Genomic DNA, 116,307 nt, shown 5'->3' with positions numbered 1-116,307 from the left:
TCAACTTAAAAATTATTTATTTATGTGAAAGGCAGAGTGACAGAGAGATGGGGATAGACAGGTATCTTGTGCCAACGACCACAAGGGCTAGAACTGTGCCAGGGGCGCGGAACTCCGCCCACGTGGGGCGGGGCCCAAGCACCTGGACCGTCTCTGGAGCACTGGCAGGGCGCTGGACCACAAGTGGGGCAGCCAGAACATGAATACACGGGATGCTAGCTACCTCTTCTTTCACGGATGGCATGCATCTTGTTGGTTTTAACCCCTTCCTTGAAGCTATTTAGACAGGGATGAAGGATACCCCTGCCATGTTACAGCCAGAGAACAATTTCATTCTCTTTGGCAGACAGTTGCCTACTTCAGTGCAAGCACAGGCTGTGGAGCAACACCTTGCTTAAGCACAAACCTTCTCTCACTTTCCCAACAGAAATAGACCTGGGGGTTGGTTCGGGTCCCGGCTGCTCCGCTTTTGATCCAGTTCCTTGGATCCAGGGTCTGGGAAAGCAGTGGAGGATGGCCTCTGTACCCACATGGGAGACCTAGAAGAAGTTCCTGGCTTTGGACAGGCCCAGCTCCAGCTGTTACAGCCATTTGGTGAGTGACCCAGAGGATGAAAATTCTCCCCCTGTAACTTTGCCTTTCCAATAAAAATAAATACATCTTGATACACACATACACCAGCCCTCAAGGCTGCAAGGCTGGGTCTTTTTCTGGATGAGCAGCGAGTTTCAGCTCCAGCCCCACGGAACCAACCAGACACTTGGCCTCCTTTTACCTCTTGCCCCTGGAGAGGTGGCACGGCTGTGGAGATTTCCCACGTGTACAGACTGTGCAGGTGGCCCAGAGGGGACCCAGCCAGGCTGCTCAGCAAGCTGCTGGTTTGGGCAGACATCTCACCTGGCTGTTGTATGTGAAGCAAGATGGCTCTTAGGCGAGGGCACTGGGAGACACGGGGTGGAAGCCACAAGATGTGGGTTTGGATCCCAGCTCTTCTGCCTATTGAGCAAATAGTGAACATCAGAGTGTGACTTCCCTTGTGTATTTTTTTTAAGATTTATTTGTGTATTTGAACAGCAGAATAAGAGGGAGACTTCTTCTGCCTGCTGGGTTACTCCCCAAATGTCTGCAGCTGCTGGGGGGGCCCAGAGCTGCTTCTGGGTCCCAGGACTTGGGGCTAGCTCCCGCTGCTTTCCCAGATGTGTCAGTGAGGAGCTAACTCCAGAAAGTGGAGCAGTCAAGACCTGAACTGGCGCTCTGAAAGGAGATGCTGGCATTGTATGCAGCAACTTGGCTCACTGTGCCCCAACACCGGCTCCAGAGCTTGGGTGCCTTCATATTTATGAGACAATAATTTGGACATAACACATGCGAATCTGCTGAGCAAAGTTTCTCACCTACTTAAATCAAGGAAGTCGATACAATGACTAAGATCATTCCCCAACCCCAGGGGTCAGAGTTTCCTGTCCAGTTGTTCTGTTACACCCTTTGCTTCTTAGTGAGGCCTGGGGAGCTTATGCTTTCAAAAGTTACACCAGCTTGGAAAGTTCTCCCCTACTGCACTAGTTGTCACCGACTGCACTGGCTGTCAGCCACCTGGCGAGTTCGGCAGCCTTGAAGCCTCAGTGGCCCAGTACTCTGGTGCTTCCCACCCTTGTGTCTGAGACCCCCCTTTCTGCTTGCCCCAGGAAATAACAAGACAGCCACCCTGAAAGGGTCCTCCTTCCTCGCGCCATGGGCCTCACGGCCCTCTGGTTCATCCCCATTTGCTACTCTGTGCAGTGGGTTAAGTGCCCTGGACATATTAAATACCTGCTCTGAAGTTCTGGCCCCCTGCCTTCCCTTCTTGTCATGTGTTGGTCCTGGACAAACTTACCCAGGTATACTGACAGTTAAAGAGAGGAAAGACTGGATAGAGAGGATGGAAACAGTCAAATGCATCAACTAATCCCAAGGTGCTCAGACTTAACTGCTCTTAGAGGGTTTTTCTTTTCCTTTACAGACTAATTTATTCGAAAGGCAGAGTGGTAGAGAGAGAGGAACAGACAGGGAAGAAATCAGTCCCCTGGTTCACTTTTCAAATGGCCAAAGCAGCCAGGTCTGGGCAAGGCAGCAACCAGAATTCATGAATTCCATTTGGGCCTCTGACAGGGGTAGCAGGGGCCTGAGAACTTGGGCCACTCTCCACTGGCCTCCCAGGCTCATTAGCAGGGAGCCGAAATGGAAGCAGAGCAGCTAGGATGTGAACTGGCATACTGATATGGAATGACGGAATTATAAGTGCTGGCTTGCCTTGCTAGGCCACAGCACTGGTCTCTCCTGTGAGGTTCCTAAGATTCCTGGTGCCCAAGCCACAACCCAGACCAATTAGAATTTTTGGGTGTGGGAACCAGACACAGCTGGTCTGAGCCAAGTTTGAGAATCACCGAATTCATTAATTCATTACTGATGTGTATGAACCAATGTGGTCTACCAGAGATTAGGTCCCACATGCATTTGGTTTTTTTTTTTTTTTTTTAAAGATTTTATTATTATTGGAAAGCCGGATATACAGAGAGGAGGATCTTCCATCTGATGTTTCACTCCCCAAGTGAGCTGCAACGGGCCGGTACACACCAATCCGATGCCGGGACCAGGAACCTCTTCCGGGTCTCCCACGCGGGTGCAGGGTCCCAAAGCTTTGGGCCGTGCTCGACTGCTTTCCCAGGCCACAAGCAGGGAGCTGGATGGGAAGTGGAGCTGCCGGGATAAGAACCTGTGCCCATATGGGATCCCGGGGCTTTCAAGGCAAGGACTTTAGCCGCTAGGCCACGCCGCCGGGCCCCCCACATGCATTTGTAATGTTCCATGCAGAGCCCAGCCCACAGCCAGGGCCTTGCTGCTCCTGATTAACCCCTAGAATTGGAATATGGTACTTAACCAAGATCAAACATGGGTCCCGAAATAACACATGAGGAGCATCTGACTGCTCTGAAAGTCATCTGTTAACCACTGAGCCACAGCAGGGACCACCTATCAGGCTGCTTCAAAAAACACTGACGCTCAGCATGGCAGAATGGCTGGCTTCCCGATGTGGGTCCACTCCTGGCCACTTCCCCACAGGAGGCAGTGCCTGGGTGGCATTAGTCCTACCGACTGAGGAGTCACTGCCATCAGTGGCCCACATGGGCCACCTGGGAGTCTGCACCCCTGCCGGGCTGGGTCGGGCTCTGGGAGGAACCCGAGGCTGAGTTTCACTTCACTGCAGCAAATGTCACATCCCAGGGGTGGGGGTTGTGACGCTGCTGTTCCTTACCATCTGGAAGCGGAATGGGTCAATCCTGGCAGGACATGCCACAGGCCAGGGGAGGAAGAGGCCTGGCCAGTAGGAGGGGAGTAGCTCCTCCCCGCCCTGCATTTGGGTTCTGATCCCAGCACTTAGCTCCACATATGGGTACTTGAACATGAGCCCAGAGGCTTCCTCATGTGGCCTGAAGGCAAGGAGACCACCCAGCGCTACAGGGAGGCATGGCTCCCAGCGTGGTGACTGGCACACTGCGCCCAAACCTGCATGCTTCCTTGGGTCAGCCTTGCATCCCAGGCAGAGCCAAGCTAGAGCCTCCTGGGTAGCCAGAGTGTCACTGTACTTCCCATTTGCTTCTCTTTTCTTCCTGTCCCTGTCCCTGCCAGGTGTCTTGTGGCTTCTTGTGGGGTCAGGTGCCATCCACCACCTTTCAGTGACCCCCAGGGCTCAGATTTCTCCTCAGCCCCAGCCCAGGGGTACCCTGTTGACTTCAGTTAAACACAAAGGCATGTTCAAGATGCTGTGATCTTCTCCCTCCCCGGGGCCAGCAGACTCTGTCCCCTCGTCGCAGGCTTGGAAGGAGGTTCCTTGGTGGCCCCTGTGGGAGCTGTAGCCCCTGCTTGTGTCATTCTTGTACCAGGAAGTTGATGAGAGCCGTTCTAGGGGACAGGAAGGCCTTCTTGATGCTTCGCCCTTGCAGGAGCCTGACACCCAGCTCACTCTGGAGGACAAGTTGGTGGACTTTGTCCAGGTCCCGGGCTACTTGCTGGGGCACAGGAACTTTGCCGCAGGCTTTATTGTTAATCTGAGGAGGAAGAGAAGGCAAGGCAGTGAGAAATTCTTAAAGATTTATTTATTTTGATTGGAAAGGCAGATCACATTTACTGAGGAGAGACAGAAAGATCTTCCATCTGCTGGTTCACTCCCCAAATGGCTGCGATGGCTGGAGCTGAGCTGATTTGAAGCCAGGAGCTTCTTATGGGTCTTCATATGGGTGCAGGGGCCCAAGGACTTGAGCCATCCTCACTGCCTTCTCCGGCCATAAATGGGAAGCTTGAACAGAATTGGAGCAGCCAGGACATGAACTGGCACCCAAACTCACTGCTGCCAAGGGGAGGTGGCAGAGGAGAGGCAGGGGGCAGTGGACACCTTACTTCCCTAGAGGATGCAGTGCAGCGACATGGATGGGATAAGGGCCAGAAAGCTGCACAGCCAGCTAGTCCTAGCACTGCAACCATTTGGGGAGCAGACCAGGGGATAAATTTCACTCATTCTCTACCTTTCAAGTAAGTAAATAAAACAAATGAATAAATAAATATTTTTTTTTAAAAAAAGCTTTCAATATCGTGTGCTTGATCTGGCTGAGTTTTCGAAGGAGACCTCATACCCCCAGGAATACTGGCAGTGAGTCGCCGGCCAGTCCGCATGCCTATGCTCCCTTGTGTCCAGGGGAAGGCCTCCTCTGGGTTTCACCCAGGCTGGGACACACCTGCTCTGATGGGGGCAGACTCAGAAAATCTGGGTTGCCGAGCTTGGTTTTCTCTACTGTAACCTAAAACCCAGAGTGTAGGAGGTGAAGTCAACTGGGTGAAGTGACTGGCCTCCTCGGCCTTACTCTGGAGCCTGCTGCGGGGTACCCCACACCGCAGGGCGTAGGCACTGCAGTGATCCTTGTCCTCCCAGAGAGCTCCCGGGCTTCCCTTGAGCCTGGCTGGCTGATCCCAATCCTTCTTGACCACAGCTGGGACTCTGGGAGCAGGCATGTGACCTCTGGCTATGGCTCTCCCCCACTTGCCCTAGGACACTTTCATCCATGTCCCCCTCTCCCTGGTGGGAAGTGCCAGTTAAGTGGGCAGAGAAATCCAGCTGGAACCCAATAATGGGCACGACCCTCAAGGGCCCAGAGGGGAACAGGCACTTGTGGTCGCTTGAGAGGCTGTGAACTGCCTGGAGTCCTATTGTCTTTGGAGGAGGCCTGAATGTTCCTTCCTTGGATGTTTCCAACTGGTGCCTGACAGGTGCCCCAGCCACGTGGGCTTCTCCTTCCCCGTCTGCCACCCTGACCCAACATGAGGCTGGCCTTGTGGTGGCAAATAATGCTGAAGGCTCCTGCTGGCTGGGCCCCGTGCTGTGCAGTTTGCAGGCATGAACCAATCCCACCCATTTTACAGATGGGAGAGCTTTAGACACCCGAGGTGAAGTCACTTGTCCAAGGCACCAGTAAGTGGTGGCGACGAGATAGCCAGATATATTTTTCTCTCTCCTGCGCCACCCCAGCTGGGACTCATGGCTCCTTCCTGCTGCCGCCCCTCACTCTGTTTCCATGGGGGTAATGCTACTGCTCTTCGGCAGCCAAAGCCCCACCCCTCCTCTTCCTCATGATGCGGTTCCCCATCCCCACAGTGGCTGAAAGCGGCAAGGCCCCACCCGTGCCACAGAAATAAGGATGGGGCGGCTGTGCAGAGGCGAAGCTCATCTTTGACTGGCCCTTGATCCCTGGCACCAGCCCCTCCCCTCCTATCCCATTCTCTCAACACATGGACAAGGCAGGCATTCTGTTGGCCTCCAGCTTGCAACTGGGGAAAGCTGAGGCTTCAAGGAGTGCTCTGTGAAAGTGAGACTCAGCAGCAGGAGGTCACAGAACCAAGCTCTGGCACCTCAAACCCAAGGCTATAGAGTCTCCAGTGTGTCTGACAACTCAAGTGCTTCCCACACCTTCACCCCGGGCACTCAGCTCCCAAAAGCTGAGGACTTGCCCTTGTGTCCCTGGATTGGGCAAAGCTCAGGAAGTCATGGGCACAGAGAACAGAGGACATGGACTACACTGAGCTGCATCTGCAGCTATGATTTCTGCACCACAGGTGGGACCCAGGAACAGAGGCCTGACCGTCACGTGGATCCAGCCTCCAGCGTGGTGCCCTGAGCTGGAGCTCTGCAGCACGTGCACCTGCATGGAGCCCTCTTTTTAATTTTGAGGGTTTGTAGCTCAAACATTATCTACAACGATTGTGCCTATGATCTGAACTCGATCTTGGTATATATTCAACAGAAATTATAAACATTTTCACAGACTGAAATATCTTTCTCTGGTTGTGAAATGCAGAGTGACATATTCCTTTATTGTCAACCACACACTGTCATCCCTGGACCCTAAACCAACCAACCCCAGGAGTGGCCGAGTGAAGAGTGCAGTCCTGAGATCCGGCAGGATGGCCTGGCCTACCCCATGCGGCCCCTAGGGGTTCACGATCATGCGCTGTGGGGGTGCGGTGACACGCAGAGTTGACGGTACTGCCTCCCTCTGTGCTGGGTGTGTGGGCCACAGGCAGGACAGGCACTGGCCATCCAGCTCTGGGGCTGAGAGTAGATACTCACCAGAACCACCATCTCGACGACATCGGGCTGCTGGAGGAACTGTGGGTCGACGGCTGGCCATGCCTGAAGCAGCACACCCTTGTCCCAGGCGTAGTGGGCACAGAGCTTTGTCGGCACCAGTGCCAGGCCTGCAACAGCAAAGGCACACGAGAGTCAGGTCACTGAGCGCAGAAGAGTCAGGGTGGGGGCGGATCATGAGAGCAGGACCGACAGCTCCCACCCCAACACAGCCTGACTTGGAGCTGTCTGCCAAGGCCACGGGAGGTCAGGCCATGGCTCTGCAATCTGGGCAGGTGCTCGCCTGCTAGGCACATACTCCCCAGTGGCTCAGAACTCCCTCTGCCCCTTTTCTGTGCCAGTGGAATCCAGAATCATGAGGCCGGCCGGGCATGCTGCCCTGAGGGATATGCCTGGACAACAGCTGCTGCCTTGTGGGTCATCCCTGCACGGCTGCTGATGGATGCTGCTGGGCCTCCCTGAAAACTGGCTGCGTTCGGCAGCTTCCTTGCCTGTGGACACCTGGGGTCTGCTGGGTACTCCCACCCCGTCCTCTTCTTCATCATTATGGTAGCTGAGCCATAGTCCCAGCAGGACTGCCCTCAGCGCAGGGGTTTCCTGGCAGAGAAGGATTTAATTTAAAGGGTTTTATTTAAAAGCCTGTGTCGACCTCATGGATACAACAGATGACTTCCACTGTTCCCTCACCCCCGCCAGTATGCAGGTGGCTCCTGGCTCTGGCTTGGTCTAGCACTGGCCAAGTGTCTGCGTGCTGCGAGGCCAAGGGCTTGGGCCAGGATTAAATCCATATGCTCCTTCTTTCCTTCCTTCTGACAGAAAGTCCAAAAGCGAAGACGAAAGGTAAACCTACAGCTGCCTGCCTAGGGATACAGCTGCTATCTGGCCGTGGATTGGGACCTAGACTGGCCCATCCTGGTGCTCTGCCGGAATTCTTGGCCCACTATCACAATTCAACTGCTGTAGCTGTCAAGTTGTGCATCTGACACTTGTATGACATTCCTGGGCTGCCAGTCCATGTGAGGAAGAAGAAACGGCTGCTTTGGACGGCCTGAGGATTAAGGGCACCAAAGTTCGTGGTGTCCAGCAGCTCCTGGGGGTGGGGGAAGCCATATTCGCTAGTTCCACGCCTAGCAGCTGTGCCTGTTGGCAGCAACAGAAAGATTCCTGCTCGCTCCTCAGAAGGGATCCTATTAAAACTTCCATGTAAAGTGGAAATGGAGGATAGGGAAGGGGAGATGATCCTTTCCTTAGAGCTGGGCCCAGCATGGCTCGTCCCGTGTGCCTACTGCAATGGGGAAGGTTTTCCTTCCCCGTGGCATGTGTTCCAGACTTCTGAGAGAGGAGGGGCCCCTGGACACCGATGCCCCAAGCAGAGGCTGTCACAGATTTCACAGTGAGAAAATGAGGAAGCCCAGGCTTGCTGGTGCAATTGGGGTGTGTATTTATAGTGGCTGGGTCCCACCAGGGTTTCCATCCAGGCAGGAGTGGGGCTGGTCCGCGCCACACAGAGGAACAGAAACTTGGGCTCCTGGCTGCTGTGCAGTGTTTCTGCCTCCATGTTCACCCTAGGGAAGTGAAAATGCCTCATCCCTGTGTGGCAAATGTAATCGTTTGGGAAGTTCATGGACAAAGTCTGAATGCGGGCTGGGAAGCAGTAAGGCCCCCGTGCAGGGCTGGCTGCAGCTCACGGCCCTCTGCTGGGGCAGTGACTGTCGCCTGAGGAATTGCCAGCCAGGCTTGTCCCTCCCGTAGCATCCCTCAGCCTCCAGAATGAGTGCTGGGTTCTGGGCATGGCAGTCCTCTCGTGGGCCTGCTTTGGGTCTGCCTTCATCTCCACCTCATCCATGCCACAAGGAGGAGTGGGGAACATGGGGTAGTGAGACCCGATGCCCACCAGGCCTCTTCCTTCTGGTCTTATCAAACCCACGGAAGTGAGGTCACTGCACCTGGACAGCGACCACCCATACCTGTGAATGCACACCCACCATCACACATATGCACTCTTCCACAGAATCAGTGTGTTTACAATCCTGTTGCCATCAATGAATACAGCACATGCATGCAGCAAAACACAGCAGCTGCGTGGCGTTGTAGCTGTTTTCTCTAATAATGTTATAGAGAAAGGAATCTGGAATTGTTGATGAAGAAAAAATAGATGTGTGCAGGCAGATGGAATCCTCTAGATGCAGTTACTTCCGGATGCTCAGTGCTGGCTGAGCTGTGGCTCGCCAAAGGAAAGGACGGATGGGAAAGATGGAGAGCAAACGCACTGGACACTGGAGGCAAATACCAAGAACGCAAAGACGCCGCACAACTCCGAGCCTGGGGTTTGGTGCTGTGGCCCAGTACGTTAAACCTCCCCCAGAGCACTGGTTCAAGTCCCAGCTGCTCCAGTTCCAATCTAGCTCCCTGTTAGTGTGCCCGGGAAAGTACTGGAAGATGGCCCAAGTGCTTGGACCCCTGCACCCGCAGGGGAGGACTGGATGGAGTACCTGGCTCCATCTTGGCTGCTGCCGTCCTCTGGGGATGAACCAGTGGACAGAAGATCTCGTTTCTCTGCCTTTCCTTGTCTATGCTCTGCTGTTCTAAATACATCAATCTTTAAAAACCAAATACTCACCTCCCCCAAACAGAACTCTTAAGAATGGCCAGAGAAACAAAAATGTTTCCTGAAAAGGGATTTAAAATGCCTCAAATACTGGTGGGACGATAAATCACTGCTTCTGGTCAGTTGTGTGTGTGTGTTACCTGTATTTATTAAAACCTTTCTTCAGGGGCTGGCACAGTGGCATAGTAGGCTAAGCCTCCAACTGCAGAGCCTGCATCCCATTTTGGTGACGGTTCATGTCCTGGCTGTTCCACTTCCCAATTTAGCTCTCTGCTTATGGCCTGGGAAAGTAGTGGAGCATAGCTCAAGTCCTTGGGATCCTACATCCATGTGAGAGACCTAAAAGAAGCTCTTGGCTCCTGGCTTTGGATTGGCTCAGCTCTGGCCTTTGAGGCCATGTGGGGATCGAACTGGTGGATGGAAGATCCCTCTCTCAAACACCTTTCTTCAGGTAGATATAAATTGACAGGCCAGGCATTTGGTGTAGCCGTCCAGACACCATTTGCGACACATGGGAGAGACAGATTGAGTTCCTGGCTTCTGGCCCAGGCCTGGCTGTTGCAGGCATCTGGGAGTGAAGAGCAGAGGAGACATCTCTGTCTGTCTCTTTGCCTTTCAAATACATAGCAGACAGATTCGTAATAAATTCCATCCTCTCTCATAGTCTGTTTCTGAACCAGAATGTCAGCACTCAGGACTTGTGGGTTTAGAAAGGCAATTAGACAAACTTTATCGTGAAATAATCGTAGCATCCTGGGAAGTTGTGAACAGAGTGTCGAAAGGTTCCACGTACCTCTCGCCCAGCCTCCCCGGATGGGAATATCTGGTGTGATTACAGCACAATCTCAAAACCAGGAAACCTACTGGCACAATGTACAGAGCTTATCTAGACTTTCTCCGCTTGCTAAGCACTCACTTGTTTGTGTGTGTGTGTGTGTGTGTGTGTGAAGCTGTGTACAGCCGCCGTAGTCAAGATGCAGCACTGGCCTCCATGGCCGTGCCCCCTTCCCAGTCCCTAAACCCTGCCGGCTGCGAACATGCTTCCCAGCTTCTGGTATTTTTATGTTTTTCTTTCAAGAATGGGGTATAAATGGAGTCTCAGAGTGGGGAGCCTTTTCCAATGAGCTTTGCCACTCAGTGTGCGGCATTCCCTGAGTTGCCCACTTCCCTCTGGTGCTGGCTGCTTTTCAGCAGGAGTGTCCTGCATGGTGACCGTCCACAAAGGACACCTCAAGCCTTCTACTGAAACCAGTGCCAGTGACAGCAACTCCTCCACAGACTCCTAAGCAAGCAGCTGGCACTTCTGCTGAGACACTGGAGAAAGCATGGAGCTCTTAGCAGAAGAGAACTTCAGAATGTTTGTGGCTGAATGGAATTAAAGAGATAAGCTCATTTTGGTGCCAGAAAAAAAAAAAGTTAAAATCCATTAACCACTAAAGTGTACACTTGCACTGTAAGACTGCCAGGCAGGGCCCTGGGCAGAGTGGACCCTCTGCTCTCCACATTCTAGAAGCAAAGACTGGGGACATGCAGGAGGGAGTTTCTGAAAACCCAACTCTGCTGGTCCTTCCTGGGAGAAGTGGAGATGCTGACACAGGACTGAGAAGGAGGAAGACCAACGGGGAGACCAGAGAGTTGAAATCGGATTTGAGTGTTTTATAGCAAAGGAAGATGAGCAGAGAACTAATGGTGCCAATTAAAACTTAATGTGATCCCCAGCACTAAATGAAAGAGCCAGGCTGTCTAATGAGATCATAAGAGGCTGTCAAACGGAATGTCACCTGGCCGCAGACTGGCAGGGCCCAACAGCACCGGCTCCCTTACAGGGAGCTCTGTCCGTGTAACCATGGGTTTGTTTCCAAGCACAGTGAGAGGGAACTAGTGCATAGCGTGAGGTCAGCAAGTTCCTCCTTCCCCGCCGACAGGGCACGCTGAGAGAAGGGCTGGTCTCAGACACAGCTGCAAAATACTCTATGCAACGCCAGCAGCCGTGATGTCCCGACCATAACTGAACAGCGTATCCGAAGGCTACCATGCCATGGCTACTATGAACTGAACACAGGAGACCCTGATGGTAGGAAATCAAGTGTGGGGCACAAATCATACTAAAAGGGCAGAGGAGAAAATGAAGAGCCACCAAGTGAAGCAGGGGCATTTGTGGACAACTCCACCCCTGCTCCAGGTACTGGCAGGGAAGGAGAGAGGCTGCTTCCCTAACATGCTGAGGGCTGCCATCCTAACCCAACAGCCAATGTCCAACCTAACCCGGCAACGAGGTATGCTGGCCTGTGGCCAGCATTCGGGAAACAATGAGTCCATGGGAAACTTGGGAGCCATGCCTGGCCGTGTGTTCACGTGGGAAACTCTGGGGCCACGCCTGGTCGTGTGTTCACATGGGAAGTTCTGCGGCCACACCCAAACATGTGTTCATGTGTGGGCAATTTCAATGCCTTTTCTGGTGGTTGAAGTTTAAAGCTGGACATCGTTGTACGGTACATAAACTGGCTGTCAAAGCATTCCACAGCATGAACTTCAGCATTTGGTTGAAGACTTTGAAGTGGGAGCTTCAGATCCCACATAGGGGAAAACCCAAGCAGAACTCACAGGCTGTCATGGGTCCAGCTAGTCAGGATTGTAGCCATCTTGGACATATATTCTTTGCCTCGCCCCCCAGTGGCACTGGAAGTCATCCTAAACTTTATGAAGTTACCTCTTGCCTGACACCTGGAAGGTTAATATTTCTTGAGAAAGTCTGAATACATTTCAGTTAAATGTGGCCTTTTCCCTGTAGCTTTTTTTTCCCTCCTGGCTTGTGGCATGTGCACTCATTGTCTTATTGCTACCCAGGATCATGCTCTGTCCATACTAAGTCACATCCAGTAGGGATGCTGGGCTTGCCAAAATCTGCGCTTTCTTTGTGGCCAGTTTATCGGTTTACACTGGAAGCAAGTCAACAGGCCCTTTCCTTCCTCAAGAATGAGAAGCACTTCCCTTTGGACAAGGACAACCCGCTGATGGGATACCGGAAGATGAACTAGCTTGTCTTTGCTCAAAACAGAAAGGAAAGAACGCTTCCTCCTCCTCCCCCTGAGGGTTCACAAGGCAACTCTGAGTTCCGATTTCCGACCACCCCTGCAATCAACAAGCCAGTACGTCTTTCCAGTGAGAAAGAAACAAACATAGCTTGGTGGTGGGAGCATGCTGCCAACTCCAAGCTCTACCACAGCTGCGGCCTGTCTGCTGCAGCCTGACGACCACTGGCATGGCAGGGATGTCAAACAAGGCCCACGGATTCTTCTCGCTCCCCAACCATGCCTCCCATGGGTCAGCACACGCTTCCTCTCCGAGACAGCACACATTGGGACACTCTAGTAGGAGAGACAAGGCGTGTAAATGCATCTGCTGAGTCAAAGGCACTTCTGAAGGACTATTTCTAGAAATATCGGAGAGTCTCCTCCCATGTGCCATCCTGTAAAAGCTTAATTATTTGAAACTCTGCTTCCTCCCAGGAGGCTGAACCAATCCCGGTGTGAGGACTGAGGTGAGGGCCTCAGTCTCATGGTCAGCCACTCTGCAGGTGGGCGGGCAGGCCTGCTTTCGGGCAGAGCCCAGTAATAAAACATTGTCCAAAAGAGGTAATTTCAGACGAGATCGGGCACGTTCAGGGTGGTATGGCCGTAGACAGGAGGGAATTTCAGATCTGCAATTAAATTCCCAGTGTCTTGGCTCTACTTACCAAGCGGGACTGAACAAGAGTTTGCATTTGAAAAAATCATATAGGGTCAGGCCCTGCCTGGCTGGTCATGAGAAGGTACTGTGGTGCCCTGAGGGGTCACATTAGTCTGGGTGTGTGATGTCCCTCCCGCAGGGGTGACTACAAGACAGCCAGGTGCCAGAGTCCACAGTTCAGGACAGCAGAGACCGCAGGAATATTCACCAAGGGGCTAGGAACCTCCTGGTTAGCAGGGAGCTGTCACAGTAGACCCCGCCACGTACCTGCCCAGAGCTCCGAGGTGATGTGTGGGGCCATGGGTGCAGCCATTACCATCAGGGCACACAGGGCGTCCTCAAACTCAGGGCTGTGCAGGACTACATTCTCTGAGGCTTGCTGGGAAAGGGAAAAGAACAATGTAAGAAGGTTGAGGGTTACAGCTGAAGCATACGTGAGAAAGGCCGCACTGACTCAGGGACCCAAGCGGGTAGGAAGCACCCTCCCAACCTCCCACGCTTTCCAGGGCCCAAGGGCTTACCCAGTGGGTCACAGCAGGAACAAGAGGCACCATTACAGCCCTGGGTCACCAACTGCTATCCTGAGTGACTGCCACACCTCTGGCCTTTAGTCCCCAGAGGGAGGCCTGGGAGCCAATGGAACTCTGAACCCCTCTGCTAGCTTTCTGTGGATCCAGTAACAAACACGCCAAGTCCTGCTCAAAGCCGCCATCTTATTCCTCCTTCCCATGCACCCTGCCCAGGGATCACTGGGACCCCAAACCTTGAAAAGGTTTACTAGTTATAGTATGCATTCACTTTTCTCCAGAGGTATTGTTGTGGCACATCACTCAACTTGGCCATACAGAGTGCCCACCACTGGCTAGTTTTTAAGAAAGAAAAGATGGGAAGGACATTGTCTCTGTCCCCAGGGAGCTTACAGCTCAGGAGGGAGGAAACCCACAACCCACACATGGATCATGGCCATCCCAGGCTTCCACAGGCTACTGCTGGGAGAGGGCGGTCCCACGGGCAGGTGTACCCAGAGGCAGGTGGGCCATCAGCAGTGACAGCTGAAAGAAGAATGGAGGCTACAAAGATTTTGGGGGAAGATATTAACTTTCAATCTGCCGTACCAGGGGGACTCCAAAAAGTTCACAGAAAATGCATCAAATAGGGTTTAATTAAAACATTTTTTTTCTTTTTCTGCTTCAAAATAAGCATTTCGATTTTATTTTTCGTTGAGTTTTTAAATTTGTTACAAATGTTCCCCCTAGTTTTTCATCTACCTGCTTTAATGTACTGAAGATGTCAAGTGTCATGGAGTAAAAAATCTATAAACATCTTCCACTGAAAAATATGGAGAGGCCCTCATTTCGCAAACTGGCTATCTGTCTGAATGCTGTCCAACAGCCAACCACTTGGCCAAGCAGGCTGGGCAGAATATCAGCGGTCATGCACAATGAGGAGCTAGGCCTGCACCACACATGCTGAGTTTGATTTCAGTGACAGCAATTCTGACCTAGCTGAGTGAGATGAACTTCACCCAGTAATGCCAAGGAAGCATCCAGTTCACCAGGGACTCACACACTGAGGGCACAGGGGCCAGCCAAGAACGAGGCTTGGGTCTGGTGCCGGGTTTGTCATAGGTCAGCCACCTCGTTGGGCCCCTGGAAGAAGGGAGTTTGGACTGGACAGCCTTTGACAATCTCCCCGTAGTGGGAGCAGGCTGTAGCTACGGAGAAAGTGCTTCTTGAAGCCAACGGGGTCACACTAAGTGGGAGATCTTGTGGGGTCGCTCTCTTTCGCCAGGCTGGGATCCTGCTGGCCACCGCACCACGGCCTACCCTGCCTCGTTGCTAAGGACCCAGGTCACTCACCGTGAGGGCACTGCTAAGGCCCATTAGCTGGGAAAGTACAGAATTGAGCGAGAAGTCCTCTGTGAAGTGGGAAGTCACCTGTTGGTAAAAGCTGAGTCACTCTCTTTCACACTTCATCAAGCTCCTGCCCTCCCCTGCCCCCAACACCTGAATTATCAAAAAGAAAAACATCATGACATGGATGCAGTGAGAGCTATTTATACAAGTATTCACCATCTTGAATCATCACTGTTTCCTTATCAGAGAGACCTTAACTCACAGCCAACGCCGTGGCAGGCATCTGAAACAGTGGTTAAGATGTTGCTTGGGGCGAGGACATGCATCCAGGCTTGCATCCCTGCTCCGCTCTGAACTCCAGCTTCCTGTTGATGCACACGCTGGGAGGTAGCAGGGATGCCTGAAGGACCTGTGACCATGCCGCCCACCTGGGAGACTGGATTGGGTTGCGAGCTCCAGGCTTGGGTCTGCACGCTCCCCACCCCAACTCCCCAGCTGCTGCTAGCATGTGAGGAGTGAACTAGCGGATGGAAGGTCTGTGCCTCTTGTGTTTAAGAACACAACACTAGTACCTGGCATGAAGGCAAGACCCTGACCCCCTCTCAGTAAGCAGCCACCAAGACAGTGGCAGATGGGAGGTGGGGTGCAGGGGCTCACTTCTCCTTCACAATGGCAGTGACTTGGACTGAAGGTTAGTTTTACATTTTTGAAATGTTGACAGCAAGAACACCATCTGCCAGCTCTTCCTGTTGGTGCTTCTCAATCTTGGTTATGGGCAAGGATTCAGCAAAACAACACATCGTTAACATGTCACGGGTTTCCAACTTGTTGCAATAACCTAATTCTATTAGCTGACAGAAGAGAAGGCTCTGTCAGATGCACACAGACACAACAGGCAGTACTCAGGCCTGGCCCCGGCCACGGCACGCAGCCCAGTGAACTCTGCCCCTCTACGCCAGGAGGGTGAAGGGGACCGGAATGGGACCATGCTGGCTCCAGGGCTGCCTCAGGTTACACAGCCAGCGAGAAACCAGTCGGCCACGCCACCATGTGCATGGAGTCAGCTGTCAGGCCATTGGAATCAGCACCCCAAAGAAAAACAGCAGCCCAGAATTTGAGGCACCCGAGACTCATTAGAAAATGACTTTGGAGGGCTCGGCGGTGTGGCCTAGTGGCTAAGGTCCTCGCCTTGATCCCATATGGCTGCTGGTTCTAATCCTGGCAGCTCCACTTCCTCTCTATCTCTCCTCCTCTCAGCATATCTGACTTTGTAATAAAAATAAAATAAATCTTTAAAAAAGAAAAAAAAAAAGAAAATGACTTTGGAAATGGATTTTTGGCCTAGCATTTAAGATGCCCCAAGTCCCAAGTCAGAGGGTGTGCATTTGATTTCCAAGTCCAGTTTCTGTCACCAGCCTTCTGCTCCTGCAGACCCTGGGGGGCAGCCGTGATGGCTCGATCCCTGCCCACCATGAAGGAGACGGGGACTGAGTGCCCAGACCCTGGCTGCTATGGGTGTCTGGGGGATGAACCAGCAGACAGAAAGCTGGAAAGCACACACTCTGATAAATAAGAAACACAAATGACTTTAAAGTTTTGCTAATTCACCCAGATGCCACCAAAAAAAAAAAAAAAAAAAAAAAGCCACTGAGAAGGTACGCCTGCCCTGCACTGAGCGTCAGGGATCGTGGGTCACAATCCACCCAGCTCTGGGGGGTCGTCTGACTTTCAGAAAATCAGCTCAAGAAGATAGTTTCTCATCTCCCCTCTACACTTACTTCCTGCTCCGTTAAGGTAACACGTGACGGGTGCGTGGCCAGATCCGTGCTAAGCATGGACGCACGGGACACGGGCAGCATCCTGAGGTTGGGAAGACTCCCGACGGCCGCTGAGGGGAAGTGGGCCTGGTGGACCACAGGGCGGAGTCAGCCAGCGTCCACTGCGCAGGCTCTCACCTGAGAGATGACCGTGTTCTTGTACTCCCAGAGCTTCCGGGCCTCGGCTTTCTCCTCCTTCCTCAGCACGGCAGGCTGTGGCGCCTTTCCTGACGTCCTGGTCTCTATGAAGCGGGTGACCAGGGCCCACAAGCGGTGCTGCCATCTCAGCACCCCGGGAAGGGCATCGGCTGAGCAGTGTCAGACAATGAGGGAGAGAGAGCAAGGTGCAGGTGAGAACCAGGGCTTCAGCTGCACCTGAGACAAGGGCCACACTGTCTGACCCAGGGCGTGATGAAGAGCCGGCCCCGGCTTCCAGGGTCTGGAGAGCTGGACCACAGCTGATTCACAGCTTCACGACACTGACAGTCCTGGATGGCAGGAAGACTCAAATGCTGCCCATGTGGCTGGCACTGTGGTGTAGTGGGTTAAGTCGCTGTTTGGGATGTCCACATCCCTCATGGAAGTGCATGGAATTGAGTCCCAACTCTGTTTCCAATCCAGTCCCCTGCTAAAGCTCCTGGGAGGCACCAGACGATGGCCTAAGTGCTTGGGTCCCTACCACCATGGGGGACCTGGCTGCAGGCCCTAGCTCCTGACTTCGGCCTTGCCCAGTCTCAGCCGTTGTCATTTGGGGAACGAACCAGTGGATGGAAGATCTCCATCTTTCGTACTTTCTCTGTGTCACTCTGCTTTTCAAATAAATACATTAAAAATAAATAACAACTAATGAGCACCCCACACTGACTGCCTGGGGCCCACCGTGAGACTGGCAGCTGGGCACGGACTGTGTCAAAGCACCACAGCCCTGATGGGGCCAGCTGGCCCCTGACCACATGTGGACAGGGGTTGTGTGTGCCGCCACACCGCTCTGCAGCACTCGATACAGTCCCTGTCCCCACCAGGTATGTGTGCGTGCTGTGTTTTAAACACGTCCGGCAAATCTGGCTGGGACCCTGAGCTTGTACTCAGTGGTCACTGGGGTGGGCCTTCCTAAGCCTGGATGCACAGTGCAGCCTTTGGGAAGTTTGTTAGAAGCAGATTCTGGGTGTCTGCCCCTTGGGGTAGGGGCGGGAGCCAGGCCTGCTTGTGCATGTGCCACTGGTGGGGGGGCCTGCGTGCAGCTGGTGGGTCTTGGCATCAGTTGGTATCTGTGAATGGGGCCGCAGACTGCTTCTCGCTAGCACGGAGGGTCGGAGTAAATGGGAACTCCTCCTGCAGCAGCAGGCATGCTTGCTGTAAACCCCGGGAAAGCAGGCGCCAGGTTCTTCCCACAGCAGCACTCAGGGCAGCTCCCATGCGGGGGAGGGAGGCATCTCTGGACAGTTTACTCCAGCATGACCAGCTTGCCCAGTTTACCTTATTTCTGTCATTTGAGATTTAAACAGCCCGGGTGTGGGAGAGGGCGGGGCTCAGAGAGCAGTGACCGGGAGACCAAGTCCAAACCCACCTAGAGTCCCCCAGTTTGGTGGGAGGAGAACCTTCAGAGCGGATGGGCGGAGGGAGTGGAGTGGTCCCTGGGGACCCCAGCAGACCCAGGCAGGGGGAGGGTAGTGGGTAGCATGGGAGCCAGTCGGTCTCTCCCAGGAGTAATCGCATACCACAATCCTCAGGGGACCCATACTCCAGTCAGCACAGAGCTCCGTGCAGAGGCAGCTCCCCTAGGCCCTGCCCCAGCCAGCCCAGAGGCCGTGTCGGCAGCTCCGTGTAGAGCACTAGGAATCTGTACTGGCCGCAAGCTAGCTCCCCAAATGACCCGAAACCTGTGCCCATCGGTAGGGCACACGAGGATGGACACTCGGCCAGGATTGCCCAAGGTCCAGCCACACCTTGCCTTCCTCAAACTCCCTCGGGCTCCAGGGCACATCCCAAGGGAGCCGGGCCAGGAAGGGGGCGGCCACTTACTCTGCATGTCCCATAGGATGTCCTTCTCAGGAGGGGCGGCAAAGAGGATGTAGAGGCGAATCGTGTCGATGCCGTACTGCTGCACCACCTCCTCGGGGTCCACGCCATTGTGTTTAGATTTGCTCATCTTCTCCCACGTCACCTCCAGCTGCTCCTGGGTTTTCACATGGAGAGGAATAGAACCTGGACAGCAGACATGTGTGACTCCGAGCTACTTCTGACACACGGTGCAGAGGCCCAGGCTGGGTGGGCACAGCACAGGGGCCTCTCTGAGGGCACTCCTGTGCCACTTTCCCACCCTCTGTGCTGTACAAACTTTTCATTTGCAAATCAACGGCCACCTGCTTCTCTCTGTGAATACTCGACACACTTATACTGGCCCATGTCGCCACTTCCTGCAAATCATAGTCACTTCCCCCTTTGTAAGTAAATTATTCAGATTCGAAAGAGGACAGTGATAAAGGACAAGAACAACCTGTGTGTGTCACTGTTTTCTTCATGACTCTGGGGTCCCCTGTGGCAGGGGTGGTGGACAGGTCAGGGTCTCAGAGCAGGAGAGTGTCCTAAGGGGTCGCACTCCCATCCCAGGCCTCACTGTTAGCACCCACAGGGCTCTCACTGGGCTCATTCTACAAGAGGCGTGGCATCTCAGGGGTGCCAGCCGGCCACACCCCCCACACCCTGCCATTCTTGCAGGAGTTGATGTCTGGGTAGAGAGAGCTTGCTGCAAGCCCCAGGGGATGGAAGCAGTGGCGACACCTGCTGGTCAGACTAAGCCTCCTTCTCGGGCATCGCCATGGGGAGAAAGTGCTGGGCATGGGATGAGGTGGGACCTGGCGCCGTGGTCCTCTGGCTCACTCTGTAAACTGAAACTGGGTGTGCAGAAGAGGAAGCGGGGGAAGAGCAAGCGGGGAGAGAGAGATACAGAAAGGTGTGGCTGGAGGACTGCACATGTGTCTCGGGCCTGGCTGTATTTCGCAGGACTGGGTTGGTGCAAAGCCAACTGCCTGGCACCCTTCAGTAGATGCAAACTTGCCCTTGTGATCTGGGGTACCAGCACCCGATGGCAAGTCTGTGTGAGAAGGGTGAAGATGTTCACACTGCGGCTGGCCTGTGGCATCAGAGCAGGACCCCATGGGATCTAGCCTGCTGGGTGGGGAGGCTCTGGTGCCCCTGCTGTCCTCCCACGCTCTCTCTGCTCCCCATCAGCACAGTCTAGCCCCTTTCTGCACTGTTGTGAGAATTGGGGAGCAGAAAAAGTACTTTTCTGAACAGAACAGTTGAACCATTAAACAAATGTGCGCTTCCGTGCAGACGTGGCCCTAGAGACGTAGGATGTGATGAACAGCTGGATTGCAGGCCTGCCTCTCTTGCCTACATGCCTTTGAGCAGAGCACAGCTGTCCGTGGGCAGCACATCAGTGGTCACCGACAGCTGAAACGCAAGTGCCCCTGCGCTGAGCCGCGGTCCTCCCTGGGCTGAGTTATGGAAGCACTGCCAATGTTTGCTTCGCGCGCGGAGACCATCCTCACCCCGGATGTGTGAATGCTCACTAGGCAACTCAGTGCATGGCTTCCACCAAACCAGTTCTCTTGCATTTGGCTTGGGAGGCGCCTGCCATGGGAGGGGCTGCTGGGTGCATTGTTTGCCCCTGGGCAGAATGGCCAGGGCTCCAGGGGAGTTTGTACCACTGCCCTCAGGCTGGCATCTCCCCATTTTTCATGGGTCTGCTATTTCACCTGTGCCCCTCCTCTCTGTAACTCTGCCTTTCAAATAAATAACTTCTTTTCTCTGTTCTTTCGTCTTGGAACAGGCTGTGACATGCAGGCTGGGCAAGCATGCGTGCATGTGTGTGTGTCTGGAGGAGGGGAGCAGCAGGCGGTCCTAGGAGCAGCCTGCAGAGGACCCAGGCCCAGAACATGCTGAGGCCCAGCCCTTTCCCGGTGCCGGGTGAGGACAGGGGTAGGACCGGAGGGGCTGAGCTTACCCGTGAGATCAACCTCCTCCTTCCGCAGGTACTGCCCGGACGGCAGGCGGTACGTCCGGCCCTTGATGAGGCCCTGGGCCAGCAGCTTATGAAAGGGCTCTCTAGGGAGAGAGACAAGAACAGCAAGCTGAGGGGGGGCACGCAGAACAGGTGCTGCCTGAGCAAACACTCCTTAGAGACCAACCACCAGAAACTTAAGTCAGACCAGCAGCTGGGAGCCACAGGGCTCCTTCACAGTGCGCCCTAGTGAGCATGAGCTCCCCTTGCAATGGGAATCCTCCGCACACAGCTTCACCTGCAGCTGCTGCCCAAACTGCTGACCAACGTGCCTGCAGCCACCTGGGTGTGCCTGCCCCAGAGCCCCGGGCACAGGTGTTCCCCTGTACCAGGCACTGTGTTTCTTTGTCCTCTGTAGTAAGCACTTCAACACTTTTTTATTTAGTTTATTGATCTGACAGGTAGAGGAGGAGGGGGAGGAGAGAGGAAGGAACGTGTCTCCCTCAAATGTTGGCCTGAGCTGTGGCTGGGAGCTAGGAACTCTATCTGGGTCTCCCACACGGGCACCACGGGCACCAGAGACCCAAGCACTTGAGCTGGCACCTGCTGCATCCCATGATGTACACGGGCAGGAAGCTGGCGTCCGCAGCAGAGCTGGAACTCAAAACCCATGCACGCTTGATGTGGAGTGCCTGTCCCTGGTCAGGCTGGACAGAAATGCTTGAGAGAGTGAGACAGAAGGAGGGAGGGAGTCATCGGGATGAACTGGATGGTGCAGACCGGCAGCCTTTACACGCACACATTTTACCCAGTGGCACGACAGCACCACCTCCTGGGAACAGACAGGATTGCATCCTGCTGCAGGATCGAATGGAGTCCAGCTGTTGAGCCCAAAGTTGCATTGCTGTGGCTTCCCATCTTAAAAGGCAACTGGTGCATGAAGAGTTACACAACCCTGAGGAGAGGACGAGCCCTAGGGATATACTCTGTAGATCAGAACAGCAAGGACACTTGCCTGTGTGGGTCATCAGATAGGTAGAAACATAGGAAAAGCTTTCCCCCAAGAAAATGTGTAAATACGAGCTGACCCCCCTGTGGGTTTGAGCCATGCTACCTACAGGAGAGCAAACATTGCAAGCTGAGAATCTAACATAAATAGTGTTGGGTTAGCAGCATCTGCAAGCAACAGGGAGAAGCGCCCACAAATCATCTCCAACAGGATGGCTCCAAAGGGTCCTTAAAATAAAGGGTCGAGGAATAGAAGGTCCTAGTTAAAGATACCACACACACAGGCACAAAAAGACACACACACAAACATACAGACATACCCAGCCTCATACATATATACAGACATACACAAACTCACACAGACTCACACAATAGACAAACACAATCGCATACTAAATCACACACAAACACACAGACTTATACACAGACTCACACACACCACACAGATAGACTCACATACACACACAGACTCACAGACAGAGAGACAAACACACACAGAGACTCACACACCTACCTACACACGGACTCACACATACAACAGAGACAGACACAGGCAGACTTACAGACTCAGAGCGGCAAGAAGCCACAGATACAGAAGCGTGGAAGAGGGTCTCGGGTCTTAAGCACAGAGGTGCAAGAAGGAAGAATAAGGACAAAGACACTGATCATTTCAATGAGAGTCCCAATAGGTGCTTTGGTGGATGTGACAGGCCCAATCTAAAATGCATGCCGAAGAACAAAGGTTCGGCCCCAGCCACGATCCTCCTGAAGAGAAGCAAAGGAACTGAGTGGGAGGACTTCTCTTACTGGACAGCAGCATTTGTAACGCTGAGATAACAAAGCTGTCAGCAACCAGGGCAAGAAGCAAGCAGGCTGAGGGACACAAGCCCAGCAACAGCCTGCGGCATGCAGGACACCTTGATGGATCATGCACGGGTCCCCACAGACAGTGGGGAAGGCATGGATGGCCCATCAGTGACACGGAGACCCTAAAAGCAACAGATCCAATGTTACTGCATCTATTGCATCTATTGAAAATTTCTGGTGGTGCTGACACTTAGCCAAGCCTCCACCTGTAGCATTAGCATCCCACATAGGCACCAGTTGAGTCCCTGTGGCTCCCCTTCTGATCCAGCTCCCTCCTAATGGTCTGGAAAGGCAGCAGAGACCAGGAAGAAGATCCTGGCTCCTGACGGGTCCAGCTCCAGCTATTGTGGTCACTGGGGAGTGAACCAGAGGATGTCTCTCTTTCCCTCTAATTCTGTCTTTTAAATATACATATTTTTAAAATCATTAAATATTTTCTGTTCACTGGAACACAACAGAAAAGTAAGCCAAAACTTAGGGAAAAGCACTTGAATAATTCCAGGGAGAGCTCGACATCTCTAGGTTGTGGTTCTCATTGTTGACGTTCTGCAAACCACTGTGACACATTCGGAGCACTGTGTTTTAGAACCTACCTGGCTTTCCCTCTTGTTTTGTTTTGTTTTGCATCCGAACAATAATTCAGGCTCCTTTGCCTGCCACCTGACTGGGAAGAGGCATGGTTCCTGGGACTTTCATTTTTTATTTGTTCAATTAATGCAACATCCTTTGAAATACTGTAACTAATTAACTTATCTTCATCTTATCTAAAAAAAAAGATATGGAGAGAGAAAGAGAGATGGCAAAAGATCTTGCATCCGGTGGCTTATTCCCCAAATGCCTGCGACAGCCATCCTGCGCCGAGTCAAAGCCAGGAGCCTAGAACTGCGCTGAAGCCTCCCATGTAGGCGGCAGGGACCAAGTGCTGGAGCCCTTTCCTGCAGCCTCCCAGGGCGCTCATCGGCAGGAGGCTGGACTGAAAACAGAGCAGCTGCGACTCAGACCAGGTACTTCAGAACGGGATGCTAGTGTGTCAAGTGCCTTCTCGGCTGCTGTATCAATTTCTTCAATTACAGAGAAGGTTGGAGATGGAGAAGATACGTGAAAATCTCCCTAACCTAACAAAGGATTAGTAGCTAGAATATTTATAAACTTCCAGAAGTCAGTAAGAAACAAACAACCTGGAAGAAACAAAGGGCCAAGGACACAGAGATTTCATCTAAGACACACACAGGCCAATCAGTGTCTCTGAATTCAAATCTAGCAGGCAAGGTGAGGCACGGTGTGCTGAGTCTGCAAGCTGGACGAGGCCACATGTTACTGACGGCTGACCGGTGGGGCAGGGTTGAGGTGCACGCTTGCCCTGCGAGCAGGTCTACTCTCAGGCACACACCCAAAGGAAATGCTGACACGGGTGGGTCAGGAACCACGGGAGAGAATGTTCCGGGCAGTTTTGTCTCTAACTGCATGAAGTAGCCCACAAACAGGAGCTCCCTGGGTTTTCCAGGGCACCTGCCGTGTTCTAGCTCCTAACCTGTGGCATGGGGCACGCATGTTCATTTTACTCTTCAATTGGTACAGCATGTTAGTTGCATCATCTACACATGATGAGCATACATGGACACATGCAGGAGAATGATGCATTGCCTGGGAAGAAATCGCACACACGCGGATTCCGTGAGCACTTTAACAACCAGATCACAGGCCGACGATCTATCAGTGGATTCTCAGACAGAGTCTTGTCTTCGAATCCACCGCATCCACTGACGGAAGGCCTCACCCGCCGAGGTGGGACCCGGCCACATCCAGCGACAGACAGAGCTTACACTCAGGGACTGGAGGATACGGGTGACAGGAGCAGCTCAGGAGAAGCTCCCAAACAGCAGGTAACCTCACGGTCTGTGCCCTTTTGTCTCACAAGCAGAAAACTGCAAGTTACTGAGCTAAGTCACCCCAACACCGAAGCACAGAGGGCTAGATCCCATGCCAGCATACAACAGCACAGCCCAGAGCTGGCTATGCGATATGTGTAAAGCTCAAACACTTGGGGGAAAACAAAGTCACTGCCCACAAAACTGACTTGATTATGCAAAGAACTCAAACTGCTCACCTGTGTTTGACCATTTTCTGATCGTGGCAAAAATGACTCAGGAACCTTGCATAGAATAAGTGCATGACAGCATGCTCTTTGCCTCCGATGTACAAATCCACAGGCATCCAGTAATCCGCCAATGCTGCGCTGAAAGGGCTGGAAGAACGAAAACTGGGCGTTTAAAAAACTTTGCTCTGGAACCCGTGCATAAATCAGATGACCGCACTGTAACCTGCACATGCCTTGGAATAAATTCTGTCAGGGATAATAAGAGGAAAAGCTTATATAATAAAGGAGGGGAAAAAATGAGGCTAATTTCTAGGAGCCCTTGCTGAAGACATGACCAGTGTGCTGTGAACAAATGCAATTTCTCTGTGAAAAAGGAAAACACCACCAGCGACACACGGTTCTGGGTACGGTGCGTAGTGGAACATTTAGATTTATGTTCATGTTTTACCACAATTAAACAGTTGAGTTTTCAGTTCCGACCAGCAGAGGGCAATGTGGCCCTTTATGATAAAGATGGACACGCAGCTACTAAGCATTTTAAAAACAGAAGCTCAACTTAAATTTTTACAAGTAACCTTACAAACACACTCAACCAACAAGAGTCTGTGTGAGACATGCTGGACGCCAGAAGCATAATTAAGGTCGACTGTAACACATCCTTTTGTGGCCGACAGATGCTAACAGAGAGCCTTCCTCACACTCTCCAGTCCTAAGTGGAGAAGGGAGGAAACTCCAGTTCCCTCTGTCGGCTGGCTGGGAGTTTTGCTGGGCTGGGGACCAGCACTGGCGGAGACAGACCAGTCCGTACCCGAGCAAACAGCCTTCTGAGCCCTCCATCCAACAAGAACTGCTCTGCCTTGTTGGGGAGGCAGGTCTGAACTCCACAGCTTCAGGCACTTGGGAGGGACTTTGCTGACTGCAGTTTTTAGGCTGGAAGCAGCAGCCTGCCCTTTGACCAGGCAGTAGGCTCGCCATCACCACCACAATGACACAATTTTGGTACAATTAAAAAACGAGAAAGATGACTTTTCTTTGTACCAAATTAAAGCATGAAGAAATAACAATGGTTAATCCAGGCAATATAAAGAAAGGGAAGTGAGGGGTCACGTGTTGCCTGAAGCCAAGGTTGGGATGAATTCCGGGAGGCAAGGCTGATGGACAGTAGCCCTGGCCCGAGCTGATGGGGCCCATCAGGGCAAGCAGGGAGAGCCCAGGTGCCCACTCATGCCATGCCAAGTCCACAGGAAAAGAAGGGCAGAGGTCTGGGGTGTGTCTGGCACCAGCTAGCTGGATGTCGTGTCATCACACACACACACCCTCCACCAACTGCGGGTTATTCCTCCCCGTCTGAATGAAGGTTTTTCCTTGGGGCTGCTGCCAGGTAGACAGCACTGGTGGGCCGTTCTTGACTCCACAACAACAAAACCCACACAGAAACACACATGTAACTGAAAAACCAAGGGGCACTGAAAGCAGTGGCCTCGGGCTCCAGTCTTCCCGCCCGCCTCAGGCCAGTCTCCTGACCACTTCGAGCTGTTTTAGGAATGCCTTTTGGCAGCTGCTAAGCAATATGTCTAACTCTCTACCGATCTAACACTTTGGGAAGTTACCTATTATGTATGTGAAATGAGACAGTGCTACTTATTTGCCCTTCACTCCCTGCCTCCCACCATCACTGTTTATAGCTGAAGAAATGTTATCTTTTTTTAAAGTTTATTTTAAAAAGCAGAGGTAGAGAGGGGAGGAGGTAAATGTGGAGGGAGAGAAACTGATTTTTTATATCTGCTGGTTTATTCCCCAAATGCCTGCAACAACCAAGGCTGAGCTAGGCTGAAGCCAGCAGCTGCGTCTCCTCCATGGGTGGTGGGGTCTCCTGCTGCCTCCTGGGGTACACATAAGCAGGAAGCTGGGTTGGAAGCAGAGCTGGGACTCTGCCCCAGGCTTTCTGATGGCGGACGTGAGTGCTGGAGTGGTAGCTTCACCACGGTGTCCGCCCCCACATCTTTGCCTCATCCATGCAATGCATGGTGAGGAGGGAGTCACAGTAGCATTTCCTTCCTTTGCTGCTTTTAAATGTTTCTTGTGCATGGGAATCACTTGACTGTGAATAATCTAACTTAATAATTTAACACCCGTCTCCCCACCTGACGTGGGCCTTGCCTTGAAGGGCACAGCAGACAAACACTTTCTGGTCATCATCCTTGGACTCCCCCTGTACCCTGCCCACCTGGTATTCACACCAGCCTGCATTCTCCCAGGAGACAAGTGCAGGGGTCAGTGCGGAGCCACCTGCCACCCTGGCTGGGGTGTACCCAGAGCTGTACTGTGGTCTGAGGGCCTCCCTGCCTCCCTTCACCTGGCACAGGCATCCCTCCGCAGGTCTGTTGTGTCAGATTCACCGTACTGCTTGTTCTTGCAGGAGCCCAGGTGCACACGCTCCAGGCCGGTGCAGGGGGATTTACCTGTGTGCATTCTGAGGGTCTGTGTATCGGAAGTAGTACCACGCGGAATCCACAAAGGTGTCCATCGTGTCTGTCTCTCTCCTCGCTGCTCCCTTGCACCTGGGAAGTAAATGAAGCTCATCAACTGGCTTCTCTTTAAATGTGAGTGCAGTTTTCCACCAGCTTTGGAGAAAAGCTAACGACAAGTAGCAGGAATTTAAAGTGTCTTAAGAACAATGCTGTGTCATGAGAAAACAATTCAAAACTCTCCTTTTAGGTTCTCCATAATGCCTTAAAGAAATTTACACAATACAAATCACAGTTTTCAACAATGAAAGGCATCATATTGTCCGAACTGAGCATGGTGGAAAACTAACCACCCACAAGGACAAGACAGGAATCATCGTCTCTTTTATGCCCTGACTTCTATTTCAGGCACATCAAGACTGCCTTCAGCCAGTGCCTACCGCATGACGCTTAGCAAGACAATCAGTGCAGAAGAGAAAAACAGAGTACAGCGAGATGGGACACAAAGTGAACTTGGCTTTTCTCTACTTGTGCTCCAGGACAGTGGGTACAGGCACCCACCGGGGCTGTCTAAGGACAATCAATCACTTGAAGGCACGTTGGTAGGTGTCGGCACTTACACCAGCTTGCCAGGGTCAACTCCCAACTCCCTGACAAGTGATGTCAAACCAGTGGCTGGAAATTAGCCCTGCTGGGAGTATGTGCCCATATGAAATGGGCAAACACTATGAAATTCACCCTCTACCCCTCAGCCTAAAGGCAGGTTCCCTACTGAAGCATCATGTGTGAGAGCTAAAAGGAGCAAGCCCTCCCTGCAGCAGGGCCGGACATGCCCAGGGTGGACCAACGCCCATGAGGGCACCACTGCTGCACTGTTAAGAATGCCCTTTGAGGGCCTGGCGCTGTGGCCGAGCGGCTAGGGTCCTCACCTTGAATGCGCTGGGATCCCATATGGGCGCCGGTTCTAGTCCCAGCAGCTCCACTTCCCATCCAGGTCCCTGCTTGTGGCCTGGGAGGGTAGTTGAGGATGGCCCAAAGCTTTGGGACCCTGCACCCACATGGGAGACCTGGAAGAGGTTCCTGGTTCCCGGCTTCGGATTGGTGCAGCACTGGCTGTTGTGGTCACTTGGGGAGTGAATCATCGGATGGAAGATCTTCTCCTCTGTCTCTCCTCCTCTCTGTATATCTGACTTTGTAATAAAAAATAATAAATAAATCTCTTTTTAAAAAAAAAAAAAGAATGCCCTTTGAGGAGTGGGCAGGTGGGACTCCAAGAACCAGGTATCAAAGGTCTAGGAACATGAGAGTGGCCTTGGCCAAGGTGGGTACAAGGGAGAGCCAAGCTTCTGCTGAAGATGTGCCCAGGCCTGTGTTAGCAATGGGCCAATGCTTTCTAGTCCAGGAGGAAACCAGCTGTCCTTGGGGGTACAGCGTGCTCTCCTTCCTGAGCCATGGACATGGGGCTGACTGCTCCAGTGAGTGTCCTGGGGTCCTTGGAAGATTCTGGGGGAGCGATGAGGAGTCCTGAGAGCAACTGAGGAATCTTTCACTGATTCAGCCTGCAAGGGGCCCAAGTCTGCTTTAGGATGCATTAGTAGAAACAGAGTAGCCGGGACTTGAACCAGTGAGTGCTTAAAGGATGCAAGTATCTAGTGGCAGCTTAACCTGTTGTGCCAGAATGTCAGCTCTATCTCCTTTTAATTCCATTCTTCATGAGGTTTTTGATGTTTCCTTCCAATCACCCCTTCTGCAGTCCTCAACTCCCTGGCCTCCTCAAGGCATCTGATTAAGTGGCAGCAGTTGAGCAGAGTACGGAAGCCCCAGATCCGGCACAAGGAGTTGGGACTCAGGGGGCCCCCTGCTCTGGGAACACTGGTGGGCCCCATGGGTAGGAGCTTGTCAAAGAGAGCCCTCAGGGAATCCTGCTTCCTGCCACCCGGGGCTGCTGGTCTCCAGAGCATCGCTGAACAAAAGCCAGGTCTTTTTATTCAGTGAGCTACCAAGCAGAACACAGATGCTATTTTAAGAAAGAATTAGAAGATCAAGGTGACGCTTCTCTCCCCCCAAACATGTGCACTGGTGCCAGCGAGCGAGCAGGCACGGGCTGTGTTTCATAAAAGCCATCACCGCTGGCTCGCCCTGGCCATTCTGACTCCCTCTGGAACTGTCTGGTGATGCTACGAACAACGTGTGTGCTGCTCACATGGGGAGCCAGGTGAGTGCGAAGAGAGAGGCAACTCGGCGAGTGGTGCCAGGGTCAGCTCCGTCTCCTGTTCCCAATACTAGCGAACACGCGTGGAAGCATTCAGGGCACAGGTGACAGCTCACGGCCTCCCCAGGAAGTTCTACTCCTTTCCCCCTACTTCTCACTTCACAGAGCAGTAACCAGGCTTCAGAGAGGGTCAGACACCTGTTCCAAGTCACAGAGCTCACAAGGAGGGAGCCAGCAGCCTACACTGCCCTGCCATCCCACACTGGCTCAGCAGCTCTTGACCCTGGGTACTCACTCACTGGAATCTTACAGGGAACTCTCACCAACACCCACGCCTGCATTCTGCCTTCCCGGAACTGTGACATCAGGGGAGCTAACTGTATCCCCACTGAGCCCACAAATCTCTCTCTCTTTTTTTTTTAAAGATTTATTCATTTTTATTGGAAAGGCGGATATACAGACAGGAGGAGAGACAGAGAGGAACATCTTCCATCCGATGATTCACTCCCCAAGTGAGCCGCAACGGGCCGGTGCGCGCCGATCCGATGCCGGGAACCCGAAACCTCCTCTGGGTCTCCCACGCAGGTGCAGGGTCCCAAAGCCTTGGGCCGCCCTCAACTGCTTTCCCAGGCCACAAGCAGGGAGCTGGATGGGAAGTGGAGCTGCTGGGACTAGAACCGGTGCCCATATGGGATCCCGGCACGTTCAAGGCGAGGACTTTAGCCGCTAGGCCACACCGCCGAGCCCACACAAATGTCTCTTGTCACTGCTTCTCCACACAGGTGGTCTGCTGTTTCCCCAACCCGGGAGCCGCCCAGGTGAAGTCCACACTTTACCCTAGAGTAGCTTGGGGCTTCCTAATTTCCTACCTATAAGCTCCATGTCTGGATTTCTCAGCCCCTGGGGGGAGATCCGGTCAGCTTCCTGGGCGGGTGGCACTGTGCAGGATAAGTGTGCTTTGTGGCATCCCAACAGTCCTTCTCAGGGGTCATTCACCGCCTGATGAAGGAACTGAAGCTCAGAGAAGCCAGATGACCCTCCCTGTACCAGACGGCTGATGAAGAGGTAGGGCTGGGACTTGAACCCCGCCACCCACGCACTCCGCAGTCCCGTGCACTCAGCCGCACTCAGCAGCTACGGTCACCCAGTGGGGAAATGCAGCTTGGTGCAGACCGAGGACAGTCATTGCAAACATCCTCATAGCTGTCCGCGAGGCAGCAGGAAATGGCAGCAGGGGGACGCTCGGGCTTGATGGCTGTTGTTTATTTGTTTAATCAACTGATCTGGCACCAGAAGACTCATGCCTGAGAGGCGCCAGTGAACTGATAGAAAAAACATAACGGCCCTTTGGAAGGAAGCAGAGAGGAACCCTGGCGGAACCTGGGTTTATTAAGGAGCAAGTCCCTGAGCACAGTTCCCTTCCTTGCGCCTGCTGCGCTAGCTGGGGTACCATCGCCACTGTCACCACGGTCCCCAGTGTTGGAGAGCCATAAGGTGGAGAGGAGTGGACATTCTGTCACCTCCAAGGAGCTCCTTGGAATATAAAACGGAAAGAGTGTGATCTCTTACAAAGCTACAGTGGAAGCGTGTGGCTTTCCATTCACAACCGTGTGACTCTTTGCAGCCTGATGCACTTCCCAGGAAAATGGAGCTGCAGTAGCAGCAGGAGGCAGCAGGAAGGAGCCTGGAGCCTCGGGCACAGACACTGCTGTGGGGAAGGACACTCCTTACCTGGGGCAGGAGCAGTTCACCCACTCGGAAGCTGTGGCCAGCGGCGAGCCTCCGCGGCCAGTGAAGGATGTGATGTTGGGCAAGGTCACGGGCAGGTCGTCCGGAGGCACGGGCACGGGGCCGCAGGCCGGGCAGTGGATGATGGGGATCGGCGTGCCCCAGTACCGCTGCCTGGAGATCAGCCAGTCTTTGAGTTTGTCACTTGTCACGTCTCCACCCACTCTCTTCTCTCGGGCTTTCTGAGTCAGGGCAAGAAAAGCATCCTGCCGGGTCATACCTGTGTACTGCGAGGGAGGGAAGCAAGTGCTGTTTGTTCCTCCTGGCACGACACAAGTCACCGCCCCAGCACACAGCACCACCACCTGCACTGCCACGTTTCCCACACGGTTCTCCTCAGGGACCGGGCCTGCACAGGGCCGTCTGAGGGCTGGCACCAGTCCTGGGTACTTTGCCTTTGGGGTCCCTTTCTCCTTAAGATAAATTTAAAAATTACATTTTGCTACTGTTGCTAGAAAGATGAATATGGTTTCTGACCCTGAAAATTTATTGGCTGTCACTCCTGAGTTTCACGGAAGGAGGCAGCCCTGGGCCCTCCTTCACTCTACGCAGAATTCCTCTATCCTTCACCACCAGACTATGTGAGACAACTTGCAAGCAGCCAGTGAGTGTAGAGTCCTTCATGGAGGCCTGGGTGTTTTCTCTGCGCACTCCAGATACCATTTTGGTCACAGTGTCCTCTCTCCACTTTACCAAGGACAAAACGAGGCGCTGCTCCGTTTCCAGAATCTCCTCCAACACATTTTAAGAAGAGGCTACGGGTTCAATACCCTGCGTTCCCCAAGATCTTGAGGGATATGACATAAAAAGTGAAGGTACAGGGCGCCTAGAGGCTAGTCCTCGCCTTGCACATCTAGGATCCCACATGGTCACTGGTTCTAATCCCGGAGGCCCTGCTTCCCAACCAGCTCCCTGCTTGTGGCGTGGGAAAGCAGTCGAGGACGGCCCAAAGCCTTGGGACCCTGCACCTGCGTAGGATACCCGGAAGAAGTTCCTGGCTCCTGACTTTGAATCGGCTCTGCTCTGGCCATTGAGATCACTTGGGAAGTGAATCATTAGACAGAAGAGCTCTGTCTCTCCTCCTCTCTATATATCTGACTTTCAAATAAACAAACAAACAAAAATCTTAAAAAAAAAAAGCGAAGGCACAGACATGAGGTCAGAAACTGTTATTATTCCTTAAGAAGGGAAGAAGCCCCTAATCTGCCAGCTAAATCAAAAGCCTGTATGTTTGACTGAATCAGGATCACTCAGGGTGGGGTCTCCTGGGAAGTCAAGTCAGAGATAAGGTCAAGTATGGCACTGCCATGCTAAGCTGGTGGTTCCCAGATTCTGCAGCCTAGCAGAACTGCCTGGAAACCTCTGACCACTCTGGATGTCTGATCCAGGTCCGCATTGTCAACCACCATTAACCACAAACTCCTCGGGTGGGTCCGAGGCGTCAGTGTGTTAACACTCTGGAGGTTTCTAGAGTATAGCCACGTTTAAGAACCAGCGCTGCTGTGGGGCCTGGCGTGGTAGCTGAGTGACTAACGTCCTTGCCTTGTATGCGCTGAGGTCCCATATGGGCTCTGGTTCGTGCCCCAGCTGCTCCACTTCCCATCCAGCTCCCTGCTTGCGGCCTGGGAAAGCAGTGGAGGACGACCCAAAGCCTGAACCCACGTGGGAGCTCCTGACTTCATATCAGCCTCAGCTCCACTCTTTGCAGCCACTTGGGGAGTGAACCAGCAGGTGGAAGATCTTTCTCTCTGTCTCTCCTTTTCTCTGTAAGATCTGACTTTCCAATAAAAAAAAAAAATAAATAAAAGAAAAAAAGAACCAATGCTCTGGTATGCTTAAACTTCAATATGCATACACATCACCCAAAGGTCTGAGACTAGAGTGGGACCTGAGAGTCCACACTTCTGACAGGTGATGCCAATCTTACCAGTCCAGGGACTAGACTGTCGGCAGCACTGTTCTAACAAGGGTGGTGCCTAGAGCAGCAGCAGCAAGCAATAATACCAGGAGACTTCTAGCAAAGAGATGATGGAATCACCATCTCTGGGGCTGAGGCCAGGTCGCGGGTGTTTACACAAGACCACCAGATGATCTGCAGGAGCTCCAGCCTGAGGCTCGTCTGCACTTGGCCATTCCCCTCCGAGCCCTCCCTCTTCCTCTTCCATCATATGATGCTGGGTGCCAATCCTGCCACACGCTCCAGCTTCGAATGCTGCTGTCTCAGGCTAGCCAGAGATATCCCTGACCAAGTGGACTTGACTCAGAATTTGCTCATTTCTCTGAGTTTACCTTCAGATGGAAATGAAGGCAGTGATCTGGAGCCAACAGACAGCTCTGCTGGCAGGAAGAGCCGATTTCAGTTGCCTCTGTCGAGATTTCTTGTACAAGATAATTTGTCTCCAGCAGAGGGTTCCCAAAACTAAGTGTAGCTACTTTGATACCACACTATTCTGGGGTTGAATGAGACACAGAGTTGGTAAACTCCCAGATCCTGAAGAACATTCTTTCGTTTTTCACATATGAAGCCTTGAAGTTCCTGAGCTTAAGGGATGTGGATGAGTGAGGGGGCAGGAAGGCTGTCACTTGGCACTGAGGGAAGATAGCTCATCAAACTCCTACTAAGGTCACGGCTCTGGGAGGATGTGCTTAGGTCCTGCCCACAGGGATACCCACCTCAGCAGAGTTGCGCAGTCTCTCTGTGCCATCTGGCCAAGTTTCAATGACGTCAGAGTAGGACAGGCCTAAGGTGCGGGCTAGGACGGCATCCTTGGAGCTGGTGCTCGGGATTCCTGTTCAAAGTAGAATAAAGCACAAGGCACCTTTTTAAGTATCGAGATCACAAACTAGCTGACAGTACTGAAGAAGCTGCGAAACCACATCATAGCCATTGGGAAAATGATGCGTGGGCCCCAAGAAAATCCATTGCCCCACACAGCCAGATGACCACACTGGTGTCATCTTTTTCCTTGGTTTCATTTTTGGGGGGGGGTGTAAATGACTGTAATCCAACAAGACACCAGCATTTCTTGTCACCCAATCAACACATGACAAGCAGTAACAGGACAGTGGCTGCCTCCTGGGAGCCAGGGCTGTCTCTCCCAGCATTTCCTAGCATCTCAGCAAGATCCACTCAGCCAGGAAATTGAAAGCTGGTGTCTGCGCTTTGTTCCTGAAGGCACCGGTAGGCTGTGTATCGGCATTAATCCTGCAGCCCACGCAGGCCCTTGAGGAGATGAGGCTGGTCCAGGTGAGGTCAAGCTGTTGTGGCTTTAGCGAGGCACGCAGCCATGCACTTCCTGTTGGTTCTGAAAGAACCTTGGGCTGAGGGCTGTGAGGCACATCAATAGGATGCTGCGCGGCCCCTGGGCACCTCCTCAACTCCCACAGCCCAAGCTGAGACTAACAAGAAGGCCCCCCTAAACTGCCACATGTGCCCTGGTGGCAGAATGGCTCCTGTTTGAGAACTGCTGGACAGGGTCTCGAAGGATGGGGACACAAGGCAGGTAATAATACCAGAGGGCATTCCTGTTCAGGAGGCAAACAGTCACCTGCTAAGTTGCCAAAGCCCATGGTTTGGCATAACAAGGAACAATGACTGGAAGAGGACATAGTGGGCACCACATGGACTTGGCCACAGAAAGAATGTTCTGGGTCATGGCATTCTTGTGTGAGGCTTGGGGGAGTAGGAACTATTGGTGACACCACAGGTGGCATGGTAAAAATACGACCTTATCTCTCTCTATTTCCACTTTTGTTTCCTTGGGGGAGTAAAAAAACAATAATTTAGAAAATGTTAATTATGTAACTGGGAAATCAAGGCAACAAAGGAAAATAATTTTCTTTGCCTACCTAAAAAAAAAAAACAAAACCAAGGGTTTTTTTCCTTCATAATTCTCAATATTGAATCAAGGATCTGACTCAAAATATGAAATATATAAATGAATCCCTGTCCCAAATCTACATCAACCAAAGCTTCTTTTATGGTTTATCTCACCTGGCTGTAGTAGTAAATTTTACTAATTATCAAATGTATAATTGGAACAGCTCACTGTCTATGCTTCAATGTTCACAGCAAGATGATTTAAATGGTTTAGTGTGGGTTTTCTGCTTTCATGCCTCTTCAAATCATCTATTCAAAAGCCAATCTGAGCATGAGGAGGGGGAAATGTGATTTTAACAAGTGTGACTTCTCCAGTGTGCTCAGAAGCCGTGAGCATGCAGTCCGTTTGTGGGTGAGGCTGTGGCTGGAACCCGCAGCACAGATGTGGGTCCTGTGAGACGCACAGCTCTACCCAAAGGACCAGCAGTTTAGACCCAGTTGCTTCTAGATCCCTGTCCCTGTATTCTTCCGCGGACTTCCTGCTATGTGGCAAAGTCTTTGAACACTCACAAATGAGCTGGATGCCAAGGACATCCAATTAACAGATATAAATATGTCATTAGTTTTTACCACCATGTCATAATTTTTTTCTTTTTAAGATTTATTTGAGGGGCCCGGTGTGATAGTGTAGTAGTTAAGGTCCTCGCCTTGAACGCGCTGGGATCCCATATGGGCACCGGTTCTAATCCTGATGGCCCTGCTTCCCATCCAGCTCCCTGCCTGTGGCCTGGGAAAGCAGTCCAGGACGGCCCAAGACATTGGGCCCCTGTACCCACGTGGGAGACCCGGAGGAGTCCCCTGGCTTCAGATTGGCTCAGCTCCAGCCGTTGTGCTCACTTGGGGAGTGAACCATCGGACGGATCTTCCTCTCTGTCTCTCCTCTCTCTATATCTGCCTTTCCAATAAAAAAAAAAAATAAACCTTCAAAAAAAAGAGAGATGTATTTGAAAGGTAAGGTTATATAGATAGGAGGGTCAGAGAGAGGAGAGAGGCGGGGGGGGGGTGGTGAGAGAAAGAGAGAGAGAGAGAGAGAGAGAGAGAGAGAAAGAAATATCTTTCAACTGCTATTTTACTCTCTGAATGGTCACGATGGTTGGGGCTGGGCCAGGAACCTCTTCCAGTCTTCCAATGTGATACAAAAGACACAGGCACTTGGGACAGCCTCTGCTGCTTTTTCAGGCACCTTAGCAGGGAGCTGGATTGGAACTCAACCTGCTATGCCATGGGGCCGGCCCTGCTATCCTTGCCTTGAGTAGTTCAGGCTCACCCCTTTCACAAAAGCCTTCACCAAAACCCAGTCCACATGGGTCATGTGTGTACTGAGCCCCAGGTCAGCCGCTGTTCGGGCTGGATGCATGTGGACGTTGGGTTTTCCTTTGCCTTGTGCCATTGCCTGCGACGTATGAACAGGTGTCATCAACTGACTCTGCTACCAAGAACCATGAACCAGACTTTCTTAAAAAAATACACTCTCAATAGCATATAGCAACGTGTGATAAACAAGACAGCTTCAAAAATTCACAGAAATGGGTACCATGAAACAAAAATAAACTTATCTTTGGAAAAAAATTCTATTTTCCATGAACTTTTTTGAAGAATCCAGGTACCTAGTATGGTCTCAAAGGGTTGATGTAAAAAGGTGGGCATTTTCACACAGAAGCAAAGCAGGACATGGAATGCATTGTGAGCTTCTCCAGCGGATGGCAGCAACCATGTATTCTGATCTTAATCCCTTGAGGTATATTATCATGATTCCACGTCATTAGCTACTCACCTATTTTCGAATCCAGAGAGCCTTCAAACTCAGCGCTGGCCGTGACAACGACAGGGACCTCCTGCTGGGTGAGCATGTTCACGGCCATCACCGGCGTGAGGCAATCTGAAAATGAGAACCAAATAACTGGATGCGGTCAGCTGGGGCCCTGATGCCACCCGAACCTCCGAAGAGATAAGTGAGAAAAATATGAACCAGAACATCTGTGTTTTGTGCTAATTTGTGAAAGAACGTGTCCCTTTGAAGGGTATTAATAGACAATTCACGCCCATGAAAAAAAAAAATCAAACAATGAAGCAAGCACGTGAGAAAAATGTTCATCTAGGCTCTTGCAAAGAAACAAAAACAGCATTTTGCTATCCAGATGGTAAAGACAGTCCCATGACTGCCTTCTCGTCTTGGAAAATAACTTGGGTATAACCAACCTGGGGACCTCAAAACAAACTAGAATTTAAAGGTAAGTTTATTTTTTGGTGAAATAACTGGAATATAAGCATAATTTTTTTCCCTCCATGATAGGCATTTTCAGAGCTTTTTGAAGATCCCTTGCCCAGAAGAATAAGAAGCATGGAGTTCATCTACAGTGACAGTAGGAGACATCTAGAATCCCAAACCGTAACACGTGAAGATGGAGTTGGGTAGGGAGTAGGATCTAAGATATTCTAAGACAAACAGTTCCTTCCCAGGCACATTTTCTTAGGAGATATCACAAGATGTATCCCAAGAAAACAAGGGGGTGGGTCAGGAGAGAGGCAGGCATGGGATCCAGGAAACAGGGTGCAACACAGAAGAAAGAGGTACAGACATTCACAGAACAAAGACACAGGGGAAGTGGACAGACGTGCGCCAGTGGCCTAGAGAATGAGCAGGTCAGCTCCAAGCAGGACAAGGGCCTGGAGAACATCTTCAGGAAAATGAGGGAACTCACAGTTTATCTGGTAAGTGGGAATATACAGAAACCTAAATGGAGAGGAGTTTCAAAGAGCTACTGAGATACTGCCAGACTTAGAAACAAAAAATACAAAACAGATGAAATATAATTGCATTACAGATTTTATAAAAAATCAAAAAAGTTAAACAAAAATGAAATTGTAGGGGCCAGTACATTGTGGTATAGATGCTTATGTGATGCCAGCATCCCATACAGATGCAGGTTCAAGTCCTGGCTACTCCATTTCCAATTCAGCCTCCTGCTAATGAGCCTAGAAAAGCAGTGAAAGATGGCCCAAGTGCTTGGGCCCCTGCACCCACGTGGGAGACCTAGAAGAAGCTCCTGGCTCCTGGTTTTGATCTGGTCCAGCCCAGGCCCTTGTCGCCATTTGGGGAGTGAACTTTAGTGGAGCGAAGATCTGTTTCTTTCCCACTCTGTAACACTACCTTTAAAATAAACACAAAAACCTTAAAATGTAATCATGGTGATCAGGGCTCATTTGGGACCACTGTGATCATAATAAAGCCACTTGGATTTATCCAAATATTGAAATTTAACTCCATTGCATCAGGTAGACAAACGCTGGTTGCTCCACTTCTGATCCAACTCCTCGCTAATAGCCTGGAAAGACCAAGTGCTTGGCCCTTGCCAGGCATGTGGGAACCCCAGATGAAGTTCCCAGTCCTGCCTTAGGCCTTCTCGTTCAGCAATGGCCATTGTAACCATATGAGGAATGAACCAGCAGAAGGAAGAGCTCTCTCTCTCTACCTTTTTCTCTTAACTCTGACTTTCAAATAAATCTTTTTTTAAAGAGAAAGATGACAAAGAAATCTTGCTAAACTAAAACTATCATCATTCATGCCTGAGAAATTAGCAAAAACTGTTAGTAGGGTAACAACTATACTTATTGATGCTGCAATAAAATCCATGTATTATTGAGTATGTCTTTTCAGAAACCAATAGAAGCAACATGGAACAAGAAACATAGCACAGAAAAATGTTCATAAACCCTGATCCTCCCCACGAAAAAAATCCCATGCTTGGGAATTCCTCCGAAGGAAAACTCTACAGAAGCCAAGAACTGTGTGAACATACATGCTCATAGCAGCTCTCTCTGTAACAGGCCAAAACATGAGACGAGCAGAGAATCCAACATGCTAGGGAAGACTTCAGATATTATGGTGTCCTAAGCTGACTGAACACTATACACGAATGAAAAAGGAATTGTAAGCTCACATAAGAACAAATATTTTCTAATAGTATATTAAGTCAAGAAAACGGGGGAGGGGGGACAGGCAGGGACATCTACTTTTTACGATATTTGTGTGGGAATATGAACTGTGTATTACAAAGTAGTATCATCATAGGTAAAAGAATGAAGCTGGATCCCTGCCTCATGCGCCAAGTAAAAAAACTTACTCAAAATGGATGGAAGATCTAAATGTAAGGCCCAAGATGATAAAATTTTCATGAGAATGCATAGGTCTTTTAAAAAATTTACTTATTTTCATTTGAAGGGCAGATTTAAAAAACAACAGGAAGAGAGAGAGACACTTCTACCCACGGATTCACTATCCAAATGGCCACAATGGCTGGAGCTGCCCTAGTCTGAAGCTAGGAACCTAAAGTTTCTTCCTGGCTTTCCACATGGGTAAAGGGGCCCAAAGACTTGGGCCACCTCTTGTTGTTTCCCCAGGTCATAAACAGGGAGCTGGATCAGAAGTGGAGCTGCCAGGACAGCAACCAGTGGCCGTATGGGATGCGGCACCATATGGTACAGTGCATTAAGCCACCATTTATAATGCCAGCATCCCATATTAGAACACTGGTTGGCTTCCCAGATATTCCACTTCCCATCCAGCAACCTGTTAATGTGTGTGGGAAAGCAGCAGAAGATGGTCCAAGAACTTGGGCCCCTGCACTCTTGTGGGAGACCTGGATAGGATTGGGAGCTCCTGGCCTTGGCTGGGCCCAGACCTGGCTGTTACACCCATTTGGGAAGCAAATCAGCAGATGCAAGATCTCTCTGCCTTTCAAGCCAATAAATCTTTAAAAATTAAAGAAAATTAAGGCAATAAAACCCAAGATATACAAATTGGGCTCCGTGAGAACAAAAACCTTTTATGCTTCAAAGGGCACCATCAAGAAAATGAAAGGATAAACTCCAGAACAGGAGAGTGGCTTTGTTCACTGTACACCTGACAAGGGACGGGTATCCAGACTCTACAAGGTGCTACAAGAATAAAATAATGCAAAGGCAGATAACTCAATTTAAAAAATGGGCCAAGGATATAAACAGACATGGCTTCAAAGAAGAGAGTTAAATGGCTGAAAGCACATGCAAAGATGCCTGACAACAGTGGACTGAGAATCCGTCTACAAGGTACCTGCTCCTCCCTCCCCTACCCGCACCCCACAGGATGACTCCCACTCCAAAAAGGTAGTACAAGAGTGTTGGCAAGGATGTAGGGAAATCAAAGCTTTCCACTCCGCTCCTCAGAATGTGTGAGTGAAGCCGCTTTGGAAGGCAGTCTGGCGTGCTGTGCCTGGCCCACATCTATTAGGAAGAACAAAAAATCCGAAGTTCCTGATCAGGTCTGGCATAAACACAGCGGCTACAGGGCCCAGCTCCTTCTCTCCGAGGTGTGTACCCGGGGAAATAAAACTACACATCCACACAAATGATGCGCATTCTGGATGAATGTCTGTAGCAGCAGTTGTAACAGCTGAAGTTGAAATGGACTTAATGACCATCACCTGACAAGTAGCACAAATTGAATGTGGCATGTATGTGAGTGAAGTGGTGCTGGGCAACAGAAAGGGAGGAAGTACTGAAACATGCTACATTCTGCAGGAACTTAGAAAGCACACAAAATGAACAGCAGCCAGACACGTAAGGACAACTAGTGCTTGATTCCATTTGTGTGAAATGTTCAGAACAGGCCAATCGGAGGTGACAGAAAGCAGATGACCGCTTGCCCAGGGCTAGGAACTAGACAGCTGTGTGTGTCATGGTGACTGCTAAAGGGTATGGGATTTCTTTTTGGAGTTACAAGAATTTTCTACAATTGACTGTGAAGATGCCTGCACACCTGTGAGTGTACTAAACCCCACTGAATTACACAACTTAAAAGAGGCATGTGAATTACATCTCTTCAAAGTGGCTATGAGAAAAGTGAGATAAACCACGTACAGCACTATGTTAGAAGCTTCGGTTTTCCTCAGTCTTTATGAAAGTTCAAGTTTTCCAGTTTGAAAAGAAAAAGTCGTCCTTAACTGATACTATTTCTAAATCTACTAATATGTAGATATAAAATTAATAGTTATCAACTTGCATACTGTACATAAAAATCTGTTTCTTGGAATAAAACTAAACACTGAAGTTGCTGGTGTTCTCTTTCTTGGGACTCCTGGGCTGGTGAAGTGACACAGGGACCCATGTGGAAAGCTGGAGTCGTGGCAGTGTGTTGCCCAGCAGGACCCGAGTTATCAGCAACGTCAGAGAAACAAAAGGCATCGCCTGCTCACAGGGCGCCCACAGGCCAGCAGGCAGGTGCCTCCGGCAAAAGGATGCTCACCTTGTGCTGCTGCTTGGCTTAGCCAGCTCCCAGGGATGCTGCAGGTAATCAGGTGCTGACGTTATGTGCGTATGTGCCGAGTGTTACCTAGGACCACCTCTCTTGGACAGTCGCAGTACACATGGGCTGACTGAAGGCTGTGAGAGGTTCCAGGCACAGACAACTGTTAATTTGCACTGATTATAGACAACCTGAGTGCAGAAGCCTGCTCCTGCACATAGTGCCCATCAGTGTGTGTGGATAGAATGGACCGGCATCTAGGATTTCAGGTGCACTCCCTACTCTGGGTTACCAGCCTCAGGCCAATTCTAGGGAGACAGGCACAAAGCATGAGTGAGCGGTCCATGGTTAACGCAGAGCAGAGTTCTAAGCCACCCTTCAGATGGGCCTCACTTAACCTTCTAGCAAAACATGCACTGTGTGGACAACTGGTGACTTAGCTAAAGTGTGGGGCTGCAAAGCCCTTACGGTTTGGACAATTTTATATTAGGAATGTAGGGGAAGATTCCAACGAGAGATAAGAACAGCTCCTAGAACTCGGCTGTTTGTTTTTTTATTCATTTGAGTTTCTATTAAGCCGGAGATTACATAACAAGACCTAAGTCAGAGCTGGCTGGCAAAGGCGGTGTCAACGAACACAGAAATAAATGAAATGTCAAGAATTGTAGGGAAGCACCTTGCACTGATTCCTCTCTTAAAGGGCTCTGTGCCAAATTACAGAAAGCTAAGCCAAAAGCACTTACATGCAGTCAACGGGCTGCCCAGTCCACCCGTGTCCTCTGCCACTCACACGCTACCCTGTCCACATGACTCTCTCTGGCTCCTACTGTGCCCACGAGGTCCTCCGGGACCTGCCTGCACAGCCCTGCCCTTGCTTGGTGGAGAAAGCTAACTTCACAAAGCTTACACGGCCTTGTGTCAGTCACACCGGTGGATCTGGAACCTGGCTTTATGTGACTACAAGGTCGAGGGTCAAGATCCAGGGAGTTGTACAAACTCACCTAGAGACTGAATAAACGGACATCTGCAAAAAAAGAAAAAAAAGAAAACTTTCACTTTGAAATTTAGAAATGGAGAAAATTAGTGCCAGTGTGTAATGGCTCATTTGTAATTGCTACAGATTTATAAAGAGCAAGAGAAAGTCACTAAGTGAGAGTTTCCAAATGGAATGTTGCATGGGGAACTCAATCACTAACATTTGCCAAAATGACAGGACCAGGCTGGGTCATGTGTGCTGAGGTCCAAATGACCAGGAAAACACTGCTGTGTGCATAGATTCAGTAATTTCTCAGTTTTCACATAGAAATGATTGAATTTATGCAGTATCTTTCCTCTCAGGAACTCCATCTCTTATCATTGATTAGCTCATTAATTCCCTTAATATTACCTCATTTTAATTTGTATCTCCAAATTAACTGTAAGAAAAAATAATTAAGGGCCAGGCATTTAAATTTTTTGGTTTTTCAGTTTTAGACAATTTTCAACTACCACTGCCCTCAAGGAATCTCAAACTGCTTGCTGGGAGTAGAAACCACAAGTTTTCCCTTGAAACTAAATTGGAAAGAATCCAATTTTTCTTTTGAGTAGAAAAAATACACCTGAGAGAGAGCTATACTGGGCTTTTACACACATACAATCATTTCAAGCCAAGATTTTCTTCTGTATTTCAATCTGTAACAAAGAGACAGGGCTGTGCCTTGGGCTGTGCCTTGTGCTGTGCGAGTGGGCGATGCATGCTCCGGCTGTGCTGGGTCCAGAGCCGTGCCCGTGCCAGGCTCCTGGGAGGTGCCCACTGGTTCGAAGGCTGGCTTGAATGCTCCCGGGAAGCAACCTTGGCCGAAGCACAGCTGGACTGCGGTGACAAATGATGTCATCTCACTCCCTAACCAGATCCTGGGCAATGCTTCCATTTCGTTTTTCTCTAAAACGGCAACTTCAGACCACCACCCCAACAGGAACACCTGTTAATCAGGACCCTGGAGGATTCCGATTCTGTACATTTGGGCTGCCATGTAATGTCCGTGAAACGGAAAAAGGATGAGACAGTTGGTAGAAGTCAGTCATTCCAGAGAACTCTTCCCTTCCTGACAGGAGCTCCCTTTTCCGTCTCAGTGATGCTCTTGATGCTCCATCATGGGAAGAGCCTGACCCCTCTTTGGCTGAGCAAAAGGCCATAGGTCCCACTTACAGCGAGGGCCCTGTGACAGGCATCCCCAAGCAGGTGCGCCATGCACTGAGAGCATGCTGAGAGCACACTCACCCTGCTGTGGTACTCCAGGGACAGTTTGTTGGTTAGCGCTGGCAAACCACCCCTCTACCCGCTCAGTCCTCTGCCAGCTGCTCCCGGGGCCTGTGAGCTCCCCCACACTTTCCAGAATGTTCCCCTTTCCTCCAGGGCAGCTGCAGGCAGATTCTCTTGCCAGCAAACACAGGGTCTTGACTAATGTATAAGTACTTTCCCGGATCTACACTGACTGTCAGTGGTCCCGTGTCAGCGGGGAGCAATTCACAAACCATTAAAGGCCTACACGGAGCAGATGACCGGAAGAATTCTTTACAGCAATAAATTAAGTTGCAGGCAAAGCTTCCTCTCGTTTGTCTTGGCTTCCCCCCCACCCCCGTCCCTATCAGCCCAGTGTTCTTTGGATGATGGGATTGTAAATCAAGAGAAGATTCTATTGCTTTCAGAAAAGTGCCTCAACTGAAAGAAAAAGACCAGAGCTTTCAGTTGCCAGAGGTAGACAACCTCATAACAAAGACAGAGGCTAGGGATTTAATGTTTCCACATATCTCACTCTCTTTTAATGTTTATTCATTTTCATCTACTTGAAAGTCAGAAAAATTTCCATTCGCTAATTCACTCCTCAAATGTACATAACAGCCAGGACTGGGCCAGGCCACTGCCAGGAAAACGGAAGTCCAACCAGGTCTCCCATGAGGCTGGCGGGGACCTAACCACATGGTTCATCACTGGTTGCTAACCCAGGACGTATCAACAGGGAGCTGGATTGGAAGGAGGCAGGACCCACACCTGGCCCTCCCGCAGCACAGCAGGTTGCCCCTCAAATAGTTGTCATGTTTTAGAATAAAGTCAGAGCAGATCACAAGAGACAACAGCTGAGTGTGTGACAGGAGCATCAGCTCCAGGAAAGACTGTCCGAAGGCAAGGCGGTCACCACACCACCTCAGCCTTGACTCATCCACTCACCTTCACCAGAGACAAGTGCCTGCTGCAAGGTTTCCCGCAGGCTGCTGTGCCCGTGTAAGAGCCTATGGCTGGGGCAGATGGCCACATGGGAAGCGCCATAAATGGCCTCGGGGGAGGTCGTGTAGGCAGTCAGCTTCTCTCCTGTGGCTTGTCCGTCAACCTGGCAGGAGGGAAAGGACAGCCATTTGGTTTCTCAGTCCTCCTTCTGGGCTGGGCAGCAACCCAACCACAACCCCACTCTCTCCCAAACAGCAGCTGACTACATCAGCAGGGTGTGTGTTTGCACTCAGCAGTGAGAGGTGCAGGGACTCCCTAGCACTTCCCCTGAGAAGCTAAGGCCCTAGAAATGGGGACCAGACCCAGGATAATGCCCAGGATCCTCGCTAAACACAGCTGGCCTTGCAAGGCTAAAGGAAAGTCATGCTGGACTCCACTCCTGAGCCCCTGCCACCTGCTCAGGAGAGCAGTGGATAGAATGTTCAACTGAGATCTAACGTCCTGTACATTCTGAAGTGCACTCTCCAGGGAGGAGGCTGCACCTGCTCTTGGCTGGGTGAGCAGGACCTCTCTTGTGAAGGTCTGTCCACTGCCCAGGGGCTAAGTAGATCTACCAGTCCTGGCAGTCGGAGGGAAGGGCTAGAGAGGCAGGTTGACTTGATCTCTTGGCTGCTGCTTCTTTGTCTTAAAGGTTTTGACAGGGACTAAGGGGAAGGCAGGGTTTGAAGCTGAGTGACTAGAGTGCAGAAGTACTGATCAGAGAAGGGGATGAGAAGGATGAAAACACCCAGTGACAACAAGCAGCAGAAGAGTTCGCGTGTTCAAGAGCTCTGAGAGAAAAGCTCCAGGGGCACCTCCCTCCTGCAGGGGGAGAACTTAAGTTGCACCTGTCAGCAGTGTTGGTCCAGTAGATTGTTTTGTGTCGCACCCTACACGGTGGGTCTGTCTACCTCTGAACTGGTTAGTCTTTATTCTCTTGGTTTTTAATGGCCTTGTGACAAAATTCCTCCCACTCCACCAACTGCCAGAATGCAGTGAGAGCGATGGTCCTACTGTGTAGGAATAGATCCTTGCGAACCTCATGCACAGAATGTCAAAGAGGGCCCGCCAGGAGATGTTCTGTATCTGTGCTGTCCAGGATAGTAGCCTGCAGCACTATGTGCCTGGGAGCCCTTGAAAGATGGCTAGTTTGTGCTGTGGGTATAAAATAGAATGGATCTCATGGGGCTGGTGTTGTAGCATAGTGGATTAAGACACCGACTGTGATGCCAGCATTCCATATGAACCAGTGGCTACACTTCCAAAACAGCTCCTTGCTATTCACTTGGGAGAGTAGTGGAAAGTGGCCTGAGTGCTTGGGCCCCTGAAACCAGGTGGAAGACCCAGAGGAAGCTCTCGTCTCCTGGCTTCAGCGTGGCTTGGCCCTGGCTGTTATGGCTGTCTGGGGAGTAAACCATTATATACAAGTTCTCTTTCTCTGTTTGCCTCTCTTTCTATAACTGATTTTCAAATAAATCTTCATATATATAAGATTTCAAGGCCTGTACTAAAACAAAGTATCAACTTGTCTTTACCAAATTCGTTTTACAACTGATTCCATCTTGAAACAATATTTTGGATCTAATGGGTTAAGTAAAATGTAATCCAAATTAATTTCCCATCTTTTCTCACACAGAGTTGCAAACCCTGCGTGCGGCTTGCGCTCTCTCTCTACCAGCAGTGCAGCAGCAGGGGGGTTCAAGGTGCTGAGTGAGCTATTCTGAGAGTTCCAAAATGCAGAGGAATATGTCGAGCGTGGCCTGCTGGGTACGCTACTGCATCATCACCTTCAGTGCGAAGTCCAGGTGGCAGCCCACACAGTCCCCGATCCAGTGGGCTTGCATGCCTTTTATCCCATACCACTCGGGCAGGTCTGCCAGCGCATCCTTCATGGCCTGTGGAAATGACAGAAGGACGGGAGAGAACAAAGCTTACGTGAGAGAAAGCCAGGGATGTGGGGACACTAAAGGAGGTGGAAGGCCCAGCAACCTGCCACTTCACTGGCCAAGTCAGAGGAGACCAGCAGAGGCGGTGCAGTGCGGCTCCACCATGCAGTCCACTGGGGCTGAGCAGTCTCTATCCTAAGCGAGTCCAGGCTTCACAGGAGGAGGACAATGAACAATGCAAGACTGTCTTTCTGGTAACCGTGCCTGGTGCCTTCTTTCCCACGGACTGAAAACTAAAGAAAAACACTCCAAGCTTATGAACTTGGAAACTCTATGGTAAGATATTCTTGGGTGCTCCGTAGTTCAGCTATATCAAAAAGACAACATTACAAATAACACCCCTGCATTTCAAACAAACATGTAAATAAAATCAAAATTAGCAACAGGCATTCAGTCTAGGGTCTAGGCTCCAACCTCAGGGTGTGCGTTTGACCGCTGGCTCTCGGTTCCTCCCTGTGGCTTCCCGCTGAAGCAGATCCCATGGGGGAGTCAGAGAGGCAGCAGTGACAGCTCAGCCAGCTGGGTTCCTGTCACCCCACAGGAGACGTGGATTGTGCCCCCAGTTCCTGGTTCTGCTCTGCACTGGCCCTGGTTATGTGGGCATTTGAACAGTGAACCACTGGATGGGAGTTTTATCTCAAATAAATAAAAATAGAGTAAAAAAATATTAAAAACTAGCATAACAGAAGCATAACATTAATTTGTGTAAACATTGCTATTAAAAATAGATACTTAGGTGGTGTTATGACTTAGTAGGCTAATCTGCCCCATGGTGGTGACATTCCATACGGGTGCTGGTTCGTCTCCCAGCTGCTCCACTTCCCATCCAGCTTCCTGCTTGTGGCCTGGGAAAGCAGCAGAGGATGGCCCAAAGCCGTGGGAGACTCTTAAGAAGCTCCTGACTCCTGGCTTCAGTTTGGCTCAGCTCTGGTCACTGTGGCCATTTGGGGAGTGAACCAGTAGATCTTTTTGTCTCTCCTCTCTGTAACCCTACCTTTTAACTACACACAAATCAATCTTAAAAAAATGTATGCATAGACACTGAGTTTCATCTTCAGTTTCCAAATTCCTACACAAAGGTGGTTTTTCTATAAATTATTTGGTGTGTCCTCAAATGCATGCCAGCCTTTGCTTGATGACAAACATGACACCTTCCATTAGCTGGATTTACAAAATGCATACATCTGTAGTATGAAGATTCTATCTCGGAATTCTTAATGGTAATATAGTTAACGTAGGCAATACAATGATGCATTATTTTGTAATTTGTCAAGTAATTTTCTGTGCATTTGTTTTCACAGGCTCCAGGAAGGCAGTTCATTTGCATATGAGTAAAGTCACCTCAGAGGTGTGAAGGAGGTTAAGAGTTAGGAGCAAGGACTAAAACTCACTGAAAGCATTTACTATATAGCACCACTCTCGCCCTACTGTGTGATTACAGACAAAAGGCACCTGCTTTGTAATAAACATTCAATAAAGCACGTATTTATATGATTGTCTGCATTTTGTTTTAAGATAAAAATACAAAAGCCAAAATCAACCCAATGCTAAGTTTGACACCGGGCAGGTCCCAACCCCTAACCCCACAGTGCTCCTGGTGGAACTAAGAGAACTCAGCATGGGGAAACAGCAACCTGGGATCACTATGACAACTGTTAATTCTATGATTTTTCCTACATCCCATGTGGGACCTGGCCCGCAGCCTGCACCTGTGCCTTGTCCTGGCTGAACACTCATTAAATCCCCATTTACTTCTCTCTGCTCGAGGGACAGAACAGAGAGCAGCACTACAGAACCAGATCCCGGGCACCTTGCAAGGAAGCAATACCTTCTGCAGCACATCATCTAAGCAGCAGGCCCCTCTGCACACACTGCCTCAGGAGTCCTCACAACAGCAGTGTCTCTACCTCCCAGAATCTCAAAAACGTTCCCCAAAGTCACCCCCAGGTGTGGAACAGAACTGAAGAGACACTACAAGTAACGTGGTGTTGGTGCCTAAGAATGTACACAATCCTATTCTCCACCTGCAACTGCTACTATTCTATTCTATTCTATTCTATTCTATTCTATTCTATTCTATTCTATTCTATTCTATTCTATTCTATTCTATTCTATTCTATTTTATTTTATTTTATTTTATACTTATTAGAAAGGCAGATATACAGAGAGAAGGAGAGACAGAAAGATCTTCTGCTCACTGGCTCACTCCCCAAGTGGCTGCAACTGCCAGAGCTTAGCTGAGCTGAACCAAAGCCAGGAGCCTCTTTTGGGTTTCCCACGTGGGTGCAGGGTCCCAAGGCTTTGGGCCGTCCTCTCTACTGCTTTCTCAGGCTACAAGCAGGGAGCTGGATGGGAAGTGGGGCCACCGGGACATGAAGCAGCGTCCATGTGGGATCTTGGCACATGCAAGGCGAGAACTTTAACCACTGGGCTCCAATTGCTGTTTTCTAACAGCAGTTAGATTCAGCTTTCTGATTCTCCTACTTCAGATGGGTAGCAGTTAGAGGTACTTATTGGAGATCAGCCAGTTTCCAGCAACTGACTTTTATTCTCATTTTATTCCTGGAAGACAGGCTCTGGGAGCCATAAGGCTGAGGTTGTCATCAAAACCCTGTCTTTATACACGAAGACACACAGGCCCCAGGGATGTTTAGCAATCTGTCCAATGCTTGGCTAACTGCAGCCAGACTAAAAAGACATGGCTCTCAGCTACTACTTAAATCTCCTTCACCTACAATGACTTTTTACCCAATATCTTTTCCCCTCAATGACACTGTAAACTTTCTTATTTTGGCTTCCCTTCACCCAGAGGACCTTCTTTCTCAGAGAACTGCAAGATGGCTAAGTGGTGTGGCTCCACTGCCAACTACAGGAGCTTGAAATGGGACAGATGTGCTACCTACCATGCCCTGCGCCTTCCCTAAGAAAGCTAAAGAGAGTGGGACCATCACAGACTCAGTACCATGCTTGGATACTGCGCGGGACACACAGGCCCGGTGGGCAACTCTGGACATGCCACGGGCAGCAGTGACATCACCAGAGCATTTCTGCGGAGACGTGTTGGCTGTGCCCAGCTCCTCCCCAGACTCCTGCCTCTGCATGGGTCCTCCGCCTTCCCACAGAGCTGTGAGAAACTTGATTTGCTGATCAGTTCCTTGGCTTAAGTCAACCAGCCTAACGTTACGTTGTTCGTAACCACATTGCCTAACACCAGTGATTTATTCAAGTTTCAATCTTCTGTTAACTATCTAGGTACTGTCTGCAGCAAAGGCATAAAAACAAACCAACAAAAAACACCCCTGGTTTGAGTCCTGGCTGCTTCCCTGCAGATCCAGCTCCCCTGCCATCCACATGGGAGAACCGGACCAAGCTCCTGCTTCTGGCTTCAGCCCAGCCCAGCCCAGCCCCCTCCAGGGAGCGAACCAGGGATGGACGATCTGTCTCCCCTTCTCTCTGTTAATGCTGCACTTTCAAATACATAAATAAATCTAAAAAAGAGTCTAAAAACTAAATGTCAATATGCATAGAACTCGTGCTTAATAAGCTCTGTAAACAATCCGAGCCTCTTCCTCTTCGGTAACCAAGGAGATCCCATTTAGCTTCTAAGCAAACTTGTGTGTGGTCTGAAAGAAATCCATCCTCCATGGTTTGTTGAATAGCCTCATCTCTCACTGCATCCTTTCCTGCCATGGGAGCTTTGAGCTAGCTGGTCCGGACTAATGGCCTTTTTCATACTGGCCAACCCACGCATTACCGAGCCACTCTCAATCTAAGCCCTCATGTTTTCTTTTTTTTTTTTTTTTTGTCTCCTCCTGGATTGAATTGTCAAGGCAGGAAAAATGCTGATTGGAGGTACTCTGTTTAAAATATTCAGATCTCAACTAGGACAAAAAAAAAAAAAACAGGATGTGAAATGTGAAAGTTTTCATATGCTAATTCTGAAAGATGCCTGCTTAAAACCTAATCATATCTATGAACAGGGTTAAAAACCCAAATAAATTTTAAAAATTAGCCAAAGAAAATCAACCATCTTGAACACCCCAGTGAGACACATTACAGACGAGGCTGTAAGACACACAGGGTACTTGCCACAGTTTTGGGGGAGCAGGACTTTGGGGAGCATCTTGCCCAAAGGCAACCGACAAGACCAAGGTTCTATCACAGAAGTGACCCAGCTACAGGCGTTCACTCGGGAGAGCTCTTTCTAGAGGCTGGTGCGGTGGTATAGCACGTAAAGCTGCTGCCTGCAGTGCTAGCACTCCATAAGGTGCAGATTCGAGTCTCAGATGCCCCGCTTCAGATCCAGCTCCCTGCTGATGTGCCTGGGAAAGCAGTGGATAGTGGCCCACGTGTGTGAGCCCTGGCAATCACGTGGGAGATCTAGAAGAAGCTTCGGCTCCTGGCTCTGGACCAGTCCAGTTTTGGCTGTTGCAGCCATTGGAAAGAGAAATAGTGGACAGACCTCATTCTCTCTCATCTCCCTCCCTCTGTCTCGGCCACCTGTAACGCTGCCTTTTTTTTTTTTTTTTTTTTTTGAGTAAATAACCACCCTGCCCCTTAAAAAAAAAAGTCCTTTCTGGTGGGCTTGTTTTTGCTGAGACTATGGCTCTCCCGCTCCTTTTTTTTTTTTTTAATTTAAAGATTTGTTTTATTTTTATTGGAAAGGCAGAGTTACAAAAAGAGAAGGAGAGGAGAGAGATCGTCCCTCTACTGGCTTTTTCCCCAAATGGCCACAGAAGTTGTAGCTGGGCCAGGCTGAGACCAGGAGACAAGAACTTCTTCCAGGTTTCTCACAAGGATACAGAAGCCCAACAACTTGGGGCCATCCTCCTCTGCTTTCTCAGGCCATTAGCAGGGAGCTCATTGGAAGTGGAGCAGATGGGACTGAAACTGGCACCTACCTGGGATGTCAGCACTGCAGGCAGAAGCTTAGACTGCTGCCATGGCGCTGGCCTTCCACCCTCTCCCCCTTTTTAAAAAAAGATTTTATGTATTTGGCTTAAAAGGCAGAGTTATGGAGTGTGAGTGGGAGGGGGAGACAGAAAGCTCTTCCACCCACTGGTTCACTCCCCACAGTCCTAACAGTCAGAGTTGGGATGGTTTGGAGCCAGCAGCTTCTTCCAGGTGTCCCACATGGACGCAGGAGTGCCAGGACGTCCTAATTTAGGCTATCTCCTACTGCCTTCCCAGGCACATGAATGGGGAACTGGATCAGAAGTAGAGAAGCCAGGACTGAAACCAGTGCCTGTATGGGATGCCTGCACCACAGGCGGCACACACCACAGCACTACCCCAGATTTCCCCTTCATTTTTGTGTTGTGACAGCACTGCCTTCGTTTTGCTTCTTTCATTTGGCAAACAGAGTTGGCAGTGTCCATCTTCCCCACCCTGATCAGTCTTGATGTACAGAAATCCTACTGGCTCGTGGACTCCAAAATGGGAGAAAGTGCAGGATTTTTAAAAAGATTCATTTATTTTTATTGGAAAATCAGATATACAGAGAGACGGAAAAGATAAAGATCTTCCATGTGCTGATTAACTCCCAAAGGGGCCACATCAGCTGGAACTGAGCTGGTCTGAAACCAGGACCCAGGAGCTTCCTCCAGATCTCCCACGCTGGTGCAGCTTCTCAGGAGAGAGCTGCATAGAGCAGATGACTTCCTCAACTGCTTTCCCAGGTCACAAACAGGGAGCTGAATGGGAAAGCGAGACTGCTGTGTTTAGAACCAGCACCCATAGGCGAGGACTTAAACCACTAGGGCCACCACGCGAAGCCCACAAAGTGCAGGATTTTTATGCTACAATAGGTGGGTATTTGGTGTAGCAGCTAAAATGCTATGGGGGCTGTCTGCATCTCATCTCGGGGTTCCCGGCTTCAGTTCCTGTCTCTGCTTCCAACTCCTGGCTCCTGCTAGTGTGCACCTGGGGAGGCGCCAGGTGCTGGTGTGGACGTGTGGATCCCAGCCCCCCACTCAGGAGACCTAGACTGAGATATGGGCTTCTGCTTTAGACCTAGTCCAGTCTTGGCTGTCTTGGGCATTTGGGAAGTGAAACAGCAAGATGAAAGGTATCTCTCTTTTCTCTCTCCGTCTTTCAATAACATGAAATAAATTAGAAACTTACCAGTGTCATTGTTAGGTAGGAAGATAGAAATTAGTCTACATATGCAAGAGGGGTCTACGAAGAGCACAACATCAGCAGAAGCTCAGAAGCACCCAGGATTTTACACTACCACGTCCTTCCAGACCCCCAGAGCCTTACAGGGAGTCCATTCCTCCCTGCTACCCAAGAAGACTCCCCAGGAGACTCCTCCCTACTCAGCAACAAGCTGGTTACCCAGCCTGGTAACATCGGGCAGTAAAACCTTCACAGCCTTCCCTCAAGGAAGGCACCCAAAGGGAAGCGCCTCTGTCCACAGCCAGATGGATTCCCAGTCAGAAAGCACCGAGTCCTAAAGCCTTGGGAGACGTTTGATCTGATTTCTATGCAGCAAACCCTTGGTCCTGGAGAAGAAGGAGGATGAAGGGGGAAATGGCAGGAAGAACTGGACCGGTTCCATGGTAAGGCCCAGTCTCACACACTGCAGCTCAGCCTCAGCTCTCTCCTGAGAAGCTAGGCCAGCCTGCCAGCTGTGTTCTTTCCAGTAAACCATGTCACCTGGCTGTGCCCAGCTGGAATGGGCACTCTTGGATTCGGTCTGGAGAAATGCCCAACCATTCTGACAGCCCATTAAATTGTGCTGCCTTGCTGGTCACTGGTCTCATGTCTGAATTCTTTTCCTGTGTGAAGACAAGAAGCTTATTGCACCCATCTCTTTACTAACACCACGCCATTCCTTTACAAACTAAACAGAGGAATCCAGTACATAAAGGTTGAAAGATGTCCTTCTCTCCGTTTCAGCCTCTCCCCTATCAATGCCCAAGGCTTGGGCACGATTTAAAAAATATTCATTTATTTAGCTTTCCTCACTTAGCAGCTGAAACAAGAAAAATGGAAACCTGAGGTTCCATCACGGAGTACTGGACTCTGCAATTTCCCTACACTCACTCAACCAGAGCCAGGACAGCCTTCTGGACTATCTGACCGTCATTAACCCATCCTGTTCAGACACCTTTTGGAACATCAGACAAAGAACAACCCCTTCCAGATGCAAAACCTTGAAACCAGAAAGACAGTTTTTACATTCTGCTTTTCCAAAGTATTAAATACTCATCAGAAATAAAATGATTCGGTTTTCCCCAAATCATCATTTGACATATGTCTAATTACTGTGGCCTCAAAAGGGACCTTGGAATCACTTTCACCAGAGTAGGTCTGCAAAGGCAGCTGCTGTTGCTCCCCAGGGACTTTATTCCAGTGACAAAGTGGTGACACAGAACTGTCCACTAATGTGTGTGGATACGAGCCAGGAAGTTTCAGAACACGAACCAGTGAGAGATGGGCGGAGGTACCACCCAAGCAAAAAAGGCTTCAGTCACCTAAGACATAATCGGAAACAACTAAAAGGCTGGGGACAAAAGAAGGATCAAACCCAACCCGGCTAATCTGACTCCCTTCAATGAAGGAGAAATAATGCGAGGAATAAATCTATTCTTCCAAAAAGAGGAAATGTGTGAGCTAAAGCATTAAGAAAAGGGACGGCATGACTAAGTAAGAAATCCAGAAATGGTTCTAAAAATTTAGGTAAAAAGTGTTTAGGCAAATGGGAAAGCATCCATCTTCAAAAATAAATGGATTTATTAGCTACTAAGGGGATTGGTGAGAAAAAAAAAAAACAACCTGGGAAGGAGCTGGACACAGACCTGAGATAGAATGATAACCAACAGCTAATTAACACCAACAGCTAATTAAAACAGATACTTTGAAAAAGCACTTAGCATACTTCTGAATCACTGTGATTTGATCAGCAATGATTTTTAAATTATAACTTCTAGTTTCCACTCTCTCCTGAGCTGCTTCTTGTGTCTACTAATGATGGCTACCCTATCCTTTAAGATTTATTTGTTTTTATCTGAGAGGTAGATTTACAAAAAGAGAAGCAGAGACAGAGAGATCTTCCATTCATTAGTCCACTCCCTAAATGGCTAAAATGGCCAGAGCCAGGTCGATCCAAAGCCAGAAGATGGAAGCCTCCTCTGGATCTCCCACATGGGTGCAGAGGCTTCAAAACTTTCTCAGGCCATGAGCAAGGAAGAGGATTGAAAGTGGAGCAGCCAGAACTTAAACTGATGCCCCCATGGGATCCTGGTGCTGCAGGCAGGGGCTTAGCTTGCTACACCGCAGCATCGGCCCCAGGTCTAGTAATTTTTTATTACATGTTTGACATTGCAGATGAAATCTGGTAAGGAGTCTGGATTATGTTGTCTCACTAAAGATTTGAGTTTTGTTCTGGTAGCTTCTGTTTAATTTCTTGGGCTTGCTTTTATTCTTTGTGAAGATGAGTGTATTTTGATTTTGATCTCTGTCCTAGGGTGACACCGTTACCTCTAATGCATGGTCTTTCTGGGCTCTCCATGGCGTATTCTTGGCTGAATCATACCTCAAGGATCTCCCAGTACCAGCCAGCCCCCTGTGTCTCTGCTCTTGTCTCAGCCCTGTAGCAATCGCTCTCTGTTAGGCGGCATGGACTCTCATGCTCCCTCCTCTTCTGATTGTCACGGCAACCCAACTGGGGACTTTCCGAAAGATGGTTTTTTCAATAATTCTGCTCAGGGAGTTCAGCAAGAACCAGGAGGATCACCATGGTAACTAACCATTTCTGCTGAACAGATGAAAATTCACAGCTGACAATTTAAAAGAATAATGCCCCTCAGTTAGGTCATTACATTTTCAACTAGAAGCAGAGGTCAAAACAAAAAAAGCTAATTAGATGGCATTTCCAACAACGCCCATTTCAGAATCATCTGACGGGTCCAGAAGGTGACCTGGCATTCCTCCCAGGAATGCAGTGGACCCCACTGTCAGCACTCAGTGGCCCCCTAGGCTGGGAAAGGTACAGAAAGCAACATCCTCATTTGGTCTCTAGCGCTGCCATGCTTAAAAGGAGCAAGGCACTGTGTTAACAAATTCTAACGAGCACTTTTCCAAATCCATATGCTAGTCTTGGCTGCATTCTGAATAAACTAGAGTGGGAAAACAGCCTCATTTAAGACATGTCTTTTGAGTGAGAAAAACGGAGGTCACTTTCCCGTATGGCACTGGTATTGTGAGTTGGTCAGCAAAGAGCTAGTGATTATGGGTTGTTTAGAATTGTTTTCTTGGCACATAAAGAACTAGAGCGGATGGGAGATCTCTGTGTCTCTCTTCTCTGTCTACAATACTGCCTTTCAAATAAATAAAATGAATCTTACAAAAAAAAAAAAAAGCCTCACCCAGAATTAGCACACCCTTGTTTTCAAGTTTGCTTTGCCTTAAATTCGTGGACAAGGAAGGCACCAGAAGGCACCTTGAAGACTGCCTGGTTCAACTCCCTCATCTCACTGATCACCACACGAAGGCCAGGTCAATGTCCAGTGTTAGTTAGCGGCCAAAGGAGACTTGGAACCTCAAGCTTCGGCTCCTGGCTCAGGTCACTGTCAGTTCTGGCTTTCCCTCCCGGGGACTGGCAAGCCTTCTGCGCATCTCTGGACCCTTTGAAATTTCAGTCTACCTTTCTGGAGGTTTTATCAGGACTATACAGCTAAAGATAGCAAGATATTCTTCCTTTTCCTAGATATACACTTGCTGATATAACAGTTAGTATTATTTTAAATCTTCTGTGACATAGAGTTGGGTGGTGAGCAAACTGTGGGCTAGATTCACCTGCAGGTGCCATTTCTGACTTGCAATGGAAATTCCTCATCTTCTCAGTGAAGCAATGCTGAGGTTCGTCTGCTTCTGGTTTGCATCTCCACGGCTCTGCAAGCCCTTCTCAGAGCTTTCCCACAACCCTCTCCTGCAGGGAGGCTCTCCCATATCCAACAGACCCTGGCATTGTCTGCTAACAGGGAAGGCTTCCTTGGCAAGCCTCCAGGCCGGCACTCACCTTTGCATAAGCTGTTGTTTTAATGAACCACTGTCGGAGGTACTTCTGCTCCACTTTTGCTCCGGAACGCCATGAGCAGCCATGTTCGTCCACCTGCTCGTTGGCAAGCACTGTTTGGTCCACTGGGTCCCAGTTCACCAAGGCCTGTGGTGATTCATGACAGAACAAAATGATGCAATCTGGTGAGTCCCTTCATAGGATTGTTCTGAGGCCCCTCATGGTGGCCGGCCCTGCAGTTGCACTATTAGCTCTGTTCTTAGACTTGTGGGCAGCTCTTGGGATCCAGCTTGGTCAAGAATGCATGAACGGTTTGTATTTTCACCTGTACTTTCATCTTTGGAAGGATGCCTCCCAGCACGTGTCTAATAAGTTTGGAAGCATCTTGCACAAAAGGATGAACCTGCAGCACTGGAGATGTCACTAAGCAGAGGAGAAGGGGAGAAAATGGTGCCTGCCTCAAACTGAGGAGAACAGCGCTAACTTTGGGAAATGTATTTATTTTAATCAAACTGCCGTTCAGTTTTTGAGCGACTGCCATTTACTACTTGCTGTGCTAACTGGAGAACTAACATGGGCTCATTTTTTCCTTACCCCAACCTTTGAGTAAGCATATTAATCATCTCCGTACTGCAAATATGGAATTTGAAAAACAGAGAAATCAGACAACTTTCCTGAGCTGACATAGTCAGTGAGTGGCAGAGACAGGGAAGGGACTCAGGTCTCCAGAAGCTCATGTTCTTTTGTATTCTGGAAATCAAACACAAGTCAGGACTGCGCTCACTGTAACCCCGGCAAGCACACCGAGCGCTGAGTAGGCTTGCTGCCCTCACAAGAGTGACGTGGCAGCAACACGGGAGGAGCTGTTCTCTGCACTTGCCCAAGATTCCTGAGCGATTTGTGGGAAACTTCCAGGAAGCATTTTAGAAGTTCACACTATAGCACAGCTACAGATAGGAAGGCCCCACGATGCCCGCGGAAGGCCAGATTGCATGGTGATTGGGGATCTCCCATGGTTTCTACCTTTCCTTTCTTTGCTGTCAGGCTCTTGGAAGTGCTGCAGGCTCACCTGGGGATGCTGCCGACCCATCCAGACCTCTCGTTGTCCACCCTTACCTCATCTTAGGACTTGCCTGTGTCCTGCCCCCGGCCCTTCCTTGCCCGGCTGCTCACCGTTCACACAGAGTGACAGACCCCTCTAACTCACACCCAGTCTCAGCAGCCTTTGGCTCTCTGGCCATTGCACCACCCTCAGGAACCTGGCTGTTCCGCAGTATTTTCCTCACTGCTTCTTCCTCAAGCTCGTCTGTGTGCACTTACACATGTGTGACTGTGGGTATGACTACCGAAAGTCTTTTTTGTCAGGTAGCTTTAGGTTCCAGAAGGCTGGCTAGCATAAAGAGTTTTGATTTTCTCAAGGTCTTAGTTTCTTTCTCAATAAAAGCACATTTACCTAAGGAACATATTTCTTAGTAAAGGATCTAGCTCTCTAAACTGTGCCCCATTCTACCCTGGATTTCACTGAGTTAGGGTACGAGTGGTGTCCCCAAGCCTACCGTTAACTTCACTGCCATCACAGCCCCAAAGTCGCATGGTGGCAGAGTGGAGGAGACCCCTCTGTCAGTGGACGGAGATTCTGAGACTCTTCTTCCTGCAGCTGAGGCCACTAACCCTGAGCCTACAACCACCATCCACCTTGAGAAAGGGAACCTCCTCTAGGAAAGGACCTGCGAGCTGGTGGACTGGTGCTGTTGATAGGCTTGGGGAAGCCTATCTCTTCCTAGCTTTTTGCTTTCAAATGCTAAAAATGGTAATTAAAATATCTATATCTATAATATTCACTGCCTTATGGGACATTAAGCAGCTCTGAATCTTGTCCTCCCTCCTTCCCTCTGTCTCCTTCTCTCTTTTTCAAAAGCAGTTACAGAAAGAGAGGGAGAGACCTAGAGAGGCTGCAATGGCCAGGTCGAAGCCAGGAGTTTCTGGTCTCCCACATGAATACAGAGGGCCAAGCACTGGGGCCATCCTCCACTGCTTTGCCACACACATTAGTAGGGAGCTGGAGCAGAAGTAGAGCAGCCAGGTACTTGAACCAGCATCCACATGGGAAGCTAGCGCGGCAGGTGGTGGCTTTACATACTACGTCATGGTACCAGCCCCTCCTACTTGTTATTTCTGAACCTTCTAGATCAGTGCTGCCTGCTGGCATGGTCAGATACAATAGAAATATGCTACATTTGTGATGTCTGACACTAGCTACTAGCACATAAACCTTGTGTGGCTAAGGACCTGGGTTTTTAATACTACTTTTTATTATACTTTAAATGATATACCAATTTATTATACTTTCTTTTTTTTTCTTTTTAAGATTGACTTATTTTTATTGGAAAGGCAGATATACAGAAAGAAGGAGACACAGATCTTCCATCTGCTGGTTCACTCCCCAAGTGACCGCAACAGTAAGAGTTGAGCTGATCTGAAGCCAGGAACCAGGAGTGTCTTCCAGGTCTCCCACATGGGTGCAGGGTTTCAAGGCTTTGGGCTGTCCTTGACTGCTTTCCCAGACCACAAACAGGGAGCTGGATGGGAAGTGAAGCAGCTGGGATACGAACTGGTACCCATACAGGATACCAGTGCATGCAAAGTGAGTATTTGACCAATGAGCCATCGTTCTGCTCTCTTAAACCTAATTTTAAACAACTCCATGTGGCTGGTGGCTATTAGCCTGGGCACTGCAGCTCTGGACACATTACATCCCTCTTGCCTCATCTCACCATTGCGAGCCCAACTTACTTTTATTAACCTCTTATTCTGACAATCACCTCCATCTCTTGGGAGATTACTGTGGGCACACACTGGGCTTTAGTTGCCACCTGCTTTTAATCCTCCCCAGAACTCTACGAGACATCATCACCACCTCCATTTAGCAGAGCAGGGACCACACTCCCTGGAGGTTAAGTTATCTAGCTGGGCACACGGCTGGGAGAGATGGTAGAGCCAGAATTTGAGAAGCCCATGCTCCTCCAACACTCCCTCCTTATACTCACAGAAACCAAGCTACGGACTGGGAATCCAAGGTTGGAAGCAAACCAGTTGCCGTCATTAGAAGGCACTAAAACTGAGCCAGCAGCTACTTTCTAGGTTTCCGCTGCTACTGGGGAGACAAGGTTTGATTGCTTCTTCTTTAAGAACAATGAATTTGTAAAGTGCAGCTAACTTGAACTCACCTCTTTCTGATAGGCCAATCCAGCTTCATACAGTTTAATAAACAGATACTGAGTCCATCTGTAGTAGTCTGGCAGACATGTCGTTATTTCCTGCCAAAAAGGAGGGGGCATTGTGAATGGGCTGCTGTAAACACTTTCCCCGCAACGGATGCATCAAGTCTTGTGATTCAATCTTGAAAGGCACTCAAATCGCAAAAATATTTACCAGCCAATAATATGTTTGCCAATTCATAGAGTGAGGTAAGCGGCAGTTTATTCTGGAGAGAGGTTATTGAAATATCACAACCACCTTCCCTGGGGCATGTTTAGTGATGACAAACTCCAAGTCTTTTGCATACTCTCCACCCACCCACCCATGCAACTAACAGGTGAATTACACAGTGGAAATTTAAGTCTTAACATATGAAGGGGCTTCGAAAGAATCATGGAACAGGCTGGTCCCATACGAGCACCAATATAAGAACTGACTATTCCACTTCTGATCCAGTTCTCTGCTGACAGGCCTGGGACAGCAGGTGGAAATGGCCCCAGGACTTGGGTCTCTGCCACTGTGTGGAAGAACCAGTGGGATTCCAGGCTCTGACCCCAGCCACTGTGGCCATTTGGGAATGAAGTTGCACATCTCTCTCCTTCTCTCTTTTCCTTCCTTCCTTTTCAAGATTCCTTATGTAGTTTAGCGGCAACACACAAGGAGAGAGTGAGAAAGTCAGAGACAGAGAGGGGGAAAGGCAGGGAGAGCGAGATCTTCCCTCTACTGGTTCATTCCCCAAATGATAATAAACAGCCAGGCCTGGGTCAAGCTGAAGCAAGGAGCCGGGAACTGCATCTGGCCCTCCACACAGGTGTAGGTGTTCAAGCACTTGGGCGAGCTTCTGCTGTTCGCCCACGTGCATGAATAAGTAGTTGGACTGGAAGTGGACCAGTTGGTACTTGAACTGTAGTTCATATGGGATGCTCAGGTGTCATAGGCAGCGACTTATCCTAGTGTACCACAAAACCATCCCAAATAAAGCTTTTCTTTTCTTTTTTTTTAAAAAAAAAGATTTATTCATTTTTATTACAAAGTCAGATATACACAGAGGAGGAGAGACAGAGAGGAAGATCTTCCGTCCGATGATTCACTCCCCAAGTGAGCCGCAACGGGCCGATGCGCGCCGATCCAAAGCCAGGAACCCGGAACCTCCTCCGGGTCTCCCACACGGGTGCAGTGTCCCAAAGCATTGGGCCGTCCTCAACTGCTTTCCCAGGCTACAAGCAGGGAGCTGGATGGGAAGTGGAGCTGCCGGGATTAGAACCAGCGCCCATATGGGATCCCGGGGCTTTCAAGGCAAGGACTTTAGCCGCTAGGCCATGCCGCTGGGTCCCCAAGTAAAGCTTTTCAAAAAAGGATTATGGGAAACTGAATTTTAAAATAGGCTTATTTTGGTACAAAATATTTTTTAATTCCGTGCGGTTTTTTTTCATAATATACATTCCCATGAGCTTCTGAAGATCCCTTGTTACGTTGGGGTTATGAATTAATTCATGAATGTTTGTTTTGAAAACTACCACAAAATTTAAGAAGAGCATCTGTCAGCTTTGCCATGAACCTTATTGGAACAGAAACCTTAAGTTTCTACATATAGCGGGTGCGTGGTGGCTGCTTTGATGCACTGTGATCCTTTACGTGAATCAGGCCATTGTCTACCAAAAAAGACCAGGTAAACGCCACATCAAATAGCAAACCTGGTGAGAAATCAAGTGGTTAATACTTGCAAGCTACATCAAACACTCCCAAAATGTGCTTTCTGTCCTAAAAACACATTTGCTACAAACTTTTTTAAAATCAAATTACAAGGTTTGCTGTTGATAAAAACCAAGTAAACATGATGAACCTCTGTATTGTCAAAGTTTCTTTCTTAGCAATCTTTAACTTCCTTTATAGCTCACACAGAAACACATGAATGGAGAGGATGTTTCACATGGCTCCACTGTAAAGGGGTGTACTTTCATCAAAAGCACAAAATGACATACTTTTCCTCAGGATCACTGATAAGAAATTGTGGTACATGGACACTGTGGGATACTGCTCATCCATGAAAAAGAATGAAATCCTGTCTTTTGTAACTAAATGGATGCAATTGGAAACCATTATGTTTAGTGAAATAAACCAGTCCCACAGAGAAATGTCAAGTTTTCTCTGATTTGTAGCTGCTAACACAACATACATAATGTATAAATCTAATACATATCAGATTATCATATTAAATATGTTTCTAAATTATAATTATATATTTCTAATTATATATTTCAGGTTGCATTTCTGCGTGCAGCGTTTGAAGAACAATAACCTCGGCCTCTATGCGAATGCAGTGCCAAAGCCATCTTTGGGGATGCTCCCTTGTACCTGCTCAGAGGTGGCTGATGGTGCCACTGCACTCTTGTCCATTTCTTCCCAGCTGCCCACAGGCCCAGCTTCCCTGGACCCTGCTTTTCAAACAAACCAATGCCCATGCTGATGTACCACCACTGCAAATGGGAAGTCCTGTAATTCCAAGTGGTAACTCTGAAAGTGTCTGCTGTTTGGCCACACTCAATGGTGTTAACATTTACATCCTCCTGAGCCCCAGAAAGCACAATGCAGCTGCCAGGAGATCAAATTTATTCATCTGGGACCTCAGCATCATTCCTCCATACTGTGATTTTATATTCTATGGTGTCTGGCTTTAAGCACAGGAAATGTTTTGTGCAATCACAAATACAGAAGGTAATCAGGCTCAGAATACAGGTGAGGGGCCAAACCTTGGCCCGGAAGACCGATGACTGCACAATGAACAAAGCTGGTCTGGCCTATGGTTGGGCAGCGGCAAAGTCCAAGAAGCCTGAGCCACAAGGGTCTCCTACCTGTCGCTGATGGCCCTGTTCACCTGCATATCACTCAGTCTGTGCAGCGAGAATCCTAGCAGTCAGTCGCCTTGTGCGTGCCCCTGAGGTCCCCTAAGGTGGACACTCCTTGCCCCAGGCAGAGTCTGGGAGATTTCAGGGAAGGACAGTTCACTCTGGAGCAGTGTGACCTGTGTTTGAGTCTTCACAGCATCACTAGCTTTGTAGCCACACCTTATTTCCCCAGCTAGGATTCAGGGCAATAAAGCTCGTCTTAGAGGGCTGCTGGGAGGATTAAGAGGCACTGAAGTGGGCAGAGCACAAGGCTGGGCACGAGGGAGGGAGCCACAGGTGCTTCCTCCATTGGCTTTACTCAGGGTGAGCTGTGGAAAGGAACAGGCTGGTCTCATAACCTCACCACCCAAGCAGCAGGCTGATGCACCTGCTAGGCTACTGCATCAAGGAGAGGTAAGGGTTGGAGTAAGTACAGCTCACTGAGTCTTACAAATGATTGGTTCCAAACTCAAAAGAGAAGGTGTATATGATAGAAAGACAAAAATACATGACCAGATGGGGAAAGCCATCCAAGGTTGCTTGCTGTCAGCCCTGGTGACAGCTCACACCCCAGGGAGGGCTGCTGGGTCCTCTCTGCCCACCTCCCTCCCACTGTGGCAGGATGTGGCTGGGTGGCTGTTAGTCCGGTCACAGCTCTGACAGCTCTGACAAAGCAGCTGACATCACTCAAAACCATCATGCATTTCACTGGCATCACATCCCCACAATATTTAGGTTAGGCTAGCCATCAAGAATTGAACGAAGCACAAGGAACATGTTTGTCAAGTCAGTCATGTGGCAGCCTTGAGAAACGTAGCTATGTGATCAGTGTGGAGACAGAGAGGTCCTCTGTGTAAAGCTGCCTCCCACCCTAAGCCCTGCACCCCTCCATCAAAGCAATAATACATCAAATGCAGGTAATCAAGTATCACCATAGTTAAAAAGCAATAAAAGCCTTGTGACAGATGCCTGGAATCTTTTTGTAAATGTAACTGGCTTTTTAATCCAGTGTCATTGTTCTTAGAACCACAGTCTGACTTGCCTACACACACACACACACACAAAAGGCTGTCAAACACGAGTTACCAATCCTTGCTGCACAGCACTTCTGGAGACCTGAGTGCCAAACTCCAGACCTCCAAAGGCAGGTGAAGAAGACTCAGGCATGTCTGCATCTGCAGTGTCCCACACTGCTGGCAGGTGAGGGGCAGCAGCTTTCAGGGCCTGGTGGCCCGCTGCCACAGTGTCCTACATCTGCTCCCCTGGAACCCATCAATGAGAACAGTGACCACGGGTCTGATACTCAGACCTTATCCCAACAGACTTGCCAGGGGACCACAGCGGCAAAGAGAAGGTGGTGAAGCAGAGAACAGAAAGACGAGACAGACTCCTCTGCCTCCCACTCCCACCCCGTCACCACAGCCCATCCGGGTTTTGTGAGTCCCTTTACTCACTCACTCACTGAGCCACTGCATGGGCACCACCTGCACAGCAGCGTGGAAGCAGGTGTGTGGAGAAGGTGAGGGCCACCATCTACCACTGCCTTAGCACTTACAGGCAGCTTCTCAGCATCTCCATCCGTATCTCTGTCTCAGTGCTGCCCCATCAGTTTTTGCTGTTGTTGGCTTGTTTTTATTTTAAGACTCACTTGTTTTTATTGGAAAGACAGGATTACAGAGAGAAAGACAGGTCTTCCACCTGCTGGTGCACTTTCCCAGATGGCCACCTTGGCTGGAGACGGGCTGATCCGAAACCAGGAATCAGGGGCTTCTTCCAGGTCTCCTACACGGGTACAGGGTCCCAAGACTTCGGGTCATCCTCCACTACTTTCCCAGGCCACAAGCAGGGAGTTGGATAGGAAGCAGAGCAGCCAGGACTCGAACCAGTACACATATGGGATGCCAGTGCTTGAAGGTAGAGGATTAGCCACTTGAGCCAGGGTGCTGGCATCTGTCCATCAGTTTTGACTGGAAAAGGCAAGAAGTCTATCAATCACCTTGACCATATTGACATTCCGTCCCTGGACCCATTTCTCAAACCTCTCCAACTTCTGCCTGATTCCATCCGACTGGCACCTTTCTCAACGACTCCTTGCCACTCACAGGCCCAGCCGAGGGTCCCCACCCCAGGCCACAGAGCCATCTATTCCCCCATCCTCCAACCGTCTGCCCGGCTGCATCTCTACCAAAGGCCTGCCTCCGACCTCCTTTACCTTGTCTGCTTTCCTTTGTGCAGAATGGAGGGGACGGGCGTTAACAGCAGGGTAAGTAATTAGACTTGAGCCTAACATTTATCTCAGAAATTACTTTCACTCAATTAAGTTCCTTGACTGAGTATTTAGATTGAGAATGAGCATCGAATGAAAACTGAACATGAGAAATGCTAACCACGGTGCTTTTACAGAGCACGCATTTTATTCTGAAAAATTTGTTGTGGGGTCTGGCACTGTAGTGGGGTGCCTAAACCCACCACCTGCAACACTAGCATCCTATATGATGTCAACTTGTGTCCTAACTGCCCCACTTCCAAACCAGCTCCCTGATAGTGGCCTAGGAAAGCAGCAGAAGATGGCAGATAAAACTCTGGCCTGGTCCAAGACTGGCTGTTGTGGTCATCTGGGGAATGAACTAGTGGATGGACGATCTCTCTCTCTGTGTCTTTCCCTCTTTTGCAAATACGATTTTTAAAATAAATAAATATTTTATTTTTAAAGTTTGCTTTGGGCCCGGTGCAGTAGCCTAGCGGCTAAAGTCCTCGCCTTAAATGCACCAGGATCCCATATGGGCTCCAGTTCTAATCTCGGTGGCCCTGCTTCCCATCCAGCTCCCTGCTTGTGGCCTGGGAAAGCAGTCAAAGACGGCCCAAAGCCTTGGGACCTTGCACCCAGGCATGGAAGACCTGGAGGAGCTCCTGGCTCCTGGCTTCGGATCAGTGCAGCTCCGGCCATTGCAGTCACCTGGGGAGTGAATCAACGATGGAAGATCTTTCTCTCTGTCTCTCCTCCTCTCTGTATATTTGACTTTCCAATAAAAATAAATGAATGTTTTAAAAAAAGTTTGCTTTGGGCCCGGTGGCGTGGCCTAGCGGCTAAAGTCCTCGCCTTGAACGCCCCAGGATCCCATATGGGCGCTGGTTCTAATCCCGGCAGCTCCACTTCCCATCCAGCTCCCTGCTTGTGGCCTGGGAAAGCAGTTGAGGACGGCCCAATGCTTTGGGATCCTGCACCCGCGTGGGAGACACGGAAGAGGTTCCTGGTTCCTGGCATCGGATCAGCGCGCATCGGCCCGTTGCGGCTCACTTGGGGAGTGAATCATCGGACGGAAGATCTTCCTCTCTGTCTCTCCTCCTCTCTCTGTATATCTGACTTTGTAATAAAAAAAATAAATCTTTAAAAAAAAAAGTTTGCTTTGCAAACCTAGGGCTACATGATAAATTCTTAGTAACTGAAAAGGTTCCATGTGCTTTGGAATTCCATGTGGAGAAGGAGTACTAATAGCAGGAAAATCAGGATCTTCGGATTTTCAAAGACAACTTATGCTGTATGGCTTAACTGAAAGTGGCCTGTTCATGAAGTTCTTTCTTCCGCAGTCTTCTTGACCGATATTGTTTAGATGTCGTCATCTTTACCGGGACCTGAAAGCTGTTGTTAAACAAAGGAAACCAGGTTCCATGAAGTACCCATAATCCAACAAGAAGCAACAATTGGCCAAGTTTCTTGGTAACTGCTCACTGCCAAATGACAGGAATTCCATCAAGGCAGTCCAATAATACACAGAGCTTCCCTAACTAGACAGCTGGGAACAGAAAAGCCTCCATTAAACTACAGATGAGATTAATTGGTTTGAGTCACAATTTGTTATCATCCAGTTGGACAGATGCCAGCATTTCAGGTGCGAGCCAAACAGGCTCTCTACTTCATTCCGCTTTTCTGGAAGGATAAAGCATCAATTTGATCTGCAACATCCTTGCAAATTTCAGGACCAACAGGACAGAATCATCCAAAACAAACAAACAAACAAACAGCATGTTTTCATGACATCAGTTGTTCAGGCTTCGGGAGTGGAATGAGGGCTACTTGTTACACAAGGGCATGGATCCAGAGAGAAAGGAGGTATCCTATGAGTGCACACACCAACAGCAGTGCCCAAAATGAGCCGTTTGGCTCATGCAAGCTCCATGCACAATGGAGTCACAGAAGCCTACCATGGCTAGCAAGACCCTACATCTGACCAGAACAAGAAAAAGAATCATAAATACAGTCAGGGAATGGAGAAGCACTTTGTTAGCCCAGCAAAGCTTAAGGAGAAGATCGGGGTGGAAAAGCGCGTATTACAATCTCATTGGAAGTAGGTGGTACTTTGTAAAACTTTTTTTTAAAAGATTTGTTTTATTGATTTGAAAGGCAGAGTTCAGAGAAAGAGAGGGAGAGACACAGAGTAGCCATCTGCTGTGTTCACTCCCCAAATGACCTCACTGAAGCCAGGAGCCAGAAGCTTCTTTCATGTCTACCATGTTGGTGCAGAGGCCCAAGCACTGTGGCTCTTCTCCCCTGCTTTCCCGACATACCAGCAGGTTGCTGGGTAAGGAGTGGGACAGTTGTGACTCAAACTGGCATCCATATGGAATGCTGCCTCACAGGCAGAGGTTTAAACCACTATGCCGTAATGCCAGACCCTAAACTATCCTTAACATCTTTAAAACATCTCCTGCTTCTGGGAAGGAAAGGTAGATACACTTTTTCTTATTCTTTCTTACTAAGTATTTTTTTTAAGAGAAATCACATTTTTTTAAAAGATTTTTATTGCAAAGTCAGATATACAGAGAGGAGGAGAGACAGAGAGGAAGATCTTCCGTCCGATGATTCACTCCCCAAGCGGCCACAATGGCTGGAGCTGCGCCAATCCAAAGCCAGAAGCCAGGAGCCTCCACCAGGTTTTCCACATGAGTGCAGGATCTTAAGATTTTGGGCCTTCCTCGACTGCTTTCCCAGGCCACAAGCAGGGAGCTGGATGAGAAGAGGGGCCACCAGGATCAGAATCGGCCACCATACGGAATCCTGGCATGCTCAAAGAGAGGACTTTAGCCACTAGGCCAATGTGCCGGGCCCCTTTCTACTAAGTATAACTAAAAACTATGGGTACCCATATTTAGCTAGCCTTAATGTATATGTATTCGACAGCAGAACTGAAAAATATGTTAATCAAGAACTGATAAAACTGAAAGGAAAAAAACGTACAAATCCACAATTACGGTTGAAGACAGTAAAACTCACTCAACAATCAACAGGCCAGATCCCAGCACATTGGCTCAGCTGGCTAATCTTCCACCTCCAAGTGCCAGCATCCCACGTGGGCATCAGTTTGTGTCCTGTCTGCTCCACTTCTGATCCAGCTCCCTGCTGATGCAACTGAGAAAGCCGAGAGGGATACTCTAAGACCCTGGGTCCCTGAGCCCACGTGGGAGACCCAAACGAAGCTCCTGATTTTGGTCTGACCAGTCCTGGCTGATACTGCCCTCTGGGGAGAGAACCAGTAAATTGACGGAAGAATTCTTTTTCTTCCTTTTTCTTCTTTCTCTTTCTTCAAACAAATCAAACCTTAGAATTCAAAGGGGAAAAAAAAAGTCTCATAGCTCTGATGATCTCCCTAGAAGTCTATCAAATGCTTAAGAAATTAGCACTGGACCCGGTACGGTAGCCTAGTGGCTAAAGCTCTTCCCTTGCACATGCCAGGATCCCATATGGGTGCTGGTCTGCATCCCAGCTGCCCCGCTTCTACCCAGCTCCCTGCTTGTGGCCTGGGAAAGCAGTCCAGGACAGCCCAAAGCCTTGGGACCCTGCACCCATGTGGGAGACCTGGAAGGAATTCCTGGTTCCTGGCTTTGGATCAGTTCAGCTCTGGCTGTTGCAGCCACTTGGAGAGTGAACCAGTGCATGGAAGGTCTTCCTCTCTGTCTTCTTCTCTCATGAAGTCATTTGGACTGGCCCTGGCAAGGTACCATCAGGTGAGACTCAATATTCAGCAAGTTCGTAGCATGCTGATTTTGAAATTGAGAATTCTGAACGGCCTGTGAATAATGTTATAAGCAGCTGCATGGCCCTGGGCAGAAAGAGGTTTGGAGATGAAAGTATAAAAGTCGAAGCAGGTCTAAGGGACGGAGCAGCATGGTTAGCACACAAGGACAGAGAAAGGGGCGTGGCCAGCGCATCACAAGCCAATCTGTCCAGTCAGTTGGTTGTTGCTGTGCTTGGAATCTCATCATGACGTTCACCATTTTTTAAAATTCTTTTCTGCACTGAGAAATTTTCCACCTTTGATTTTTCATACTCTGAAGCTTTCTATTCCCGTTTCTTTTAATGTGGTAAAATACTTACAGATTTTGCCGACTTAACCATTTTTAAGGATACAGTTCAGTAGTATTGAGTACATTCAAACTGCAACGATAGCATAATCACCATTTATTCCAAGAGCTCTCTGCATCTTGCAAAACTGAAACTCTACCTATTGAATAATAAATTTCTCATTTTCTCCTTTTTCTATCCCCTAGCAACCACTAGCAACCAACATTCTGGTTGGGGTTTTTTGTGTGTTTTTTTGCCTTTTTTTTTTTCATCTGTATGATTTACACTTATCTAGGTACCTCACATGAGTCAATTCAGACAGCATTCATTTCTTGTGATTGGTTTATTTTACTTAGCAAATTTTCTTTAAAATTAGTTCAGGTTGGGCACCGCATCCTGGTAATGGCAGGTTAAGCCACTGCCTGCGATGCCAATATCTCATGTGAGTGCCACTTTGCGTCCTGGCTGCCCCACTTCCCCTCTAGCTCCCTGCTCATGTCCCTGAGAGAGCAGCAGAAACTGGCCACAGTTCTTGGGCCCCGGTACCCACTAGAGAGACCTAGCTGAAGCTCCAGAGTTCCCGGACTCCTGGCAGAGACCTGGTCAATGTAGCCACTTGTGGGGTGAACCAGTGGGTAGAAAACCTCCCTTCCTCTAACACCGACTTTTAAATAAATAAGTAAATATATAAATACTTGAAAATACATATATATATGAAAAATATGATAGCTCTAAAGAAGGTTAAGAAATCAGAAAATATGGGCCTGGTACAGTAGCCTAGTGGCTAAAATCCTCACCTTGCATGTGCTGAGGCCCCATGTGGGCACCAGTTCGTGTCCCAGCTGCTCCATTTCCCATCCAGCTCCCTGCTTGTGGCCTGGGAAAGCAGTCAAGGACGACCCAAAGCCTTGGGACCCTGCGCGCACGTGGAAGACCCAGAAAAGGCTCTGGGCTCCTGGCTTCAGATCAGCTCAGCTCTGGCTGTTGCAGCCACTTGGGGAGTGAATCAACAGACAGAAGATCTTCCTCTTTGTCTCTCCTTCTTTCTATATATCTGACTTTCTAATAGAAATAAACAAATCTTTTTAAAACTTCAGGAAATATGTATCCACCAACTCTTCTTTTTCAAGCTTGTTTGGTTATTTGAGATCCCTTAGGATTCCATAAGAGACTTAGAATACTCTTGGGGTTTTGATGGGGAATGCATGGAATTTGTGGATCCCCCTGAACCACTGGACTCCAGCCATATGGAAGATTGCAGGTTCTGTGGTCTGACGTTGCATGCATGTGTCAGAAATGGGCCTCCCCATTGGCTTAGACAGAACAGTGGATGGGACACCCAGATGTACATGCAGGATTTGGCAGGCCACTGGAGTCTGCAGAGGACATCTGGTACCACAGAAAAGGATGGAGGGCAGAACAAATTGGTCAACTACCGCAGCCAAGCGTTGACAGCAAATATCTGGGCAAATGGAGACTATGTCAGTCAATGGATCTTGGAAATATTTCCTCATTCTTGGAGTGGTGAGATCAACAGTTTTTCAGAACTATTGAAACCACTTGAGCAGAACCCTTGGTGCATGCTCCACATTGGGAACCCTGGACTGACACTGGATAACATCCCCAGGTATTGAGGCGGTTGAGAGGCTGGGTATGGTTTCTTCCCTTATCTCTCCCTTTCCCCCTAACACAGGAAGAAGAAAAAGAAAATTTGGAGACGAAGGTTTCACCCACTTCCCCTAACTCTCGACCCTTCCTAGCCTAATCAACTACGTAAACATCATCAAAAATAATTCTTTTTAAGGTGGTAAAGGTTATGCTATTTGCATGTGACCACAAATAAAAACATCACCTAGGGGAAAAAAAAACCCTCTCACAAAAGTAAAACTGTATTGGCAACAAGGGAGCTGGGGCCTTAGTTTAATGGTTAAACATGAGTTTGTACCTGGGTCCCATTCCTGGGTCCAGCCTCCTGCTAATGCAGATCTAGGAGGTAGTGGCAAAGTCTCAGGTAGTTGGGCTCCTTTCTCACACATGGGAGACCTACAGGGAGCTGCCAGCTCCCAGCTTCAGCCTGGCCTTACTCAGGCACTACGGTATTTAGGGAGTAACCCAGCAGACAAAAGCTCTTCAACTCTCTCTCTCTCTCTCAAATAAAAACTACAAAGAAGGAAAATAAGACAGCAATGATCATAAACATGTAAATATTGGGTACATGTAATGAGAATTGGGGTTCTAACAGAAAGAGATGGCCCAGCATTGTGACACCATGGGCTAGGAGGCTGCCTACAACACTGGAACCCCATATCAGAGCTTAGGTTTGAGTCCTGGCTGCTCCACTTCTGATCCAGCTCCCACTAACATGCCTGGGAAGGCAGGGGAAGACTGCCCAAGTAGTTGGGCTTCTGCCACCCATGTGGGAGAGCTGCATAGAATTCTTAGCTTCTGCCTATGGCAGCCCAAGCCTGAATCTGCAAGAGTACCGTCTGCTTTCACAAATGTCATTTGCATTATTCATTAAACATTAGTTCATATTGGGGAGGACTGTGGATGGGTCTGTACTTTATTACGCAAAAATACTTGGGAGCAAGATTGTTCCTAAGATATCCTTTTTCTGAAAAGAGAAACAATAGAACAGACGTAACTGAATTAAAAACTGAGAATTGAGGGTACTGGGGCCCAGAAATCCATGTTTCACCAAGCTCTCTTGAATTCTGATGCTTGCCAAAAGTTGAGAACCATTGGGATAAGCAATCAGCCTTACTCCATAGGGTAACAATCTTTGAGACCACAGAGGTGCTGCTTCCCGACATACTTAGAGCTCACATAGCCATGCATCCCTAGTTTGCAGTTCTATCAAAGGCTACAAATGGCCGATGTACAAGGTGTTCTTGTTTTCTAAGAACTTTGAGGAATGGGAGCATTGTTCCCCATCACAGAAAGCATTGCCTTGGAAGCTCAGAGGGGCGCCATGGGTTAATTAACGCCAAGCCTCATTATCACCAAGAACCAGGCTTCCCACGTGGACCAAGACCCAGTCTGTTGCAAGCATTTAGCAAGCATCCAGTCAAGCAATTCTATGCCATGAGGCCGAGGGGCACTCCTGGATAGGGTCACCCCACAAGTGTTTACAACTCCTGCCTGGGACTTGGGAGGAAAGAAATGACTCCCGTGAACAGTAACATCACCGGGGAGCCCCAGGACACTTCCTTTGGATGTCCCAGAAGGTATCCCTGGCTGAGGCCTCACCTGGGAGGCAGGGAGCAGGCTTGGGTCTACATGAGGCCCACAGCACTCCTGCACTGACCCTTTATCCTGGGTGGCAACCTTCCCAAGAAGGTCAGCTGCCAAGTCAGTGTGGCTCAAACAAAGGTACAGCCTGGTGTCCCTCCCAGCTGCCAGGCCCAACTACAGGACCATGTGTGGAGTGAAAGGTTAATTCCCTGATTCAGAGAGAAGCGGGAACCTGGAGCCCAAAATATGCCAGACAGACGGCTTCACCTCTGCCGGGACTGCAGAAAGGCTTTGGAGAGTCAAGCACTCCAAGGCTTGTTATACGTTGTCACGGCAACCTTCGCTCCCAGCTCTCATCACGGCAATCTTCTGGACCCTGTTTTGATTTACAGGCACTCGTTTGCCTCCTGAGTTCTTTTTTGTTTCAGGCTGTTTTTCAAATTCTTTGAAAATTAAAAAAACAAACAACAATAACAACACACCTAAACATTCAAAAAGATAGCCTTCATTATTCTGAAGGTTCCACTGTTTTTCCTCCATTGCTCCTCTGCCTGGAGTGCCAATGCAGCCAGGGCCTTGAAGCAACGATCACTGTCACTCTGTCTTTCAAAATACAGTCCAGCAGGAAGGAAGGACACTGTGTGTGTGTGTGTGTGTGTGTGTGTGTGTTTCTTTCTCTCTCTCTTTTTTTTTTTTTTTTTTTTTTGATGGAAAGAATGTTTTGTGCTCAAACCGTGGGAACAAACCCGAGGGTGGGAAAGAAAAGGCTTTAAAAAAAAATGGCAGCAGGAAGTAGAGGCAAGCACGCTCCTGGTCTCCAAAGGTACTTCTAATATGAGCAGGAAGAGGTGCAAAGGAGCACAGCATGAAGTTAGCACTGTCCTCACTATGAGCTGTGTTTGATGTGATAGTGGAACTGAGAGACAGACAGACAACATCCTTCATATCTGAGTGACAGATGCCCGATCGGGGAGAAACAGCAGCTAGATCTGTCCTGGGGGTTGGATCGCCAGGAACCCTTCAGCAGCCATCCCGTTTTTCACAGGCTGTAAGACACGGATGGACAAAACTTGGAAGAATTCAAAGTTACCAAAAGCTCTGTCCAGGTAACGACTCTGGTACAGCTCAGCTCTACTGCACTGCCAACCACGTCAGTTCACCCAGCACCCCCTCTACCACTCCACTGTCAGCACACACAGCTGGCAAGCAAGAGCTGGAAGCTGCATTTTGAGTTTGCTTGGTGGACAAATGCCTCAGGGGGCAGTAATTCCTGTATGTCACTGGCCCTGATATGGGCAAACCAGTCACTCATGTTACTGGAAATCAACATGTCCAGAAGATTGGATGTAGACAATAAAGAAGAAATCCCATTCAGGGATTTAAAACTCGGTGAAAAATGAGTACAAATTAAGATGTAAGATCTTCAGGAGCCAATATGATGGCTCAATTGGCTAATCCTCCATTTGCAAATGCTGACATCCCATATGGGCACTGGTTCGTGTCCTGGCTGCTTTACTTCTCATTCAGCTTGCTGCTTGTGACCTGGGACAGCAGTAGAGGACAGTCCAAAGCCCTGGGGCCCTGTACCCATGTGGGAGAAGCTCCTGGTTTTGGATTGGCTCAGCTCTGGCCATTGAGGCCATCTGGGGTGTGAACTAGCAGATAGAAAATCTTTGTCTCTCCTCTCTATGAATCTGCCTTTCCAATAAAAATAAATAAATCTTAAAGAAAAATTTTTGTAGCGCTGTGGCCCAGTGGGTTGAGCCAACACTAGCAACTCCAGCATTCTGTATCAAATGCTGATTTGAGTCTTAGATCCTCCATGCCTGATCTGGATTCCTGTCGATGCACCTGAGAATCAGTGGATGATGGCTCAAGGACTGGAGTCCCTGTGTCCCACATGGGAGATCCCCACAAAGCTCCTGGCTTCAGCCTGACCCAAACCCCTGGCTGATGCAGTCACCCAGAGAATGAGTCAGCGGATGCAAGATGGATCTCTCTCTCTACCACACACACACACACATGCACACACTTTGCCTTTCAATTAAATAAATATATGAATCTTAAAAAGAAAGCTCATCAAAATAGGGATCCAGAAAACAGCCAACTCCTCATTACATCACCAAGGGAAATAAAGGCAGTGGAATTAATCCAAACATCACGGTTGTATGGGTTTGGGGATTTCTCAACAGCACTATGAGCAAACAATAAAGCCTTCCTCTGGCACAGCCTGCAGGGTCTGCTTTGAATCCTACCTGGTTCAGACATTTTACTACTCCTTCTACTTGTCCAAATTTGAGGGGGAACTTCTAGGGACTACCTGAAGTAATGATGCAAGAATTCCTGACAAAAACCAGGCCCCAGAATTGATTTCAATTCAAATTCCTTGCCAAGTCCTGGCCCTGAAGCAGCAGAGGTCCAGAGTGCCAATGAGTAGGTAGGAAGCCAAGCTGGAGCCGTACCTCTCTCATCCGGCCCCAGCACACAATGCAGAAGCTGTCATTTCCCACGAGGCACTCATAGGGCCGTGGCTCGGGGCAGGGTCACACTCGTCACAGCCACCTGCCGACCCAGGAGAGGAGACTGTGGACCTCACCCTCTCATCGGAAAGAAGCTGCCAACTGTGCCGTCAAAAAGGTGCTCCCCAAAACAGCCATACCTCCTCCTCTCTTTGTACAGGCTGCAATTTCATTCCCTTTGGGCTTGTCCCTCAGTAGGCGTTCAGTTGCTTAAATTTCTTACTTTCCTTCCCCCCCCTGAAGATGACAGTGTTGGGAAACAACACTTGAAAAACTGAAATGCAGCACTGTGTTAGAAGATGTTACGTGATGACTTTCGATCCACAGAAATGCACCAAGTCTGGAAGGGCATGTGTATACACACACACACACACATACTCTCTCTCTAATCCAGAAATCAAGCCTTTCATATAAAAAGATGAGAATGTAGCTTAAGAGCTGAAAAGTTCATACACAGCTTCCCAAGAGGCAGGGGGACTGACGCCAGGGCTCAAGTTGTAAAAGTTGTTTTCTCTGAGCCGCTTTTTTTTTATGCTGTACTGCTCACTACCAGCCTACCAACCCGGCGTCTTCAAGGAACCTGGGAAGCTGTCCGCAAAGGAGCTCCATCTGCTGCAACAATAAACGGTTCCTCTATCTCTCATTTGTTCTTCCTCGCCTGCAATGAATAGAGTGTAAAGAGGTAAGCAGAAAATGGCATTTTTGGACAAGAGGGGGTCTAAAATTGCTTCATTTACTCATTAAAGTGACCAACAGAATATAAAGATGGCAGCCAGGGGGGCTTTAGAGGGCTGTGCCAATAATGGAAACAACAGAAGGTGTCGTCAACATGCCAGAAACACCAAGGAACTTCAGCAGATGGGCCTAGGGTGAAGCAAAGTCCCATAAGCCAAATAGCACCTTCCCCTGCTAAGAACTGGCGGGGCATCCTGAGAAGCAGGGCTCTGGCACTTCCACGCCAAAGGGTGGGGCCTGGAGGGGATGGTGGGTTGGGCTGATGCAAAGCCCACATGTTGCACACACGAAGCACCTGAAGCCATCCATCACAGTCGGTCACAGCTGGGGCACCAGATTGAAGAGAAAGATACAGCAGCCTAGCAGATTTCTAGATTCAGATGGAAGTCAATGTCCCAGAATCACAAGTTTCACCTCCCCTCCCCTTGGCCAGCGGGGTCTCTGGGCTGATTGTCTCACTCAGGAAATGCAACACACACACACACACACACACACACACACACACACACACACACGTCCACAGGGCATGCACAAATAAGAACAGAGTACTCCAAACTCTTGGGAGAGGTTTACGCTCGGGAAGCTAAGAAACATGCTGAAGAGCACCTCCGGACTTGTGTTCAAGAAAATTGCTGGTCATGAACCCAGCACAACAGCCTGGCTGCTAAAGTCCTCACCTTGAATGTGCCGGGATCCCATATGGGCACCGGTTCTAATCTCAGAAGCCCCACTTTCCATCCAGCTCCCTGCTTGTGGCCTGGGAAAGCAGTCGAGGACGGCCCAAAGCCTTGGAACCCTGCACTCACATGGGAGCCCTGGGAAGCTCCTGGCTCCTGGCTTCGGAACGGCTCAGCTCCAGCTGTTGTGGCTGCTTGGGGCTTGGGGAGTGAATCAACGAACAAAAGATCTTCCTCTCTGTCTCTCCTCTTCTCTGATTTTCCAATAAAAAATAAATAAATCTTAAAAAAAAAAAAAAAAAACCAGGTACAAATACCTTCACTTTCCCTAGTTCCCTAAATTTAGAGGAATGACTCCAAATAAGTTAAAATAATGTTTCTCCCCTTTCATGCCCATCTCTTTAATTTGATCATTAACCGTATCAATGACGGACTAAAAGAAGCAAACAAGTAAAGGTTGAAAAGTTTTCTTAAATGGATGAAAAACAAGGAAATAGACAAGACACTGGGGAGCTGTCACCATTAATATCAGGCAGTGGGAGGAGACTTCCATTCCTGGGTATTTAAAGTAATTACAAAGCAGATACCACTAAAAATAGATCAGTGATGACACTAGAATAATGCTGCATTATTATAACAGAAACAGGACGTTGTGTGTTAGAACATAAAAAGCACTTGGTTGTCACAAGCCCTCTAAACCACTGAGGAAAGAATTGTTTAAACAATACGAAAACAGAAGTAATTCATGATTTGGTCAAGGTAGAAATTTCTAGGCTTCATACAAGTATGCTAAAATAATTGTAGCTAAGTAAAAAAGTAAACCACAAAAGATCAAGATGGAAATACAAAAGACAGTCTTTCCAAATATTTAGTTGCTGATAATGCCTCACTAAAAACAAAACGCAAGGCAAATGACAGATTGAGAACAAATATTTATAACAAGATAAAACTTACTAAGAGGAGGTAATCCTACCTATGTGGGCAAAAGATATGATTAGATCACTTTCACAAACATCCTTAATTCACTCATTAGACACATAAAACAACTACCATGAACAGTAAGAATATAGGGGCTGGCACTGTGGTGTAGCTAGCTAAGCTGCAGCTTGCAATGTCAGCATCCCACATGGGCACTGGTTCAAGTCCTCACTGCTCCAATTCTGACCCAGCTTCCTGTGCTAATGTGCTAAGCAGCAGAAGATAGCCCAGGTGTTAGGATCCCTACACCCACACTGGAGACTGACATGTATGTCCTGGCTCCTGGCTCAGCCCCAGTCTGGTGGCCATTTACAAAGTGAACCAGCAGATGGAATATTGGTTTCTCCTTCTCTCAGTCCCTCTGTATCTTCCTTTTTTTTCTCCATAGCTCTATCTTTCAAATAAACAAATAAAATCTTAAAAAAAAAAGGGGGGGGGAACATTTGCTGGGGGAGGAGGAGGTTTATTCCAATGCTTTACATAAATGGTCCATGAGCTTATGAGCCAATCATCGAAAGGCAAAACTGACACATAGTCACTCCTATCAAAAAACCCAACAGTCCTCAAAGATTATTAACGAGAGCAAGAGAAGGCCTTGTACAAAGCTTCGGCCACACCTAAATCATAGGCAACCATGAAGTTAAGAAGTGAACTCTTAGAACTTCACCCCACAGAAAACTTTGCTTACAGGTGAATTATCCACTCAGGGTGTTTATTTGTGGAGTGCGGATCCTGCTCTCCTCCTTCCTCCCTCCCTCCCTCCCATCCCATCCCCTGCCATCCCCTGACCTTTCTGAAGACAATGACCTTGCAGGGAGAAGGGCTGACTTACCCTGTCCCAGCTGAACCAGAGGCCCAGTTCATCAAGCTGCTTCCTCATGTGCTTAATGTTACTGCGAAACAAAGGGAACAAAGTTTGGTCTTCAGGGAGGGTTAAAGCCATAAACAAATGACACTCTGTGTAGTCTGTGAAAAGAAACCGGAGAAGTGTAGATGACAAAATACAATCTGTAAGAATCCATGGATATAGGTCAGGCTACAATAAAGCTGGCAAGAGAAAACTAGAGAAACTTAACAACCTTCTCTCTCTTTGACACTCTAATGCAAATATTCCAAGGAAGAATAACTTAGTCAATGACAAAACATCAAAATAAGCATCAAAAACCTTCTTTGATATTTCTTTGACAAGAATACAGTATGGAGCCTGGCATGACAGTCTAGTGGCTAAATTCTTGCCTTGTACCCCCAGGGATCCCAAATGGGCACCAATTCATATTCTGACTGTTCCACTTCCCATCCAACTCCCTGCTTGTGGCTGGGAAAGCAGTCGAGGATGGCTCAAAGCCTTGGGACCCTGCACCCGCGGGGGAGATCTGGAAGAAGCTTCTGGCTCCAGGCTTTGAGCTGGCTCAGCTCCTGCCACTGCGGCCACTTGGGGGGGTGAACCAATGGACAGATCTCTGCCTCTCTTTCTCTCTGTAAATCTGCCTTCTCTTTCTCTCTGTAAATCTGCCTTTCCAGTAAATAAAGAAAGAAAGAAATCTTAAAAACAAACAAACACACAAAAAATAATACAGTATGTTAGGGCAGGCATGAGGGCTCAGCAAGCTAATCCTCAGCCTGCAAATCCTGGGATTGCATAAGGGTACCAATTTATGTCCCGGCTGCTCCACTTCCCATCCAGATCCCTGCTTATGGAATGGGAAAGTAGTGGAGGATGGCCCAAAGCCTTGGGACCCTGCACACACATGGGAAATACAGAAGAAACTCCTGGCTCTCGATCAGCCCAGCTCCAGCCATCACAGCCACTTGGGGAGTGAATCAGCCTCAGGTGAAGATTTTTCTGTCTTTCCTTCTCTCTGTAACTCTACTTTTCCAATAATAATAAACAAAGAATACAGTATGTCAAGTGGCATATTAAGCATGGTGGCATAACATGCTAATCCTCTGTCTATGGTACCAGCACCTCATATGAGTGTTGGTCTGAGTCCTAGCTGTTCTACTTCTGATCCAGTTTCCTGCTGCTAGCCTAGAAAAACAGAAGAGAATGGCTCAAAATCCTTAGGACCCTGCATTCAAGTGGGAGACCCAGAGGAAGTTCTTGACTCCTACTTTTGGATCAGCCTGGCTCTGACCATTCTAACCATTTGGGGAGTGATCAGTGGATGGGAGATCTATCTATGACTCTCCAACTCTGTGTAACTTTTCAAGTAAAAATTATGTGTATATGTGTACATGTGTGTGTGTGTGTGTAAAAGAAAAACACAATATACAAGTATTTTAAAAAATTAATAGAATAAGGAATGAATGCCTTAATTTTCTTTAATATATATTTCCAGGTGTATATTTTGTTCTGCTTTCTATTTCTCATATACAAGTTTTTTTTGTGTTTTTTGTTTTGTTTTGTTTTGTTTTTTGCTTTTTGTCCTGGTTTTTGCATTCAAGTAGTTGAATCTGTGTGCAAATGTGTACCTCTGCGTCCAGCTTCCTGGATGTAGATTTCTCTCGATCGCGGCATTCTCGGCTGGCAACCCGAATGCATCCCAGCCCATGGGATTGATGACCTGGGTGGAAAGAGAAGTGTTAGCCATGGCGAAGCCCTGAAGCCCATACCATATTCCCTCTTGGGCCCCAAAGGGTATTCTCTCATCGTCTTCCTTTTGGATAATTTCAAACTACACATTCAAGAGTCAGCCAAGATGTAAGCAGGGTCCTGAGGGGCTTCCAAAATGTCCACTTGGTGTCAGAAGTCCCCAGTGAAGGAGCTGCTTGCTAAGGCCTCCCAAGGAAGCCCCTAGATCTGCATGGTGATATCCAGCTAAACTTAACCAACATTCACCGTCCCATTCAGTTCATCAGCCTCGAGCACCACCTTTCAAAAGTGCTGATGTCTGTGTGTGTGTCTTTGGTGGGAGGGCTACGTGCATGGATTCTCAGCACTACACAAAGTCCTACAGCACAGCGCTGCCCTAGACATGCATGGGTGACTCTTCACAGTCCCAGCTCTCTCTCTGGGTCGGCTCTCTGCCTCATGACCTGAATGTCTGAGTCCAGCGTTACTCAGCATCCTACATGAGCTTGTCCCAAACTTCAAAGTTCTCCTCTTCTTCTCCCTCTCTATTCCCTCAACAAAAGCAATGCACCTTGAAAGCTTTCTCTCTACTCCTCCCAGAAAGTCCCCTTCCCTCTGCTATAAGGAGCAGGACACCAAGACAGGGAGAAACCAACATGGAAACATATACAAGAATATTTGAAAGCAGACAAGAGTTCACCTTCGGACCAAGCCCTAGGCAGTATTTATACTAATTTCTGGAACTTCCTACACATATTTTTACAAGTAGTCATTAATATTATTGCTAATGATGGCTTTTTCCTGTAAGATATACTTATTCCCTGAAGAACAGAAACTCTCAAAATCTTAAAGCTTAAGGAGACTTCTGAGATCTGTCTTCCACCCAACCCCTGATCTGACAGTACAAGCAGTTGTAGCTCAGCAGGAGTAAGAAGTGATAAGTACTGCCCTTGCACGAGGCCAGGCAGTAAGGCCTTCTTTCTTCAAATGGACGACCAGTTACAGCTGACTGGGCAGTTCCGCCAGCAAGTTCTCTCACCCCAACTTACTGCCAGGAAAAGGAAGCAAGACTTGACACCAGGCCATGGCCTCGGGGGAGAGCCTCAGAAGGCCTAGTTCCTAGCTCTGGGAACTTAGTCCCTGGCCTTCTCTGAAACTGACTCGAATCACAAAGTGATAGGCTCTGCTTTCCAAGCTGGGTTTCTGAAGTCTCTCATGAGTGAGGACTGAACCAGGAGACTCAAGAATTCTAGAAGGCAGCCCAATGTGGCTAGACATCTTCCTATCAAGCTGCTGGCGCGTCAGCTTCATCGGCTGCACATCCTTGGGCTCCTGTTCCTTTGTTTTGAATTTTGATGTAGATGCGCAGGAAGAGGAGTCGGGAGGGAGACAGAAAAGGGAGAGAAAGCTAGTTACCATCCATTGGTTCACTTCCCAAATGCTCTCAATAGCTGGGAGCCAGGAATACAAATCAGGTCTCCTGCATGGGTGGCAGGAACCGAGTCACTTGAGCCATGGCCTGCCGCCTGCCAACGTCTGCAGTAGAAGGAAGCCAGAGTCGGGAGCAGAGCTGAGCGACTGTCCCAGGCGCTGTGCGATGGTACACAGGAGTCCCAACCACCCCAGCACCCAGTCTTCGTTTGGCTTCTCAGTCAGGCAGTTCATGTTCATGCACACGTCTCTGAAATAACGATGAATGCTCAGAGGCAGCTGCTGGTGTCTGAGCCACACGTTTCGCAATGGCACATCTTAGACGAATGAGATGGGTCCTGGGTGGACATCTGGCATAGTGGTTAAGGCAATTTCTTGGGAGGGCCTGCTCCTCGTCCAACTCCAGCCTTCTGCTGAATGTCCACCCTGTGTGGGGGCAGATGACGACCCAAGCATGCGCCATGCATGTGGAAGAGCTGGATTGATTGCGCTGCTCCTGGCTACAGCCTAGCTCAGTCCCAGGCACTGTAGGTATTTGGGAAGTCAATCAGTAGCTCTCTCTTTTTTTTTTTCTCTCTCTCTAAAATAATAGTTTCAAAAAAGAGAGCAGTCTTGCTTTTTTTCTCATATACGACCATTTCTCCGAGTATCACTGGGGAATACAGAAAAATCTTCAGAGGAAAATAAGATTCACCCATAATTTTATCACAAACTCATACAGAGTTAGTTAAATGTGGCATTTCTATCCAGTTATTAAGAATTGAGATCATACTATTTGTGTATATATATTTTTCAATCTCTTTTTCACTCTACATTGTATCAATGCATCTTCTTGGTGAGTGTTTGAATGGTCTCTTATAGTTATATTTAACTTTTCCTAAAAGTTGTTCCCATTTTCACTAGCACACACACACACACACACACACACACACACACAGCTGTGAATTACATTTCTAGGTGCAATTTTTTGTGCATCCATCTAACATTTCCTTGGGGAAATTTTCTAGAAGCAGAACTGTTACATTAAAAGGGTATGAAAACCTTTAAGAATTTTGACAGATACAACCAAATGGCACCTCCAGGACAGCTTAACAAATCACACTTCCACCTTCATGCCCAGGGCAGGCCCTGTCTCTCCACAGGGCCCTTGGGTCCTCCCATTGGCCTCTCACCAGCCACTTCCGTCTCAAGTCTCACAAGCACTTTCAAGGCAAAATGTCCCCAGCTGTACTCCTCTTGCAATCCCAGTCACCAGCCATATTCTCATCCACAGCCCTGACGTAGCAGGCAACTGCAGGGTGAACAGGCATACCCCTTCCAGTGCCTGGAACCTCCTGCTGTAGAGCTGTACTTACGTTATGTATATGATTCCAACTGGGCTTTTATCATCTGGTGGAATGTTACCATGGAAAGAACTAAGGGCATCCATCTGGCATCAGAGCTATTCCAACTCTTCCGGTCAGTGAGTAAGAAATGCCAACCAGGCACTGCTCTCCAGGAACCTGTGTGGCTTACAGGCAAAGGTCCTCTCACTAGCCACGAGCCTCTTGCAAGATCACACACTGCAAAACTGCTGTTTTGGATCCCAGCAGTGGGATCCAAGGCGCATCTACTTATTCCAAGTTTCAGCAACAAAGCATTGACCTTGAGTTGTGAAGGATCCTACACCAAGACATCTGGATGCACCCAGCCCAGCCCCAGCACCTGGTGATGACGGCACTTGGAACTATCATTGTGGTACTGCAGGGCTAAGCTGTCATCTGGCACTGGTTTTAGTCCAGGTGGTTGCTCTAATTCCAGCTCCCCATTAGTGCTTCTGGAAAGGCAGCTGAAGATGTCCCAAGTGCTGGGATGACTGCCACCCATATAGGCGACCCAGACAGAGTTCCAGGGCCCTGATTTTGGCCTGGCACAGGCCTGGCCAGATCTGGCTGTTGTGACCATCTAGAGAGCAAACTAGCAGCTAGAAAATCAATCTTCCACCCTTGCCCTTGCTCTTTCTATAGCTGCCTTCCCCCTCTCCAAAAAAATGGGATCACCTGCTGCTGTGGTAGCCATCTTCTATGACCCCAGCCTACAGCCTCCCACAAGATCACACATTGCCAGTTCCCTTGCCAGGGTGAACTTCAGCCCTGTCCCTCGTCTAACAGGCTCATTATCTGCAGCAGGAAGGGAGATGCCTTAAACCTGCACAAATCCTCCTCCAGGCTCGTTCTTAAGGCGGGTTACTTAGGACAAGGCTCTGTGGAAGGCCACATCAGGCACTGCAAGTCCCTTAGACACAGAGGATGCAGTTGGAAAGGAAAGAAAGGTGCCCAGCAGCTGTCCTTGGCTGCCTAAGTGGTGGCTCACAGGAGGTGCTCTGACGGAAAGCAGCCCAGCAGCTCCTGCCACAGCTGGCTGCACCAGGGCCACTCCCTTAGCACAAAGCAGCCTGGGCAAGGACATCTCCCGCGGGTAGACATGCCATGCAGGGGCTGGGTGGTGGATCTCACACCGCTGGGTGACCCCCTGTGCTGAGGCACTCTCCAGCTTGCCATGCCTCTGATTCTGCATTTCTAGGGCTTAGGAAGTAGGGAAGTCAGCAAAGCCCCGAAGAGCTGACCAGAGACCCTTACAGTTTCCACCCCCATCCTCCTCTGAGCTCACACTGGAGATAGCCCTTTGTTTTCTTCTCTGATGCTTTCCAAACTACAAAGCACAGTGCAAGTTAATCTGCAGAAGGAGGAACCATGGCAAGGCCTGGCCCCGGCCGCTGCTCCGCTCCCTGATGCAGCTGTTCCTTAGTGCCCCTGCACCTTCTTCTCACTGCAACCTACTAATATGAGCACAAGGACATATGCAGGACAGCGTGCTTTCTTTCCTGGCAGCAGCACCTACTGTACGCATTATTTTACAGCTAACTTCCCTTCTTTAGCACTCTAGTGCATTCGTGTCTATGTGTGCATGTATGTGTGCCTTTAAAACCTTTAGTTCTCTGAGTAGCCCTATTCTGGGTAGTCTTAGGAGCCAGATCAGACAGATCCCACCCCAGCTGGGACCTGTGGTTCCTGCTCCTTTTGCCAATGTGTCAGACGCAAAGTGTTATTATTATCCTCCCCAACAGCTTCTGCCCACCATGTGGGCACCCTGTAGGGGGTTCTGGTGAGGACTGAGAAACAGACCAACTCCGAGCCAGGACAGCAGGTGCCTGGACTCATCACCAGGCAGCTCCAAGGTGTCAAAATGTGAGGGGACACTCCCTTCCCTCTGCCTCTCACCTTACAAAGAAAGATGACCTGGGCAGGGAGGCTGGGGACATGGCCATGTTGGCGAGGATCCAACCCCCAGTGGATCTGGCGCCTTCAACACTGCCCTGGATTCTGTGATCCACAGACACAAACAAAACCTCCCTCTGGCTGAAGCCTCTCTGGGCTGGGTTTTCAGACCCTGAGCGTCAAGAACCCTGACTGGAACAAATAACCTATGGAGACGACTCGCTCATGACCAACGCTCGATCCACGCGCACATGACGCCCTCTGTACTCAACATCGCGTGTCGCAGTCCTTTCTTTCATTTCCAAATGCTGAGAATCTGTGCCGGATTCCGAGAAAGTTCAGCAGTGCCTGCTTGGGCAACACCTGAGTGCAGCCTCTCTCAGGCTTCTAATTCTCTCAGGGGCCCTTGCTGGCAGGATAATGGGACTGTTGTGTAACTGCTCCAGGAGGCAGGGGAAAACTTAATTACTGCTTGATTTCTTTGATGGGACTGCCAGAATGGCACCCAGTCAATGCTTCTTCTGCCTGTTGATCTGCCTGTTAGGGGCAGTCCATATTTTTCCATAAAGCCAGCAGCACAGGGCCTGTTACCAAAATACCAGTCTGCATTTACATAACAGACTTAGACTTATGCATGTCTGTTTTCAGATGGAATCAACATGAATTAACATAGTCTCTGTTCACAAAGTTACCCAAGCTGTCTGTGACAATTAAGTGAAAGGAATCTTAACATTTCTTCCTTTTTCATTTCTTATCAAAACTCAGCAAAAACATTCAGCCCTAAAGAGAGCCCAGAGGACCCTGAGGGGAAGGCCTTATTGCATCTTTTTTTTAAAAAAAAAGATTTATCTTATTTTTATTGGAAATGCAGACATACAGAGAGGAGGAAAGACAGAGAGGAGGAAAGACAGAGAGGAAGACCTTCCGTCCGATGATTCACTCCCCAAGTGGCCACAACGTCTGGAGCCGTGTTGATCCGAAGCCAGGCGCCCAGAACCTCTTGCAGGTCTCCCACTTGGGTGCAGGGTCCCAAGGCTTTGGCCCATCCTCTACTGCTTCCCCAGGCCACAAGCAGGGAGCTAGATGGGAAGTGGGGCAGCTGGGATTAGAACCAGCCACATGATATCCTCCTGGGCTTGCAAGGTGAGGACTTTAGCCACTAGGCTACTGCGCTGGACCCCTGCATTGTAAAAGGGCAAGGGTTCTCCCCATCCATAGCCAGGTCATACCCACCTGGGTTCCTGGGAGTCAGATTTCCAGGCAATGGCAGGCGGGACCCACGGCTCCTCTGCCCTGGGTTCCCAGGGCCCAGTGATTAAGTACAGCATTCATTCTAGTGCTGCCAGTTGCCCCCGTGCTGCCATGGAGGAAACCAGACGAAGGCCTATGGAAGGACATTCGTCTCACCCCCAGGCGGCAGATTCTATCTTCCGACCAAGTCCTTGCAGCCCATTTACAAGCAAGACACCATATCAGGTGCTTCCTTTGCCAGTCATGCTCTTATTTGGCCTCCAAAAGACAGATGAGATCAAATGCTTCCATTCTGGGTGTATGTCGTAGCTCCTTGAAGCTGATCTCTCTCCGGTCAAGACGGTTCAACTCACTCACTGGAAGAACTCTAATAAACTCGGCTTTTAGTTTGGGGATTCCTATTCCTTTTTCTGTCACCATTTTGATGGACAGTTGAAGAAGTCGCTGGACCAATGGCCCATGCTAGGCAATGAACCCTGAAAAGGAAAACCAGTCTCTGGATTTATGCAAAAGGCCCCTGAGCTCTCTTAAATTTCCTGGGAGCTAAACCACATCCTCTACAGGAGTGCTTCCTGTGGCTTTGGGATGTTCCCTCCAACTATTTAATACTTTTTATTATTATTATTATATTATTTTGATGATCTTTACACAGTTGATTAGGGCACAGAGGGTCAAGGGCTACAGGAAAGTGGGTAAGACAATTGTTGCCACATTCTCTTTTTTCCTTCCTGTATCTGGGGGAAGTGGGGAAACAAAGGAAGAAGCCACACCCAGCCTCCCACCCATCCCAGGGTCCCCGAGGTGGGGCATGTTCCGAGGGCATTGCTCAAGTGGCTTTGATAGTTCAACAGTTCTGAATTGCTGCCAATCTCGCCATTCCAAGCACGATGAAATCTCTCTTTTAATCCTTACCAAAGAAACTAGCAGTTCCCCTCACCACCGGGGATGCATTTCAAGACACAGATCAGAACAAACCCTAACCTATGTTGACATTATTTTTTTCCTACACTTTATACCTCTGGTAAAGTATACTTTATGTCTGGCTCAGTAATAGATTAATAATAATATTCAATAATACAATGGAATAATTATAGTAATATAAAAGTCATAAATTATTTTCTGGAATTTCCCACATAATATTTTTGGGCCATAGTTGACCATAAATATGAAACTGTAGAGAGTAAAACCATGGGCAAGGGAGTTCTTGCTATATATTTTGCAATATGTATCAAACTGGTTTGGAAAGACAGGAGACATCACAGAAGGCAGCAGCAGACTAACAATGATAATTTTAAAAGACATATAAAATATTCAAGGGCAAAATCAAGAAAAATTCCCTGTGGCTGTCATTTGAAAATTCATAAAAAAAAAAAATAACTTCCAAAGTCTGAAAAGAAACCTATCATTTCTTATAACAAATACTCATAAATCCTTCCACTGGAGTGAGAAGCCAAGGAGATGGTGAAATCACTAGCAGTTCGGAGGGGCAGGAGGTCACCACCAACTCCAGCGCGAGTCCGAGGAGGAGACAGGGTTAACAGAGTCCAAAGGCTGCTGAGTGTCAAACAGGCTCCTCTGCCCAGACAGAAGCGGATTAGTGTAGGAGACACAAACCAGGGGAGAATGAGAGACCCACATTCCCTGGCTTCTCTCCCGCTCTGGCCCTGTCATCCCATCCCAGTTTTCTAATGTTCCAAACCAGTGGGAGGCCAGGGGACTCCACAGCCCAGGGAAATATGAGCTGAGGGAAGCGAGCAGGGGAGGCGCGTGGCAGTCAACTGGCACACTGGCAGGGCCCAGCAATCCTATCAGGACTCCAGGTTTCAGAGGCAAGTCAGGTCCGCAGCTGGGAAGGAAGACCAGGGGCTCACAGTGAGGGCTGAGAACTGCCATTGGCCATCATGGCCCTGGAAAGTCAGACAGGTGCCGCCCAGGGAACGAGGCTTTGTAGCTAAGGCCTGCCTATCTGGTGTGAACACAGTCACGGCCCATTCTAGCAAGGCCTGTTACGGGGCTGAGCCCTGGAGTCTCTAGGTCAGCAGGCAGGATGGCAGGAGGAAAGGGCACAGATCTGTGCGGCAACGGTGGACAGGGATGTGCAGGGACACACCCCGGGAAATGCCTGGAGGAGCCTAGTAGAAGGGGTGGCCAAGGAGGACTCCTATCTGTTATACATATATTTTTAAGGGACAGTATAGAATTTTAAAATCCCTTTAGGAAGGAAAAAAATCATTAGGCAAAGGGACAGTTAGCTATTCCTCCAATACAGAAAGTGTTAGAGAGCAGAGTTAAGCAGGTTGGGAGGCACAAGGAAGGGAAGTCCATGGAAAGAGCAGGATGCTGGGCACTACAAGAGGAACACCCAGCACTCCAGGAGTGACCAGCCTCCCCCTCAACACCAAACAAAACCTAATATTTGAAATCAACGCAGGGATTTCAAACTGAGAAAAACCACCTCAGCAAACCTATTTTGAGTGTTTGTCAATGGCTTCTTTGGAGCAGATCTGACACTTTTGAGTTCCAAGAAAAGAGAAATGTGACATTTAATTGTGGTTAGTTAAGTGCCATAGTCCACCATCATTATAGCTGGGAGTGAGGGATGATGGTAGCAAAAGTCTAGAGAATATTTTAAAGAAAAAACAACACAAATGACAGTGCCCATGCCCAAAGCAGCAGCTCTCTTCTAGAAAGTGTGAAGGCATGTGCCAGGCAGAGAAATCAGCTGGTTTCCAATCAAGGCACTGGACTAAGCAATTCATTCTCCCTTCCAAATTACATCTGAAAACATGACAACTAAACGCCAAGCGATGCACTCTCTGGGCACCCCACAGACTCTTGTTGACTGACTGACAAACCGAAAACTGACAAAATGTGTAGCTTGTTCCCGTTACTGAGAGCTTCCCTGGCCCCCTATATCTGTGGGTAATTGCACTGTAATGGTGCCGCTGCCAGACACACAGCTTCAATTCTCCTCTTCTGCTGTGAACAGCAAAGAGGTCCAAGAAAATTGGACTTGGACCTCACCTAGTGACTTTCTGTCTGAGACAAATTAGTCCAAGCCCACCTTTGGGAGGAGGACTTGGCACCTTGATGCCTTCCTTCATCACCCAGCTTTTGGACCAGAAGGTTCTGGGGAACACCAGCTGAGGTGGGAGGCATGCAATTTTATTTCCCAGTCATTTGTGCATGCAACATATGAAAACACAGCAAAATCACCATATGGTGCTAGGCTTTAAATATGTCATCAGACTTTATGAGGTTAAGAAGAAACAGACTGCAGTGCAGCCTTTTCTGATCACACAAGGAGAGGACAATTTCTCTCTGGCTTCAAATGGCCCCTGATCAGACATGCCCCCTAATCCCTGCTATCATCAATTGGGTTACACCTGTAAACCACAGTAGGGTTTTCAGAGGGTCTTCCGTTGACCAGCTCACACAGACCCTGTAACCGGTCTGTGGGATGGTATCCTTATCTGGACAGAAGCCCTTGATTCCCAAATGACTCATCACCCACAAACCACCTGCCACGCCATTCAGTCCATGTGTGATGGACATATGGGTCCACGATCTGGCTAGCTGCTTGTGACCATAGCTTGCTTTCATTTCAATGGTTTTGGACTTGGAGATTCCCATCTAAACTCAGCTCTGTGGATTAACCCATCCCATCCACCTAACCGTCAGACCTGCAGAATTGCCCTTGCCTCAGAATTACCAGGTAGGGGCTGGCATTGAGGCAGGTTAAACCATCACCTGCAATGTTAGTATCCCATATGAGCTCTGATTCAAGGCTTGGCTGCTCCACTTTGCATTCAGCTACCTGCCAATGTACTAGAAAGCTGTGCAAGGTAGATCAAGTGCTAGGGCCTCGGCCACCCAAGTTGGGAGACCAAGATGGAGCTCTGGGCTACATCTTTCTTCCCCTCCTCTGTAAATCTGCCTTTCAAAAAAAAAAAAAAAAAATATATATATATATATATATATATATAAACTTCTAAACAAACAAAAAGAATCACCTGGAATACTTTTTAATTATTATTATTATTATTATTATTAAATTGGAAAGTCAGACTGACAGAGAGAAGGAGAGAGAGCGAGAAAGACCTTCCATGCACTGGCTTCACTCCCCAAGTAGCTGCAATGGCCAGAGCTGAGCTGATCCAAAGCCAGGAGCCATGAGCTTTTTCCGGGTCTCTCATGTGGGTGCAGGATCATAAGGCTATTGGCCATCCTCGACTAGCTTTCCTAGGTCACAAGCAGGGAGCTGGAAGGACGTGGATCATCCGGGATATGCACAGGAACCCATATGGGATCCTAGCACATGCAAGGTGAGGACTTTAGCCACTAGACTACGGTGTCAGGTCCTGGAATGCTTATTTAAAATGTAGATGCCTGAGCCCCACGCCAAGACCCGCTGACTGCTGAGAGGATGGGTCATCATGTACCCTAAAGTCTAAGCAGCAGTGCCATACACAAAAAGGCACACAGAGCATGAGTGGCCAAGTGCCAAACCTGATGGCAACAGCTTGCCAGTTCAAACAGTGTTTCTTAAACTAACTACCTTGAAGAAAAAGAGCCTTCCTGCCAGATTTCCAGCAAAAGCAAGAAACAGACTTGTTGTTCTCCACCACTGGCATTCCAGGTCCACTTGCTTCTACAACAAAACCCAACCTGTCCTGACCAAACCACCTTCTTACCAAGAAGCACCATATGAATCAGGAATCGTTTTATGATGATCTAAAATGTCAGGCAATCACCCAGAGTGACACAGCTTAACTTCTAAGCCAACATTTTCCAAACTCAAGTGCCAAGGGTTTCATCACCAAGATTTGTAAGTTTCCAAGCTTGGGCAACATTGTTCTGGGCTACGTGTGTGTCATAAACACTCAGCCTACACTTCAACAAAGGAGCCGCACGCACTTTCATAAACACTTATTAAATCAATCAACTGGCAAACAGTTGAGGTTTACCAGATTGTAAACTGCTGGGGGAACAGCGAGATTGGACAGTTGTAGATGAACGAAACACACTGGCTCCAACATAACCATTAAATAGTGGACAAGTAATTAACATAAGAAAAGTCAGAAAATACAGAGAGAGAAAGAAGTCAGGAAGGACTTCCCGGCCCCTGAGAAACTTATGTAATATATTACAGGGGCAGGGAAAAAAAAATCAACACATGGAAGATCGGTGGACTTATGTAAGTCAGTGTGCAGTTCTAACTCCAAGTACTAAATGTAGGCTAGAGAATCAAGGGCAAGCTTACGATGCAAGGATTTAAACAGACTTTGAAGAATGACTTGGTCTGACTTACACTTTCAGAGGAGAAAAACGCACTCTCAGCAGACAGACACATGAGGATAAACCACAGAGACAAAAATGAAGACACTGGATTTCTGACACCAAGCTGCACCTGGCCAAGGTCTATGGATCTTCGAAACTTGGGGGAACAGATGAGATAAACCTATCAGCAAAAAGAAAATCAAAATTCTGAGTAACTTTGGCCTCTGCTAAAAATATTTGTGGTTGGTTGCTATGCAGGTGGAACTAGCAGGGTCCTTTTACTCAGCTCTGGAGGGATGTAGGCAGGCAGTCTCACAGCAACTTCCTAGGTAGTGGAGCGGAGAGAGAAGAGCTCATCCCATTGCTGGTGGGGTCAAAATGCCAGGGCCTGAAACTTGGGCCCACATAGCACAGTTTCCCAGCACGGCAACATATCCGAGTGCTGCACGCTGGGGCACACTCACCCAGAGCCACAATCCCATGTTCACTCCCTCTTGGGTAGAGGGGGAAGACAAGCATGGGGAAGGTGGTAATCTTTTACCAAGGGCATGGCATATGGGACAACTCTAATGACCTGCTTGCACTTGTATCTCACTTTACTCCAACAACCTTGAACCTTGTTCCAAGTCATCAAACTGTTATCCACAGCCTTACAAGTTGTATGAAATGCAAAAACAGCCATTTTCACTAAGATGGCACCCCAGGCACAGGAGGGAGCTCCTGTCCCTCCCAACGCCAGGGCTGAAGCACAGGTTGTGCAGGCCAAGAAGGCAGCACTGAAAGGCGTCCACCATCACAGAAAGATCTGCACACCAGAAGGTGGCCCAAATCCTCTCAGCAAGGAGCCCCCAGGAGAGACAATCCTGCCCGCTGGGCCATGAGCTACTGACTTGCCCCACGTCAGTACCCTGAGCAGGCCTGAGGGACAGAGCAGGGCACCTGTATCACTGGCTCCGGATTATGATGCTTTGATTATTGCCAACAAAATGCGGATCTTCTAAACAGCCTATCTGACTAGTTTAAATACACGGTTTTTCACCATTAAAAAAAAAATCACAGGGACAGCCTATGGCGTCAATATCCCATGTTGGTACCAGCTCTAGTCTTGGCTGTTCCACTTCCCATCTAGCTCCCTACTTACAGCCTGGGAAAGCAGTGGAGGATGGTCCAAAACCTTGGGACCCTGCACCTGTGAAGGGGACCAGAAAGAAGCTCCTGGCTCTTGGGTTTGGATCAGCTCTGCTCCAGCTGCTGAGGTCATTTGGAGAGTGAACTAGCAGATGGACAATCCTTTATTCTCTGTCTCTCTCTGTTTCTCCCCTCTCTGTAACTTTGACTTTCAAATAAAATAAATAATATCTTTTAAAAAATATGCAAAGACATATCACAGACTGAGAGAAATATTTGTACTGCATTCAACCTCCATTAATTCAGGCTACATCATAATAAAATTACAGAGCAATATGAAGAAATGCAAGAGGAACTTGGCAAATAAGATGAGTGAGCCACACATGGAAGGGGAACCTTAAACAGACAACGAATACATGAAGTTCAGCCTCACTGTTATAGTAAGCAAGATGAATTAAAAATAAATCAGTCGCTATTTCTTATCTAGGAAATCAGCAGAGATCAAAAGTTTGTATTAGTCACCTTTCAGTTACTACCATTTGAGCCCAGCACTAAGTCCTCACCTTGCATGCACTGGGGTCCTAAACAGCCACCAGTTCGTATCCCAGCTGGTTCACTTCCCTTTCAGCTCCCTGCTTGTGGCCTGGGAAAGCAGTCAAGGATGGCCCAAAACCTTGGGATCCTGAAGCCACATGGGAGACCAGGAAGAAGCTCCTGGCTCCTGGCTCCTGGCTTCAGATTGGCTCAGCTCTGGCTGTTGTGGCCACCTGGGGAATGAACCAATGGATGGAAGATCTTTTTCTCTCTCTCTCCCCTTTTCTCTGTAAATCTTGCATTTGAAACAAATAAGTACCCTCCCCCCACACAGACACGGAAAAAATGCCAGGCAACTTTTCATCATATTTGAACTGATATAAATAAGAACATAAAATGAACAAAAAAAAATTAATTTCAGGGGAACGAACTGGTACCCCCAAAAGATAGTGTGTCGTCTTAACCAGAGCTATGAAGGAATGAAAGGCAATCCCCCCCCCCAACACCTGCACTACTAACCACTGTGTTCAATGTGCTTGCCTTCACTCATTATCCAAAGTAAACTGACATAAGTAAGATTTAAAAAAAAAAGTTAAGACAAGTCTAGTTGAAGAATCACCGTTACATAAAGCGTTGTACTTCAACCACTAGGTCAAAGTCAATTCATCCTGTCTTGCTTCTTTCTAATAAACACCGGGTTAAGAAACAGTGGTTTCAGGGCCCGGCGCAGTGGCCTAGTGGCTAAAGTCCTCGCCTTGAACATCCCGGGATCCCATATGGGTGCCGGTTCTAATCCCGGCAGCTCCACTTCCCATCCAGCTCCCTGCTTGTGGCCTGGGAAAGCAGTCGAGGATGGCCCAAAGCTTTGGGACCCTGCACCCGCGTGGGAGACCCGCAAGAGGTTCCTGGTTCCTGGCTTCGGATCGGCACACACCGGCCCGTTGCGGCTCACTTGGGGAGTGAAACATCGGATGGAAGATCTTCCTCTCTGTCTCTCTTCCTCTCTGTATATCCGGCTTTCCAATAATAATAAAATCTTTAAAAAAAAAAAAAGAAAGAAACAGTGGTTTTCAACCTCAGGCACAAATCAAGTCACAAGACAGACAAAAGGAGCTGTGGATAATACTATCCAGTCAAGGTGCTTCCCAGAGGGCAGATCTGGGCAAAAGCTCTGCGCAGAGGAGAGCAGGACTCCTGGATTAAATGGTGGTGAGTCACTTTCTTGAGGAGTTCAGAGTAATCAGATCTCAGTAATCAAATGACAATCACGGCTATCATGTATTGCAGGGGCTACTGTGTGTCAAACACATGCATCATCTCATTCAACTCCAACAACAACACGGGAGGAAAGGACTGGTGTTATGCCTGTTTAAAAGATGAGAAAAGTAGGATTCAGAAACTTCAATGAGCAATGCAAGGTCACTTGGCTAGAACTGGGGGTTCAAACCATCGACTTGCCAATTCCTGAGTCCAGCCTGACCTTGGCCTTCAGTTATGGTGAGAGGAACCATAACCGCTTTTGTCTTTGACCTTGAGCGGCTTACAAAGGTCCTATTTCCTCTGGGGCTGGCACTCTGCCTTGAACTTCCTGTATAACAACTTATCCCACTCCAAGCAAGTAGAAGCCCACTGATGCCTGCTCACCAACTTACCTCCTTCCAGGCCTCCCAGGCACCCTAGCAGAAACACACACATTTGCTGTAAAGGCTTAGCCTTCATCAATTTGCTGGCAACTCATTATTAGCCCAAAATAAGCTGGCATAAGTAAAATAACAGGACAAGTCTGGTTGAAGGATTATGGTCTAGCAAAGAAACAAAGCGCAGGCTAAGAGCCAATCTGTTCCATCCTGCCGCTTTCTAATAAACACAGCGGGGAAAAATTAGAAACAACGTCTGGGGTAGAAAGTACCACCTGACATAACCCAGGGAGACAGTCACCATTGAGCACCTTTTAAAGCAGAACGCAAACCTCCCAAGTTGGGTAGTATGGAGTTGTTGACACTTTGCAGGACAAACGAGTGACACAAGATGCACTCGTCTTTATAAAACAAAACCAAACCCTGGGAGAGGTAGGTGTCATTTGTAGAGGCCCCGACAGTTTACCAAGAGCAATCAGCCAGGTGGGCATTTGACACAGCAGTGAGGTCTCCACTAGGGATGCGTGTGTCACATATCACAGCCCCTTATTCCAGGCTTAGGATTATTCCTACCACATCTCACAGGTGGCACGTTGGTAAGAAGCCAGCACTTTGCGCTGGAGTAAAGGAAAACTAATCTACATCAGTGCAGGTGGCTTTTGTTGTTCTCCTTTCTGGTACATTTCATCTCATCCTTCCAGACCCACATCTCATTCCCTCTATAGTGAAGCCTTTCCTCACTTGGCTGAATTGTTGTGCCCCAAATACATTTTTCTTTAGTTGCTATGCTCCAAATACACTTTCTTTACAAAATTTCTTTCATCCACATTAAAATAAATACATGCTCATTACAGAATATGGAGAATATCAAAAGAAAGGAGGAGAATCCCTTGAGGCCCCACCTGCCAGTCATCGCACTTGCTGTGTTCAACTGGCTCCACTGTCCACGCCATGAAGCTGGTGGCTGAGCTCCTCCTGGGGTCTCAGTGCCCCCACATTTGTATCAACTTTTCCCCCTTCCCCATCTCCATCTATAGCACAAAACACAGATTCCACCCAACGAACCTAGAGGCTCCATTAGAATTTCCTTCTGATGCTAAGGAGCCAGCATCTTGGTCTAGCAATTTAAGCTGCTGCCTACAGCATTGGCATCCCAAAAGGGCACCAGTTTGAGTCCTGGCTCACTTCCAGTCCAGCTCCCTGTTAATATGCCTGGGAAAGCAGTGGAGGAAGGCACAATGCCCCTGCACCCAGGTGGAAGATCTGGAAGAAGTTCCTGACTTCGGCCTGGCCCAGCCCTGGCCATTATAGCTACTGGAGGAGTGAGCCAGCAAACAGAAAGTCTCTTATCTCTCCCTCTCTCTCTTTCTATAACTCTGACTTTGAAATAACAATGTTTTTAAAAAGCAGACACTTTAGTTTATCTTATTTATCTTCCAGGCTGTTCTGATCTTAACTAATGCTGGTTTTATTTATCTATCTCTTTTTTTTTAAATATTTGTTTTTCATTAGAAAGGTATATTTACGGAGAAAAAGGAGAGTCAGAGAGAATGATCTTCTATCTGCTGGTTCACTCCCCAAACAGCCACAACAGACAGAAATGAGCACATCTGAAATCAGGAGCCTAGAGCTCCTTCTGGGTTTCCCACACAGGTATAGGGTTTCAAGGCCTTGGGTCATCCTCTACTGCCTTCCCAGGCCATAAGCAGGGACCTGGATGGGAAGTGGAGCATCTGGAACACAAACTGGTGTCCAAATGGGATTCCAGTGCTCAAAGGTGGAGGTTTAGCCACTTGAGCCATCGGTCAGCTCCTCTGTGTTTGTCTTGAAGACCTATTGCTACACTCCCGTCTTAAGCAGGGCAGGCAGGACTGTCCCAGCCAGCATCCTTCCTCACCTGCATCCCTCGCATCTTCTGGAACCGTGCGATGGTGTCACTGATGGTGTAGACACGCACGTGTCCCATGTGCAGTTTGCCAGAAGGATAAGGGAACATGGAGAGCACGTAAAACTTGGGCTTTGATTTCTAGAAGAAATGACAAGAGAGCATTCGTTAAGTATTTTCTTGAAACTCTTCGTGCACTAATACTTGGCTCTTTATTCAAGGTGATAATTTCACATCTTAAAGCTTTAAGAAAACAATTTTTCACATAATATATGTTGACCAAAAAAAGCATGGCTAAAAATCATGCTGAACATCTTGCTGAAGTACTAGTCATTCATCTATGTCTGTAACATTTTTTTTCTCTCTTTTAAAAATCCTGGGCCTGGTGTAGTGGCCTAGTGGCCTAGCGGCTAAAGTCCTCACCTTGAAAGCGCCAGGATTCCATATGGGCACTGGTTCTAATCCCGGTAGCTCAGCTTCCCATCCAGCTCCCTGCCTGTGTCCTGGGAAAGCAGTCAAGAATGGCCCAAAGCCTTGGGACCCTGCACCCACGTGGGAGACCTGGAGGAAGTTCCCGGCTCCTGGCTTCAGATCGGCGCAGCAACAGCCGTTGCAGTCACTTGGGGAGTGAACCAGCAGATGGAAGATCTTCCTGTCTCTCTACCTTTCTGTATATCTGACTTTGCAATAAAAATAAAATAAATCTTTAAAATAAATAAATAAAAACCCTTTTCTGTATAGCATCTATCTGGGTCTTAAAGAATTAAAATCTGTTTTTCCAAGAGGGGTTCTAGCAGTTGATTGATCCACATAAACCAAAGGCACAAAAGTTGAATCACAGAAATATGTAAGAGCAGGCCCCTTTCTGAGTTCCCTGGAGCTGGATTCAGACCTAGGATAGCAGCAGCATCCTCATCTCAGAGGCTGGTTGGGATCCCGAGTCCTAACCTCCACCGTTTCACCAGCTTATCTTTCAAGAGAAAACAAATGGAAAAGAAAGGAAACAAGATCCTAACCAACAAATAGGGGGCTATTTTTTTTCCTGTGGTGACACACGGGTAGTCTCAGACCAGGATCCCATCCCTCTCCTGCTTCCAGACAAGTGGGTTAAATGCCACGTGGATCTGGACAGATGGAGCCTAGGACACGGCGGTCGCCAACTCCTCCTGTGCCTTAGTTCTTCCACTGGTAAAACAGCAAACGTTATCACAGCGTGTGTCCATGAGGGGACAAGGAGACTGGTAGTCACCAAACTGGTTCCTGTGGCTCTAGGAAAAGGGCTGCGCTTTAATCATCTCTCTTCCAGCTTCCCAGCACCCTGCAGGAGGCGAGTATCTGTTGAAAATATGTTTAATGGCCTTTGTGGGAGCAGTTTTCCCAAAGTGCATTTTCCCCAGCACATTTCCCAGGCAGTGGGAAGCTCCTAGCTGTACACCCTCCCATGCAGGGTAGGAGTAGAGGGTTTGCAGGAAGAAAGGAGGAACAATGGGGAACTTTACAGGTGGTCCCTGGGGGGGGCAAACCCTCTTCTGTTAGCACTGTGTATTTCACTCATTCCTGCCTCTGGTTTTATCTTTCTATCCTACTCCCTTTCTAGAGAGTTCCTGGGGTGCTTTAAGGCTTTGCTTCCCCAAAGTATGGAAAGCAAATATTGGGCCCGGTGGCGTGGCCTAGTGGCTAAAGTCCTCGCCTTGAAAGCCCCGGGATCCCATATGGGCGCTGGTTCTAATCCCGGCAGCTCCACTTCCCATCCAGCTCCCTGCTTGTGGCCTGGGAAAGCAGTTGAGGACGGCCCAATGCATTGGGACACTGTACCCGCGTGGGAGACCTGGAAGAGGTTCCTGGTTCCCAGTTTCGGATCAGCGCGCATCAGCCCGTTGCGGCTTACTTGGGGAGTGAATCATCGGACGGAAGATCTTTCTCTCTGTCTCTCCTCCTCTGTGTATATCTGGCTTTAATAAAATAAATAAATCTTTAAAAAAAAAAAAAAAAGAAAGCAAATATAAAACAACCATTCCTAGGCTTGTGGTGCCCTTGTAGGGAGAAAGTGTTCTCTCAGACGTTTTTTTGCTAAGTGCTTGCACAGCTGAGAACGGACCCAGCCAACCGTGGGCAGGGGAGCAGGAGGAAACTGAAATCGGATTCTTACCACTGAATGTCAGCAAAGAGGCGACACCTTGAACAAGGTCACTAAACAAATAAAATCCAAAGCGAAAGTTTTCTCTCTCCAGTTCATCCTCTAGAAAATTACAAAGGAAGGGTAAAAACACATACCTGAAGAAACCCAAGGGTAGAGCAGCACAAACAGGGAGCCTGGGGGGATCTCAGGGCTCCTCAAAAAGGTTTAGGGAAATGGAATTAAAAGCCACACGTACGGGGGATGGTGCTGTGGCACAGCCAGCTAAGCTGCTGCCCGCGAGGCCAGCATCTCTGGAGATGCTGGCACCAATGTGAGTCCCAGCTGCTCCACTTCTAATCCATTTCCGTGCTAATGCGCCTGGGCTGCTATCACCTTCATGGGAGACCCTGCTGGAGTTCTGGGACCCCAGCTTTGGCCCCAGCCAGACCCTGTCATTGTGGCCATTTCAGGAGTAAACCAACAGATGGAAGATCTGCCTGTTTCTCTCTCTCTCTCTCTGCAACTCTGTCTTTTAAATAAATAAACCTCAAAAAAAAAGTTTATTTTGGTATAAAGAAGTTTTGAAACTAATGCATATGAGCGATTTTCAAGAATTCATGGAAAAGGCATATTAGAAAAAAAATGGTGCTGGGTAGAAGGCAGCGCAAGGGTCATGCACTTTGGTTGGAAACTGTAGATGCTCTTAGGCACATCTTGGGAACAGGAGAGGGGTCCCGAGATTCGGGGCAGGTGGGACTCAGCGACCAGCTAACCCTCTCCATGTGGAGTCCTTTTCCTCCAAGTAAGAAATGAAAAATGAAATGGGAACAAAAAAAAATTTTTTAAAAGCACTCCATTAAACCTAACTCCTTACAATGGACCAGGCTTCTCCTCAGGAATTTCTAGGACCATGGGAACACTTAACATGTTAAGAGTTTTTTGGGGAGCTAGAAAAACAGTAAAATTCCTGCCAGTAAAGTGTCTAGCTTTTCATTTTAAAGCTTGTACTTAAAACTATTTTTCTCATATTACAACCACCTTGTTTTTATTATACCAACATATTTATTTCATTATGCTGGCTTATTACTTAATAATCTTGCCCCAAACATTTTCCACATATAGTATTTTCTACCAGCACCCCCTTTGTTTGTGTTTGCTCAATAAAAGGTGCAATTAATAGCAAAGTCAATGGATACAACATGTGGCTTAGCCTAATTCCAAGCCCAAATTATAAAAAAAAAAAAAATAGGAAAGCACTGCTGGCAAAAATCTTTCCTATTCACACACGGCATTGTTCATGGCAGAGAAGGCTGTCAGCCTACCACCTTCTGCTTTTCTGTGTGAATTAAATCACTTTCCTCTGTGATGGTGAAATGGGCTTGATCATCTGGGGGTGGAGAAGAGAGAAGAAATTACAGGAGCTGATGCCATAATTGAGCAAGAATCTGATTGAAAGGGAAATTTTCATAATTACATAAAAGTGCACAAGGATTCAGGTCTTCAGAACAAATTAAGATTGTAAACGACAGGGAAGGATGACTTCTCTAAGTGCGTCCTATTATTTTTTGGCAGCTTCTGACTTCAGAAGACAAATGACTTCTGCCTCTTCAGCACTCATGCCCAGAAGCCGTGGCTGAGCCTGTGGATGGCAGAACAAAAAGCAAGAGTTCTGGTCCTTGCTTTGCCACCAGCTGCGAGGCCTTGGGCTAGCTCTTGCGCCTTTCTGGGCTCAGCATGCTGGTGCTCGTCCAAAGCCAGGCAACCGGAGGTCTGGGGAAAAGCTTGAGCTCAGGAATGAATCCCGACTGGGTCTCAGCCCTGACTCTGCCCAAAAGGTAAACCTTAGCAAGTTAGCAAACCTCCTCTGAGCTTCCATTTTCTTCCCCCATCCCTCCACATGAGGATAACAACACCTGCTCCCAGGGTGGCCTCAGGATTAAGTGAGAAACGGAATTATAGTGCCTGGCACACCATGTTCAGTTCTCTCTGTTTTGGCATTGTGTAATTGCTATACTTAAAGTTCAGGCTTTGGGATTGAACTTTCCACCTCCAAGATTCAATTTTAGAAATGTTTGATTATCCAAAAAAACCACCAAAACTCTGGTCACAAACTGTGCTTGAAGAAGTATTCTGGACACTCGGAGAACCGCCGTGGCCTTGGACTTGTTGCCCTGCCTTGCAAATGAGCTCTTATAGCCTTGTGCCTTGGGCTTTTGCCAGCAAAACTTACATGAGTTCATCTGTCACTGTGTTGCTGGGGTCTTCATATATATAATATATTATATAGATTATATTATATATTGTTATATAAATATATTATTTATATATAATATATATATATTCCAAGAATAAATCTGTCTCTGCATGATTAAATTTTTTAAATACAGAAATAAAAAAAAAAAAAAAGAAAGAAATGTTTGATTAGCTGCTGAAGCCAACAGGGAGACTCGATCTTGTCTGATTTCGGGGAGACGTCACTCAAGTCCTCAGTGGTCACCTGATCCAGAGGGGATCCTGACCTACATTCTCCAGCTGTATCACACTAACTTCACCCTGCCCTTAGACAGAGACCAAACTAAGCACAACTCCTCACTTGTTTCTGCATCCACTTGGGCGGGTATATTACCTTCATCGCACTGACTTTCTCAGTCATCCCACGCCGCCCTTGACCACAGCAGCCTTGGGAGTAGGCCAGCCAATGGCTGGGGCTTCTCAGCTGTACCTTAGCAGGAACTGAGGCTCTCATTCCTTTACTGCAGGGAGTTAGCAATACCCTTTGGGGGTTGGTCGGGGTAGGATCTCCCCAAAGCTACCCAGAGCAAGTTTGTGGCCAACCATCTTGGGCTCCTTCTCCAACCCCAGCAACACAAAACGCACAGTAGCAAGCGACACAAGTTCTTTTCTTAAGTGATGCTTACAGTGATGATGGCCAGACAGCCAACTTCTAAACATTCACATGGATGGATTTTCAAACACATCTAATTCCAGAGGGACAGCTATTATAAATGCTTTAAATCAGCATTCACTCCCAATTTCTGATAAATGTGTTGAGCCACCTTTTCTTACTGGACTTTCCGAACAGTTCTTTGAGGTAAATGACACAACATAGCCTAAGAATCAAAGAGTTCAAAGTGTCTCTTGGGCTCACAAGATCCGCCCCCCGCCCGCGGCAGCCCAGGCTCTGGCTCCCCACTGCGTGTCCTCTCCCCTTCCCTCACTATTTCCCAACCTGCAGGGGTTCCCATGCAATGGCCCTTAAGCCATTACTCAATGATAGAAATTTAATTCATTCTCATCCACTTAACAGTAAGAAAAAAAAAAAATCACACATACAAGAATGAGATGCCACCAAATCAATCATCTACAACTTGAAAATGTTTGGAAGCCACTAAATTCTAATCCAAACCAAATCAGAAAGGTGAATTTTCTTCTCCTCAGTCAGAATTAAACTGCTCTGCAGAGTTTACTTTCAAAATACACAGAGTTGCACGAGTCTTAGATCAGCCCTACATGAAGGCTTTTCCCTTCTTAAGGAGTTTCAAGTCAAGCTTTCATGGCAAATTTGGGCACCAACTCTTCCTTTTTATAACTTTATTTTATTTGTTACACAATATTTATCTCTTGATACTAGATTTTCTTTCTAACCAAAGCCCAATGCCATCCTTCCACAGTAACACAGCTTTTCCTTCCTTTTGCCCACTTTTCATAATAATCAGTCCTATATAAAGAGTTAAGGGTGATGACATGAGAAGGATCAGATGGGCAAAGGCAAGTCCAATGAAGTCTCAGGTGGTTACATCTCCTCAACCATTTGCCTTGCTTCTAACATCGTTACACAGTGTTCCTCTAAGTTAGCTGGCTGAAACTATCACACAAAGAATGGTTCCAGCAGTGAAGAGTCAAACCCCTTTCACAGTGCTTTGCTGGGACCCAAACATTTCAAAGAACAAATTCTACCTCCCATTTGTCATTCTGACTAGTCTCAAGACTGAGACTCCCAGTAGGCAGGGCTCCCAGAGAAGGAGCAGCCAGCACCCCATACAAACCAGTTACGGTGCAGTACTTATCAGCATGAATTCAGGCAAAGCTCTGACTCAGTGCATCTGTGTGAGACGCCTAGGGTCCACTGGCTCACAGAGCTGAGACAACAAGGACAGGGGTGGAGGTGGAAGACTCTGTGCAGGCCCAGGCTAGTGTGTGTGCTTGTGTCTTAGTTGTTGCTGTTCGTTTGTTTTGGTTTTTGGTTTTTTTAGATTTATTTATTTTTATTACAAAGTCGGATATACAGAGAGGAGAGACAGAGAATGATCCTCTGTCCGATGATTCACTCCTGGCTTCGGATCGGCACAGCACCGGCCACTGCGCTCACTTGGGGAGTGAATCATCGGACGGAGGATCATTCCACCTCCACCTCCTGTCCTGGCAGGTCTGCAGGGGCAGCAACACTCAAGGGCTGTCATCCCCTACAATGACAATGCCATCTTGTAGACATTTCCAGAAGGATCCATCTAAGGCTGTTTCGTGGCTAACTTTAAAAAAATACATAAATAGGAGTGCTTCCTGAAGTAATGATGAATAGCTGTACGACTGGCAGCACAGCAGGCTTATTTACACACCTGTGAGCAATGCTTGTGCTATGGCTACATAAGAGCTAATGGTGTCACCAGGTAATACAAGCCCTTCAGTTCTATGATGATCTCATGGGGCCACTGCCATACATGAGAATACTTCAAAACATCTGGGAAAGGTGGAATGAAAAGTATTTTGATGCCAAGATTTTTTGAAATCCACACACATTTTCTTTCACAATACACATTTCTTATGAACATTTTGAAGACTGCTTCCTTGAATGCATGGATTTCAAATGCTTCTGCACCAAAATAACTTACCTTTTAATTCAACTTCCCACACACTTTGAAGTGCCCTCATATGTGGTCCATCATTCACCCAAAGCTCGTGATCTGGACTGTCTTGGAACCGAGGCAGTCCAAACCCGTACTGGAGCCCTGACTCCCTCTCCTCCACCCCACCAGAGAACCCCAAAACACTCACATCAGTTTCTGGAACTCTGCAGGCCTGCTCCTTGAGTCGCTGACGCCACCACTGCTCAACCTCCTTCCTTGTCTGCAGCGTGTACTCCTTGGTCCACTTTCCCGTGGCGCTGTAAATACTCCGGGTGAGGCCTAGGATTACTCTCTTGTCCCACCTAATGGCATCTGGCCCATCGTTCAGCCGCCTTTTCAAGCGGCAGGCATAAAAACCCGCTCTCTGCCAAGAACACGCCATTCTTCTGGAGGTGTGAGGGCCCTGAGAGAGGACAGAGAAGGCAGATTTCTGAGCTCCAGCGCTGGCCTTCCCAGGCCACACAGCCTGCCATGCCCTGTCCATCCACTCCATCTCCTCGGATATGTATTTTTTTAAATTATTTCTTGCCCTTCAAAGAAAACTAACTTTTTCATGAAAGAGGCAGTCTGAGTGGAACAAATGGAGATATCTACCTGTGCCAGGTCCCACCAGCCTCCCACGTTGTATGGGCAGAAATAGGGCTGCTCCTTCGCTCCCGCTTGGGAAGGCCAGGTTGCGTGGCCCATGTCTCCAAACCTGGCAACCCCAAACACATGCTCACTTTACTTTTAGATTTGCATACATCAAAAGGAGCCTATTCCAAGGCTTCACAAGAGGACTAAAAGTATGCAGTATGATAAGCAATTAAAAAAGTATCTAAAGGCATATTTTACAGAGAGAAGAAGAGACAAAGGATGATCTTCCATCTGCTGGCTGACTCTCCAGATAACCACAACAGCTGCAGCTGAGCCAAACTGAAGCCAGGAAGGAGTAAAGAGCTTCTTCTGGGCTCTCACACACGGGGTACATATGCCCAAGAACTTGGGCCATCCTCTGTTGCTCTCCCAGGCCATATGCAGGGAGCTAGATGGGAAGTGGAGCAGCTATGGCACAAACAAGCACCCATATGGGTGCTCACAGATGGAGAATTAGTGTGCTGAGCCAAAGTGCTGGCCCCATAATTAGCAATTTTCATACAAAGTTAATTGGACTTTGGAGGGTGGGCCAGGAAACCACTAATATTTACAAGACTGTTTATTCATTTATTCAGTTAGTTCCTTATTCATTGACCAAATATTCACTGAAGGCCTCTAGCTCGGTGTACACATCTGGGATAGAGCAGTGAACAAAAACAAGGTCCCTCCCTGCTTGGCTGTTAGATACGTCCAGGGAAGCGAGCAAAGCACATTGATAACATCGTGTTTAGTGGTGAGTGCCGTGACTTTCAGAATACAGCCCATAAAATGGGGCCCTCCCACGATACCCAGCTGCATCTCAAGATTCAACTTCACATTGCCCTGCCTTCCTCGGTGGCTGCAATCTGGAAATGATCTCATTGAAGAAGCTTCTGGCTTTGTGGAAATGAAGTTTAATCAAATACATAAGGTTTTGGATCAAATGCCCAAAACTTCCTGTCTTCTTCCATCAGACTATGCTAATGCACAATATTAGAAAAAAAAAATGACAGAAATCTTTCAAAAGACAAACAAGAAAAACAGCTGGCATTGTAAACTGGTACTAATTCTTTGATGCTCTTAAACTTCTGTGCTTATTTAGGGTATGGACTGTTTCACAAAGGTGCTAGATCACAAACATTGTCAGGAAGGGTGTGCCAGGTTATAGGAGTGGGTTTCACGTTCACTGGCATTTCACAACTTGGTCTGGCATACCAATTTTTAACTGCAGTTAACACTTCTTGCTTATTCAGGGGCGGAGTCAGACAGACTGAGAAAAACCAAAATCTCACACCAGCTGACTTGGCTATTTTAGCGTACAGATGTGACTATAAGTATCAGAACACACTACATGACATTGGTTGACTATCAGCAGTTCTGTATGACCAATTTCTATTTTCTGTACAGCTGCACAGAAGCCATAGATTTTATGCTAGGTCATTTTCTGCTCGGTCAGCATTTCCATACCTTTGTAAGCAAAAGAATAGACCTGTTGAACAGAGGACAAAAGTATAAAGGTTTGACGCTTCTCTTAGCATTCCCTAAGCATATTTTAAACACAGAGTCCTGCATAGTTTTCTTGAATAGAAGTAACAGAGTTAAAAAAGACAAGTTGACCAAGATTTTGGGTTCAATGCTAGTAAACTTTTGATGAAAGCACACAAGAGTGCAGACAGATGACAAATAGGAGCAATGTGAAGGATTCATTGCTCCACTTGTTCTAATCCTATCTCCACAACTTACTTACACCAAACATCAGATCATAACCTTCTGCCTACACAAAACAAGCTTTCTAAAAATGTTCACATTGGGCCCAGTGTGGCAGCCTAGTGGCTAAAATCCTCACCTTGCACATGCCAGGATCCCATATGGGCACCAGTTCTAGTCCCAGGAGCCCCACTTCCCATCCTGCTCCCTGCCTGTGGCCTGAGAAAGCAGCTGAGGACGGCCCAAAGCCTTGGGACCCTGCACCTGCATGGGAGACCCGGAGAAAAAGCTCCTGGATCCTGACTTCAGATTGGCTCAGCTCCAGCTGTTGTGGCTCACTTGGGGAGTGAATCATCAGACAGAAGATCTTCCTCTCTCTCTCTTATCGTCTCTGTATATCTAACTTTCCAATTAAAAAAATACACATTTTTAAAAAATGTTTACATTATACCTTACTCACTGGAAATCTCTCCTATGCATGAACCCATGGATTAGAAAACTCTGAAACAGAGAAAGGCATTTAAAATGATGCAAAGTTCATAAAGAAAAGCCACGAGTAGATTAGAAAATGATAGCATATTCAATTCATTAGAAAAAATGCAAATTAGAGCCCTGCTGCAAATCATAAACCAGGGTCAATTCCATACTGAACAATGTTTTTTAAAAAGTACTATTATATAAAATGAAAACAGATAAGTTATTAATCCATCTTTATAAACTACAGGATGTTCTGTACTGAACATATAAGTAATGCAGAAACTCACAAAGGAATGTCGTGACGCATTTGAGTGTAAAAATGTAAAATATCTGCGCAGCCAAGGCTTCACATAAGTCAGAAAACAAACAGCTGAAAAAAAATTTTTTTTGCCAAAACTGTGAAGGTAAAAGGCTATCCTAGTCAGGCTACAGCTATTGGGGCACTTAACCAGAAGATAGAAAAGCTCTATCTACCTTTCAAATGCATACAAATCTTTAAAAATTAAAAAAAATTTCCACAGCCTTTGGGTTACAGGTTTCCAAGCTGAGCATCAGGTGGATCCACAGAATGAATCAACATACTGTCGGTACCCACAGCTATGAGTCCTCAAGCTTCGACACACTTTTTTTTTAAAGACTTCTCTATTCACTTACTTACTTGAAAGGCACAGTCACACAGAGAGAAAGAAGAGGGAGAGAGAAAGATCTTCCATCCACTGGTTCACTCCCCAAACACCTGGAATAGCCAGTGCTGGGCCAGGCCAAAGTTAGGAGCCGACAGCCCCATTTGGATGTTCCATGTGGGTGGCAAGGACTGTCATCTGCTACCTTCACAGGCACATCTGCAAGAAGCTGCCTTGGCAGCCGAGGAGCCAAGACTCTAGCCAGCACAACAATGAATGCAGGCATCCCATGTGGTGGCTTAATCAGCTGTGTCTAGGCCACTCCAGTACCCCTCCACGGAAGCCCTGATGGGCACCGCTCCTCTGACACCATGGAGCAGCTATGTTAGCACAGTAGGTAGGTATGACGTGTGGACAGGAACATGAAACGTGTAGCTCAGGTCTTATATTTACAACCAACTTGGCCCTTCTGTTCCTTAGCTCTGGCTCATTCAGTTCTTTCCTTCCAAGTTCAAAATTTTCTTTTCCTATTTTTCTCCCAAATCATCAATTTTCACTACTCTAACTCTCAACAGAGTCTGCCCTGACCTCAATGTCAACTGGAGCTTCAAGGTTGAAGTTTGGGGCTGGATTTGTAGAACAGCAGTTAAGGCCACTGCCTATGATGCTGGCATCCCATATACACGCAGGTTCATGTCTCAGCTGCTCCACTTCCAATTCAGCTCCCAGATAACAGCCTGAGAAAAGCAGTGAAAAGCAATGGAGGATGGCCCAAGTGTTCGGGCCCTTCTCACCCATGTGGGAGATCTGGATGGAATCCCAGGCTTCCAGCTTTGCCTCAGCCCAACCCTTGCCGTTGTGACCATTTGAGGAGTGAACCAATGGATGGAAGACTTCTTTCTCTCCCTCCATCCCTCCCTCCCTCTCTAGCAAAACAAAACAAACAAAAAAAAGCAAAAAAACAAACAAAAAAAAAACTGAGGTTTTGAAAATAGGAAAGGACTGTGAAATGGACCTAAAACTATGGTTTCGTGCCAACAGAAGAAACTAGAAGAGTAGAAGACAAGCAAAGAAACAGAACACACGGGGGGACTCGAGTTGTGGCACCAACATCCCATAAGAGTAACTGGCTCGAGGCCTGGCTGCTCCCTGACAATGTACCTGGAAAAGCAGCAGAAGAGGGCTCCAGTCCCTGGAACCCTGCCACCCAAGAGGGACACCCAGCTGGAGTCCCCAGCTGCAGTCATGTGGGGACTGAACCAGTGTGTAGAAAGTCTCTGACTCTCCCTCTCTCAGTAACTCTTTCAAATGGTTAAATTTTTCAAATGCATAAATGACTCCAAATAAAACAAGTAAAATAAATACAATTCCAAAAGGGAAGAAAGGGAACAGCACACGAGAAAAGCCCAAGAGGGCATGTGGATACGTCCAGAACACAGTGCAGTAACACACCTGGGAAAATTCATTTTTTAAAAGAAACCTGCAGCCACCAATTCCCTAGGCCACCTGAGGGAACGCATTTCCTCTCTGGAATCTCTTCTTACATGCTCTCTCTTATAGGATAAAGGACTAGCCTGGGACGAAGACTGTGAATCTGCTGCAGCAAACACCTAGAAATGTAAAGGACAACCTTCCACGAGGTCCAAACCCCCAGCCCAGGGAGCAGATTCAGCGAGGAGCCAGCGCTGGGAGGGACGCTGAATACAAACCTAAGTGTGTGTGCATTATTTCTGGGCAAGGGTCCAGGGCTGTCCAAGGGGTCTGTGGCTCCGGCTTAAGTCCTGGATTTCGGAGACTTTTCGGCTCGGAAATGAGAGAATCCGGGACCACTTAACCCGACCCGGATCTTCCCTTCCCGCCTCCAGCCAAGTCGGAACCTCCCGATCCAGAACAGGGGAGATCGCACCTAGTCTCCTGTGAGCCCCGACTAGAGGTTTACCCGCTCGCGGGCTCTGACCTGTTGCTCCTCCAAGTCTCGTTTCCCACGTTTAGGCGAACACGGCCGGATAAGTCACCACGGGCGCCGCCATGTTGGCAGAACAACAACTTTATCGATCAGCGGCCGCCGCAGACACGGACAGGCGGGGCGGAGCCAGGGCAGGAGGCTGGGCTTCGGAGGGGTGAGGCCGGAGCGTCCACGCCGCTGCTGCGCTGGGTGTCGGACCCTTGCCCGGAGCCTCGCCCTGTGGCCGGGGTCTCCGGTGTGCGTCTGGCTTCAACAGAATTCTATAGACACCTGGATTTAAAGAATTAAAGTCGTGGTAGCCATGTGAGAGCTGTTCAGTATACTGCCCCCAGTTAAAGTAAGCAGCAGGTGGGGAAAGTGGCGCTGGGTAGTGCAGAAATGGAACCCCAGCCAGCGAAAACCGGCTGCTGGGTATGCGCAGGTTTCCTGACTTGATTTTTTTTTAATTTATTTTATTAGAAAGACAGATTACAGAGAGGAGGAGGAGAGTCAGAGAGGAAAATCTTCCGTTCAATGGCTCACTCCCCAATTGGCCGCAACGGCCGGAGCTGTGCTGATCCGAAGCCAGGAGACAGGAACTTCTTTCCAGGCCTCCCACATGGGTGCAGGGTCCCAAGGCTTTGGGCCATCCTCGACTGCTTTCCCAGGCTACAAACAGGAAGCTGGATGGGAAGAGGAGCTGCGGGGATTAGAACCGGCGCGCATATTGGATCCCGGCATGTTCAAGGCGAGGACCTGAACATTACGCTATGGCGCGGGCCCCTGACTTGATTTTTAATGAATCACTTGGTCTTATGATCTTTGGAGGGGAATTACCCCCGCGCGATTATGTTGGGGTGAAGTGCTTTTCTCACAGGGGAGTTGGATTAAGGTGATGCCTAATTAAGCCACTTCCCTGGAGGTGTTTGTGTATCCCCCACTTCGCCTGACCTTTCCAAAGCTCACACACACCCTGCGAGGCTCCCTTACTGATAATAAATGAGGCAGTGAATCGCAAAGGGTCACTGGTTAGGGTATATATATATAATTTTTTGACTGGCAAAACCACTTTAAAGGATGTAAATAACAAATTGTGGGCAATCAAGAATATTGAAATGACTTTCTAATCGTTCAAGACTGACTGATGCCAATAAGAAAAAGCACTGTTTGTGAGGCATCTTTATCTACTGGACTGAAATACAGTGTACATTTATCAAACGAAACCACCCTATTAAAACTCCATAGTCTGCACCATAACTTCTATCTGTATAGAACTGAACAACAGCCACTAGAAGCAAAGGTGTGCCTACCTATAAAATCAAGTCATTCTCCACTCGATGCGCCACCCAAGACACCCACAGAAATCAGATTGTTTCTGCCCATTTGCAGAACAACCTTGGAATTCAATGTGTGATTTCAAGATCAGCATCGGTCTCACCTGGGAACCTGCTAGAAACAAGAAACTTGGGCCTCACCTGTGTTGTATCAGCCTCTGCATTTTAGCAAGAGGCCCCAGTGATTCTGGGCACATTCAAGTTTGATACTACCCTAGAACGTGAGTCTTTAGGGCAGTCTAGTCCAGTCTGTCTGTGTTACAGATGAAAAAATAGAGGCCCCATGGAACTGTCTTGCTTAAGGTGCTAGGGCAAGACAAGTGAGAAGTCTGGCCTTCATGCCTGCATCTCCCCAGCCTGTCTGACTGATATCTCTCCCAAACAACAGATGCAAGATCACAGGGAATTTAGGACTTCAAGTTCAACCCTCTGACTGAGAGAGAGAGAGAGAGGGAGAGAGAGGGAGAGAGAAAACAGGTCACATCTCCAGGGACTAGAGATGGAAATGGAAACTTTGTCAGGTCCTGGGATCCAGCTATCCCCTCAGGGAGATTCCTCCATAGGGTGTGCCCCAGCTGCCCCCACCTATGGTAAATACCCAACCCTTGGGGAAACAGCACTGAGGCATTCCCCTGCTAGGTGAAGAAAGGCAACCCCGGGGAAGGAGAGCGTGGAGTGGATTGCACCCCCAGCAGCAAGCACTATGGTGTGGGTTTCCACAAGGCCTAGTTTGGAGCTGCCTGCCTTGCAAGTACATGTTTGAGAGGCGGGGGCTGTAGGATGGGGACACGAGCTCCAGAACCAGCCAAGGTATCCTGAGGAAGACATAGTACAATGCCCAGTGCCAGGAGACCATCGGCCAGACCAAGCTCTGCAACTCAAGACCAGACCCAAGTCCAAAGCCAAGCGAGGAAATGGGGAAGACCAAAGGGCAGGCTGGGAAATGCTGAGAAATCCTGGCCTTCCCTGGGAGGCCGCTGGCCTGCCCTCCCACAGACCCAAGACATAATGGAACCTGCCAGCGCCTTGTGTTCTCATCAGCTTTCTCAGTCAGTGCCTGCTTCTCTCTCTCCTTGCTCCATGTGTTTTCCACAACCAACGACAACCTCCCAATGACTCAAAGTTGGGAAAGACAAGGGATTCTGGGAAGCCTGGGCCTTTCCCCCAGCTATTGGATTCCCTCTTCTCCCCAACCCCACTATGATGCCAAGAAACAAACCAGTGTTTCCCAATCTGAAAATACATGTGTATGCCTCTATATGTATGTATATGTGTGTATGTATGCATGTATATGGTAACGAGGACAGGGGATTGGACATAGCCTGCCTGAGGCTACATATCTTTGAGTTGATGGCAAAGCCAGGATGCCAGCCTAGGTCTCCTGATCATTCCATCTCCAGTATAGGATGCTTAATTTAAACTGATACCATGGCAGCATAGGCTGGACAAATAAGCCGCCACACTTAATGCAGTTTAACTTGCAGATGTGTCAGCGAAGGGTCACAGCAAGTCACAGAGACAGAAAAGGAAGAAGAAGATGGCCGTGTGCCATCAAGGGTGCTGGACAAGGGTGCCTTGAAAAGTTCACGATGGCTAGGTGGCCAAATCCTCGCCTTACATACGCCAGGATCCTATGTGGGCATTGGTTCGTGTCCAGCTGTTCCACTTTCCATCCAGTTCCCTGCTTATAGCTTGTGAAAGCAGTGGAGGACAGCCCAAAGCCTTGGGACCCTGTACCCGCATGGGAAATCAGTAAGAGGCTCCTGGCTTCAGATTGGCTCAGCTCTGACTGACGCAGGCATTTGGGGAATGAACCAGTAGAGAGATCTTTCTCTGCCTCTCCTCTCTGTAAATCTGCCTTTCCAATAAAAATAAATAAATTTTTTTACAAAAGTTTGTGGACATATTTATTATATGAAAAAAGTGTACATGGCTTTCAAAGTTTTCTTACCAAAATAAACTGATTTTTTTCAACTCATGTCTTCCATGAACTCTTGAAGTACCCATCTGTATAACTTAGCCCTGTGCAACTTTTTCATGTTGATCCAAAATACAGCCTCTATCTTTATTTCAGTTCAAAATCTCCTTTCTGTTATGCATTAAAGTTATCATTGACATTTCTAAAAGATTATTTCAAATGGAATTTTTCTAAAAGTCACTGGCTTTCCTGAAAGTTTCTATTTTTACACCTAAGAACACAGTAGCACGAAAGTAAATCCTTTTCATCTTAAAGGGCTTAACGCTGTTTAGATATACTATTAAATGAAAGAGGCAAGTTTCAGCTGTGTAGGACATATACCAATTTTATTCCTAAGAACAGGAAATCAAAGAAGTAAACTTATTAGTATATGCATGAAAGAAATGTAAAAAACCATGTCTCAACTCATTTTCCTTGAACTCTAGGACAACAGGCCTGATGGGTCATAATTGTTCCTATATTCCTTTGTTTTTGTTTTTGTTTTTGTTTTTGTTTTTGTTTTTCAATTACCTGTGTGGTCCTAAATAATGGGCACAAAATATCAGGCCCTAATCCTTGGCATCTGTGTTATTTTATATGGCCAAAGAGGATGTTGCATATGCAGTTAAAGTAAGAGACCTGGGAGGTTACTGTGAACCATCTGGGTGGCCTTATGGGAAGTCACAGTGTCCTGCAGAGCACTCTGAGACACAAGAGGCAGTGTGACCAGTGAAGCAAGACCCTACAGAATGGCAGAGAAGATGAAGGAAGAGACTAAGAACCCAAGAATACAAGAAGTGCCATGTAGAAGGTGGAAAAGGCAAGACGCTCCTGAATGGCCCAGCATCTCCACTTCTAGTAGAGCTGAAAGAACTGACAGCAAGGCCTAAAAGGCTGTACAGTCACATCCACAATCACATCTTTCCCAACAGCTGAAAGGTCCAAGTAGCCCATTGACAGAGGAACTGATAAACAAAATGGTAGACTCAGCCCTGGATTTCTATATAGAGCCTTAAAAAAGGAAGAAACTCTGACACATGCTACACTGTGATGAATCTAATGCTCACCAATCCAAGAGCGTCACCAAAGGGCATGTGGTGTTGAATTCCTCCCATTTGTGGAGACAGACGGTAGAACAGAGGTTGCCTTGAGAGTGGGATGATGGGAAGGAGGTGGGCAGTTATACGCTAAGGGTAGAGTTTCAGTTTGGAAAAATGAACAAAGCTCTGAAGATGGTAATTTGCACAACAGTATAAATATGTTTAATTATACATACATATATGATTTAAAAACTGAGAGAGAGGGACAGAGAGAGAGAGAGGAAGATCCTCCATCTGCTAGTTAACTCCCCAAGTGACCTCAACAGTCAAGGCTGGTCCAGGCCAAAGCCAGGAGCCCAAAACTCCATGTGGGTCTCCTATATGAATGGCAGAGTCCCAGATACTTGGACCATCCTCTTCTGCTTTCCTGACACATGAGCAGGGAGCTAGTTTGGAAGCAGAGCAGCAGAGTCTCAAACTGGTTCTCTGATATGGGATGCCAACATCACAGGCAATGGCTGAGCTTGCTAAACCACAACATTGGCGCATATATATATATATATATATATATATATATATATATATATATATTTCTAACCACAATTCTATGCAAAGAAACCCGCCCCTCACCTATAGTCTCCCCAAGGATTGAGATTCAGTCAATACCTTGATAACAGTCCAGCAAACCCAATTTTGGATTTCTGATTTGTAGACCTAAAGGATCTCAGTAATACAAATAAATATATAGTGTTTTAAGGCACCAGGTAGTGAATCTGTATGTCAAAAAAAATCATAAAAAATGAATAAAATAAATAAATCAATGTCCAAAACCAATTAGTTCGCATGCCTTTTAAGGTGCTATATATTAACACTCCAAACTATGGATCTTCAGAAATAGCCTTCACATGCTGCTCTCTCACTAAAGCAGCCACCTCTCCCTAGACACTTCCACATCCTTTGTCTCTTGTGAGACAGGTCAGGGCCAAGCAAGCGACCACAAGAAGTCATTCAAGTGGAGACAGCTCTGTTTCCCATCTGAATTAAGACTCTATAGCAGCCAGGATTGGCCACTGGCCGTTATAATGTCCTTTCAACATGATGCTTGCTTTAAGTTCCTCAAAAATACTCCTGGTATCCCACCTCTAACTTAGCCTGCAATGAGCTCCACCTGCTAAAATTCACACTGTGTGTGGCAATGCCTACATTATGCCCATTGGTTGGTATGACCAACAGACTACAACAGAAACAATGGCATACCACTTTCTAAAAAACATTGTTGCCAGCATTTTTTTTAAAAAGATGTATTTATTTTTATTACAAAGTCAGATATACAGAGAAGAGGAGAGATAGAGAGGAAGATCTTCCGTCCGTTGATTCACTCCCCAAGTGAGTCGCAACGGGCTGGTGCTGTGCCGATCCGAAGCCAGGAACCAGGAACCTCTTCCGGGTCTCCCATGCGGGTGCAGGCTCCCAAAGCTTTGGGCCGTCCTCGACTGCTCTCCCAGGCCACAAGCAGGGAGCTGGATGAGAAGTGGAGCTGCCGGGATTAGAACCAGCACCCATATGGGATCCCGGTGCGTTTAAGGTGAGGACTTTAGCTGCCAGGCCACGCCACCAGGCCCATGTTGCCAGCATTTTGGCAATCAGACTAATCCTTTACCTCTAGTGCCAGCATCCCACATGATTGCCAGTTCAAATCATGGCTCCTCCACTTCCAATCCAGCTCCCTGCTTATACTGAGAAAGCAGTGGAGGATGGTTCAAGTCCTCCCATTGTAGCCATTTGGGGAATGAACCATCATACAGAAGACCTCTCTTTGTCTCTTCTTCTCTCTGTAAATATACCTTTTAAAGAAGTAAATCTTTTAAATACATAAATAAGACATTGCAGCCTATCTTTCTTTCTCTCTCATACATGTGCTCTTGCTCCCACACTCTGTGTGTGTGTGTGTGTGTGTGTGTGTGTGTGTGTGTGTGTGTCGCATCACTTGTTGGGGGAAGCCATGCAATTAGCAACCCTTTACAGAAAGCTTTATGAGGAAGTACTGAAGCCATCTGCTAATAACTGGGAGGGTGCAGAAGGAATTCTCCAATCTCACCCAGTCTAGCCTCCGTGTGGACAGCTTCGCTGAAACCTCATGAGAGACCCTGCGGCAGAACCACCCACCTGAGCCAGTCCCAGAAGCTGGGAGACAGACAGTCACTGTTAATGATTTTCAGCTGTTGTGTTTGGGGGACACTTTCTCTCAGGAAACATTTAAAGCACACACTCTTTCTTTCCCAGAGAAAGTCGTTGTTTATCATCTGGCCCAGGATCCAAGCAGGGAGACACTTTACATTCAGTTACAATATCTCCTCCAATCTCTACCCTTGCCCTCAAGACCTAGACACTTCTACAGAGAAGGAGCCAGCTGCTGGCTGAATTGAGAGCTTGCGTGTTGGCAGCAGTAGCTTACAGGTGAATGTTGTGCCCTGGCTGGTGTGTTTCACAGGAAAAAGAAGCGCATCACATTGCTTTGAAGGGAGTGGACATGATAAAACCAAAGGAGAAAAATTCCTGTGCTAAACAAGTTCTGCTCAGGCATGAGTGTAGCATTATTGACCAAAGGCTCAAAACTAATGAATTGGGCCCAGCACGGTTGCCCAGCAGCTAAAGTCCTCACCTAGCATGTGCCTGGATCCTATATGAGTGCTGGTTCTAATCCCATCAGCTCTGCTTCCCATCCAGCTCCCTGCTTATGACCTGGGAAAGCAGTCAAGGACAGCTCAAGGCCATGGGACCCTGCACCTGCATGGGAGACCCAGATGAAGCTCCAGGTTCCTGGTTTCCGGTCAACTCAGCTCCAGCTATTCACTTGGGGAGTGAATCACTGGACAGGAGATCTTCCTCTCTGTTTCTCCTCCTCTGTGTATATATGACTTTCCAATAAAAATAAATCAATCTTAAAAAAACTAAGGAATCAAGAATATATATTAAACATACGCCATTGCGGTCACTTGGGGAGTGAATCATTGGACGGAAGATATTCCTTTTTATCTCTCCTCCTCTCTGTATATCTAACTTTGCAATAAAAATACAATAAATCTTTTTAAAAACATGCCTTTAAACAGAAACATACATAAAAGAGGTTTGTTCTCAAGGCACACACCCTGAGAGGACCCAACCTGGCTTGAGAAACCAGGCCTGCCACTTTCCAGATGCTCAACCTCAGGAAAATGACTCCACCTTCCTGAGTTGGATGTGCTCTGTCCATAAAGTGAGGATTGTTGTGTTAGGATTAATTGATGTTATCATATAAAGTGCTTGGTAGAGGAAGCACTCACTGAGTGGTAGCTATCCTTTTTTTTGTTAATTGAATTTAAAGAGTTGGTCTGCATACACCGTCAAGTGGTTAGCAAGTGTCCAAATGGGAAAGCAAGCACTTTCACCCTCTTCTTGCACCGCTCAGTGGAGGAGGAAGAGGCATGGAGTGTGCAGTTAC

At 48.3% G+C, this 116,307-nt stretch overlaps 1 protein-coding gene across 2 annotated transcripts; it reads right to left on the bottom strand.

Moving 5' to 3' along the window:
• Positions 1 to 3,791: 3,791 nt before the first annotated feature.
• Positions 3,792 to 108,653, bottom strand: LARS2 (leucyl-tRNA synthetase 2, mitochondrial). Of its 2 annotated transcripts, none has more exons than XM_058678572.1 (21): positions 108,537 to 108,653; positions 103,277 to 103,531; positions 96,118 to 96,246; positions 79,603 to 79,694; positions 77,963 to 78,023; positions 59,732 to 59,821; positions 56,508 to 56,651; positions 46,325 to 46,432; positions 44,502 to 44,661; positions 36,785 to 36,889; positions 33,804 to 33,919; positions 31,074 to 31,357; positions 27,125 to 27,223; positions 24,672 to 24,809; positions 20,693 to 20,793; positions 18,706 to 18,888; positions 16,822 to 16,991; positions 14,870 to 14,947; positions 13,278 to 13,389; positions 6,656 to 6,783; positions 3,792 to 4,085 (listed from the first exon to the last, which is right to left on the bottom strand). In XM_058678572.1, the coding sequence occupies exons 2-21, from the start codon at positions 103,508 to 103,510 to the stop codon at positions 3,906 to 3,908; spliced, it is 2,712 nt and encodes a 903-aa protein (XP_058534555.1). In that variant the 5' UTR covers positions 103,511 to 103,531; positions 108,537 to 108,653; the 3' UTR covers positions 3,792 to 3,905. The 2 variants fall into 2 exon arrangements, with proteins under 2 accessions (XP_058534555.1, XP_058534556.1); XM_058678573.1 differs by having other exon boundaries at positions 108,508 to 108,611.
• Positions 108,654 to 116,307: the final 7,654 nt, after the last annotated feature.

Source organism: Ochotona princeps, chromosome 21, assembly GCF_030435755.1.
Source record: "Ochotona princeps isolate mOchPri1 chromosome 21, mOchPri1.hap1, whole genome shotgun sequence".
In the NCBI taxonomy this organism is placed as follows: domain Eukaryota; kingdom Metazoa; phylum Chordata; class Mammalia; order Lagomorpha; family Ochotonidae; genus Ochotona; species Ochotona princeps.
This window is presented reverse-complemented; position numbering and strand designations above follow the sequence as displayed.

Excerpts from the sequence above, each read along its gene's own strand:
- LARS2 (XM_058678572.1), bottom strand. The coding sequence starts at position 103,510 with ATGGCGTGTTCTTGGCAGAGAGCGGGTTTTTATGCCTGCCGCTTGAAA. Across the intron at positions 56,652-59,731 it reads GATTGGCCTATCAGAAAGAG|GCCTTGGTGAACTGGGACCC; the intron begins GTGAGTTCAAGT and ends GAATCACCACAG. Across the intron at positions 4,086-6,655 it reads TCGTCGAGATGGTGGTTCTG|ATTAACAATAAAGCCTGCGG; the intron begins GTGAGTATCTAC and ends CTTCCTCCTCAG.